The 134,251-nt window shown below is 47.8% G+C and overlaps 10 protein-coding genes and 3 non-coding genes across 20 annotated transcripts; 3 read left to right on the forward strand and 10 right to left on the reverse strand.

Moving 5' to 3' along the window:
• Nucleotides 1–7,860: 7,860 nt before the first annotated feature.
• Nucleotides 7,861–11,300, reverse strand: Shbg (sex hormone binding globulin). The gene is given in 9 exon segments (XM_057773937.1): nt 7,861–8,024; nt 8,684–8,891; nt 9,274–9,410; nt 9,522–9,681; nt 10,024–10,159; nt 10,419–10,585; nt 10,587–10,635; nt 10,946–11,035; nt 11,182–11,300. Coding segments are annotated over 9 exon segments (1,230 nt in total).
• Nucleotides 11,301–16,341: 5,041 nt separating this feature from the next.
• Nucleotides 16,342–18,032, forward strand: Sat2 (spermidine/spermine N1-acetyltransferase family member 2). 2 transcript variants are annotated; one of them, XM_057776013.1, is made up of 6 exons: nt 16,342–16,593; nt 16,750–16,801; nt 16,932–17,015; nt 17,085–17,186; nt 17,347–17,387; nt 17,715–18,032. In XM_057776013.1, the coding sequence occupies exons 1-6, from the start codon at nt 16,528–16,530 to the stop codon at nt 17,877–17,879; spliced, it is 510 nt and encodes a 169-aa protein (XP_057631996.1). In that variant the 5' UTR covers nt 16,342–16,527; the 3' UTR covers nt 17,880–18,032. The 2 variants fall into 2 exon arrangements, with proteins under 2 accessions (XP_057631996.1, XP_057631997.1); XM_057776014.1 differs by lacking the exon at nt 17,085–17,186.
• Nucleotides 18,033–27,679: 9,647 nt separating this feature from the next.
• On the forward strand, nt 27,680–51,616 carry Fxr2 (FMR1 autosomal homolog 2). The gene is made up of 17 exons (XM_057775372.1): nt 27,680–28,222; nt 37,500–37,552; nt 37,874–37,967; nt 39,001–39,072; nt 39,165–39,313; nt 39,877–39,970; nt 41,506–41,622; nt 47,523–47,693; nt 47,841–47,919; nt 48,260–48,369; nt 48,981–49,067; nt 49,354–49,579; nt 49,748–49,945; nt 50,041–50,241; nt 50,323–50,418; nt 50,565–50,665; nt 50,926–51,616. The coding sequence occupies exons 1-17, from the start codon at nt 28,142–28,144 to the stop codon at nt 51,019–51,021; spliced, it is 2,025 nt and encodes a 674-aa protein (XP_057631355.1). The 5' UTR covers nt 27,680–28,141; the 3' UTR covers nt 51,022–51,616.
• Nucleotides 51,617–53,706: 2,090 nt separating this feature from the next.
• Nucleotides 53,707–55,017, forward strand: Sox15 (SRY-box transcription factor 15). The gene is made up of 2 exons (XM_057776380.1): nt 53,707–54,271; nt 54,824–55,017. The coding sequence occupies exons 1-2, from the start codon at nt 53,745–53,747 to the stop codon at nt 54,978–54,980; spliced, it is 684 nt and encodes a 227-aa protein (XP_057632363.1). The 5' UTR covers nt 53,707–53,744; the 3' UTR covers nt 54,981–55,017.
• A 76-nt stretch (nt 55,018–55,093) lies between these two features.
• Mpdu1 (mannose-P-dolichol utilization defect 1) lies at nt 55,094–59,793 on the reverse strand. Of its 4 annotated transcripts, none has more exons than XM_057776352.1 (7): nt 59,534–59,793; nt 56,900–56,965; nt 56,657–56,784; nt 56,253–56,338; nt 56,039–56,157; nt 55,796–55,906; nt 55,094–55,685 (listed from the first exon to the last, which is right to left on the reverse strand). In XM_057776352.1, exons 1-7 carry the CDS (start codon nt 59,675–59,677, stop codon nt 55,560–55,562), a joined length of 780 nt encoding a protein of 259 aa, XP_057632335.1. In that variant the 5' UTR covers nt 59,678–59,793; the 3' UTR covers nt 55,094–55,559. The 4 variants fall into 4 exon arrangements, with proteins under 4 accessions (XP_057632335.1, XP_057632336.1, XP_057632338.1 ...); XM_057776353.1 differs by having other exon boundaries at nt 56,657–56,789; XM_057776355.1 differs by lacking the exons at nt 56,039–56,157; nt 56,253–56,338 and having other exon boundaries at nt 56,657–56,789.
• A 1,288-nt stretch (nt 59,794–61,081) lies between these two features.
• Cd68 (CD68 molecule) lies at nt 61,082–62,961 on the reverse strand. Its single transcript, XM_057776351.1, has 6 exons — nt 62,842–62,961; nt 62,328–62,773; nt 62,087–62,206; nt 61,881–61,959; nt 61,603–61,773; nt 61,082–61,381 (listed from the first exon to the last, which is right to left on the reverse strand). Exons 1-6 carry the CDS (start codon nt 62,885–62,887, stop codon nt 61,248–61,250), a joined length of 996 nt encoding a protein of 331 aa, XP_057632334.1. The 5' UTR covers nt 62,888–62,961; the 3' UTR covers nt 61,082–61,247.
• A 745-nt stretch (nt 62,962–63,706) lies between these two features.
• On the reverse strand, nt 63,707–68,875 carry Eif4a1 (eukaryotic translation initiation factor 4A1). 2 transcript variants are annotated; one of them, XM_057776349.1, is made up of 11 exons: nt 68,777–68,875; nt 67,490–67,538; nt 67,154–67,286; nt 66,773–66,912; nt 65,852–66,020; nt 65,419–65,528; nt 65,174–65,317; nt 64,959–65,096; nt 64,778–64,867; nt 64,455–64,534; nt 63,707–64,370 (listed from the first exon to the last, which is right to left on the reverse strand). In XM_057776349.1, exons 1-11 carry the CDS (start codon nt 68,797–68,799, stop codon nt 64,226–64,228), a joined length of 1,221 nt encoding a protein of 406 aa, XP_057632332.1. In that variant the 5' UTR covers nt 68,800–68,875; the 3' UTR covers nt 63,707–64,225. The 2 variants fall into 2 exon arrangements, with proteins under 2 accessions (XP_057632332.1, XP_057632333.1); XM_057776350.1 differs by lacking the exon at nt 68,777–68,875 and adding an exon at nt 68,124–68,502.
• LOC130878868 (small nucleolar RNA SNORA67) lies at nt 64,595–64,734 on the reverse strand. The gene has a single exon (XR_009057485.1). It is a non-coding gene; the product is annotated as a small nucleolar RNA SNORA67 (small nucleolar RNA).
• LOC130878900 (small nucleolar RNA SNORD10) lies at nt 65,623–65,763 on the reverse strand. The gene has a single exon (XR_009057513.1). It is a non-coding gene; the product is annotated as a small nucleolar RNA SNORD10 (small nucleolar RNA).
• On the reverse strand, nt 66,522–66,665 carry LOC130878885 (small nucleolar RNA SNORA48). Its single transcript, XR_009057501.1, has one exon. It is a non-coding gene; the product is annotated as a small nucleolar RNA SNORA48 (small nucleolar RNA).
• Nucleotides 68,876–69,744: 869 nt separating the features above from the next.
• Nucleotides 69,745–79,319, reverse strand: Senp3 (SUMO specific peptidase 3). Its single transcript, XM_057776348.1, has 11 exons — nt 79,125–79,319; nt 77,617–78,327; nt 76,429–76,668; nt 76,229–76,340; nt 75,739–75,886; nt 75,567–75,614; nt 74,440–74,517; nt 70,889–71,026; nt 70,673–70,756; nt 70,526–70,576; nt 69,745–70,131 (listed from the first exon to the last, which is right to left on the reverse strand). The coding sequence occupies exons 2-11, from the start codon at nt 78,314–78,316 to the stop codon at nt 70,021–70,023; spliced, it is 1,710 nt and encodes a 569-aa protein (XP_057632331.1). The 5' UTR covers nt 78,317–78,327; nt 79,125–79,319; the 3' UTR covers nt 69,745–70,020.
• An 815-nt stretch (nt 79,320–80,134) lies between these two features.
• Nucleotides 80,135–83,392, reverse strand: Tnfsf13 (TNF superfamily member 13). 2 transcript variants are annotated; one of them, XM_057775770.1, is made up of 6 exons: nt 82,552–83,389; nt 82,154–82,232; nt 81,972–82,019; nt 81,703–81,821; nt 81,355–81,493; nt 80,140–80,694 (listed from the first exon to the last, which is right to left on the reverse strand). In XM_057775770.1, the coding sequence occupies exons 1-6, from the start codon at nt 82,780–82,782 to the stop codon at nt 80,585–80,587; spliced, it is 726 nt and encodes a 241-aa protein (XP_057631753.1). In that variant the 5' UTR covers nt 82,783–83,389; the 3' UTR covers nt 80,140–80,584. The 2 variants fall into 2 exon arrangements, with proteins under 2 accessions (XP_057631754.1, XP_057631753.1); XM_057775771.1 differs by lacking the exon at nt 81,972–82,019 and having other exon boundaries at nt 80,135–80,694; nt 82,552–83,392.
• Nucleotides 83,393–83,892: 500 nt separating this feature from the next.
• Nucleotides 83,893–93,098, reverse strand: Tnfsf12 (TNF superfamily member 12). Of its 2 annotated transcripts, none has more exons than XM_057775769.1 (7): nt 92,825–93,098; nt 92,622–92,669; nt 91,926–92,004; nt 90,973–91,026; nt 90,860–90,895; nt 84,798–84,922; nt 83,893–84,595 (listed from the first exon to the last, which is right to left on the reverse strand). In XM_057775769.1, the coding sequence occupies exons 1-7, from the start codon at nt 92,981–92,983 to the stop codon at nt 84,344–84,346; spliced, it is 753 nt and encodes a 250-aa protein (XP_057631752.1). In that variant the 5' UTR covers nt 92,984–93,098; the 3' UTR covers nt 83,893–84,343. The 2 variants fall into 2 exon arrangements, with proteins under 2 accessions (XP_057631752.1, XP_057631751.1); XM_057775768.1 differs by having other exon boundaries at nt 92,622–92,672.
• Nucleotides 93,099–134,251: the final 41,153 nt, after the last annotated feature.

The following is a 134,251-nucleotide window of genomic DNA, read 5'->3' on the forward strand; positions in this document are numbered from 1 at the left end:
CGCGCGCGCGCACACACACAAAGGCAAATAGAGCCTATGGTGGCCTCCAGCTTCTTGGCTGAGTCTCTACCCTGGGCACCAGGCTCATTTTCTTGGAAAAGAAAGGATGAAAATCTTCTGGGAACTAGAGATAGGCCACTGAGTAAGATGCCTGTCACTCCCTCTCTTAGCCTTCTGTAGGTAAGGAGTGGGGAGATGGGAGGGAGGGGGAGCTTCCATACTCAAAGGAGACAAGCTGAGAAAGGGGAGATCCAGAAAAGCCTGGGGTTGACCTAGATGGGTGGGGGGCACGGGGTGAGGGGGACAGACAGAGAACCACTAGCAACCTCCAACCTGAAGTCTGGGGCTTCAATCCCAAGCAAACAAGGAGGAAGAGGAGGGAAAGCCCTTCTGGAACCTGCCCCCATCCAGGATCTCCAGAAAAGAAGAAGGGGTCAGGTGGTTGCCCCTCCTCACTGTCTCAGAGGCAGAGACAGTCAGCAAAGGTCCTTGCTGCCTCTCACACACATAATTCTATGATCTAACCTTTTTTCACATTATTTACTTACTATATGTGTGTATGTAGAAGTCATAACAACGTGTGGGAGTCAGTGCTCTCCACGTTTTTTCTCTGTGTAACAACTCTGGCTGTTCTGGAACTCAATTTGATTCGTAAACCAGGCTGGCCATGGAGATCTTGCGCCACCACCACCCAGCCTATCCATCCATTTTTTTAAAGATATATTTGTTTATTATGTATACAACATTCTGCCTTCATGTATGCCCGCACGCCAGAGAGGGCGCCAGATCTCATTACAGATGGTTGTGAGCCACCATGTGGTTGCTGGGAATCGAACTCAGGACCTCTGGAAGAGCAGCCAGTGCTCTTAACCACTGAGCCATCTCTCCAGCCCCCTCCACCCATTCCTCCACACTCTAGAAATGAAACTCAAGTCATCATGGTTGGTAGCAGCCTGGTACCCGCCGAGCCATCCAGCCCTAATTCCAGGTTTTAGATGAATGAGTTAAATAAGGTGGCAGAGGGAAAGCTCAGAGTTTGCAAGCTGAAAGCACTCTCCTGGTTCAGCTCAGTGGTAGAGCACTTACCTTGCACATGTGAGGTACCAAGATCTATTGTTAGCACTGGGGGAAAACAATCTGTGGATGGATAGTGGTGATGTTTGTATGACTTGTAAATGTCCTTTATGCTACTGAGATAAACACTTGACAATGGCTAGGGTGGTCATTTTTATGTTGCTTGTATTTTATCACAATTAAAACAAAACAAAACAGCGAGATAAAACACAAATGTTCCTGCACTGACCAGATGGAGCCCAGACTCTCAGCAGGACACACCAGGCCTTTCATCACATGAGCCAAGGAGCCTCCCAAACCTACCTTCTTTCCCCTTCTTTCCATCTGAGGCTGCCCAAGGCTCAACCACATGACATACCCTTCCCTGTTCTCTAGATTAGCAGCCTCAGATTTACTCATCAAAAAACTAAATGTGATGTTAATAAAAACAGCAATATAACCCACATTTTGAGTACTTTTCATATATACCAAGCTCTGTAGCAGATATTTTTACCTACATGATTTTATCAAATCTTTAAAGTACCCCTAGGGATGGAGTAAAGTCGACGTCTGTGAGTTTGAGCCCAGCCTGGTCTGCCTAGTGAGTTCTACACTAGCCAGAGCTGCAGAGTGAAACCCTGCATAAAACAGTAATGGTGGGAACTGAGAGTGAAAGTCATTTGTTCGATGTCGTACATCTAACAGCTCATCCCTTGATACTGCTTGATGAAATTAACATCTAAGTTTTCTGGTAGCTTATAGCAATCACTGGTTTGTGGGCTTTTGTTTTTTTTTTTTTCCTTTTATTTATTTATTTATTTTTATTTTTTTTTTTTTTTTTGGTTTTTCGAGACAGGGTTTCTCTGTAGCTTTGGTGCCTGTCCTGGAACTAGCTCTTGTAGACCAGGCTGGTCTCAAACTCACAGAGATCCGCCTGCCTCTGCCTCCCAAGTGCTGGGATTAAAGGCGTGCGCCACCACCACCCGGCTTTTTTTTCCTTTTAGTATTATTTTTGTTGTTGCTGTTATTATTGTTGTTGTTGTTATTGTTATTTACTTTGGTTTTTAAAGACAGGGTTTCTCTGTGTAGTCCTGGCAATCCTCAAGCTCGATGTGTAACCCAGGCTGGCCTTGAATTTAGAGATCAGCCTGCCTCTGCCTCCTGAGTGCGGGGATTAAGAGTGTGCAACACCTTACCTGGTGCTTGTTTTTTGGGTCCCCCCCCCTTTTAAATATCCCTACTAGGAACTGGGAATGTAGCTCAATGTTAAAGTATTCTCTCAGTATTGCATCCTAGACAGAAGTGGGGGTATGATGGTCTATACAGTGAGCCCAGGCCAGTTAGAACTATATAGTGAAATCCTACCTTGAAGGAAAAAAAGGTAGAAACATAAATAAAACAGATTACAGCCTAGAGGATTTGCCAAAGATGCCCAGAGCCCCAGCACTGTATAAACCCGGCATGGTGGTGCTCATCTATAATCCCAGGACTCAAGAGGTAAAGGCAGGATATTCGTAGATCATCTTCAGCTCCACAGAGTTTGAAGCCAGCTTGGGCAGCATGAAATACTGTTTCAAAAAATAGATGTGGTTTTGATAACATTTTACATATGTATCTGTCAACACCCCGGGTCTCTGGGGACATCATCAAGCCTTCTTCATCCTTAAAATCCCTGTCCATGACCTAACACAGTGCTTGGCATCCTGTCAGCACCCAATAAATGTTAGTTGAAAGAAAGAGAGAGAAAGGACAGAGGGCAGATGAGGGGGCGTGGAGAGAGGGAGAGAGGGGCAGTGGATAGGCTGGAGTGAGTGGAGGAGGCCAGGCCTTGAGGCTTCAGAGTGTGCTGCCAAATCTGGAAATTTTTTTTCTTCTTGGAGGGGGTGGGTGTCAGAGAAGGCAAGGGATAGTGAGCAGGCACAGTTGATGCCCTTGGTGGGGGCTTGGCAAAGTCTGTGTTGAAGCAAAGTCTGTCTTAATGAGAGAGTGTAGACAACTTTGGACTGTGGTCAGGAATCCTGGAATCTAGGGCAGGCTGGAGAAGAAAGGTTGGGGGCATAGTGTCCTAGAGAGGGCATGGTGGAGGCAGAGGAGAAAAACTAGCCCCTGAGACATTCTGAGCACATAGGACAGGAAGTTACCACCCAGAACACAGTCCTCTTTGATGGATGCCCGTATGCATACAGGATCTTCAATTGATCTCCCCTGGCTCACACCTGAAGCCTCCACAGAGCTACTTCCCATTGTTCAGGTCTCACTCCAGTGACATTACCCCAGAGGCCCTCCCCACCACCTGATGACCTACCCCACAATGCCCTTTCTTTCTCCCTCTACTCTAGTCTTGGCTTTTACTCCTTTTATAGTTATAGCTACTATTGAAATGATGCGGCTGAGTGGTGGTGGGGCACGCCTTTGATCCCAGTACTCAGGAGGTAGAGACAGGCAGATATCTGTGAGTTTGAGCCCATCCTGGTCTACAGAGCTAGTTCCAGGACAGGCTCCAAAGCCACAGAGAAACCCCGTGTTGAAAAAAAAAAAAAGAAAAGGAAGGTAGGAAGAAAAGAAGGAAATGATGCTTTTTAGGAGAGTTGTTTTATTAGTTTTTGTTTTGTTTTGTGTAGTAGAAGACTGCTCGTTTGTTTTCCAGCCATCCAGACCCAAAATAAACACACAGAAACTGTATTAATTACAACACTGTTTGGTCAGTGGCTTATGCATCTTTCTAGCTGGTTTTTTTTTTTTTTTTTTTTTTCTCAAGACAAGGTTTCTCTGTAGCTTTGGTGCCTGACCTGGAACTAGCTCTTGTAGACCAGGCTGGCATCGAACTCACAGAGATCTGCCTGTCTCTGCCTCCTGAGCGCTGGGATTAAAGGTGTGTGCCACCACTGCCTGGCTTCTAGCTAACACTTACATCTTGAATTAACCCATTTCTATTAATCTGTGTGTCAACCACAAAGCTGTGGCCTTCCAGGTAAGGTTCTGGCATTCAGGCATCTGTCTCTTTCAGCAGCTACATGGTGTCTCTTTGGCTCTGCCCACTTTCTCTCTATATCTCTGTTCCTGTTTCTTGCTTGGTTTTTTTTTTTTTTTTTTGATTTTCGAGACAGGGTTTCTCCGTAGCTTTTTGGTTCCTGTCCTGGAACTAGCTCTTGTAGACCAGGCTAGCCTCGAACTCACAGAGATCCGCCTGCCTCTGCCTCCCGAGTGCTGGGATTAAAGGCGTGAGCCACCACCACCCGGCATTCTTGCTTGGTTTTATTCTGCCTTGCCATAGGCCCAAAGCAGCTTCTTTATTAACCAATGGTAATAAAACATAGTCACAGCATACAGAGGGGAATCCCACATCAGTTTTGAGAGAGGGTCTCATTATGTAGCCCAAGCTAGCTTGAAACTCACTAGGTAGCCCAGGTTGTCCTTGAACTCATAGAGATTCTCTTGCCTCTGCCTCCTGAGTGTTGGGATTAAAGGAGAGCACCACACACTGGGGCCTGATTTTTTAAAAATTTACATACAGGTGTTTTGCCTGTACATTGTCTATGCTCCAAGTATGTGCAGTGCCCAAATAGGCATGAGAGGGTGTTGGGTTCTTTGGAACTGGAGTTACAGACAATTGTGAGCTATCGTGTTGGTGCTGAGAAATGAATTCCAATCTTCTGAAAGAGCAGCAAATGCTCTTAACTTCTGAGTCATCTCTCTAGCCCCCTTGCTTGACTTTTGAAATAGGGTCTCATATAATAAGGTTAGCCTTCAATCTATATAACTAAGGATGACCCTTGAAGTCCTTGCTCCTTCTGCCCCCATCCCCCTCCCAAGTACTGGGATCACCAGTAGTGATCAGTAGTAGACTGAGCTGCCAACCTAACTTTTGTTTTGCATTTTTAGGTAGGGTCTCTGCAGTTCAGGCTGCCTGTCCTTACCTATGCCTCTTTCCTTAGCCTCCCAAGTACTGAGCTTACAGGCAGGAGCCTCCTACTATTGCCTAGCACTATTTGTTTCCTTGATGGGCTAATTGTTCCCCTCCAACCATACTGTGACATCCACAACAGCAGGGATTGGTGTGTCCTTTTCACCAATGTTGTCTCAGTGTCCAGAACAGTGGTAGATATACAGTTTATAATAGTTGAATGAACTATTATGTCCACGTGACCAGAGTTGACCCTGAACATAAACCAGAGCTCAGAAGTGAATTTGGACTCCCTAGTGTGCTGAAGATGCTTCTGGAAACACTGCTGGCTGGGTGGAAGAGAGGGGGAGGGAAGGATCCAAGGCACCGCAGAGGCTTGATTGAGACCCCTTGCTCTGGAGTCCTCGAGGAGGTCCTGGCTGATCCCTGCAGAAGGGGACAGTAGGTCCAGGGTGTGAGAGCCTAGGGCTTGAGTTACTAGGGAACTGGGGCTGAGGACCTACCTTGGTGATTGGTTGAGTCCTTGCCTACTATGCATGAAACCCTTCATTCCTCTCCAGCACCCCATAAACTAGCATAGCAGCCCACACATTTTAATTACAGCTCTCAAGAGGTGGAGGCAGGAGTAGCAGAGGTTCAAGGTCTTCCTTGACTACCTGTCAAGTTTGAAGCCAGCCTGGAATACTCGAGATCCTTTCTAGAAGGAAAGACAGAAAGAGAGAGAGAGAGAGAGAGAGAGAGAGAGAGAGAGAGAGAGAGAGAGGAGAAACAGGGTCTAGAGAGATGGCTTAAGGGGTAAGAGGCTGGCTCACAATCGCCTCTAACTGTAGCTGTAGAGCATATGCTACCCCCTCTCCTGGACTCTTGAGGCACCAGTGTACATGTGGTGTACATATACACATAAGTATATGCACATAAACATAAAAAAAAATTTAAATATTTTTTTTTAAAAATTTGCTTGTTTTTGAGACAAGATTGCTCTACATAGCCCTGACTGTCCTGGAACTCACTCTGTAGAGCAGGCTGGCCTTGAACTCACAGAGATTCACCTGTCTCTGCCTTCCATGTGCTGGGATTAAAGGCTTGAGCCACCACTGCCTAATAATAAATAAATAAATCTTTTTAAAAAGTTCTTTTTTTAAAAAAATTTTTCGAGACAGGGTTTCTCTGTAGTTTTTGGAACCTGTCCTGGAACAAGCTCTTGTAGACCAGGCTTGCCTGGAACTCACAGAGATCTACCTGTCTCTGCCTCTTGAGACCTGGAATTAAAGGCGTGCACCACCACTGCCTGACTAAAAAAAGTTCTTGAGTAAGCAGAGCACAGTGGTACGTACACACACCAGAGTGGCCGAGTCGGGAGAATATGAGTTTGAGTGAGGTCAGCTTGGTCTACATAGCAAGTTCCAGTCTAGCCAGGGCTGCATAGGGAGACTGAGAGGCAGAACTGAGGGCTGGAGTCTCCGGAGGACTCACTCCTTGGCAGCTAGGATATAAGGATTCTGAAAAGAGCTGAAACATGGAACTGGTGGCTTGGGCATGAAGTTGCCAAGGATGGTGAGGTTCACCAGAGGCTCGATATCCTGTCCTGTTTTTATTTTTAGACCGGGTCTCAGTCTGGAGATGTACTTTAGTGGCAGAGTGTTTGCCTCGCATGCACAGGCCTCGATCCCCTCACCGGCTACACAAAGTCAGACAGGTCTTCTAGTCGAGGCTGACCTCCACCTCATCGGATGGACAGGGTAACAGTGAACTCCTGGAAGTCCTACCAACCTACTGAGTGGTGGGGTAACAGGCGTCACCACTGGATACAATGTTGCACCTCCCACCTTGGGCTTCCACGGTAAGGAAACATCCCCCCTCTAAATTCTTTGATAGCAGAAATGCTCCTGAATCTGCTTCTTTCCATTTGGAGCCTCGACAAACTAGTCTTTGTTTAATGAAAGAAGCCTTACTGCGGGCAGCAGCAGAAACGAGGCTAGGAGAGCTACTGCTTTGGCTCCTCTGGCCTCTTCTTTTTTCTCCTTTTCTCAGTGTTAGGGACAGAACCCAGGGCCTCCCACCAGCAGGCAAGCTTTCCACTCTAAACTCTTTTTGCTCCTTCCCTGACGTTCCCAGACCTCTGCTCCAGCTCTCTGTGACACTCTTACGCCCCCTGCTGCCCCAGACAACAAATTCCTGGGCTGACATGAGAGTCTCAGAATGTGGATGTTGGGGAAGAGGGCAGGCTCTCACCTTCCAGAAGGTGATGTGTATGTGTCTGTCCATGGTTCCTGTTCCCGGGGATGAGCCTAAGTCACCATATCGTCGGGAAAGCTCTCTCCGCCTTCCAGACTACGTTATAGCCTCACAGTCCCTGCGCTGGCACAACTCTCCAAGTGCACTTGTTTTTTTTTTTTTGTTTGTTTTTCGAGACAGGGTTTCTCTGTGGCTTTGGAGCCTGTCCTGGAACTAGCTCTGTAGACCAGGCTGGTCTCGAACTCACAGAGATCCGCCTGCCTCTGCCTCCTGAGTGCTGGAATTAAAGGCGTGCGCCCCCATCGCCCGGCCCTCTCCAAGTGCACTTCTGCAGCACATATAAATTCCAGTTGTCCTTCTATTTGCTGCCATTTGAAGCACACCCACCTCTCCTATTGGTCTATGAGCATCAAAAGGAAGCACAGTTGTTTTTACTCTTTCAACACACCTCAGTGCTTACCACGCTGCCCAGTCCACTGCCAGAGCACAGTAAATATTCGTTGAATAAATGGGTTGCATTCACAGTTCCTTTTTATTTTTAACGACAGGGCTTCACATAGCCCAGGCTGGCCTAAAGCATGCTATGTAGCCAAGGATGGCACTGAGGCCATGGTTCTCCCAACTCCGCCTGTCATGGGTTTCCAGGCTTGCACCACCATGCTTCCTTCTCAAAGGGGGTTGGCTTGGTGTGAAGTGTGAATGATATTGTTTGAGCTATGAGGACAGCTGTGAGTCCAGATGTTCTGGCTTCTGTTCAGGGCCTGGTCTACATCCAGTCTCTGTCCTTGTACCCAAAGATCCCTCAAGCAAAAGGAAGCAGAAGAGTTATCTCCTATGGAAAGGTGGCATAGAGGTGGCATCAAGCATCAGGGTAGCTCAGACCAAGTAGCTCCATCTCTACAATCTGAATTTCCACAATCACTTCCTCTCCCTTTTAAAGATTTTTTTTAGGACAGAGTCTTGCTATGTAGCACAGGCTGGCCTTGAACATGCACTCATTTTGCCTGAGCCTCCCCAGTGTCGATTGTAAATAAATGTGTGTGTGTTGTGTGTGGTGTGTGTTGTGTGTGATATGTGTGGTGTGTGTGTGTGGTGTGTGATGTGTGTGGTGTATGTGTGATGTGTGTGTGTGGTATGTGTGGTGTGTATTGTGTGGTGTGTGGTATGTATGTGTGGTGTGTGTGATGTGGTGTGTCTGTGTGTGTGTGGTGTGTCTGTGTGATGTGTGTGTGGTGTGTGGGGGTGTGTGGTGTATGTGTGGTGTGGTGGGTATGGTAATGTGTGGTGTGTGGGGGTGTGTTTCCATGGCTAGCCCCCCGCTCTATTCCAGTTTCACTTTCTAGTAAAAGAACCATGGCCTCATGCACGCTAGGTTTGCACTCTATGCCTCAGCGATACTCCACGTGTCATCCCTTTCTTCCCTCCCCAAAGCTCCCTTCCCCTCAGAATGTGTCCCCTCTCCCTATAGCTACTTAAACAGAATTCTCTTACCTGGTAAAGCCCCAAGGGAGAGATGGCTCTGAGGGTGGGACCAGAGTCTCTGGAAGGAGGCAAGTCTCCAAAGGGATACAGCAAGGACCTCCATCTTTGGTCCTTGGCTCAAGACCACTTTGAAGTTATCCAGCTTCAGCTGAAGAGGGAGTTCCAAGTCCAGGGGTAAAGCTAGTTTTGGTTCTACTCCAGAAGACAGCACCACCTTCTGCAGTGGGCGGGGCAGAGAAGGCATTAAGAGAGGAAAGAACAAGCCGGGCGGTGGTGGCGCACGCCTTTAATCCCAGCACTCCGGAGGCAGAGGCAGGCGGATCTCTGTGAGCCACATCTACACCTTGCTGCTCCTCTCGCTCCCTTAATTCAGCCTCTGAGCTATACTTCCACACAATAGCCTGGTTTGACCTGTGAAACCATCCCCAGCCCCAAATAAGCACACAGTCTAGGTAAAAGCTGTCTGCATTCTGTGATGTCTCTGGCTTTCCACCCTGATCTCAATATCCACTTAAGTCTTTCTACTACTAAACCACCCCCTTGCCTCATTTTTCCCAGAATCCGCTAAATACAGCCAGCACCCCGCCCTCTTCCTTTACTTGATCTTAGAGGTGAAGGGTAAGCCAAGAAGAATTTCTTCCCGTCCCAAGAGCAAGGAGGCATCCGGAACCATCCACCATCTTAAATCCCAACTCCAGAGAAAAGCTCCAGGGGTCTGTGTGAGGCTGGGGAATGTCTAGGAGGGGGAATTATTCTCCTGAGGCTGTAAGACTTGGGTTTTATGTTAAAGAGAGACAGAGGAAGGCAGAACTGGACATAGAGAGGAAAGAGATTTTAAACAGTCTACCTTGGAGACTGAATTCTGCATGGGTCCCTGGCAGGAAGAACAGTCCAGGCTGCAAGTCCACATCCTAGTTTCTGAGGTTAGTAGTGGCAGAGGGTGAGAGCTGGGTCTCCTGGCCCAGCCAGATATCTCGACGTATACATCCGTCTAGTGCAGGAACCAGCTGAAGTGGGTTGGGAGTGGAGTGGTGGAAAATGTTGGGATGGTGGAATCAGGGCATCTGAATCCTAACCCCTAGCATTTCCTCTTAGAAAGGCAAGTGTTTATTTTTCTCTCTGTAGCTCTTTTGTTTCTTTGTTTTTTTGAGACAGGGTTTCTCTGTGTAGCAGTCCTAGCTGTCCTGGAACTAGCTCTTGTAGCCCAGGCTGGCTTCGAACTCACAGAGATCTTCCTGCCTCTGCCTCCATCACCCAGATTTCCATGTAGCCACATAGCTCTTACTCCACCCCACTCTCCCTAAAACCTGAACTTAGGTTTCCATAGCTTGGCCCTAGGATGTAGTTACCGGCAACCGAAGACTGGAGGCAGGGAGGAGGAGTCCCCCTAGGGCAATCCTCATGCTGGGCTGGGCCCTATCAGCCAGAGGTCCAGAGATTTGTCTCAGGCACAGCACCTCCTTTCTGTCCACCCACAGCAGCAGAAGCAGAAAGAAGCAGAAGCAGAGGGCCCTGAGTCTGTCACCTCCACTTTCCTCAGAGGCAGCCTAGCGCAGTTGAAAGATGCTCTAGAAGACACGTCCTTGGTCCTTCAGACTGTGTCACTACATACTGACTCCGCCTGGGAATTCCCATCTGAAGAAACAGGGATAAGAACAGCTACTTCACAGGGACTGTGCATCACTAAGAAGAGAGGACCATCTTGAAGGGATGCTCCTGCTCTCCTTCCTCATCAAATAAAGGTGACCTCCCCCAGCAGAGTTCTCTTACCTTGTGCCATCTCCCATCACTGAGCCGAGGACCAAAGCTTACTGTAAGCCGAGCCCAGAGATTGTGCAGCTGGATTTCAGGCTGGCCATCTCGAAGTCCCAGCATGAACCAATCATCTTTGGTGTTAGTGTCTCCATAAAAAAATCACTCCCTCTGGATCCCAGGTTCGAAACTCAAAGGAGGAATAGGGTCTGGAAGGACACGGAAGGAGAGACTGTGTATGGAACGTGTAGGGTTTCAGGGTTGAGGGGAGTGGAACTCTGGGAGATAACATGGGGGAAAAGGGAAGGTCAGAGGGCTGGGTCAAGAAGTCAAGCTACGGGGCTGGAGAGATGACTCAGCGGTTAAAAACACTGGCTGCTCTTCCAGAGTTACAACTGCCTGTAACTCCAGTTCCAGGGGATCCAACACCCTCACACAGACACACACGCAGACCAATCATTAGTGCACATAAAAATAAAAAGAAGTTTAAGACAAAAAGAGGCAGAGTAACTCCCGTACCTGCTGATTTTGGTGACATCAATGGTTATCACAGTGACAGGCTCTTGTCCTGGGCCATTGCTGAGGTACCTAGCTGGAGGGGCCTGAGCACTCTGTCAGAAAAAGAAAAGGAGCTGAGTCAAAACGTTTCAGAGGCAGACAAGCGCAGCTACCAGGTCAGAAGAGGAGAGGACAGGAAAAGGCAGGGCTAAAACGTAGCTCATTTAAACACACAGGGGAACCCCATCCCATTCTGCATCTGGTTAGGGACAATGTGTCTCAGAACCTGTCCCTGGTGGGTGTGAGGGGGTGGCAGCAGCAGCAGCAGCAATAGCAGACGCAGCCGTCGATGCAAGCAGGAGTCTCTGTTCTCCATTGATAGCCACTGTCCACTCTGCAGCTCAGACAATCAGAGGAGAACAAGTGGGGTAGGTAGCCTTGCACGTGAGTGGAGGAGGGTTAAAGGTTGCTCCGGAGGAAGAAGGAGGAGCAGGAGACAGGGACACTGGGGGCCCCTCTGAAGGCAAATGAGGTGAGGGACAGAGTCCCCCACTGCTGTCCCCTGCAGCACTCTTCTCCTCCCCCATGGTCCAGTATGGCTCCTCCAAAGCCTCCTCCCACAAGGGGAGGCTGCCTAGGCCAACTTAAGATCTGGAAACAGTTTTCCCTGCTTAACTGGCGTTGTCTCCCAGGGATAAGGCTGAGGTGTGGAATCCAGATATCTTGCTGGCTGGCCTTGGGAGACACTCGTCACCTTTGTGCTCCCCGGCTTTGTCCAGGAGGAACATAAGCCTTCTGTTATGGAACTGCTGTATGGAGGGTGCCCAGGATCTGAGAGGAATGCCTCCCTTAGTTTCCCCAGAGCCACTACGCCGCTCTCACAGGAAAGGATTGTCTCTCTGTGTGCTTTAATGGATACTAAGAAGAAATCTGCCTCTAAACCAAGCACCGGGGAGATAGAAACAGCCGAGTCATGACCTCAGAGCTAGTCTGGACTATGCAGAGAGACTACTCTGAAAAGTGGTGGGGGTATAGATGGCTCTGTGGGTGAGAGCTGCTGCCAAGCCTGATGACTTACAGGCATGTAAGTGATTTACAGATACGCAAGCAAGCAAATACCCATGCACATAAAGATGGCTTGAGTCTATGCCACAGGATCCACAGACGGAAGGAGAGAACTAACTCCTGAAAGTTGTCCTCTGGCCTCCACACACACACACACGCACACATGTACACAGGTTGGCCTGGTCAACAAAGTAAGTTCTAGGACAACTAGAGCTACATAGTGAGACCTCGTCTCAGAAAACACACACGCACACACACACGCGCGCACACACACTAAAACACACATGTTTAAAATAAGGTAGGAGGAAAATAGTGGAAAAAAAAGCAGTAAGTATTTCTAGGGGGCAGAGATGAACATCTGCTTAATCTCATCTTTTGGGAGGCAGAGGCAGGTGGATCTCTGTGAGTCTGAAGTCAGCCTGGTCTACATTGCAAATTCTAGGTCAATCAAGGCTACATAGCTCTGTCTCAAAAAAGAAAATAACAAAACAAAACAAAAAGTTGGGGGGCATGTAAGCAGCATTAGAGAGACGGCTCAGTGGTTAAGAGCATTAGTTGCTCTTCCAGAGGACCTGGCTTCCATTCCCATCACGCACATGGTTGCTCACAACCAACTGTAACTCTGGGTCCAAGGGATCCAACAGACTCTTTCAGTCTCTATAGGTACCAGGCATGTAAGTGATTTACAGATACGCAAGCAAGCAAATACCCATGCACATAAAATAAAGCTTAAGAATTAATAATTAGGGGGCTGGAGAGATGGCTCAGAGGTTAAGAGCATTGCCTGCTCTTCCAAAGGTCCTGAGTTCAATTCCCAGCAACCATATGGTGGCTCACAACCATCTGTAATGGGGTCTGGTGCCCTCTTCTGGCCTGCAGGCATACACACAGACAGAATATTGTATACATAATAAATAAATAAATATTTTAAAAAAAAGAATTAATAATTATATTTAAAAAGAAAGTTATGCCGGCCTTAGTGGCACATGTCTGCCTTTAATCCCAGCACTTGGGAGGCAGATGCAGGCTGATCTCTGTGAGTCTGAGGCCAGCCTGGTCTATAAAGTAAGTTCTAAGACAACCAGAACAACATAATGAGACCTTGTCAAAGAAAGAAAGAAAGAAAGGAAGGAAGGAAGGAAGGAAGGAAGGAAGGAAGGAAGGAAGGAAGGAAGAAAGAAAGAGAACCCACCAGGGCTGGAGAGATGGCTCAGCAGTTAAGAGCACTGCCTGCTCTTCCAAAGGTCCTGAGTTCAATTCCCAGCAACCACATGGTGGCTCACAACCATCTGTAATGAGATCTGGTGCCCTCTTCTGGCTTGCAGGCGTACACACAGACAGAATATCATATACATAATAAATAAATAATTTTTTTTTTTTAAAAAAAAAGAACCCGTCGGGCGATGGTGGCGCATGCCTTTAATCCCAGCACTTGGGAGGCAGAGGCAGGCAGATCTCTGTGAGTTCGAGACCAGCCTGGTCTACAGAGCTAGTTCCAGGACAGGCTCCAAAGCCACAGAGAAACCCTGTCTTGAAAAAAAAAAAAAAAAACCAAAATAAATAAATAAATAAAATAAAAAATAAAAATACAATAAAAAAAAGAACCCACCATCCATCTCAGGTCCTCTGGAAAAGCAGTAATTGCTCTCTCTTAACTGCTGAGCCACTTCTCCAGTCCAGGAAAAAAATAAAAATGGACATGGGGCTAGAAAGATGGCTCAGTGGGTGAGAGCACTGGCTGTTCTTCCAGACTCCACACTGACTCCTCAGCACCCTATGGCAGCTCATAGCTGTCTGTAACTTGACTTCCAGAGATCCAACACCTCACATAGACATACATGCAAGAAAAACACCAATGCATAAAATATGAAATAAATAAATAAAATAAATTTTTAAAAGGCAGTTAGAGGGCTGGAGAGATGGCTCAGAGGTTAAGAGCATTGCCTGCTCTTCCAAAGGTCCTGAGTTCAATTCCCAGCAACCACATGGTGGCTCACAACCATCTGTAATGGGGTCTGGTGCCCTCCTCTGGCCTGTGGGAATACAGAATATTTTTTTTAAATGTTTCTTTTTTTTAATATTTATTTATTTATTTATTATGTATACAATATTCTGTCTGTGTGTATGCCTACAGGCCAGAAGAGGGCACCAGATCCCATTACAGATGGTTGTGAGCCACCATGTGGTTGCTGGGAATTGAACTCAGGACGTTTGGTAGAGCAGGCAATGCTCTTAACCTCTGAGCCATCTCTCCAGCCCCCATACAGAATATTGTATACATAATAAATAAATAAATGAATATTTAAAAAAAAGTAAAAGGCAGTTAGAGAGATGACTCAGCAGTTAAGAGCATGGGCTGCTCTTGCAGAGGACTTAGGCTTGATTCACAGCACCCACATGGCAGTTCATACCCATCTATAACTGCTGCAATTCTCTAACTTCTGAGGGCTCCAGAAACAGACATGGTGTACATATATACATACAGGCAAAACACTCAATACCTATACACATGAACACAAACAAAAAACCAGATGCAGTGAGAGAAAAAATGTCAACTCTGGCTGAGATTCGGAGTTTAACACTGGGCTGAGGAAATGATTCAAGCGGTGAAATGCACCAGGAGGTGGTGGCGCACACCTTTAATCCCAGCACTCGGGAGGCAGAGGCAGGCAGATCTCTGTGAGTTTGAGGCCAGCATGGTCTACAGAACAAGATCCAGGACAAGTTCCAAAGCTACACAGGGAAACCCTGTCTCGAAAACCAATCACACAAACAAACAAAATGGAGGTCAAGTTCTTGCTGATCAGCCTTGAAGACATGAGTTTGGATTGCCCATCACCACTAACATAATACCTGGACAAGGAGGTACACACCTGGGACCCCAGTGCTGGCAGAGATGTGATGGGTTGCAAAGAGGTGGACCCCTGGAGCTCACTGGCCAATCGGTCTAACAGATTAGGTGAGCTCCAGACTCACTGAAGAAGAAAAAACACTGGCTTCCTGCTGTGCACGCTCACATGCTCCTGTGCCTGCACAAGTGCACATGTAGCACACTCACCAAGTCAAAAGGAAAGAGTTTTGGAACTGGAGAAATGGCTCAGTTGAAAAGAGCACTGGCTGTCTTTCCAGAGGCCAGAGGTTCGATTCCCAGTACCCACATGGCAACTCACACTGTCTGCAACTCCAGTTCCAGGGTACATAAATTAATTTTGTTTAATTAAAAAGGGGGCTCTTGAATTAAAAAAAGAAAAAGAAAAAGAATAAGTTCTAGGCTAAGCTGGATGCGGTGACTCACACCTAGAATGCAGACACTTGGGAGGTTGAGGCAAGAGTTTGAGCTTTGAGTTTGAGGTGAGCCTGCACTACATAAGTCTCAGGCCAGTCTGAGTGTAAGAGTGACACCCTGTCTCAAAATAAAACAAAAAAGGTGGATGTTGTGACACAAGATTGTAGTTCCAGCTGCTACCAGAAAACAAGGGATGTGGAGCCCAAAGCATCAAGGGTTTGAGGTGAAATCAGGTATAAGTAACATATGTAACGCCATCACCTGGGAGGTAGAGGCAGGAAAATCAGGAGTTCTAGGTCATTCTTGGCTATACAGTAAATTTGAGGCCAGCCTGTGCTACATACCCAGGAAAAACTCCCACTCCCTGAAGACCTTATCAGAAATAAAGAAGAATAAAGATTAGAAACTGCTATAGCTCTTTTATTTAATTTTGGTTATTTGAGACAGAGTTTCTCTGTATAAACAGCTCTGGCTGTCCTGGAACTTGCTCTGCGTCTCCATCTCACAGAGATCTGCCTGCTGGGATTAAAGGCATGCCCCACCACCACCCGATTCTGCTACTTCTCTTAATTACAGGGATTTATTATAGGACCTAATGTGGAAAACTTAAAAACGCTGTGAGCCACCCAATAGCCACAGGAAGCAAGGATAGGGTTTGTTCAGTATGTCCGGAGGTACTGGGTTTAATGTCCAGAACCAAAGAAGGGGAGAGAGAGGGAGGGAGGGAGAGCTGTAAGAGTCAGAATACAAGGCTTGCACTATCAAAGACAACTGATACAGAAAACAGCTGAGGGTCTTGCCCTCACGCAGGGTCTGGGATACCCGAGTGGCTAGATGACTGAGTAAAAACTGAAACAGGTAACTGGCGCATGCTTTAATTAAAGCAGCGCAGAAGAGGGCTTTTAAGTCTGGGGTATATGTGACCCGTGCTGAAACAAAAAGCTTTAACCCTTGCCCCTGGCCCTGTCACAGAGAGGAGAGGCGGGGCCGGGATGGGGTGGAGGTGGAGAAATGGTCTCGAGCAGAAGCTGATTGGTTGGAGGGCAGGAGGCAGAAGAGACCTCCAGGCGGACCGAAAGTTCCCGGCTGAGACCAGCTGCCTGCTGTCTGAACCCTGCCTGGGAGCTCCGAGCATTTCTTCTGCCCCTCACGCCCAGATTTTTGAGACCTGAGCTGCAGGCCCTTATTGTGGTCCTGCAGAACGGAAGTGGATTTTGTCTTTGCTCTTTGATTTTTGACAGAGAGGACCTGGATGGCTTCCACGAGGATCCGAGAGGCCAGGGAGACAGATTGTGGAGACATTCTGAGGATGATACGGGTGAAGACTGCGGGCTAGAAAACGGAGTGCCCTGGGGCTGGGAGCAGCGTGGTCGGAGGGGGAGAGTTAGAAACGGGACCTGTACCTTTGGACGCTGCTCTCAGAGTGGCAGGGCCTCCTTCCTACCCTAATGTTGTCTTGGTTCTCCGGTTGTAGGAATTGGCCGAGTATGAGAAACTTTCCCATCAGGTGAAGATCAGTGAAGAAGGTGGAGTTTGCATCTGGGTGCTGAGGCTGGGGTGGAAGCAAAGGATGAACTTTTGGGTGGTAACTACAGGACTGGGCATTGATTCCCACCCTTCTTTCTGCCCCTTTGTCACACCCCCCAACCTCTACAGCCCTGAGAGCAGATGGCTTCGGAGAGAACCCTTTCTTTCACTGTTTGGTGGCAGAGATTGTTCCAGCACCTGGGGAGCTCCAAGGTAAGGGGCCCTCCAGGCATCCTCAGAGTTTTCCCTCGCAGAGGTCTTACCCTTCTCTCTCCTTTTCAGGGCCCACTGTGGTGGGCTTTGGGCTATACTACTTCATCTACAGCACATGGACTGGAAGAAACGTTTATCTGGAAGACATCTATGTGATGCCAAAATATCGGGGTACTACTAGCAGAGGCTAAGGGTGGACACAAAGTACCCATAGACCCACTGAGCAGTCCTCAAGCCCATCCCCTTCCCTGTCCCCTGTATGAGCCTGTGGTTTCCTTTGATACTCCTTCAAGTCAAATAATAGTCGTCCCCCCCCCCTTTTCCACTACAGGTCAAGGGATTGGTACCAAAATAATCAAAAAGGTGGCTGAGGTGAGCAAAGGGGTAGGGGTTACAGTCTAGTTCCCTCCCCCCAAAAATAAGCAATTGGCCAAACAAACAAACCCACCAAGAATGTATAGGGGCCGAGGTTGAATGAGGAGATAAGAAAGGTTCTTCTTTTGGTATTTTGAGATGGGGTTGTTTGTGTAGTCCTGGCTGTCCTGGAACTTGCTCTATACACCAAGCTGGCTTCAAACTGAGAGATCCTCTTGCTTCTGCCTCCCAAGTGCTGGGATTAAAAGTGTGTGCCACCATCGCCACCACCCGGCAATTCTTCTTTTGTGAACCTGGGGCACTAAGTAGTGTCTTCTCCTACAGGAAGCCCTACACAAGGGGTGCTCCCAGTTCCGCCTGGCAGTTCTGGACTGGAACAAGAAGGCCATTGACTTGTACAAGTCTCTGGGTGCTAAAGATCTGACTGAAGCAGAAGGCTGGCATTTCTTCCGATTTGAACAAGAGGCAATGAAGGTGTTGGCAGGATGATGACGTCATCCCCTGGGGAGTTCAATATATTGCTACTTATTTGGGAGTGTCCTATCAAGTTTCCCTAAAGCTATATTCACAGACACTGGCCTAGACTGCACTGAGGTGCAGAAAGAGTGGAAACAAGGGAGGAGTCTTGTTAAGAATAAAGAATAAAATACTTAGTTTGCCTTGGTGTGGTGTTGGTAGAGGGATTGATGAAAGGACGCAGTGCAGCCACTTTGAAACTCTTCTTCTGTTTTCAGGCTGGGTAATATTCCTTTGATGGGGGCTGGGACAGCCAGGGATGCCCCGGGTCTTAGCTCTAGCCTGTGATTCTAAAAAGAGAACAAGGGACGGGAGATATGTCTCAGTGGTTAAAAGCCCTGGCTGGTCTTCACAGGACCCAGGTTCAATTCCCAGCACCCACATGGCAACTCACAACTGTCTGTAAGTCTAGTTCCATGGGACGTGGCATCCTCACACAGGCAAACATGTAGGTTAAACACCAGTGCACATAAAATAAAAGTAAAATTTAAAAGAACAAGAGTCTACAGGAATGACATATCAATCTTGTCAATCATCTTTGGAACCCAAAGTTCTAGTAGGGTCTGAGGAAATGCTGAAGGAAGATCCCAGATTCAAATAGTATGTAACAACAAAGATCATTTATTATACAGCATGCATGTGGGGCTGTTCACCTGTACACAATGGTGGTGCCCCTGAAAGAAGTGTGCAGCCTCCTTCTGAGCGTAGTTAGGAATGGTTCAGGGACAGTTAGGTCATCTCAAACATGACAAACCGTTATACCTACTTTTAATTGGCTGAGGTTTTTTTTTTTATCTGTAGACATATTTGTGTAAGTGTCAAGGGGGTTACAGGAACTGTACTTGAGACCTTGTGGGGAGGACTCGGGCCTTTGATATATTTTTTCTCCTTTGCCCCTGAATGCAAGGGTATATTGGATAATTGGCTCTTTGTTGGAAGAGACTCTGTCTTTCTCAGAGAACTGAAATGTAAATTCGGTTGTTTGAGACTGGGAGAGTTTAACCCGTCAGTCAGTCTTTTGGGACTGATGTGCCACCGACTACAGACAGCCTGTTGCCGTCAGCAATTCAAGGGACACTGGGAAGACACAATTGTTTCACCTTAACTAATCAGCCTCAGCTAAGAGGCATGATGGCATGGTACTGTGGAGGCTGAAGTAGGAAAGTCTCTTGATCCCAGAGTTCAGAATCCACCTGGAAAAGTGAGACCTGTCTCATAAAAAAATAAAATTGAAAAAAATTTTTCATTATTAGTTTGACATTGCCTAAACTAAAGTAAAATTAAATAAAACTAAAGGAAATGTTTAAATCTCTGGGAACAAGAAAGAAAGCAGGCTATTTTTCTCTCCTCCTTTCATGTTCTTTGTTTTTGTTTTTTCCAGACAGGTTTCTCTGTGTAGTCCTAGCTGTCCTGGAACTCACTCTGTAGACGAGTTTGGCTTCAAACCTACAGAGATTCACCTGCCTCTGCTGGGATTAAAGATGTGCACTACCACTGCCTGGCAACCTTTGTTCTTTTTAGATAGGGTCTACACTATGTAGCTCTCGCTGGCCTAGAACTCACTGTGCAGACCATCAGATTGGCCTAGAACTCATAGAGATTCACTGCCTCTGCCTTGAGAATACTGGGACTGAAAGTGTTTATTACCGCCCCAGTCATTTTTTTGCTTTGTTGTTTTGAGATAATCTAGCCCAGGCTGACCTCCAATTCCCTGAGTAGCTAAGAATGACCCTGAATTTATGGCCCTCTGTCTGTACTTCTAGAGTGCTGAGATAGCGGGCAAATGCACCATGCCTGTATTATGGAAGTGTTATTGGGGTTGGAATACAGGGCTCGTGCATGTGAGGAAAGCATTGTACCTACCAACTAGGCCACATCTCCATCCTCGCTTCCTTTTTTATTTTCTTACATTCATTCATTGTGTGTGGAGGCACAAGGATGCCATGGCTCACCCTAGGAGTGCATGAGCACTGCTTATGCATGGTGCACAGACGTGCACACAAGCAAAATACCCATACATGCAATAAATAAGTTTATAAATAAATAAATACTCATCTGGAATGGAGCCTGGTAATGCGGGTCTGTAATCCCAGGCAAAAGATTTGATAATTAGTTAAGATTTGGGAAGAAACACAAGAAATTGATCATTAAAAGAACAAATAATCCAATAAAAAATGGAATACAGACCTAAACAGAGAACTCCCAACAGAGGAATCTAAAATGGCTAAAAGAGGCCGGGTGGTGGTGGCGCACACCTTTAATCCCAGCACTTGGGAGGCAGAGGCAGGCGGATCTCTGTGAGTTCGAGACCAGCCTGGTGTACAAGAGCTAGTTCCAGGACAGGCTCCAAAACCACAGAGAAACCCTGTCTCGAAAAACCAAATAAATAAATAAATAAATAAAAATAAAATGGCTAAAAGACACTTAAGAAATAGTCAACATCCTCTCTGCCTGCCAGCCCCACCTGTTCTTTCTTTGGGCCTTGCTATTTATTAGACCAATCAGATATTTTAGACAGGCAAGGTAACACAGCTTCACAGAATTAAATGCAACACATCTTTGCATCATTAAATGTTCTACAGCATAAACAAATGTAACACATCTTAATTTAATATTGCCCAACAGTAAAGAGCCACATGGCAGAAGGTAGACTAATATAAATGAGTTAATTTAAATCTCAAGAGCTAGTTGGGAATAAGCTAAGGCCAAGCTTCCAAATTTATAAGTCTCCATATCATTATTTGGGAGCTGGCAGTCCAAAGAAAATCTGACTATAGATCCCTGAATTGGAGGCCAGCCTGATCTTCAGAGCAAGTTCCAGGACAGCCAGGGCTTCACATGAGAAACCCTGGGTCAAAAAAACAAAAACAAGCCGGGAGATGGTGGCGCACGCCTTTGATGGTGGCGCACGCCTTTAATCCCAGCACTCGAGAGGCAGAGGTAGGCGGATCTCTGTGAGTTCAAGGCCAGCCTGGTCTACAAGAGCTAGTTCCAGGACAGGAACCAAAAAAACTACGGAGAAACCCTGTCTCGAAAATCAAAAAAAACAAAAAACAAAAACAAGCTCAGGGCTGGAGTACTTGCTTAAAATGTGCAAGGCCCTGGGTTTCAAAAAAAAAACAAAAACAAAAAACAAAAAAAAACAAATCTAGCTGGGGCTAGGTAGAGCCTGGCTTTTGGGAAGATGTAGGTTTGATTTCCAGTCCCCAAATAACAGAAGAATGGCAATAACAACAGAAAGCAATCTAAAGGGACTAGGAAATGGTTCAGCAGTTAAAAGCAGTTTATGCTCTTCTGAAGGATCAGGTTTTGGTTCTCAGGAACCACATGGTGGTTTACAACCATATATAGCCCCAGTTCCTGGGGATCCAACATTTATTCCTCATCCAGGGACGCATATGGTGCACATATATATGTTCAGGCAAAATACACATAAAGTTAAATGTATAAGTTAAAATTAAACAACAGAAATTGTCAGGGACCAACCTCAACAAAAATACTTCTTGCCTCTTGCCATTGTGGAGGCGTGGGGATTTAGAAAATATTAGCCGGGCGGTGGTGGCGCACGCCTTTAATCCCAGCACTTGGGAGGCAGAGGCAGGCAGATCTCTGTGAGTTCGAGACCAGCCTGGTCTACAAGAGCTAGTTCCAGGACAGGCTCCAAAGCCACAGAGAAACCCTGTCTCGAAAAACCAAAAAAAAAAAAAAAAAAAGAAAAGAAAAGAAAATATTATTAAAAAATATGAAGACATGAAAGAAAATAAAACGGAGAAACATATAGGATAGTATCAGGAGGGAATTCCAGTGAGTACTGAAAATTCACCCATGTTTAATTTCCAACTGCTTTATATACTCCTGGCCCCAAAAAGTAGGAATAAGGGCTGGCGAGGTGGCTCAGTGGTTAAGAGCACCGCCTGCTCTTCTGAAGGTCCTGAGTTCCGTTCCCAGCAACCACATGGTGGCTCACAACCATCTGTAATGAGATCTGGTGCCCTCTTCTGGCCTGCAGGGATACATGCAGGCAGAATACCAAGAGTACTGTATACATAATAATAAATAGATTTTAAAAAAAAGTAGGAGTAAGACAAAAGACTGCATTAACCTGATACAAGGAAATGAACAGACCAATTGAAGGTCGCGGGATACAGTCATAGTTAAAGTAGTTAAACGTTCTGTCCCTAGAACAAAACAAGTCACACTTACGCCCTAGACCAAAACATTCTGTAGGCCAGAAGAGGGCACAGATCTCATTATAGGGGGTTGTGAGCCACCATGTGGTTGCTGGGAATTGAACTTAGGACCTCTGGAAGAGCAGTCAGTGCTCTTAACCACTGGACCAAAACATTCTGTAGGCAAACCACTCCCTGGGTGGAATCCAGCATTATCTCCTTAAGAGAACTGGAACTTAGTTGAATCCTTAGACTTTTGTTTGAGATAGGAAAGATCTATTAGCCACACCTTTGAGAGAGCACTACTCTGTTCTAAAGGTGGAACCTTTGTTTGGAGTAGAGACAAGAACTTTGAAGGAACTAGAGGTAAGTTCCAACTCTCTGACCTTTGCTCAACGTGGAAATAGGCTCACATTTCGGGCCTCCACAAGAAATCTTACAACCAACCTCAAGCCAGACCTAGTGGCTCACATTTGTAATCCCAGAACTCAGGAAAATGAGACAGGAGCATTGCCCTGAATTAGAGCCAGCCTGGCTTCCACAGCAAGTTCTAGGTGAGCCTGAGCTATAGATGCAACTCTGCCTTAATAAACAAAAAATAGGGGGCTAGAGAGAGGTTCAGCAGTTAAGAGTGCTTGTTGCTCTTGCAGAAGGCCAAGATTTGCTTTTCAGCATCTGAATGATGGGTCACAAATAACTATAACTCCTGTTCCAAGTGACCCAACACCCTCTCCTGACCTCAGAAGGGCACCAGTCATGCATGTAATGCACAGAGATATATGCAGGCAAAACCTTCATAAACATAAAATAAATAATCTAAGACAAAACAAACCCTCTAAATCGAGGCACACCTGTGACCACAGTACTGGGGAGCTGAAAGCAAGAATCTCAGGAGTTCAAGGCCAGCCTTGACATTTTAGTGTTGGGCTGCAGGGACCCTGTTATAAATAAGTAAATAAATAAATAAATAAATAAATAAATAAATAAATCGTTAAAATGCATATCTGTAGTCCTAGGACCTGAGGCAAGAGGCTCCAAGTTTCAAGCCAGCCTGAGATACAGCAGATTCTGTAACATACAGGCCAGATGGTGGTGGCGCACGCCTTTAATCCCAGCACTCGGGAGGCAGAGGCAGATGGATCTCTGTGAGTTTGCGGCCAACCTGGTCTACAGAGCAACCAGGACAGGTTCCAAAGCTACAGAGAAACCCTGTCTCGAAAAACCAAAAATAGAAAAAAATAAAATAAAAATAAAGCAAGTGAAATTGATTGCGGAAGACTTTCAGCGTTGATTCTGGGCCCCACACCCACTTCATACTGAAAGTACACGAATCTCAAACACACACCTGTGTGCATACACAAAGACAAAGTACAGCTAACACTAATGGGGAGTCCCTTAACTCCATTGTTCTTACATGATCTGCCTAGAAAGGGCTCGGTCCCCACAACTTGCCTTGTTTCTCACTTCAGGCGCCAAAGTCAACTGTTTTAGCAATGTTTCTGACCAACCAGTTCTCAGTCAGGCTCCCACAGCCTCGCCTGGGATCCAGTTAATTTGCTAGGATGGCCCCAGAGTTAGCAGATACGTTTACAGTTTATTGTTAAGGATGTTATTACAAAGGATACAGATGAAAATGGTTGGGGTGAGGAATAGGAGCATTGGGTTGGGACACCCTGGCCCTGTCCAGGGGGGCCGCCATCCAGGAACCTTCCCATAGTCAGCTTTCTGGAAGTTCTCAAACCTGTTTCGGAGTTTTTCTTTTGTTTTAATTAGCATATCAAATACATATATCATTTTGTTTTAATGAGCATACGAAATCCATATATCATTGTACCATGCTCATAATAAACCAGCCTGCCTCCTTCTTCATTTCTCCTCTTCTCAAAGCAGCCCTCTTACATTTTCATGCCCTGTACATGTCCATATGCTGTTGAATTTAGATTCTGTGAGAAAAAATGCAATATCTTTTTCCATCCATTACCTCCTTCCTCCTCCCATTCACTATGCTTATAAATATAGATTTAAATATAGATTTTATTGGCATAAGAACAGACAGGAGGACCAATGGAACCGAATAGAAGACCCGGACATCAACCAGTCTACAAACCTCAATCCCAGAGAATTTAGACAATAATGCAGACACTAAGAGAGACTTACACAGATCTAATCTACATGGGAAGTAGAAAAAGATAAGATCTCCTGAGTAAATTGGGAGCATGGGGACCCTGGGGGAGGGTTGAAGGGGGGAGGGGAGCAGAGAAAAATGTAGAGCTCAATAAATATCAATAAAAAATATAGATTTAGGGGCTGGAAAAATGGCTCAGGGGTTAAGAGCATTGCCTGCTCTTCCAAAGGTCCTGAGTTCAATTCCCGGCAACCACATGGTGGCTCACAACCATCTGTAATGAGGTCTGGTGCCCTCTTCTGGCCTGCAGATATACACACAGACAGAATATTGTATGCATAATAAATAAAATTAAAAAAATGTATATATATAGATTTATATGTGAGAGAAAATATGTAATATTTGTCTTTCTTCAATACTATGGATTGAATCTAGTGTCTTACATCTGCCAAGGCAAGTGCGCTACTACTGAGTTAGATACACAGACCTCTTTTAAACTGGCCGTGGTGGCGCACGCCCTTAATCCCAGCATTTGGGAGGCAGAGGCAGGTGGATGTCTGTGAGTTTGAGTCCAGTCTGGTCCACAAAGGCTAGTTTTCAGGATAGGCTCCAAAGCTACAGAGAAATCCTGTTTCAAAAAACAAAACAAAACAAAACAAAAATCCCAGCACTCAGGAGGCAGAGCCAGGCAGAGCTCTGTGAGTTCAAGCCCAGCCTGGTCTACAGAGAAGTTCCAGAACTGGCTCCCATAGCTACTAGGAAACCCTGTCTTGAAAAACCAAAACAAACAAAATACATAGACTTCTTTCAGTTTTTGAGTTTGGGTCTCAGTAAGTTGTCCAGACTGGCCTCGATTTCACTCTATCACGAGACTCCACAACATTGTCCTCCCACACACGCACACACACACACAACAACAACAACAACAATAATAAAAATACATGAATATACATGATCTGTCTTTGGGTAGGGCTATTGTTTTTATCTATTTTGTTAGTTTATAATCTTGGTGTGCATCAGGCTGCCTTGGATTTTACAAAACTTCTTTCTCTGCTCACAAATTTTAGAATTACAGAAAAAATTTACCATGCTTAATAGAACACTTTTTATTTTTTGGTTTTGCTAAATAGGGTTTCTCTACATAGCTCTGGCTGTCCTGGAATTTTCTCTGTAGATCATGCTGGTCTCAAACTCACAGAGATCCCCCTGTCTCTGTCTCTAGAATGCAGGGATTCTAAAGGCAAGTGTCACCACAACCGCTTAGGTCTAGGTCTTAATAGTTCATTTTTTATTTAAAAACTTTCTTGGTTTCCAAGGCAGCCAGGATTGTGTAGAGGGACCCTGTCTCAGAAAACCAAAATAAAACGAAAATTTTCTTGGACTGAGAATGTAGCATAGTTTGTAGAGGGCTTTTCTAGTATGCACAAAATCCTCCTTTTCTTCCCTAGCATCACATAAAATAGGTGTGTTTGTACAAGCCTATATTTGGAGGCGGATCAGAAAGTTTAAGGTTGGCTACATAGAGAATTCAGAGCCATCTCTCATGCTCTTCTGTCTCAGAAACAAAAACATTTAGGGCCATCCTTGGCTACATAGCAATTTGAGGCCATGTAAGAAAACTTTCTCTCATGCTGGGCGGTGGTGGCACACGCCTTTAATCCCAGCACTCGGGAGGCAGAGGCAGGCGGATCTCTGTGAGTTCGAGGCCAGCCTGGTCTACAAGAGCTAGTTCCAGGACAGAAAACACTGTCTCGAAAATCAAAAAAAAAAAAAAAGAAAAAAAAAAGAAAACTTTCTCTCTCTCTCACACACACATAAACACACACACACACACTTTGTTATATCTTTTCTTTATTATATCTTTCTTTGTTATATCTTTTATTTATTATTATTTTTAAATAATTTATTTTAAGTTTTATTTTGTATATATTTGGTGTTTTGCCTGCATGTATGTCTATGTGAGGTGTCAGAACCCCTGGAACTGGAGTTACAGACAGTTGTGAGCTGCCATATGGGTGCCGGGAATTGAACCCGGGCCCTCTGGAAGAGCAGCTGGTGCTCTTAACTGCTGAGCCATCTCTCCAGCCCTCTTTGTTATATCTTACTAAAGTCTACAGGATTTCTTTATTTTCAGTATAACATTCCATTTTACTGCATTTATTGATTTAATTTTAATTTATTTACTTAGTGTGCTATGGACAGACCCTAAGGCCTTATATAAACATGTACAAGTCTATATCTCAATTCCTTTTTTTATTTAGTCTTTTTATTTTTATTTATTTATTTTTGAGATGGGGTTTCTCTATATAGCCTTGGCTATCCTTGAACACATAGAGATCCACCTGCCTCTGTCTGGGGTTAAAGACTTGTGCCACCAATGCTCGGCTGATACTTTTTATTTTTACTTAAATTATTGTGTTATATGTGTGGGTGAACAGGAGTGGTATCATATGTGTGATGGTCAGAAGACAACTTGTGGGAAGTGGGTATCTCCTTGTATCTTGTGCTATGGGTTTACGAACTGAATGAACCCCAGTCGTTAGGCTTTGTAAACTGAGACATCCTCCAGGCTAGGAATTTTTTTTTTTTAACTCCATGACAGTTTTTCCTGTTTTGAGTTTCCTCAGCATTTATGTATCAGATCATAATGCATTTTCTTTTCATTTTATTTTTTTTTGTTTTTTTGAGATAGGATTTCTCTGTGTAGCCCTGTCTTGGAACTAGCTCTTGTTGATCAGGCTGGCCTTGAACTCACAGAAGTCTGCCTGCCTCTGCCTCCCAAGTGCTGGAATTAAAGGCGTGTGCCACCACCGCCTGACTTGCATTTTCTTTTCGACAGGGCCTTGAATTTATTACAATATTAGAACCAACTTAGGGCAAGCATGGAAATGACATGCATATATGCATGTCTGTAGTTTTTGTACTTGGGAGGTATCAGGAATTCAAGGTCATTCCTCAACTACTTAGAGAGTTCGTAGTCAACCTAGGATATAAGAGACCCTGTCTCCAAAACTTAAAAAAAAAAATCTACTCAAGCCAAGAACAGTGACTCTTTAATCTCCTATAGATGCAGAGCGTCAACACATGCGTACCGACACCAAAGACCAGCGTGCGCACGGGGCACTTTTTGCCTTTCGGCTCTCCCCCCCGCCCCCAGCCCTCAACCCCCCCCATCCCGCCCCTCACACTTTGGAGTGTGCGCACCAAGAAAGACAAAGGTGGTGAAAGTGACCAAGCAGTCATTCCAGCGCATGCCCATCCCTAAACTGCCCTGGCTGTGCGGGGCTCACTTTGTGGAGGCGGAAGTCCAATCCGCTGGAGCGAGCGCGGCCCCTCCCTTCCCTTGATTGGTTTGCTTCCAGTGTTGTGGGGCGGGGAAAGGAAGGGGTGGCGAGGACCGAGCGTTCGTCTCCTTCCGCGCAGGCGCAGAGGCGCGACCAGGAGGGGGCGTGAGAGAGGGGAAGAGAATGTGGAAGCCCTGACGCGCTGGCGAGCCCGAGCTGGGTCGCTAGCCTGGACGCCTGCGCCTTGGCCCTCCGGCTCCGCGCGCGGCGGGCGGGTGCTCTGTGCGCCTGCGCAGTAGGCGGCGGCGGCGGCAGGGGGAGGTGGAGGCCGTGGAGAGGCAGCGGCAGCAGCGGGTCCCGGGACTGAGGCAGCAGCGGGGGCGCCGGCGGGCGGAAGCTGAGGTGACGAAGGCGGCGGCGGCGGCGGCCGTTTCTCTCACGGTGGCGGAGACCAAGGCGGCGGCGGACGGGGAGCGGCCCGGCCCCGGCCCCCTGCTCGTCGGCTGTAGCAGGGCCGCCGTGGGGCCGGCCCGGCTCCCGCCCCCCGCGGCTCCCCCTCCGGCTCCTCCTCCTGGGAGACGCCGGGGGCCCGGCCCGGCCCGCACTCAGAGCTCCGCTTCAGCCGCTGCCGGGGCAGTCGGAGGTGGCGGCGGCGCCATGGGCGGCCTGGCCTCTGGGGGGGATGTGGAGCCGGGACTGCCCGTCGAGGTGCGGGGCTCCAACGGGGCCTTCTACAAGGTGAGACGGCGCGTCGACCCGGGACACCCTCCCTAGCCCCCTCCCCGGGCTGAGGCCGGCACGAGTGGAGCGGGATCGAGTTTCTGGAGCTCGGTCCTGACCCTTAGAACCTTCGACTCACGCTCCCACTCGAAAGCCTTCCGGGGAGACCGTGGGAGTTAACCCTCGTGCTCTTCTCTTCGAGCCCGCGGGTACACCTGCTTTTATCCTCAGCTGGAAGCGTGACCATCAGGTCATTACTGCGCGTGGCTGGGCGCTCCCGCTCCCTCCGGAGAAACCCCTTCGCCCAGCTTCTAATTGACTTTTCTTGTTTCCTAGTGGAGGAGATACTTCAGCTCCTAATCGCATCTTCTGCGGCCCAAGCACATGGGAGAGTCTCTTTCTTTTCCTGCGTGACCCCCTTGGGAAGGGCCACTGTCCCATATTCGATCTTCCGTCTTCAGGGAGGCTTCTGCCTGCTGGCTCTAGACCATTTACTCAACTTTCATCTTGCATTCTTGTCCCCAGGCTAAGAAGAAATGGTCAAAAGGCATTTGTGTTATTTAGCATCTTTGGCCTCCGGTTTTATCAGCCATGAAAGTGGGTTTGTTGGGCAAGTCTGTCACCCCACCACACCTTTGTCCCTAAACCTAGGTTTGGGTTTGTACTTACCTCTTTGACTCTGGATACAGTGAGGCCATTCCTTTATCTTCTAAAGTTTAAGCTTCGTTAAAAGGTGTCTCATCAAGATTCTGTTCTTACTCTGACAGATTTCTACTTGTTGACAGTCTTTCTGGAAAGAGAAGGTACCTTCCAGAGTGGCTCATTTCAGCTTTTCTTTGTCAAGATTTGATTTCTTTGACCTGTTTAGGGGTGGGGTTGGAAGAGGACCTTGATGTATAGCTCACACTATTTAGCCCAGGCTAAACGTGACCTCTTCTGTACTCCTGCCTCAGCCTTCCAAGTTCTGCCACCATCCCAGACCAGACCTTTTGTTTTTTCTTTCTATCCATACATCCATCCCACCTTCTGTATCTGTTCTGTCTATTCTGGATTACCCCTTCCCCCAATTTAAAGACTGACTCTTCTTGACCCCCCAAATGTTTTTCTTCATCTGATAGGTGAAATTTTGAACTTATTTTGAACACCCCCACCCCCGCAAGACAGGTGTGCTCTCTAGACCAGGCTGGCCTCTACCCCCACCTCCACCTGGCCTTCTTTTGATTTTTTTTGGGTGGAATTGTCCCAGAAACTTTTGATTCCTCCCTTACTCTTTTTACTCTGGAGAGGAAGGAATTTTCAAAGCATTGGATAAGTTGGAGCCGCCTTTACTTCATGTCTCCTCAGGTCCTACTCCAGGAGACTTTTCTGCTTTCTCATGCCCTTGGAAATCTCTCTGACCACTGTGAAACTGTATCTTTTTGTAGCTGAAAAGGCCTTGTGCTTGCCCTTGTAGTTGGTTTCTGCCCCACTTTAGCTGATAAGTTTAATTTTACTCTGTGAATGCCATACCATTTCTGCCTGCCTTTTCTGATCAGGTTCTTTATCCAGTGCCTATGAGTGTAAATATGTTAGTCTTAGCTTATCCTCTCAATTAAGTCTTGGACTTTTTGCCTTGCTATTTCTGTATTCCTGTGTCATCCTCACTGATGTTCACCTATTCTGTGTATAGCTGAAGAAGGCTCCTAGCTGATTCTGACCCTGTCACCTTTCCCACTCTTAGTAGTACTTTTTCTTCTGACTGGAGCAATATCTTTATAACATTTCTGTTTTCTGTGGCAAAAGTCTCTTAATTCCTTTCAGGGGTTCTCATTGGACACATGTGTTTGTTGTGGTGGATTGTTTTGTTTTTAATACAGGGTTTCTCTATGTAGCCGTGGCTGTCCTGGAACTCTGTAGACTAGGCTGACCTCAAACTCACAGAGATCCACCTGCCTCTGCTTTCCTAGTGTTGGGATTAAAGGTGTGTGCCACCACTGCCTGGCTACATTATGTTTTTTAATATCCTTTTTCTCAGACTTGTATTAGATTTATTAAAAGTCTTCCTTAGGCTGGGTATGGTGGTACATGCCTCTAATCCTAGTATTTGGAAGGCTGAAGTATGATGGTCCAAGTTTAAAATGAGTGTGGAGAATGAGATCAGGTCTCAAAACAACAACAAAAATACCCTTCTTCATAAGCTGTTCTTTTTTCCTGGAGACATCTTAGCTTTCATATATATCCTCTTCACCTCCAAATTTTTACTTTCAAGAAAAGTGATTTTTTTCTCGTTTGTTTTTGGGGGATAGGATCTCTCTATGCGGCCCTGGTTGTCCTGGAACTCCTAGGTAGACCAGGCTGGCCTTGAACTCATTTTTGGGTCAGGGATTAAAGGCATCCACAACCACACCCATTTAGGAAGTAATTCAAGATAAGATACTTTTGTTCTAGGAGCTTGGGAGCCAGGCACAGCTTGGAAAGAAGAGTGCTCAGTTCAGATTAACTGAAGTGGTTGGGAAGGGATAGATTTTTTGTTAAAAAGAGGATTCAACAGAAAGTCCTTTTTACCTATGAATCATACATAGCAGTGATATATTTGAGTGAAGCAGGGGCAGAATTAGCAGTTGAATAAAATCCTGTATTCTAGCCATTTCAGCACTTTCTGCTCTAGGACTGACAATTGGACTCACCTTTCTTAAACTCAGTGTGATGTGGTTGCTTATCTGTTCCAACCTTGCTGATTGATATTCATGACTCGGCAGACTTAAGTGTGAGTGAAGGAGTTCTGTCTTGTCTTAGATCTCTAAATTTAGGGAGACCCCCCTTCTCTCAAAACTTTTATTTTGATTTATCCAGGGCAGATACCAGATGTCAGATTGAAATTATTTTATATCCTATCAAGCTTTCCTGTTTTGTTTTAAGGTGAGGTTCAAGTGGCTCAGCCTGGCTTTTAGCTGAGGATGCCCTTGAATTCCTGGTCTTACTGCCTCCACTTCCCAAGTGATAGGATTGAGACACACCACCAAACCCAGCTTCATAATGTTTTGTTTTTGCTGTTGTTTTGTTTCTGTTTTTCAAGATGGGGTTTCTCAGTATAGCTCTGGCTGTCCTGTCCTGGAACTCGCTCTGTAGACCAGGCTGGCCTCGAACTCAGAGACCCACCTGTCTGCCTCTTCAGTGCTGGCTTTAAAGACGAGACATGTGCCACCACCAACCGGCCAGCATTCTTTTCTAATGGGACATTATCAACTTCAAAACATATTTTTTTCCTTGACTCTTTCTCCTAGAATTCCTTTTCTTTCTTCTGCCGGGTAAAGATGGAGACTAATTTCATATCTTCTTATTTAAGGAAACTGAAGTATCTAGGAACTTAAGAGCTTTCTTCATTCACCTGACAGTTCTAAGTTCAGAAAGCTAATCCAGGAAATAATACAGCCCTGACTCAGATCATCTGGATCTAGAAGGTTTACAACAGAATTTATGCGCTCTCTTATTTCTCCAGTGGCATAGACCAAACAGAACTTTGGAGTTCTTTTTTCATCACAGTTGTCCTCCAAAGAAAACCTTGTATCTGAAGTAAATGGGTAGAATTAAGAGGCAGAGGTAGAACTGGAGTATGATGTTGGGAAGAGAGTTGAAGGGGGAAAGATGGTAAGTGGCATTGGGTTATACTGCAAAAGAAGGGTGATTCTAGTCTGAACTTAGCGTTTCTGCCTTGGAAGTCACTATTTATTGAAAAAAAGGTAATACTGTTTTATGGGCTAATTCAACATAGAAAATTAAAGCTTGGGTTGAAGAGATGGCTCAGTGGTTAAGAGCATTGCCTGCTCTTCCAAAGGTCCTGAGTTCAATTCCCAGCAACCACATGGTGGCTCAACCATCTGTAATGAGGTCTGGTGCCCTCTTCTGACCTTCAGGCATACACACACACACAGACAGAACATTGTATACATAATAAATAAATAAATTTTTTTTTTAAAAAAAAGAAAATTCAAGGTTTAACATAGCCTTTGTGAATGAGTATATCTAGGAGTGAGAACTTTTTTCAGAGGCAGTCAAGTGATTATGACTTTTCTCCTTCCTTTTTCTCCTTAAAATGTTTTTTTTTTTTTTTTTTTTTTTTTGTTTTTGTTTTTGTTTTTGTTTTTTCGAGACAGGGTTTCTCTGTGGTTTTGGAGCCTGTCCTGGAACTAGCTCTTGTAGACCAGGCTGGTCTCGAACTCACAGAGATTCACCTGCCTCAGCCTCCCAAGTGCTGGGATTAAAGGCGTGCGCCACCACCGCCCGGCTCTTAAAATGTTTTTGATAAATGATAAGTATCTTGATAATCTGCTAAGACTCTGAGCCTCTCCCACTCTTAGGAGTTCTCTATCTATCTATCTATCTATCATAAGAGACTCTATATAACCGTGGTTGGCGGTTGGCCTGGAACTCAGATCTGCCTGCCTCTGCCTCCTTAGTGCTGGGATTAGAAGTGTATGCCACCAAGCCTGGCTTCTCTATCTCACTTTTCCTTAGTAAATCTACATTCACCCTAGGGGGAAAAATTCTTGGAGATGGACATTTGGATAAAGAGTTTGATAAAATGTTAGGCTTGGTGATCCTGTAATCCTACTACTTGGGAGATAGAGACTGGAGGTCAGGAATTGATGGTCATCCTCACCTACATAGTAAATTCTGCATGAGATTCTGTCTCAGACAAGGTAAAGAACCCAAAAGGAAGCAGGATGCAGGCGAGTCCTGACAAGTGGAAGCGGTTTGGCAGAGTTAGTTTGTAGAGACTAGCAGGAATAGGCATTGGTTCTGAATGAAAAGAAGATAAACATCTCTGAAGACTTTTATATATATATATATATATATATATATATTTTTTTTTTTTTTTTTTTTTGGTTTTTCGAGACAGGGTTTCTCTGTGGTTTTGGAGCCTGTCCTGGAACTAGCTCTTGTAGACCAGGATGGTCTCAAACTCACAGAGATCTGCCTGCCTCTGCCTCCCGAGTGCTAGGATTAAAGGCGTGCGCCACCACCGCCCGGCTGAAGACTTATATTTAAAGTGTGCTAAGGAATAGTATGCTGAGGACAGATTGTCCACACTTGGGCAATAGATAGGCTCTAAGGAAGACTGTCTCAAAAGGGGAAGATGAAAAGCAGCATGGGACTAGAGACATGGCTTATAGGTTTATAGCACTTGCTAGGTTTCAGAGGACTGGGGTACAATTCCAAGCACCCATACAGTTGATAATTCTAGTTTCAAGGTATCTGACACCGTCTTCTGTTCTCTCATGGAACCAGGTACACATTTGGTGCACATATATGCCTTCAAGCCTAACACTCACACATAAGTAAATCTTACTTTGTTTTGTTGTATTTTGAGACTGGTTTTTCTGTATGGCCTTGGCTGTCCCAGAACTTGGCTCTGTAGACCAGGGTGGCCTAGAACTCAGAGATCATCTTGCCTCTGCTTCCCGAGGGATGACGTTGAAGGCTTGTGCCACTACTACTTGTCATGAATAGGTAAATCTTTAAAGAAAAAAAGTAGTAGGGTTGGGAAGATGGCTCAGTGCTTGCTCAGAACCTGAGTTTGGATCCCAGGAACCAACATAAGTAGCTTGTTGTAGCAACAAAACTCTGTGATCTTAGCACTAACAGAGACAGGAGGAGCCCAGGGGGCTTGTTGGTTAGTCCAAGTTCAGTGATGGATTCTATCTCAAAAATTGCGGTACAGGGACATAGAGCTGTTTCCGGCTTTCACATAAATACACATAGCACACAAACCTGGACATGATAGTATATGCCTATAATCCCAGCACGTGAGAGATAGAGGCAGGTAGATTTATCTGAGTTCAAGGCCACTTAACGGCCTGCTATATGTAATAGGTTCCAGTTTATCTAGGGCTGGATAGTGAGATTGTTCCCACAAAACAGCCAAAGTAGGTTGTATCTGGTGGAAAATCCAAGTTTAGATTTTTTCCATTATAAAGAAAGAGCAATACATAAGTAGTGGTTGATTGGTTCTGTGTGGAGGGAGCTGTATATTCTCTAGAGCATTATTGGTATATTTTCTCCTAAGCTCTGCCACTATCCTAGTTACTATGCTAAGAGTTGGTCCTTGAATATTGTTAGCCTTTTGAAGTACCTGCCTTTCTTACTGATTCTGATGTTGACGATTGAATTCAGGCCCTTGTATATGCTAAGCACTTACCATTGCTAAACTATGTGCTCCAACCAAAGCTCCCTAATTATATTATTTTATTATTTTGTTTAGCTATAGGTGGCTTTTTTTTTTTTTTTTTGAATACAAGGTTTCTATGTACCCTGGCTGACCTGGAACTCACTCTGGTTGGCCTGGAACGCCAAGATCCTCCTGCCTCTGCCTCTTGAGGGCTGGGATTAAAGGTATGTGCTACCACTCAGTAGCAACTAATTTTTTTTTAATTTTATTTTTATATCATTTGTTTAAGACAGTGTTTTATTATGTATCTTTTGGTGGTCTGGAACTTTTTATGTAGACCAGACTAACCTGGAACTTAAAAAGATCCACCTGCTTCTACTTTTTTTGTTTGTTTTTGGTGTTTTTTGTTTTTTTTTTTTCCGAGACAGGGTTTCTCTGTGGTTTTGGAGCCTGTCCTGGAACTAGCTCTTGTAGATCAGGCTGGTCTCGAACTCACAGAGATCCGCCTGCCTCTGCCTCCCGAGTGCTGGTATTAAAAGCGTGCGCCACCACCGCCTGGCTTGCTTCTACTTTTCAAATCCCGGAACTAAAGAAGCTGGGCACCATTGCACTCAGCCTGTGTATGGGTACTTTATCAGTTTATGAATATATGTACTACTTGTATGCCTGGTTCCCACAGATACCTCTGCCAAGGAAGGCCCTAAAATCTGCTGTTTCTGCCTTCACTTGAGTGCTGGATTATATGTGTACTCCTTCATGCCTGGCTTATGATACATTAAATTTATTTTTTCTTTTTTAGGACTGGAGAGACAGCTCAACAGTTAAAAGCACTTGCCTCTTCCAGAGGACCAGAGTTCAATTCCAGCACCTACCTCAGGGATATCACAGCTAATGTAACTGCAGCTCCAGAGCACCCAACACTTCTGACCTCCTTGAGCTTCTGCACTCAATATACACATACCCACAAGCAGACCCACACACCTACATACATAATGAGAAATAATAAAAGATAACTACTTTAAAAATTATCTTTTAAAAAAATCGATGTATATGAATGCTTGTCTGTGTGTGTACCATCATGTGTACCTGCTGCCTGCACAGACCAGAACAAGGTCAGATCCTCTGGGATTGGGAGTCAGAGGTGGTGCTAGGATGTGAACCTGGGTCTTCTGCAAGAGTAACAAGTGGTCTTAACTGCTGAGCCAGTTTTCTAGCCTCCATTTAAAATTTTTGAGGTAAATTGTATGATAATGAGGTTATCAAAGTCCATCTTTTGTCTGTGGCTATCCAGTTTTTCCAGCACCATTTTTTGAAAAGCACTCTGCTTTCTCCGAACTCTTTTTATTTTTATCAAAAATCAGGAAGTAGAAAGTAATATATAACTGAAAGCACTTTGGGGGCTGGGGTGTAGTGCAGCTGATAGTACACACACAGAGGACACAGAGGACTCCCAGCACCAAATAAATTGAGTCGGGTGGTGTAAGCTGTAATTACAGCACTTGGGTGGTGGAGACAGGAAGATCAGAAGTTAAAGGCTCTGTTACATATGAGTTTGAGGCCAGCCTGGGCTGCTGACTCTAAAATAAAATCTGTTACATACCAAAATACAAAATAAAAAGTGTGGGCCTGGGAGATGGCTCAATGGGCAATACCCGAGTTTGATCGCAGGATCCACATGGTGGAAGAGAAGAGACATCAATAGTTTGTCCTTTGACCTTCCCACAGATGTTGTAGCAAAAGCATGTATATGTTCACACACACACACATATATACAATGTGTAATTTAAAACACAAAATTCCTAGAATACATAAAAGAAAACCTTAGGGGATTTAGATTCCAGAAGTTTCTTAGATGTGAAATCAGAAGCACAATTCATAAAAAATAATGAATTGTACTTTGTCAAAACTAGAAATCTTGTGTGAAAAATAGAGAAGACAATAACTGAGACTGTAGATTGAAGAAGCCCCTATTTTGTGACTCCTTTGGCTATGATCTCAAGGTTGGAGTCTTATACATACTTTATTTCTAGGTTCAGTAGTTATTTTTGCCTTCAGAACTATGACATCTTTTAAACTCTTAGTTTTTTCTTCTGCAAACTGCTTAATATTTTGAACTTCTCCAGTGTTCCAGTTATTCTCCAAGGACTTGGACATCTGGGTACTGAATTTGCCAGCCCTGGTGTCCTCTAGGTGTTCTAGTCTATCTGTGCACTGTCTTGTGGGATATTTGTAGCTTTGCTGAAAGTTGATGGTATTTTAATTGAACTCTAGCAGGCTGCTTAGCACACCAAGAGGCAGATAGCGAGGTAACTGGTATCCTGAGTAGGCCGCCTGTGGGGCTGCTCTGGTGCAGGTTCTACTTTGTTCTTATCCCATGTTATTTCTAGATTATGTCAGTATGGTTTTCTTTCTCTCACTGTTTATATTTTCCGACACATCTTCCTGGTTGTGTTTAGATTGTTCACACCCCCTGCTAAACCTCTTAATTTTAAAGGTTTCTGATTTCTCTTCCTGATGGCTAAGATGATCGTTAAATGTATTTTCTTTTATTATTTATATATTTTTAATTGATATTTATTGAGCTCTACATTTTTCTCTGCTCCCCTCCCTGTCTCCCCTGTCCCCTTCAGTCCTCCCCCAAGGTCCCCATGCTCCCAGTTTATTCAGGAGATCTTGTCTTTTTATATTTTCTACTTCCCATGTAGATTATATCAATGTAAGTCTCTCTTAGCATCCGTATTGTTATCTAAATTCTCTGGGATTGTGGTTTGTAGGCTATCTTTCTTTACTTTATGTTTAAAAACCACCTATGAGTGAGTACATGTGATAATTATCTTTCTGTGTCTGGGTTACCTCACTCAAAATAATGTTTTCTAGTTCCATCCATTTTCCTGTAAAATTCAAGCTGTCGTTATTTTTTTTGCTGTGTAGTACTCCATTGTGTAAATGTACCACATTTTCCTTATCCATTCCTCTATGGAGGAGCATTTAGATTGTTTCCAGGTTCTGGCTATGACAAAGCTGCTATGAGCATGGTTGAGCACATGTCCTTGTGGTATGATTGAGCATCCTTTGGATATATACCCAAAAGTGGTATTATTGGTTATTAAATGTCTTTTCATTTATGTTTTTTACATTTTTTTCTAGGGCTTTGTGAAGGATGTCCATGAAGACTCTGTCACCATCTTCTTTGAAAACAAGTAAGACCTTAGGAATAGACAAGCATAGTAGGTCCTGAAAGGACAGCAAAAAAGTGGGGCCTGCTGAGGACAGTAGGTCCCAGGGAACTGAGAGTTTGGATGAGAATTCCACGAAAAAAAGGGCAGATAGCTTGGTGCAAGTTGTAGGCATTTCCATTTGACAGTTAGTGTACAGAATAAAGACCACTGTAGAACAGAGCCTGTTGTTTTGACTCTTAAACTAGCAGAAAGGATAAAGTGGTCTTGGCCAGGGAGGAGCTTCCTTGTGAAGAAGTGGACAATTACATCAGTCTGAATAGCTTTCCTGTCACTGTCTTGTAGCTGGCAAAGTGAGAGACAGATTCCTTTTGGAGATGTCCGACTACCACCTCCAGCTGATTATAATAAGGAGATCACAGAAGGAGATGAAGTCGAGGTAAGGCCTGTGAAGTCCACCATCTTAGTTTGCTCTTTTTCCCCTTAGGGTTCTGTTGTTTTGTTTTTTCAAGACAGGGTTTCTCTGGTTGTCCTGGAACTTGTTTTGTAGACCAGGTAGTCTCAAACTCACAGATACACCTGCTTCTGCCTCCTGAGTGCTGGGATCAAAGGTGTGCATCACCATAGCCCAGCTGGATTCTAGGTTTTTTTTTTTTTTTTTTTTGGTTTTTCGAGACAGGGTTTCTCTGTGGTTTTGGAGCCTGTCCTGGAACTAGCTCTTGTAGACCAGGCTGGTCTCGAACTCACAGAGATCCACCCGCCTCTGCCTCCCGAGTGCTGGGATTAAAGGCGTGCGCCACCACCGCCCGGCGGATTCTAGGTTTTTAACTTACTGATTTTGTTTCTTCCTCATCTGAACCACCACATCTAGCCATGTAGCTGGTGAAGTAAATGCATTGGTGCCTTTTTGTCATGGGTGTGATCTGAGGGTGCACCTGATTAAAGGGGCCACTCTTTCATGTGTGACAAATCCACTTGAAGTCTGTGTATGTATGTGTGAGAGATAGTGAGTGAGACTTGGGACTTAACCCAGGACCTTGGGCATATTTTGTGGGAGGTATGTGTATGTGCATGCGTCTGTGTGCATACATGATTGTAGGCATGAGTGTGTCATGGCTCACAAGTGGTGGTCGGGACAGCCATGAGCTCTGGGACTTGAGAACTCACTCGGGTTATCATGCTTGGAGAGCTCTTGTCCACTGTGCAAATTCAGCTTTCTCCAATTCTTTTGTTTCTGTTTTTTGTTGTTGTTTTTGTTTGGGGAGAGAGAGAGAGGTTTCTCTGTATAATAGCCTTGGGTGTCCTGGAACTGACCCTGCAGACCAGGCTGGGCCTCAAACTCACAGCTCTGCCTGCCCCTGCCTCCCAAGTGCTGGGATAAATGTGTACACCACCATACCTAGCTGGCTTTCTCTAATTTGATGTTTTTGAATAGTCTTCAATGCTGTGTCTCTTTATTTCTAACTTTCCAGGTTTATTCGAGAGCCAATGAACAGGAACCTTGTGGTTGGTGGCTGGCCCGGGTTCGGATGATGAAGGGAGATGTGAGTGACTAAAGCCCTGTGGGGAACTCCTGAAGCTGTTGTTCTGAGGAAAGGTAGCAGATGGATTGATTACCCTTCTTCCTTTCTGCCAGTTCTATGTCATTGAGTATGCTGCCTGCGATGCTACCTACAATGAGATTGTCACCCTGGAACGACTTCGACCTGTTAATCCCAATCCCCTTGCAACCAAAGGCAGTTTCTTCAAGGTCACCATGGCTGTGCCTGAGGATCTGAGAGAGGCGTGAGTGTTGGAGAGGTTGGGAATTGAGGACTCTCTATAGTGTCAGCCTCTGTCCTTATTTTTCCCAGGTCTCCCACTCTTCAGTCTGTTCTGTTTGTTCCCTAGCCCTATGAGAATCTTTTTGCATGATATACCTCTAGCCTTTCCATTTTTCATCTTTATCTCTCTTTCTGTCTGTCTGTCTGTCTTTATTTTGAGACAGGGCCTCACTATACAAGCTCTGGCTGTCCCGAAGCTCTATGTAAACCAAGTCACATAGATCCACCTGCCTCTGCCTCCCTGAGTCCTGGGATTAAAGATGTGCACCAATATACTCTTCTCTGATTATTTTAAAAATAATTTTCTTAATCCTTATTATTTAACATTTGGTACGATCCTAACCTGGTCTACAAAGCGAGTTACAGGATAGCCAGAGCTGTTACACAGAGAGATCTGGTCTCAAAAAAACAAAAACAAAAAATAACAACAACAAGAGTGATTCTATCTTTCTTATTTTCTTCTCCCTACTTTTTGTCCCCAAACCTCTTACTGCTTCATCCTGAGCACTTTACTGTTCTCTACAGCTGCTCCAATGAAAATGTCCATAAAGAGTTCAAGAAAGCACTGGGAGCCAATTGCATCTTTCTCAACATTGCAAACAGTGAGCTCTTTATTCTGGTGAGTTTTCATGTTAAATTAACATAGGTCTTTTCAACAGTTTTTCCTTTTTCCTCTTTAAGCTTTTGCAGAAATGGGTGTGCTAGACTGTGCTCATACTTACTTGTGACTTTGTTACTTCTGACCCTCTGAACCCAGGTCACCTGCTTTCCTTACTTTTCCTCATGTATGGCCTTAATTTCCCCCTTCTTTTTTTTTCAATGTGAGAGATAAAACCATGTTCTTCACACACCTGTTTTAGACAAGTACCCTAGTTCTTGGATATATTAGGATCTGTGTGTGTGTGCATATTTGCGTGTATATAAGTGCACACTTTGGGGTGGTTGAGAAAGCCTGAAGTGTTGGTATCAGGTATCTTTCTCAATCAGCCTACACTTTATAAGGCAGTCTTTGAACCCAGAGCCAGCCAGCCAGTCAGCCAGTCCTCCTGGGAACTCCTATTCCTGCCTTTTCTACGTCAGGACCCCTGACACCCTCTCTGGTCTTTGCTTCTATGTGTACATAACATATTCACACAGTGAGAGACACATAAATCTTTTATCTTTTGTTGTTTTTTGAGATGATCTCATTTTGACTGCCCTGGAATTCACTATGTAAACCTCAAATTCACCGAGATCTACCTGCTGCATCCACCACTATCTCCAGCTATAAATCTTTATAAATGATAAAACAAAAACAAAAACCACCGTATAGCTCTCACCTTGTACTTGCTTCTTGTCAGATGAGTTCTGTTAGTGTTTAGCTATCCAGCCTCTGTGTGAGTGACAGTGATTTTCCTGTATCCTACTTCATTTCCTTTTTCTTCCTTTGAGACAAGGTCTTACTGTGTCCCCTGGATGACGTGGTACTCACTGTGTTGCTGCAGCTGCACTTGGGTTTGTGACAGCTTTCCGGCTTTACTGTCCCTACGTTTGAGGGGATAGGCTGTGCTACCATTCTTATTTTAAACTTTATCTCTCTCTTTTTCTCCTTCTCTCTTTTTTCCCCCCTGGTTTTTTGAGCCAGGATTTCTGTGTAGCCTTGGCTGTCCTGGAACTCAACTCTGTAGACCAGGTTGGCCTTGAATTCACAGAGATCTCCCTTCTCCCAAGGGCTGAAATTAAAGGCGTGTGCCATCACCGCCCAGCCTTTTTCCATGACAGGGTTTCTCCTTGTATAGCCCTGACTGTCCTGGAACTCACTCTGTAGACCAGGCTGGCCTCAAACTCACAGAGATCCACTTGTCTCTGCTTCTTGGCCACCACCATGGCCAGCTGAACTTCATTCCTTTTTTTTTTTTTTTCGAGACAGGGTTTCTCTGTGGCTTTGGAACCTGTCCTGGGACTAGCTCTGTAGACCAGGCTGGTCTCGAACTCACAGAGATCCTCCTGCCTCTGCCTCCCGAGTGCTGGGATTAAAGGCGTGCGCCACCATCGCCCGGCCTGAACTTCATTCTTGACACCTGCCTTCTTTGCAGGATACTGGCATTCTGGTGCCCAGTCTTTGGTGCTCCCTGGAGTGTATTTTGTTTGTAAGACTTATTCATTTCTTTCCAGTCAACCACAGAAGCCCCTGTGAAGAGGGCATCTTTGCTGGGTGATATGCATTTTCGAAGTCTTCGCACCAAATTGCTGCTTATGTCCCGCAACGAAGAAGCTACCAAGCACCTAGAGGCAAGTTTTGGCTGCTTTTTCTCATGCTGAATAATGTTGTACTTTGCTTTCTCATCTTGTGTTTCTGAAACATAGACAAAGGCTATTGGGTCATTAGTCCTGGATTGGCAGTTTTATCTCATACTCTCCAGAGGACAGTGTTCTATTCTGTTTTTTGTTTATTTGTTTGTTTGTTTTGAGACGTGGTTTCTGTGTACCTGTGGTGGCTGTCCTGCTGCTCACCGTGTGGACCAGCCCGGCCTTGAACTCACAGAGATCTGCCTGCCTCGTGCTGGGATTAAAGGCACTGCCTGGCTTTTTTCTGCTTTTCAAGATAGGGTTTCTCTTTGTGTAGCGCTGGTTGTCTTGGAACCTACTCTGTAGACCAGGCTGGCCACAAACTCACAGAGATCCATCTGCCTCTGTCTCCCGAGTTTTTGATTAAAATGATGGCCAAAAGTACACTTTGTCTGTCTCTCTGCCTATCATCTATCTGTTTATTTTTGAGGCAGGGTTTCTCTATTATATAGCTTTGGCTGTCCTGAAACTTGCTAACTTGCTATATAAAGTAAGATGGCCAAACTCGGAGATCTGCCTGCCTCTGTCTCCCAAGTGTTGTCATGCACCACCATTGCCTGGCAATATTGCTTTAGAACAGGATCTTGCTGGTCTCCTTAGCTTGCCTGAAACTCTGCAGGCCAGGCTAGCATCAACCTCAAATGCCTCTGCTTCTAAAATGCTGGAATCTAAAGTGTGTACCACCATGCCCAGCTTGGTTTGGTTAGGTTTTGTTTCTCTCTCTTTCTCTCTCTTTCTCTCTCTCTCTCTCTCTCTCTCTCTCTCTCTCTCTCTCTCTCTCTCTCTCTCTCTCTCTCTCTCTCTCTCTCTCTCTCTCTCGGAACTAGCTCTGTAAACCAGGCTGGCTTTGAACTCAGAGGTCCACCTGCCTTTGTGCCACCACTGCCCAGCTGTTTTTTGTTTAACGTAGGGTCTTTTGTATCCTAGACTGGTCTCAAATTTGTTATGTAGCCAAGATGACCTTAAAAATTTTTGATAATTTTTCTCTATCCTCCTGGTGCTCAGATTATAGGTGTGACCAATACCCCTGTTTGTCATAGTGCTGGGATCTGGCTGTAACCCAGAGCTCCGTGCATGCTAAGCAAACACTCTACCAGCTGAACCCGCAACCCACAATCTTTTTCTCCTGGCCTGAGGATAGAACACAGGGTCTGTTACTTGCTAAGCAGGTCTCCTAATGAGCCACACCCTCAACTCCTCTACAAGTTTTTGCTACAAGGTTTTGAGTTCTGACATCCTATAATTACAAGTTTCCTTTTCAGAATGATTAAATCATTCTTTTTGTTTGTTTTGTTTTTGAAACAGGGTTTCTCAGTGTAACAGCCCTGGCTGTCCCGGAATTTTCTCTGTAGACCTGGCTGGCCTCGAGCTCACAGAGGCCCACCTGCCTCTGCTTCCTGAGTGCTGGGATTTAAAGATGTGCACCACCAATTCCTGGCTGTTAAACCATTCTAAATGAGTATAGGCTGTGGGTATGTTTTGATTGAATTGGATCTTTAATTCCATTTATCAAGTGAACTGACCCTTTTGGGAGGCTTTTCTCTGAGACAGCACAAATTGTGCATTATTCCAGTCTCTCCAGGGCGTTACTGAAGGAACTGGTTGATGAAAAGTCACCTTTCCTTCCGCTTGATCTACATGTTTTTGCCAGTCCCGAATGAGTAGCTTTTTCCTTTTTTTTAAAGATTTATTTTGCCAGGGCTGGAGAGATGGTTCAGCAATTAAGAGCACTGATTATTCTTTCAGAGGTTCCAAGTTCAAGTCCCAGCATCCACGTGGTAGCTCTATAACTGTAGTTTAATGGGATCAGATGCCCTCTTCTGTTAGACAAATGCAGACATAAAGTGATAAATGATTAAGCCATATATGTTTTTTCTTTTTTTTCTTAACATTTATTTTTTGCTTGGTGAGGTGGCACATGCCTTTTGGAAGGCAGAGGGGGGCAGATCTCTATAAGTTTGAGGCCAGCCTGGTCTATAAAGCAAGTTCCATGACACAGAAACCTTGTCTCAAAAAAAAAAAAACAAAAGTTTTATTTTACTTTATGTGTATGGATGTTTTGCCTGTATGCATGCATGGTGTCTATAGTCTGTAGAGGTCAGAAAGAGAGCATTAGATCCCCTGGGACTGAAGTTAAAGGTGGTTGTGAGCTGCCTAATGGATGCTGGGAATAAAACCTGGTCCTTTGCAAGACTTAACCTAACTTGGAGTAAACTCTCCAGGCCCATAAGCAGATTTTAACAAAGGGTAGAATATTCTTTTCTCCTAGATCTTGGCTTTCACTTTCTATGGTAACATGCTTCTAGTAATCAAAGTGCTTGCTCAGCACCGTGTAAACTTGACATAGTAATCCCAGCATTTGGGAGATGGAGGCATATTATTTTCATACCTTTAATCCCAGCAGTTGGAGGAAGAGGTAGGTGAATCTCTACATAGAGAGTTCCAGAACAGCCGAGGTTATCAGGGCTATGTAGAGAGACCCTGTCTTTAGAAAAAGAAAAAGAAAGGACAAAAGGAAAGCTTGCCTTTGTTTTTATTGATTCTTGTTACTTTTTACATTCTTGTACTTTTTTGTTTTGGTTTTGTTTGTTTTTGAGACACAATCTCACTATGTAACCTTGGCTTGCCTGGAACTTGCTATGTAGACCAGACTTAAATTCAGAGATCCGCCTGTCTCTACCTTCCCAGGGCAGGGATTAAAGCTGTGTGCCACTGTACCTAGCTAATACCTCTTTTCTTATTCACTCCCAACCCCCGCCCCCCCCCTTTATTTTTCTTTGCTGGGGACTAAATATAAAGCCTTCTGCACTTTAGGCAATTTCTCAGCCACTGACAATAACTGTTAGGGCTATAGCCGAGTAGTACAGCATTTGCCTAGAGTATGAGAAGCCGTGGGTGAAACAGTAGACTCTACCCAGATACTCAGGAGAGGCAGAATACTGCTTGAATGCCTTAGTCCAAGGCCAGCATAGTGAGACCCCATCTGAAGAAGAACTGGACAGCTGCACATAGTGACATGTGCCTATAATTGGTGTTAGAGAGTTAAAGCACCAGTTGCTCTTGCAGAGGCCCTGAGTTTGTACATGGCAGCTCATAACCATCTTTAACTCCAATTCCAGGGAGCTGATGCCTCTTCTGGCCTTGTGGAGCAACAAACATGTACATGGTACACAGACATACAAACAGAACACTCGTATACATAAAATAAATTTAGCTGGGTGGTGGTGGCGCACACCTTTAATCCCAGTTTTTAGGAGGCAGAGGCAGGCGGATTTTGTGATATCGATGTGCCTGGTCTATGAGAGCTAGTTCCAGGACAGACACCAAAGCTGCACAGAGAAACCCTATCTCGAAAAAATGATAGATAGATAAATTTCTTTTAAATTTTATTTATTTATTTATTATGTATACAGCATTCTGCCTCCATGTATGCCTGCACGCCAGAAGAGGGCACCAGATCTCATTACAGATGGTTGTGAGCCACCATGTGGTTGCTGGGAATTAAACTCAGGACCTCTGGAAGAGCAGCCAGTGCTCTTAACCACTGAGCCATCTCTCCAGCCCCGATAGATAAATTTTAAATCAAAACAGCAAGAATTTGATCATGTAAATGGTAAAAGATATGTGTAGCAAGCACTCAAAGGCAACTTATTTTGGTGTTTGAGACAGGGTCTGTGTAGCTCTGGCTGGCCTGGAACTTGCTGTGTAGAACAGGCTGGCCTTGAACTCAGATCTGCCTACCTCTGCGTCCCAGTGACCAGCAATTTATTCATTTAATTATTTCCTACAGTGTTTTAATTATATTTACTTCCTGCCCAGGGTTTTTGATGCCAGGGATTGAACGTGGGCCTGGAGCATGCAGACAAACACTCATGCACATAAGAATTTTTTTCTTTTTAATTTATATGCACGCCGGGCGGTGGTTGGCGCACGCCTTTAATCCCAGCACTCGTGAGGCAGAAGCAGGCGGATCTCTGTGAGTTCGAGGCCAGCCTGGTCTACAAAGGGAGTTCCAGGACAGGCTCCAAAGCTACAGAGAAACCCTGTCTTGAAAAACCAAAAAAAAATTTATATGCACATGTTACAGACAGTTGTAAACTGCCATGTGAGTGCTGGGAATTAAACCCAGGTCCTGTGGAAGAGCAGCCAGTGCTCTTAATCCTATCTTAATCCTCCACATGCTGGAGGGCTGGAGAGATGGCTCAGAGGTTAAGAGCACTGCCTGCTCTTCCAGAGTCCCTGAGTTCAATTCCCAGCAACCACATGGTGGTTCACAACCATCTGTAATGAGATCTGGTGCCCTCTTCTGGTCTGGTGGCATACATGCAGACAGAATATTGTATACATAATAAATAAATAAATCTTTAAAAAAAAAAGAAACCGCTGGGCAGTGGTAGCACACGCCTTTATTCCCAGCACTCGGAGGCAGAGGCAGGCGGATCTCTGTGAGTTCTAGGATAGGCACCAAAAGCTACAGAGAAACCCTGCCTCGAAAATTAAAAAAATAAAGAAAAGAATTTTTTTTTTGTTTTGTTTTTTGTTTTTCGAGACAGGGTTTCTCTGTGGCTTTGGAGCCTGTCCTGGAACTAACTCTTGTAGACCAGGCTGGTCTCGAACTCACAGAGATCCGCCTGCCTCTGCCTCCCGAGTGCTGGGATTAAAGGCATGCGCCACCATCGCCGGGCAAGAAAAGAATTTTAAGAAACCACTTTGGAAGCCGGGCGGTGGTGGTGCACGCCTTTAATCCCAGCATTCGGGAGGTAGAGGCAGGCGGATCTCTGTGAGTTCGAGACCAGCCTGGTCTTGGAAAAAAAAACCAAAAAAAAAAAAAAAAGAAGAAGCCACTTTGATGTCAGCCTTGTCTAATCTTGTTAGTGTTTTTTTTTTTTCACCCCCTTTTTGTTTTTCAAGACAGTATTCTCTCTAGTCCTAGCTATCCTGGAATTCACTCTGTAGCCCAGGCTGGCCTTGAACTCCGGGATCTGTCTTTGCCTCTCAAATGCTATGATTAAAGGTGTGTGGTACCACCACCTGGCTTTGTCGCTCTCTTTTAAAGCAGAATAAACATTGCTTTATTAATGAAAATGAGAACAACTGAGAGTGAGAAGGGCTCAAAAGAGGAGTACTATTTTTATTAACGTCAGAGTGAGTAGACCAGCTGTAGGGACTTGTCAGGTGGTAGAACAGAGTGTGTCTTGTTAAAAACCATTCAACCAGTTAGTGTTAGAACCAAATCTAGAACTTTGATGGTTTCTAGCTCAAACTGCCCTCATTAGTTAATAACTGCCCATAAGCCTTTGTATTTAAAGGTGTCTGAGATTTCTGTGCAGGGTTCAGTGCCTAGCAGATCACAGGTGGTTCTGGTTTTCTTCATGCCTTTTTTTCCTTATTTAAACAATACAAAGAAGCCAGGGAGGTAGTAGTGCACACCTTTAATCCCAGCACTTGGGAGGCAGACACAGGCGGATCTCTGTGAGTTTGAGGCCTATTGGTCTCCAAAGCTACAGAGAAACCTGCTCTTGAAGAACCAAAGGAAAAAAAAGAACTCCCCCCCCCCACTGGGCAGTGGTGGCACACACCTTTAGTCCCAGCACTCAGGAGGCAGAGGCAGGTGGATCTCTTGAGTTTGAGGCCAGCCTGGTCTACAAGAGTGAATTCCAGGACAGGCACCAAAGCTACAGAGAAGTTGTGTCTCAAAAAACCAAAAAAGAAAGGAAGGAGGGAGGGAGGAAGGAAGGACGGACCCCCCCCCCAAAAAAAAAAAGCAGTACAGAGGATTAGCCACCTGGGACGCATATTCTGAGATTCCACCACCAGGATCTCACAGTGCCTTTTCCTCTTAGACAAGTAAGCAGTTGGCAGCAGCGTTCCAAGAGGAGTTTACAGTGAGAGAGGACCTGATGGGTCTGGCAATTGGGACACATGGTGCCAACATCCAGCAGGCCCGAAAAGTGCCAGGAGTGACTGCCATTGAGTTGGGTGAAGAGACCTGCACTTTCCGCATCTATGGGGAGGTCAGCCAAAGATTGCTCTTTTGGGTCCTTTGGGGGACTGAGGGGATAGAGATAAGGTGGAAAACAAATCTGTGGTACCTTCTCTGCCTGACTTTGGTCAGAAAATGGCAGAGATCCAGGTTCTATTTTAGTTTGCCTTTTCTATAGACACCTGAGGCATGCCGACAAGCTCGAAGCTACCTGGAATTTTCTGAGGACTCTGTACAAGTGCCCAGGAACCTGGTTGGTGAGTTTGGGTGTACATATAAAAAGGAATAGTTAGGGCCCAGGTGGCAAGGGCTTGAAGACAATTTTGAGTATTAGGATTGGTGCTACTCTGTGGACTTCTGGTTTCATAAGGATGGGATAAAGAGTCTGACATAAGAATGAGAAAAGGCAATGATGTATTTTTAAGGATTGTAGCATTTTTTATCCCTGGAAGGGTTATGAGATTCCTAGAAGCAGGAAGATGAATTACATGCAGTATATATAATGAGAAGGGGCTATAGAAGAAGACTACTTTGACTTGTATTTCCTTAACAGTAACAACAAAAAATAAAAGCCCAATTCCTCCTTTATCCATTTAGGCAAAGTGATTGGAAAGAATGGGAAAGTGATCCAGGAGATTGTGGACAAGTCTGGTGTGGTGAGGGTGCGTGTGGAAGGCGACAACGACAAGAAGAACCCCAGGGAAGAGGTATGGGGCCTGGGACTTCTAGACGTAGACTGTGGTCCTGTTGTCTGTTTGAGGAGTGGGCTTAACACTTTAATCTTTTCTGATTTTCTTTTTTCTTTTTCTTTGTTTTTTTATTTATTATCTATACAGTGTTCTGCCTGCATGTATGCATGCCTGCAGGCCAGAAGAGGGCACCAGATCTTATTACACATGGTTGTGAGCCACCATGTGGTTGCTGGGAATTGAACTCAGGACCTTTGGAAGAACAACTAGTGCTCTTAACCGCTGAGCCATTTCTCCAGCCCTTTCTTTTTCCTTTTATTTAGCCCTAGCTGGCCTGGAACTTACTTTGTGAACCAGGCTGGCTTTAAACTCAGTTCACAGAGATCTGCCTGCCTCTGCCTCCTTAGTGTTGGGACTAAAGACCTGTACCACCATGCCTGGCACTTTTGGGGGTGGGGGTTGTTGAGACAGAGCCTCGTGTAGTTTAGGTTGTGTTTGAACTTAATTAACTTTACTATGTAACTGAGGATCACTTTGAATTCCTGCTGCCCCTGTCTCCTGAGTGCTAAGGATTATGTGTGCCGTCACACCTGACTGACTTCTAATCTTTGTTCTGGTCTGTTCTCTAGGGAATGGTTCCCTTCATATTTGTCGGCACCCGAGAGAATATCAGCAATGCCCAGGCACTGCTAGAGTACCACCTCTCCTACCTGCAGGTACCCATGTCAAAAGCCATGTCCGACAAACCGGGTTGGAGAGGGGCAAGGACCTCTAGTATATAATCTTTGGAGCTGCCCTGCGTGCTCTGTCTCTTTGCAGAACAGGACCGTTGGTTCATATTTTGGCTCTGGGGCTGTATTCTATTCTCTTTAATGTTTGGTCTTCCTTCTTGTAGTCCCCAAAGCTTAGTTACACAGGGATCATATGGAGAGAAAAGCATGAAGGAAGTGGGCTGTCCACTCATTTTAATTCTCCTGTGTTGTCTGTTTTCTTTCCAACCAGGAGGTTGAACAACTTCGCTTAGAGAGACTGCAGATTGATGAACAGCTTCGGCAGATTGGGCTGGGCTTTCGCCCTCCTGGGAGTGGACGGGGTGGCGGTGGTGGCAGTGACAAGGCTGGCTATACCACAGATGAGAGCTCCTCCTCTTCCCTGCACACGACCCGAACATATGGGGGCAGCTATGGGGGCCGGGGCCGGGGCCGGAGGACTGGTGGTCCTGCCTACGGTGAGACAACTGTGGGGACAGTGGAGGAGGTGGGTGTTTGGGTGGAGACTCAGGGAGAGCAGTGACTTGAGTACTTACGAGTGATATGAAGAATTCTAGTTTGGAAGAGGTAGTGAAACTCGCAGGGCAAGACCAGTGGATCTGATTAAACCTGTCTGTGCCCTTCAGGCCCCAGCTCAGACCCATCCACAGCTTCTGAGACAGAGTCAGAAAAGAGAGAGGAGCCTAATCGAGCAGGACCCGGTGACCGAGAGCCCTCAAGCCGTGGAGAAGAAAGCCGGAGGCGGCCAATTGGGGGCCGGGGAAGGGGACCCCCACCTGTTCCCCGGCCTACCTCAAGATACAATTCGTCATCTATTAGCTCAGGTATCAGAGAGCTGGGGGGGGGGTCATCTTTGTGGTCCAAAGGAGAAAATAATGGTCACCTGACTCCCAGTCCCTTTCTGTCCTGTCATAATCAGTGCTAAAGGATCCAGACAGTAATCCTTACAGCCTATTGGACACATCTGAACCAGAGCCCCCAGTTGATTCAGAACCTGGTGAACCCCCTCCAGCAAGTGCCCGTCGTCGCCGTTCCCGCCGCCGTCGTACTGATGAAGACAGGACTGTCATGGATGGAGGCCTGGAGTCTGATGGTCCTAACATGACAGAGAATGGCCTGGGTGAGGGGCAAGCCTGGATTCTTATAGGTGGTGTGAGAAAGAGTGAAGGGGATGGGTGTATGACTTTTCTTTACTACACAGAAGATGAATCGAGACCCCAGCGACGTAATCGGAGCCGCCGCCGCCGCAATCGTGGTAATCGAACTGATGGGTCTATCAGCGGAGACCGCCAACCAGGTCAGCTGACACTGTGGGATTGGAGCCTTTCTGGAGCTAAGAATGGGATGCCTCCTGCTCTAGGAAAACCAGGGTTGGGTTTAGTGAGAACCATGGAGATGGATACCTGTGTTCCTCAAAGTCTCGATCCTCTCTGCCTTTCCTAGTGACTGTGGCAGACTATATCTCACGGGCAGAGTCTCAGAGCCGCCAGCGTCCACCTCTGGAACGTACGAAACCCTCAGAGGAATCTCTTTCAGGACAGAAGGTAGGCAGTCATGATACAGCTTACCCTATTTTTTTGATTCAGGGCAGGGACACAGAAAACTTTCCTAGGAAATATCTGAGATGTTGAATTAGCTGTATCTGGTAGAGTTCAGGTTAAGCTGAGGATAGAGCAGAGCTGGCACGAACAGGAAGACAAGGCTCGCAGTGACTAGAGCACAGGTGTATCAGTAGTGAGAAAGAGTGCCCACACCTGGTGTACTGATGAACTGCTTTCTTTTCCTTCTCCTGCTTCCTCCTCAGGGTGACTCTGTCAGCAAGCTTCCCAAGGGCCCCTCGGAGAATGGGGAGCTCTCTGCCCCCTTGGAGTTGGGTAGTTTGGTGAATGGGGTTTCATAAAACCTCCAGTCCACATCCCTCCTTTCTCCATCTCGCTTGCTGCCCACCACCATGGCCCTCATGGGTCCAACTGACCTGCGCTGGAGCTGCTCTTATCTACGGGGGTGGGGGGTGGCACAGCAGCTTGGGTCCCCCCCAACCTCCAGGAGCTAGTGGAGGGGTGTGTAACAGGGTCATACCCCCTCCCTCTTGTCCAACCTACCCCCAGGGTGAGGGGAGCCTCCCCTTCCCTATCAGACTGGATGTGCCTTTATCCTCTAATGCCCCGACCTCTGAACACCCCCATTCTCCGCCTGTTGGTGGGGGTGCTCCATGACCCACCCAGATTTGACAGTTCAGGGGGGCTTCCCTGCTATCCCTCCTCCCATCCTGTACCCCCCATTTCTGGGGCCTCATCACTGTGGAAGACGGGGATAGTGAGGGTATTTGTGGGTGGGAGGCATGGGGAAGGTTTTGGAGTAGAACCAGGGGTGTGTATGAAGGGGGGTGACAAGGTCCCCTAGGGAGTTGGGGGATAACCTTGTCTGGTGGATGAGAAGGCGTATTTATTTTTCACTGTACAGTATTTAAAAAGAGAATAAAAAAATCCAATGGCCTTGTGGTTCCCATGCCTTCTTTGTACCCACTCTGGTCTGTTTGGATCTCTAGGACTGACCTGCACTGGTCTCTTGCTTGCTCTTGTTCTCTATTCCTTATTCTTAGCTTTTCATCCTATGTCAGAAAGATGATATTCTGGAAATTGCTGCATACTTAATTCTCCATATCCAGTTATTCTTCTGGTCCAGAGGTTTGTGCTTCAGGCCTTGCTGTTTCTTCCCTCCCCTTGGTTGCTTGATAGAGTTGGGCCACTCCTAAGCCCTGACTCACAGGAGGCTAGGCAAGACTGCTTGAAGCTGGATCTGTTCCTGCTAGGAGCTGAGAGTCTGGGCAGGCTATTTAATCGGATTATCTGGGGCCCCGGGCAAAGGCTGGGCCTTCACCAGAGGTGAAAATAGGGTTTTCTCAGCATGGCCTCTAGAACCCAGGAGGGTCAGCATGTATTTCTGGCCTGGTGTTGCTCTGACTCCAGAATCCACATCCTTGACCTTAGCTTTTGGGGTCTCCAGGGAGAAGAGATAGGATTATAGAGTTGGGAGACTCCAGACCTATGTTAGACAGTACACTGAGGGCTGAAGGTGATCCTAAAGAGGGTGTCCCTGAATGCCTTGACAGAGAAGCCATGACCTTAAAATGTAGTGAACTTAGATCCTTAAATATTTATCAGGGGTTGGAGAGATGGCTCAGAGGTTAAGAACTCTGGATGCCTCCTCTTCCAGAGGACCCGAGTTCAATTCCCAGTAACCACATGGTGGCTCACAATTTTCCATAATGAGGTCTTGTGCCGCCTTCTGGCCTGAAGGGATACACGCAGGCAGAACACTGTATACATAATATGTCCAGGTGATGGTGTTACACACCTTTACTCTCAGTACTTGGGAGGCAGAGATCCATCTGCCTCTGCCTCCTGAGTACCTGATACATCCTGTTTGTTTTTCAGGACAGAGTTTCTCTGTGTAGCCCTGGTTGTCCTGGAACTCGCTTCGTGGATCGGGCATCTGCCTGTCTCTGCCTCCCAAGCACTGAGAGTAAAGGCATGCAACACCAGAGCTATATGGTGCAGTCCCTGTCTCAAATAATATTTAAGAAAGTATATATCAGGGCAGTAAAGATAGCTCAGAGGACCTGGGAGTGGTGGTACAAACCTTTTAATCCTAGCACTCAGGAGGCAGAGGCAGACGAATCTCTGAGTTTGAGGTCAGCCTGGTCTACAAAGCAAGTTCCAGTACACAGAACTGTTACACAGAGAAGCCTTGTCTTAAAAACAAAACAACCAAAAAAAGTATCTCTGGTGCAGAGTCCTTTGGCTCCTCCTGGTTTGGATTTAAAGATGAAACTTGCCGTAATTGATTGGCAGTGGGGAAGTCTCAGGGCTGGAAGTGGCTTGAGTGTTCTCATCTGCCCAGGCACCTGCTGGGATGACTCAGAAAACAAAAATGGCCTTGACCTATCTTCTTTGAGTTTCTTACCCCTGGGGCAGTTCAGAATTTGAGGTGCAACAGGCACCGGAAAAGGTATTGAGTAGGGAGTGACCCTGGGGACTTTTGATGTTCAAGCTTGATCCCACCAAGGAAAGGAATTTGCTTTAAATTGCTGGTAAAAGTTGACAATTTTAGCCATTGGGGCCATTGGGCCTGACATCCAGACCTTGGGTGGAGAGGGGGCGTGGTGCCCCAGGGGAGGTGTCTGGGCTGCTAAGAACAGGACACCTGAGTTTGTGTGTGTCGGGACAGCACAGCCTCTGGGAGGGATTGGGGGAGGAGTCGGGCTTTAAGAGCCTCTTTCCACAGAGGTGGGGAAGTTCTGTGGCACCTGAGTTTGCTCCCAGCAGCTGTGGGAGCTTTGGAAACCAAGAACCTCACCGAGTTGCAGCCTCCGCGGAAGACTCCGTCCCGCCCCAGCAGAGGGTAGGGAGAGGGACTGGCAGTAGCTAGACTTGAGAGCACAACCTCTTCAGGACAGGGGTGACAGACAAGGATTCCGCATTTCGCTTTCCAGAGGTGACGAATCCACTCCTGGGAACAAAGGTTCGAGTCAAGGACTCTGGAAGATACTTAAGTACCCAGACTTCACTCTGGGAGGAGGGTATTCAAGACGCCCTCTCAAAGACGCTTTACTTTCAACCCATGGCGCTGCCCGGCTCCTCACAAGCCCAGACTTGGAGCTTGGAGCCTCCGGTTCCCACAGCCTCTTTGTCCTTGCGACCTCAGGAGCAGGAGGGTGCCGGGAGCCCCGGAGCGTCTGGGGGGCTTCCGCTGGAGAAGGTGAAGCGGCCCATGAACGCCTTTATGGTGTGGAGCTCTGTTCAGCGCCGCCAGATGGCGCAGCAGAACCCCAAGATGCACAACTCTGAGATCTCGAAGCGTCTGGGCGCGCAGTGGAAGCTGCTGGATGACGAAGAGAAGCGTCCCTTCGTGGAGGAGGCCAAGCGGCTACGAGCCCGTCACCTACGCGACTACCCCGACTACAAGTACAGGCCTCGGCGCAAGAGCAAGAACTCGGGCACCGGGTCTGTCCACTTCAGCCAGGGAGGAGGCGGCCTGGCCTGTGGTGGCCCGCACTGGGGGCCCGGGTACACAACTACCCAAGGGAGCAGAGGCTTTGGGTACCAGCCTCCCAACTATTCGTCAGCCTACCTGCCTGGCAGTTACACGTGAGTGCCTGGTTGTCCCCCACCACCACTCTGCACTTCCCCTTCCTGAAGGCTGGGTGGGGATGAAAGCCAGAGGGCTAAGTTGGGAGAACGCCAGTCCACCCTAGCAGAAGCCACACCAGGCAGTTGGGTGGGAAAGCTCAGAGAATTCAGGACAGAGGCTTGTCCGTCTCAGGATAAAGTATTCTACTTTCTGAACGTCTGTTTCTCCACTGTTGATGGCCCTTGTGTGACCCGGCTTCCTCTCCCAGCCCCCGGGGCAAGGAGAGGCCAAGCCCATCCTGTTGCTCCTTCCTGGCCTGCTGCCCCAAGAGGCGAACAGCGTGCAGCACGCAAGACAGCTCCTGAGCGTGCCCCAACAGAGCTACCTTGCTCTTAAGCCATCCTAGGGTCTTGTTCCATGCCTGCTGTACCCAGCATGGCTGGCTGAATAGCAAATTCTAACCCTGTCTACTGCAAACTGGTCAGACCAGTCTCCTACTGAGTTGGGGACACTGCCCAGTCTCTCCAACCCAGAAGTGTAACCTCCAAACCCCATGCTTCTCTCTACAGCTCTTCCCATTGTAGACCGGAGGCCCCCTCGTCGTGCTCCCTTCCTCAGAGTGATTCTAGGCTCCAGGGGGAGCTAATGCCCTCTTTTCCCACCTACTTATCCCCAGGCTCTACCACTCCATACAATACTTCCCTTGCTGGTGCCCCATGTCTGTAACCCACCTTTAACTGGCAGAGACATCCCTTTCCAGTTCAGAGGCCTACAAGTCTCCCAAGGAAGCAGAATGCACAAACCTACACTAAACGCGATTTTGTACAATGAAAGCCCGTCTCTGAGTCTTTATTGTCTCATTACAGCAGCAGCCCATGTCTTCTCCACACCCTTCCCTTCCGTCTGGACCTGCCACAGCAGGAGCCTCCTCACCCCACCCCGAGGCCCTTCTCTGAGTCATTCTCCCCTCCCCCACCTCCAGAACTGGGGTCCAATAGATTATCCCAGCCAGGTGGCAGAGGGAAGCAGCCACAAGCTCCCAACCACGTTTGTCCAGGCTCTGTCCTCTGCCCAGAAGGAAGGTAAGTGGACAAGGCACGACATTACTCCAATAAGAAGACAGCTGCTTAGAAAGGCAGCCTCAGCTCCTGCTGAAACGAGTACGTGCTGTTTACGCGAACCCTGGCTCAGGAGGCTGCAGTTACAGTGGAATGGAGGATGATTAAGTTGTACCAGCAGACCAGGTCATGTGGAGGGACCTGAAGGTAGTGGCCGAATGGAATGGTTCTAGAAGCTGCCCCAGCACTACTGCTCCTTTTTCTGTTTGTGGGGAGGCTTTGCATTCCAGTAGAAGAGGACCTGGGCAGCAATGAGGCCGTTGCAGAGGGAAGAGACCACAAAGACTCCAGCCATGAGGGGGTCTCCAGTTTCCTGTTAAGGAGAGACAACACAGATCTAGAAAGGTTCCAGAGGAAGCAGCTTACTACTCAGCTGGGCGCATGAGGTTTTAGTGCCCTCTAGAGGACAGAAGGTGCACTCACCTGAACAGAAGTGAAGATTCGGGCCAAAGAGCCCCCAAACAGCATAAACACTGTGATAGCAGAAAGCTGGCCCGTGTGCCCATTATGGTAGTTGGTGGCTGCCTGGAGCAACTAGAGAAATTCGTAGTTTTGCTTCTGTCACCTGAACTAATGCCCTCATTTCCCCCAGACTAACAGTCCACACTTTGAGGTTCCATTCTGCCTCCACCACACAGCACACATCCTTTCACTCGGAGTACCCACCTTCCCCACTACCACAGCAGGCACATTGGAGGCCTGGAGCAGGGTCACTACAGTCAAAGGCGTGAGTGGGGAGAGCAGCGCCAGCAGGAGCATCGCATAACAGGCAAGGAAAGCAACGCCTAAGGGTCAGGGAGACAAGGAGCCCTCTTGAACCTCCTGAGTCCCCAACAAGATTCCCAAGATCCACGCCTGCTCTCCAGCAATTCCCCAGCACCTTTGACGGTCTCTCCTCTGTAGTGCATGACCAGGAAGCAGATGGCAATTGTCTGGAGTGTCAGGAACAGTGCTTCACCCCAAGAGCTGTAGAGTCAAGAGTTGGGAGGGAAAAGGCAGGCCTGGAAAGAGGCGGGGAAAGCCTCCATAGCCATCCACCAGCCTGTGCTCCCCCGCCTACCCCAGACCTGGCTCACTGGCTACACTTCTGTGAGGGAAAGCTGTAGCCCTTACTAGAGCTGTGGGGGTGCCAGGGCTGGAGAAGGGCTCAGCAGGCAAAGGTACTTGCCTGAGTTCCAGCCCGGAAGAAGAGAACCAGCACCTATAAGTTGTCCTCTGAGCACTCCCCGCTCCCCAGTAAATAAATAACAACTAGGCCTTGGGAGTGAGGAGTGGGACCCTCACCTGAAGGGGAAGTTGTTGGTGATGCTGTAGACCACAGTTCCAGTCAACGCCGTGAGCTCCAGCATCACTGACTGGAGACTCAGTCCTTCGGCACTCTTGGCTCCCAAGATTTTAAAGATCTGGGGCAGCTTTACTGGGGGAAAGAAGGGCATGGCTGGGGAAGAAGCATACTACCCCGAGCCCTTGGCATTAGCCTCTCAACACCCCACCTTTACTCGAACAGAAGGAACTATATATACATACCCAGGAGTGACCCAGCCACGATGCCCAGCCCAAGGCCTTTGCTGAGGAGAATCTTGAGACAGGGAACTGAGAAGAGGGAAGAAAGTAAGCAAACAGGTCTCTGTAACCCAGGTGAGGGTTTGAAGTGCCCTCGTAAGCTGTTCCCTCTCCCCTCACCCTTGGCATGGCCACCACGGCAGTAAGTCTCTGTTTGGGGGACGGTGGAAATGATGGGGCAGGGAGCCTTCCTGCTACAAACATCTCACATCCAGACTAGGTATGCTGCCAAAGCAGCTTCTACCTGACCGCCTTTCCCTGCCCAACCTTCTATTTCCTACAAACTCATCAGATAATTAATGACCTGAGTTCAATCCAGGATCCACGTGATTGCTTACAACTACAATGAGATCTGGTGCCTTCTCCTGGCCTGCAGGCATACATGCAGGCAGAACATTGTATACATAATAAATAAAAAAATCATTAGGACAGTTTGTTGTGGTGCATGCCTGTAATCTCATTTAATCTCTGTGAATTTAAGGTCAGTCAGGGTTACATAGTGAGACCCTGTCTTTAAAAACTATTGCCAGGTGTGGTGGCACACACCTTTAATCCCGGAGAGATCTCTATGAGTTCAAAGCTACAACATACATAGTGAGTTCTAGGACAGTCAAGGCTCTGTAGGAACCAGCTCAAAAAAATAAGGCTGGAGAGATGGCTCAGTTGTTAAAAGCACTGGCTGCTCTTCCAGAAGACCCAGGTTCAATTCCCAGTACCCACATGGAGTTCACAACTGCCAAACTCCAATTCCAGAAGATCTGGCACCCTCACACACATACACACAGGCAAAACACCAATGCACATAGAACAAAAATAAAAAAATGCTGTGCCAGTAAGATGGCTCTGCTGCTAAGTCTGATGACCTGGGTGTGCATAAGTAGATGCACACAACAGAGGTGGATTTTAAATATGGGCTGAAGGGCTGGCTTAGGAGTTAAGAGTACCTACTACTCTTTCAGGGGTCGGAGTCCCTGCCCCACTCCAGTTCCAGTGATCTCTTGTGTCTCGGGCATCTTCAGGCCCCTGCATTCACAGGTCTGTATCTATAGACACTGTGTGTGGACATAAAAGGTGTGTGTGATGCTCAAGTGACAACTCTGGAGCCAGCTCTCCTGTTCTGCCTTTCTGCAGGTCACCAGCCTCGCAGCCATTTCACCAGTTCCACACATGTAGCCGCCCAGGCATGACCGCCATTGCTTTTCAGTTACACAGGTATTGCTCAAGAGTTCCCTGACCCTTTCCTTTCTCTTCAAATGGTCTCCTTCAAGCCGGGCAGTGGTGGCGCATGCCTTTAATCCCAGCACTTGGGAGGCAGAGGCAGGCGGATATCTGTGAGTTCGAGATCAGCCTGGTCTACAGAGCTAGTTCCAGGACAGGCTCCAAAGCCACAGAGAAACCCTGTTTCGAAAAACCAAAAAAAAGAAAAGAAAAGAAAAACCAAATGGTCTTCTTCCAAAGGCAAAACTATACAGCATACATTCCTGAATCTTCTGGTTGTTCCTTATTCAGTGGCCAAGCCTGCTCTTCCAGGGCTTGTTTTTTTTTTTTTTTTTTTTTTTTTTTATTTTCGAGACAGGGTTTCTCCGTAGCTTTTTGGTTCCTGTCCTGGAACTAGCTCTTGTAGACCAGGCTGGCCTCGAACTCCCAGATATCCGCCTGCATCTGCCTCCCGAGTGTTGGGATTAAAGGTGTGCGTCACCACCGCCCGGCAGGGCTTGCTTTTTATCATCTAGTATCTATCATTTCTCAAGACAAGGTTTCTCGTTTAGAAGCTACAGTCTTGGAACTCACCTTGTAGACCAGGCTGTCCTTGAACTCAGAGACCTTCCTGCCTCTGCTGAGATTAAAAGGGAGGGCCAGTGCTCCTGGCAGTTTCCCTAGCATTGAATCCTTGAGCAGGAGGGAATTTAGCCCAGCAGGAGTCTGACTACCGCAAGCCAAACCGCACTAGAACAGTGTCTCTGAATCTGTGAGCTGAGCAGAGCGGAAAGATGGAGGGCCTTACCAAAGGCTCCCAACAGCTGGTGGAACCCCAGGCCATGGCCTTGCCTTGTTAAGAAAGGGAATGAGATAGCTCATCCCTGTATTTCCAGCACTCTGGTGGCCAAGGAAGGGCAGCCTGTGCTACATAGTAAGTTCAGTCAGCGCCGGGTGAAAATGCATCTCAAAGGGGGGAGGGGGCGGTGTCTGTCTATCCGTCTGCGTTCAGTGTTGGGATGAAAGGAGTAGCTCTATACGCCCGGCTGGGATTTTAATTTTATTTTATTTTATAAAACATGAGTTCTCCAGGCTGGGGACAGAGCTCGGTGGGCAGAGTGGTTGCCTTGCACGTCCGAGGCCCTGAATTCGATCCCCAGCCCAGAAAGGGAGGTGGGGGTTACGTACTTTCCAGACGGTAAAACACAAATTTTAACTATTTTCGGGCGACTCCCCCTCATGCCCAAATATGGCACCTTCCCTGGGCAGGGGCCAGAACACTTCCGCCCTCTTCAGAAGCGCCTTCCGGCGCAGCTTCGCGTGACCGACTCCGGTACTGCTCACACCAACTCACGGCCCGGGGTTGCTCGAACTAGACTATAAAGGCTGAATAAAACTCACCATGAAGCAAGTCCCATTGGACGAAAAGTTGATCATAGCATTTCTCAGGTAAAAGAGCCGGCACCAGCACCCGTTTGAACGGTCCGTCCACCTCGCCCGCCATGTTGGAACGCTAGCTTCCGCCAGGCTGGGTCGCCCCGCCATTACCCACGCCGCGCATGCGCGCTCGCCCGCAGCCTCTCTCCCCGGGGACGGTGCAGCACCGCCCCTTCCACCGCCATCCCTGCCTCGGTAACCCGAGATTGCTCTCTTCCACCGACGGCGTCTTGTGCGCGCCTTGACGTTCGAATTTTAAAGCGTGTCCAAGTTGTACGCCTGCGCAGTTAGGACTTCTGCGCTTTTGTTTAGGCTATCAGTTCTGAAAAAAAAATTTATCCCTCCTTTCTCCGTCCCTCCTGCGTATGCGCCATCTTGTCTTCTCTCGGCTAACTTTATATTTGAAGTTGGAAAAGAAAAAAATACGAGTCTTCAAAATGGCGCTGCAGCTCTATTATTTTTCCCGCTTGATTTCTCCGGAAAGAATGGCGTCGGGGAGAGGCCATTCTGAGCCGGGCATCCCTCCTAGTCCCCTGCTTCTTCCTCTGGTTTGTCCAGGTCTTGGAAAATGACGGTGAAGTAGAAGAGGAGCAGACTCAGCTACAGGAGAGCAGCCCCTGACACAACACGCAGCTTCTGCGATGTGTAGGCTGGAAACCTGAGGATGACGGCCCAGAGGGCACAGGCAGAAGGTCCCCAATATCCCATCCCTTGTTTGGGAAAAGGCACTTGTCACCCCATACTCGATTCCACCACCCAGTGCCCGGACACCAGCTCCGTGCCCTCTCCCGATGGATGTGCCTGGCTCTCAGGCTGTAGGACGCTCATAAATAGTTTCCCTGCTCCCTGTCACTGGAGGGTGGAGCTGGGCTGGTTCTGCCACATGCACCTCTCAGCAGCTAGGGGCACCAGCCCACCAAGAATTTGGTCTACAGAGTCCCAGGACTGCTGAGACTACACAGGAAAGCTTATTCTTGATTTTGGTGCAGTGGGAAGTCCATTTTTAGAATCTGGTCGTGGGCTCCCCTGCAAGTGGCATCACCCCTTGCCCTCTGGTGCCCAGGCATTAAGAGTAAGTTTGCTGGGTCACGCAGCTCTTTGCAGTGGGCTCTTCGGTGAATCTTGCCCTCACAACAGACAGTAGGACTCTCATTGCTCAGTAACCACTGGCTTCACCCTTTTGAAATGAAATGACATGGCCGCCTACTCCTATTTTGGCTGTACTGTACCTGTAGCTTGTCAGGAACAGGATGCCAGGATAGTCTGATCCATTATGTTAAGGGAACGGGGTAGCCATTGGCCCCAGAAGAGAGGAAAGGAGTTTTGGCAGCTTCGCCAGCAGCTGTGCCAGACACAAAGATGAAACCATGAAGGTGTTTGGTCACTCTGGTATTTTCATCCCTTCTTGCCAGCTGTCTCCTGGTGAGTCAACCATGGGGAGGCACAAGAAGGCACATGACAAGAAACTCGTGGCTTTTAACCAGGACATGCGAAGCCAAGGACAGATTTCACCCAGTTTTTGTACCCTTTTTTGTGAACAGGAGTAGGGTACCATTTTTGTTTATTAATTACCCCCATTACAAAATCTAATTTTGTTCTTAAAGATAGGGAAGGAAAATAACTCAGTAGTCAGTGGCATGCTGACGAGATGAGGGGGCTCCTTGGTGGGAGCCAATGCTCACAGGGGCTGGTAGGCAGACTGTCGTCTCCGGGTAATGCAGAAGGCAATGAGCACGAAGGCAAGGAGGCCAAGGAGGACCAGGCCAATGATGAGAGGCAGCCAGAGGGATTGGTCATTGGTGCAGGAGGCGCCTGGGAAAAAGGGGGACGATTAGGGATTGCCTGCAGTGGTGCCTGGGACAGAGGGGGAGGGGGAAGAACACAGGGGTGATGCTCTAAATTAACCCCATAACTTAGAGCAGTAAGCAAGGGGGCATAGTTAGTCTTGTAGAGACGACTAGGGTGTAGAAAGAGAGAGAGATCTGGGGAGAATGCTGGGAGGTTCCCGGGAAGGAAGAGGTAGAGGGTCTTACATGGCCCCAAGTGTCCTGTGTTGGGCAGCTGAGCAGCCTGTAGCCTCAGGGAGAGCAGGTCGAGATGAACAGCTGGAGAAAGAACTATGCTTGTATTTCTGCAACAGAAGCTTCGGCCCAGGGGAGCTTGGAGCTCTTGAAGAGATGAGTTCTGGGCTGAGAATGTCCACTCTGAAGAAGTCAGTAATGAAGAGTCAAATCCAGTCCACTCCCAACTCCCGAGTCCTCTGTTCCCTCCACACTAGCTAGTGTGGTGAGGAGAAAGGAAGGTTACTCACGTGTTGCGTGTGGGAAGGACACGTTGTATTCCACTGCCATATAGTTGAGGTAGACCATATTCTGGCTGTGCTCCAGGTCCTTAAGGTGAACACAGAGGATCAGAGCAGCAGGGATAGTGGCATCATGTCCACAGAGCAAGAAGGTAGGTGTAGGGGGCATGGGTATGGGCACGGGAGAGGAAAAGATGAAGACAAAGCTGTCTAACCTTTTTGAATCCAAAGGTGAGCTGTCCATCAGGAAATAGGAGAAGCAGGTGGGGAGAGGCACCGACACAGCCCCCCTGGACCTTGGTTTTGTTGGGATTCAATGTAGAGATGCCCCAGGCCTACAGAAGTGAGAGAATAGTGAGTCTGAAATTACATGGCTGGGCCATGCAATGTTTTTTATCCCCACCTCTGTTCTCCTCCTGACCACAACAGGACTTGACTCTTGCCCCTTAGCTTTACCTTTCCTCCACTCTGGGTTGGGTACAGGATTCGAATCTGAATTTGTGCTTGGAGCTGAGCACAGGGCTGGGAGCCATTGGTCCATGTGTAGTTTCCGAGAGTCCTTGTGCTGCCTGGACTAGGACTTGGAGAGGGTGGATATGGTCCAGGGTGAGGGCCGGTGGTGGTGGAGAATCCTGGACTAGTAGCAGTGCCGTTGTTTGTGGTGGGATGAACTGTGGCGTTCCCATGACTGGTGGTCGTGGCAGGGTTGTGAGTGGAAGTTGAGGGTCCGGAACTGGTAGTATTACTTGTTGGATGAACTGTAATATTACCGTGAGTGGTAGTGATGGGCCTGTGGCTGGTCGTAGGGCTTGCTGTGCTTTCTATAGTTGTAGGCGTCACCGTGAAGGATGGCAGGAGAGTAGCAGCTTTTTTGTGAGGACAGTCTTTCCCTGTTCCTTGGGCTTTCAGCAAGATTGGTTAGGTAGAGGTTCCTGCCCAGCTCTCCCACCCACCTCTCAATTCTCCTTACCTACAAGCAGTCCCAGTGAGACCAAGCAAAGCACTTCGAGCCTCATGGTAGAAGAGTTCAGAGTCCAGCTGGGCTGTGCTAGCTTCTTCCTCAATCCTCTTGGAAGAGGAAATGAAAGTTGTACTTCCCTTAACATAATCCCACCCAGAACCTGACTCAGACACCTCCGCTCCCATGTTAGTCACTGGCTTTCACAACTAAGCTGTGATTGGCAGTGGCCTTTTGAGTGGGAGGTACAAAGTCTTGGTTACCACGTGAAAAATGGGGCAGTTGACTCAAGAGGTCTTACCTAAGCAAAACTTGCTCTACTTGGTTATTTACAAGGCAAGAAATGTGTTTTCCTCATTGGTCAGAAACCTAACCCCACCTGTGTACACCACCTTCAAACCAAGCACTACTGAGGCAGGCAGATCTAAGAGGCCAACCTGGTCCACACTCTCAAGACAGGGAGCCCCCTTCCACCAACCCAAAGGAGGCAATCAGCATCCATATCTGGGTTGGGCCTCAGCTATGACTATGCAGAACTCAGTTTCACTTACTCCTTGACCCCATTACTCTTATTAGTTCCTCAAGGCTGGAATCACATGACACTTGTGACTAACCTTCTGTTCAGGACATTATACTGTCAGTACCACTTTAAATACAGTGGGTCATGTCCCCCCCCCCCCCCCGTTTCTCTGTAGCTTTTGGAGCCTAGAACTAGCTCTTGCAGACCAGGCTGGCCTTTGCTAGGATTAAAGGCGTGCCTCATTTGTTATTTGTGTAGGCACACAGCAAGGAGGCAACACAGCAATACAGTAAGGAACTAGCACAGCTGATCCACACAAGCAGCAGGTGGCAGAGGAACAAACAAGAAGCCCAAACAGGCAGTTTCCAAGTAATTTTATTCAGAATTCTTGTGTTTGTTTCCTGAATCAATAAATACTATACAAAACAATGTAAAAATGGCTACCATATTCTCTCCCCTGCTCCCCTCACCTGGGGACAATTCCCCGGACAACTTCACGCAGGGATTCTCCCTGCAGATTTGGTCCAGCAAATGAGGCCAGACATCTTTTAGACCCTTGACTCACTTCTGGAGACTTGGCCGAGTAAGAAAGCCTTTAGAATCAGGTGACTGACTAGGTTAGGGAAATGATTAGTGTTTTGGGGGGGAGGAGACGGCGCCTGGGGCAGAGCCTACCCCAAAGAAAAGGGTGTCTAAAATGTTCACGGTTCCTTCTTTTTGCCTCAAAAAGTGACATTTATTCAAAGAGAAAAAAACAAAAAACAAAAAAACAAAAAACAAGATGTCCATCCCTTGGCTCCCTTCCCTCCCCCCTCCAGCTGTTCCTCAGCCCCCCAGGACTGAACTCTGGCTATGGCCAGGTAGCAGGACAGCCCCTCAAATGAGGTCAGCAACATTGAGAGGCATCTCTTCAATGGAAGTGTTGTAGAATGTCTCAATGTCTCGAAGAGTCCTCTTGTCCTCTTCCGTCACCATGTTAATGGCCACACCTTTACGGCCAAAGCGACCGCCACGGCCAATTCTAAGGAGAAAAGAATATGCAAGTGAGAAAGGGGTGCCCGTGAGTTTGAGCAAGTGAGTTCTGGTACCGCAGATCTTAATTTACCTGTGGATGTAGTTTTCCCTGTTTGTGGGAAGGTCGTAATTGATGACTAAGGAGACCTGCTGCACATCAATGCCTCTGGCCTAGGTCAAGAAAGATGGTAAGAGCTGTCAGAAGGTAATCTACCCAGACTGACTACGTGTACATGTAGGCAACCAAAGGCAGGCAAAGGCAACAAGCAACCCTTGTTCCCCAGACCTCAGGCATGCCAGATTTTCTTCCAAGTTGCTACGTTCCTGAAAGGGGCACTTGTCAGCCCCTTGGAGAGGGAATCACCTTGGACTTACTCCTCCCCTCTTGCTTTCCCTAAACTGGCCTCTACTCACCAACAGGTCAGTGGTAATTAATACTCTGCTAGAACCAGACCGGAACTCCCTCATGATCACATCTCGTTCCTTTTGGTCCATATCGCCATGCTAGAAAATAAGGATGTAACAAAGTGTCTTCTGGGCAACCTACACTTACCACACATGCACATAGCTATTAATAAGTTTTGAGAAAACTTACCATGGCAGAAACAGTGAAATCCCGGGCATGCATCTTCTCAGTGAGCCAATCCACCTTCCTTCTGGTATTGATAAAGATTACTGCCTGGGTGATAGTCAGGGTTTCATACAAGTCACACAATGTGTCAAGCTTCCACTCCTGGAGATCCGGAAACATCAGTCAGGGGCTATACCCAACAACTTACTACCAGGTCGGCCTCCTGCACTGGGCCCCACCTCTCGTTCCACATTGATGTAGAATTGGCGGATACCCTCCAGGGTCAACTCTTCCTTCTTAACAAGAATCCGAATGGGGTCTCTCATGAATTTCTTGGTCACCTCAAGGACATCAGAAGGCATTGTAGCAGACAACAAAACTACCTAGTTAATGGGGGTGAAAATGGATCAGCCACAAGGGCGTTTTGTGCTCCTCACATCACAACCACGCCACATTTACCCCATGAAGACTGCGCCTTCCTTACCTGTGTGTTACTGTTGAGCTTCTGGAATATATCATAGATCTGGTCCTTGAACCCACGGCTTAGCATTTCATCTGCTTCATCCAGTACAAACATCTTAATATATTTTGGCGCTAGAAGGCAGAAACAATACCAAGCACGGTAAGAAATATAAAATACATTTAACTAAGTTTCTTGGTAAGAGGGCAGCCAAGGGGCAGACAGTCCGCTCTCAGAATATAAGGACTGATCCTTTGCCCAAGACCTCCCTGCTAAGTGAGACAACAGCCCTGGGAAGTAGAACACTACCTGGGCTAAGGCAACAGGGAAGCTGGGCTCAGATGACACGCATGGGGTTCATCACAGAGCAACTCAATTCTAAGTAAGGGAAAACTAGCATCCTAAGAAATGAAACTTGGGAAAGCCGCCCAGCAACCAACTGTAAAGTAGTACTTACACAAGTATCTCCGGTTAAGCATATCAAACACCCGGCCAGGAGTGCCCACGATGATATGGGGGGCCTCCATCTGCAGCTTCTGCACCTCAGCACGCACATTGGTGCCCCCAATACAGGCATGACAAGAGGCACCCATGTAGTCTCCTAATGCCATGACCACTTTTTGTATCTGAACACAAAAGAGACATCTCCATTAGCTTGGGCTATGACAGGCCGTTTACTAAGTTATCCTACCCGTTACCTTCTGAAAAGCAGCTGTCAATTTAATCTTAAGACACCCCCCCCCCCAGCCATCACAAATGGCAGTCCTGATTTCTAAACACATAGGCTCATAGTAAGTTTTCCATTCTACATGCAACTCTAAAACCCAGGCCAGCCCGTATGGCGTGGAACTCACAGCCTCCACCCTATCATCACATCCCAAAGGCTGGATTCTGAATGCAACAACATACAACATGTTTATTATATCCCTGCCACAAAACAAGATTTCACTCATGCTGGGCACACGTTCCAGAGTTATACCCCTAGTTCGTTTGCAAACAAAACACACACACACACAATGATCTGGATATACAGGGCCCTCACTGTTAATTCTAATTTCTTGCTTCCATCAATACCCAGATGCTTCAGAATAATCACAAGCTTTAAATAGTTAACACTAGCATCAGGATTTTGTGCCCCAGGCATGAAACAGCTTTGGCCACCAAGCCAGGCATCAAGCTAGGATGAACAAAGGACTGTCATCTGCTTTGCCCCTGGCTGATTTAAGAACAACACCACCACCAAGGTGTCTCTTTGCCCATTGCCAGGGGTTCTTTCATCAACAGCTGACCCTGCCCAGCCAGCTTGATTCCACAGAACTGGGTAGTTTCACTAGCAGAAAAACTGTTGATAATCAAAAAAGGAAGAAACCACTCTTACCTGCTGAGCCAACTCACGAGTGGGTGCCAGAACCAAAGCCTGAGTGGCCTTTAGATCTAACTCAATCTGTTGCAAAATTGATATGGCAAATGTAGCTGTTTTCCCAGTCCCAGACTGGGCTTGAGCAATCACATCATAACCTACAATCAGATCAAGAATTCCATTTGGTAAAGAAGCTTGGGCTCATAGACATTTAGAACCCTAGTTCATGGTATCAGTAAGGAAACAAGCATGCAAAGTGTGGGGACCTCCAACTTCTTGTCCCCATGATATTGTGACAACAGACTCCAGGATACCAAAACATTATCAACTACACCCACCTAGGCTAGTCACAGACCAAAGTCAGGGACAGTCCAAATCTATCCTGACAATGATTCTTACCCTTGATACAAGGAAGAATGGCTCGCTGCTGAATGGCAGAGGGCTTCTCAAAACCATAGGCATAAATACCACGGAGGAGGGATTCTGAGAGATTCATGTCATCAAAACTATCCACAATCTCATTCCAGTTACTCTGCAGGATGCAAAGAAACGAAGTTAGTAAGACAGTAACATGTTTTACACAAAAGCTGCGTACCACTCCACCCAAGCCGGCCACCTCATTCTAGGTGTCTGAGGTCATTGTCACTATAAGGAGGTGCCGCCTGTTTGCTTCAGACGTGTACAGCAAGGATTTGAATAGGAGAGAAAATTCATGACAGGGTAGTGAAGTCTCACCTCGATGACGCCTTCGGGCTCCATCCCGTCAGGGCCATTGTCTCTGGATCTGTTGATTCAAAGCATTAGTTTTGTTTTCCTGCTAGAGTAGAGCTCGGAAGCAAGCAGCCAACTCCCGATCCAACTCCCATTTGTTCCCAAACGACAGACAAGAGGCACTTTAGAGTGACCCTCCTGTGAAGATCAACGGGCTGTGCCTTCGCACACAAGACGCCGAGATGCGGTGTCTCCTGCCAGACCCACACGGTCTGAGCCCAGCCAAGCGTGTGCGCCTCCTCCCCGGCATCAAGGCCACCGGAAGTCCCGCCCTTCACCTCGGAGTTCCGAGGGTGGGCCGTCCCCTTCCCCCCACGTCATGCCGCCCGCGCCCTCCCCCACTCCCTCCGGCCTGCCCCCCTTCCCAGTACCCGGATGTGGGAGGCCGCGGGCGGTGGCGGCCTCGCGCACAATGAGCCCCGGCCGAGTTAGCTAAAGGGGAGATTGCACAACACAGACAAGCGAAGCAGACTGGGGGAGGGGAACCTCTCAAGCGGCCATGTGCTCATTCGCTCCGCCACTCGGCGGCGTCTCTCCCACCATGAAACAATCCGCAACCCGCCCGCCCCCGTCGAGATATGGCGTCGCCCTCCCATACCTCAGACCGCTCACCCCCGAAGGAAAGTGGACCTGCCCATCCGCAGTTTGCCAATTGCCCGGCTTGTGCGGCAAAATGGACCCGCCCGCCCGGCGCCGGGTGGGCTCCTGGTGCCTCACGCGGTCGCTCCTCGGGGTTAAGCTCAGTCCTGGCCGTCAAGAAAACCAGCACCCTGAACGGCCGGTTTCTTCTTCCCCGACCCACATTCCAAGAGCGACGTGAAGACACAGACACCCCTGGCTTGTCGCGAGTGGTACCGCCAGAATCCTCCGGAACCCTCGCGCGCGCCCTGCCCGACACAGGGAGGCAACCAGACCAGCCGGCTCCGGGCCGCGCAGCCGCCTCTCCTCTTTCCCACGCTAGGTCGCGACCTCGTCTCGCCTTTCAGTACCCGGGCTCCGCGCACCGCACCCCCTCGGGCAGAGGCCTCGCGACGAACCTCGCGCCCTCCGCCCTTTCCCGTCTCCGCGCTGGTGGCAGCGTCGGCCGTGAATGGCTTCCCCCTTGCCCCCCCTCTGGACGGTTCCTCCCGGCTCGGTTCCCCCGCAACCTGGTAGGTTTTGGGCGATGGGCCTCTCGACTTCCCCCCCGCGGGACCTTCGAAGGGAGCGGCGGGGTAAGTAGACACCACCTCTTGCAAATGCCTTTCTTACCGAGAATCCTGACTCGCAGACATGATCCTTAGAATGTAGGGCGGAGTGCCCGCCTATCGACAACTTATAGAGCACCCGACCCCGCCCCAGCCATCGCATTGGCTTGGCCGCCTCTGCCCCGCCTGCCGGCGCTCTACAACTCGACGTGACGTTAGTTTGTAGGCGCTTTACCTCGGACGCCCTATTGGGTAATTTGAATGTCTATCAAGGTCGAGGCCCGCCCTGCAACCTCATTGGCTGAAGGGCCCGCTTTTCTCGCTGGTACGGAAGTGACATATAGAAGTCGGGCCTCGCGGCAGGGCAGCCATCTTGGAGCCCAGCACCTTTACACGTGCGGAGGCGATCGTGCCTTAGTCACGTGCTTCAGCGGGTCCTATCAAGCGACGGGGGTGAGGCTTTAGCCTCCGGGGACTTCCGGGCACTCGGGACTACCACTTCCCTTTTCATCTCTGCTACAGGTTCCTACCGAAGTTTTGTTCTTCTGACCACTAAAGCTTGGTGTGTTCACGGTGCGCAAGAATGACGGAACCAGTATCGATCTCTCAGGGGATAGGAAGTTTTCCTAGCTGGAGAGAAAAGGATGAAACCCATTTCTTGTCTAACAGGCATAGGGAGGTGTGTTGTCAGGGTACTTGTCTGTTCCCAGCTTCTCTCTCAGACTCCCTTATTTTTGAGGCTCTTCTTCCTGCCCTCCACTATACTGCCCTGGAGGATCTGTTTGGACGAGAAGTGTTGGCACATATAGAAAGCTGGCTTTTGAAAAGGGGGCAGCTAACAGCACTAGCTGGAAGGCCTGAGACAGAGCACATCCACTAATGTAAGGCCCCTCAAGTAAGACCACCACTTAAGTATCTTCAAAGGATCCTTTATTGACCAGAGCAGGACCGTGGCATTTTTATATATATATATTTATATATATAAAAAAAAAAGTCTTGAAGATCTGGCAGGCAGTAATCCCTTTGCCCGCCCACCACCCCCACAGTTTTCCTGCCCCCTGAACACGGAAGGAGGAATGATGTGCCCCTAGGCCACAGGACAACATTCCCCTAGAGAGGGAGGAAAGCCTCGTGTGGCCACCCCCTTCCCATCAGAAATCAACATTCTCGCAAAGAAAACAAAATACAGAAATCAAAACATTTAAATATGAAAATCCAAAGGGACCTGGGTGGGGAGACAGAGGAACTCGAGTTTCTTGGGAAGGCTCTCCCTTGTCCCCTGCCCATTAAAGGGTCTGGGTATGAGGCTCACACAGTGAGTTTGCAGTGACACAGTTCCTTGTAGATCTGCCGTCGAAGTTTGGGCATGTCCTGCTGGGTGAAGCTGAATGGCTGAGACAGGGCCAGGTGCTTGCAGTACTGGGTGTTAACAAAGCAGGCCATGAGAACGTTTACTGAGCATCCCTCCCAGTCAGGACCCGCACTACACAGTTCAAACAAACCATATCTTAATCTTTCAGAGAGAATCTCCATTTCTCATACAGACTGGCATTAGCATCTAATAGCCTGGGATTTAAAACACTCTACATTCAAGTGGGAAAAAAGAGATTGAATTGGGGGAGGCTGTCAAGAAGCCTCTATACTGGGACCAAAGGCAGAGAACCAGTCCCAACTCTGGATGGAGAAGGACTGGAGAGGAAAGCAGGGTTTCTGTGCTCTCACATAAAGGCACTCCTTGCTCTACAACTGAGGCAAGAACCCATCAACAGCCCTGAGCACTGACTGGCACCAAGGGGCCTCGGCACTTGCTCACCTGCAACACAAAGGCACCACAGTCGCTGTCGTTGTTCTGCCTGGCCACGTTCTAGGGAGGAGAAAGCAAGAGAATCCCAGAGGTCACGGATTCAGTTCCCACCTCCTATCCACTACCTCACTATTCTACTTCCCTCTGAAAACTCACCATTTTGAAGTAACCTTTCCAGCCCTGGTGGAAATCCAGTCGGTCTTTTTTTACCGCTTCTGCCTGCAGATACTTGGCAATATGCTATGTGGGAAAGAGAAAAGAAAGCGACACCGACATTTAACAGCCAAATGCAGAGTCTGACAGTCACTCCTCAGGCTTGTTGCCCAATGGTCATACATCTTTACTACTCGTTTTCCCACAGCCTCCTCAAACCTTAGGGCAGCGGCGGTTAAGAGTGCGCTGGGAGTCAAAATAGGTGATGGTTCGCTGCCTGACATCCACGGATATAAGGGACCAGTGCACCTCCAGATGGATGGGGATCAGCAGCAGTTCTTTATTGAAGATGTCCACCTGAAGAGAGAGTGATGGAGGTCAGAAACAACAGAGACCTGCTGAAGGCCCGTAGGTTTCTAAAGAGAAAATATGCAACAGGCAAAGGAGTCATAAAATACAGATCCTAGATTGTGAGGGAAGGCTCAGTTTCGATGTTAATACTTATGAGAGGTTATTGGGGGGCTAGGGGGTAACACAGGAGCAGTGCCTGCTGCATGCTAAACAAGCCCTTTACTACTGAATTATATCCCTACACTGTTGTTTAGATTCCCTATGTGTGTGCCATGCACACGGAAGCCAGAGGACAACTGAGTGTCCTTCCTCAGACAATGTCAACCTTTTCTTTTTTTTTTTAAGATTTATTTATTATGTATACAACATTCTGCCTCCATGTATGCCTACACACCAGAAGAGGGCGCCAGATCTCATTACAGATGGTTGTGACCCACCATGTGGTTGCTGGGAATTGAACTCACGACCTGTGGAAGAACAGCCGGTTGCTTAACCTCTGAGCCATCTCTCCAGCCCCGTCAAACTTTTCTTAAGACAGTCCCTCACTGACCTAGGACTCAACAAGCAAGCATGGCAGGCTGGCCAGCAAGTTCCAGAAATCCACTTATCTCCACTTCCACAGCACTGATATTACTACTACCCCTGGCCTGACTTTTTTAGGTGGGGATCAAACTCAGGTCTGCATAATCACTCTATAGGCTGAGCTATTTCTCTAGCCCAGATTTTGCTTTGTGTTTTTGGTCTTTTGAGACAGGGTCTCTCTCTAAACAGCCCTGGCTGTCCTGGAACTTACTATGTAGACCAGGCTGGCCTCAAAATCAGAGAGATCCTCCTGCTTCTCCCTCCTTAGTCCTTGGATTAAAAACGTGCACCATCACATCTGGCTGATGTTGAGATATTCAATGGTGAAGAAAGTTGGAAATAAAAGTATCAGAGGGGCTCAGCAGTTAAGAGCACTGGCTGCTCTTCCAGAGGACCCAGGTTCAATTCCCAGCACCCACATGGCAGCTAACAACTGTCTATAACTCCAGTTCCAGAGCACCTGACACCTTCACACTAATATACATAAAATGAATTTAAATGAACTATTAAAAAAGAAAAAAAATGTATCAGAACATAAACGTGTCTTGTAATTCCAGCAGCTAGGAGGTAGAAGTAGGAGTTCAGGGCCAGTCTCTGCTATGAGATCCTGTCTGGTACCAGGTACTCATACATTAAAGGAAAAAGTTTATATAAAAACTAAGAGCACTGGCTGCTCTTCCTGAGGACTTGAGTTCAATCCCCAGCACCCACATGATGGCTCACAACCATCTGTAACTTAAGTTCCAGGGATTCAATGGCCCCTTCTTACTTCTATGGCACTGCATGCATGTGGTGCAGACATTCATGTGGGCAAAACACCCAATACACCTTATAATAATTAAAGCAAAAACAAAATAGACTCACGATTTTGGTGCCACACCTAGGGTTTAAGTGCAGCTTCTACACTTACTGGCCTATACCTTGCCCTATCTCAAGAAGAGAGCAAAAGGACCTGTCCTCATTCATTACGGGTAGTAAACTAGTCACTATCCACATGAAATGCATGGCTCAGTTAATGTGTATATTCATCCTACCACAAGTTCTTGTATCACTCAAGACACAAAACTGCCAATTGGGCAAGTAACTGCTCAAGATCACAGAAGCAAGCAACAGCAAAGACTTTATTATATGGGAAGGGGGCACATGTGCCATGATACATGTGTAGAGGTCAGAGAACAAGTTGATTCTCTCCTTCCACCATGTGGGTCCCAGGGATTAAACTCAAGTCATCAGGCTTGGCAGCAAGTACCTTTACCCACGGGGGCGTCTTGCTGAACTCCAGGAAGAATAAATTTACAAAGGCTAAGGGTTTGTTGCTGTGTTGTCATTCTTGCCGCTACTGGATGAAATAAGGCTCACCAGGCCCCTGCGTAAACCTGAGTACAGATATGAAGCCCTGGAGCCAGGCCAGGCCAGAAGTCTAGTGGTATATGGTGCACAGCTATAGTTCTAGCTACATTTTTGGGGGGTGGGGAGGATAAAGGGTAGGAAAATAAGGTAGTGTTAGGTCACAGGAGGAAGGAAGGCCAAGTGGGTGTTAGGACCAATGTTCCTTTGTTGCTGTAGAAATTTCTTGGCCTTTCAATTACAGGGCAAAGAAACCTACAGAAATTCTTGAATCCACCCTAAAATGCTTCTGCCCCAATTTTTCCCATTACTTAAGTCCCAAGCCCAGGTATCTTCTCCACTGCTGTCTTCATCTCCCACTTGCACTCCAGTCCAGCTACTTCACCTGAGCTACTCTCCCCTTTCATCCCACCACGGAATGAGCACCAAACATGCAGCATCTCTAGTCTGGTATAGGTGGGAAGATGGCTCAACAGGTACAGTGCTTCCACAAAGCCTGACCGCCTGAGTCTGAGCTCTGGAACTGATACTTGCACATTGTCTTCTGACCCCCACATGCATACCAAGGCACACACACCCACACGGTAAAAACGCAATTAGTTTTTTTTTTTTTTTTGGTTTTTCGAGACAGGGTTTCTCTGTGGCTTTGGAGCCTGTCCTGGAACTAACTCTGTAGACCAGGCTGGTCTCGAACTCACAAAGATCCGCCTGCCTCTGCCTCCCGAGTGCTGGGATTAAAGGCGTGCGCCACCATCGCCCGGCTACGCAATTAGTTTTTCTTTTTTCTTTTTTAATATTTATTTATTATACAATATTCTCTCTGTGTGTATGTCTGCAGGCCAGAAGAGGGCACCAGACCTCATTTCAGATGGCTGTGAGCCACCATGTGGTTGCCGGGAATTGAACTCAGGACCTCTGGAAGAGCAGGCAGTGCTCTTAACCACTGAGCCACCTCTCCAGCCCCGCAATTAGTTTTTCAATGGCGTCTCAAGGTACACAGAGTGACATCCATCTTTGTCAGTTTACGTCATATAACTCACATGATCTTCTCTGCCCAATTTTCTATTATTCTACCCTTAGTCACTGTGTTCAAAGCATATTCTTTTTCTATCTGGGTCTCAAATACTTGCTGTTCCTTTTGCTTAGAGCGCTGTTTCCCAGACTGCACATGGCAACTCCAATCATTCAGATGTGGAAGGCCTTAACCTAAGTCTGGTAAGACCCGTACCCACCTCTCATACTGTCGTTACTGTTTTAATATGTTCACAACACTTTACGACTAGCTGAAATTTAACTTACCCTAATCTCATCAAGGCAAAATTATTTCCTTACTCAATTGTATCCTTGCTTCCTACAGTAGTGCCTAGTACACAAGACATTTAATATTTAGCAGAATGGTGACGAGGGTTGGGGAAAGGGCTCATAGAGAGCAAAACTTTAAAATATAAAAGACAAGGTGCTGCACAAGGAGTTGTGAACTCGTAACTCACATTTTTGGTCCACCTTTTCACCCCATCATAACCCTTGGTACGGAGTTTATCATAGAAGAAACTGTTGAAGAAATGCACCTGTGCCAAAGACACAAAAGAGCTGGATAGGATTAAAAGACTTCAGAGTTGCCCAGAATTCCCTTCCCCTTCCCAATCCACACTCCATTGCATACAGCCTAAATGGAATGGCTTCAACAGCTGGTGTTCTAATTCACTTAACAATACAGTAAAACTGTGGTTTTGTTGTTTTTAGACAGGGTGTCTCTGTGTAACACTCTGGCTGTCCCCATCCCCTGCCTCTGCCTCCCAAGTGCTAAGATTAAAGGTGTGTGCTACCACTGCCCAGCACAGAACTGTTTTTTTTTTTAATATTTATTTATTTATTTGTTATGTATACAATATTCTGTCTGTGTGTATGCCAGCAGGCCAGAAGAGGGCACCAGACCTCATTACAGATGGTGAGCCACCATATGGTTGCTGGGAATTGAACTCGGGACCTTTGGAAGTGCAGGCAAGGCTCTTAACCTCTGAGCCATCTCTCCAGCCCCCACAGAACTGTTTTTAACCTTCTCTTACAGATGATTTCCTATCAATTGCTGGGGTTAAAACACTAGAGATTGGCTTGCAGATTTAAAATAGCTTACCACTTAACACCTCTTCTCCCAAACACAGACCCTAGTTATAGAAGATGGGAAAGATGAAAGCGAATGTAAAAAAAACTGCTAAGTCACCCTACATTGCAAAGTTCTGGGCATTAGGGGCTGGAGAGATGGCTCAGAGGTTAAGAGCATTGCCTGCTCTTCCAAAGGTCCTGAGTTCAATTCCCAGCAACCACATGGTGGCTCACAACCATCTATAATGGGGTCTGGTGCCTGCAAGCATACACAAAGACAGAATATTGTATACATAATAAATAAATAAATATTTAAAAAAAAAAAGTTCTGGGCATTAAAGAATCTGGTTGGTGTCAAGTGGAGACATAGATGCCTTTAATTCTAGGCTGGGAAAGCAGAGGCAAGTGGATCTGAATTCAAGGCCAGCGTGGTCTGCATTTCAAGTTCCAGGAAATTCAGGACTACACAAAGAAACCCTGGATCAAAAAAAGAAAAAAATCTGGTTGGACCTACCTTTTCAGGGACTGTGTCCATGACCAGGTCTCCATACATGTTCATCACCTGGGGAAAAGAGAAAAGTAACTTGCCCTAGAGGGTGTGGCATGGGTACAAGGTTGGTTCCCCTAATGTAAAAGGCTCCACTCTCCAAAGGCTTTTTCAAGTCTCTTTATCTTCCTCCTCTTACCTGATCATTGAGCCAGTTCTGTCCATATAAGGTCCCCAAGTCATCCATAGTGAGCACGTGTCGTTTATAGGATACCCGGAAGCCCCTCACCATGGCATTGCCTGGCATGCGCTGGTAGGACTGGATCAGCTGCAGTACCAGACTCTTCCTGAATAGGCCAAAGGTTTGCAATCACATAAGAGCTAATTGGCTGGGGCAGACAATTTATCCACTATTATCTAGAATAAAATTCTAAAGTGACCTTTTTCATCAGTCCTTTTGAGCATCTCCCACGCCCCAGAAAAAACACAGGGAAGATCAGGCATAAACTTCTCAGTGTCTCACAGTATCCCAAATAAAGATCTTCCCAATTGTTTTCTAGAGCTTGGGACTGTGTCTGAGGCCTCCTCTCCTGCAGCTGTAGCTTTCACACCCTACATACATCCATCCCTAAAGGAGGAAAAGCATTCTCTCCCCGGCCTCAAGGTCTCAGCCCTCCTTCAAAGCTCACCTGGAGGGAGTAGAGAACTCCTGCTGGAAAATGTCCTCCAGCTTCTCGACAACTTCATCAGTGCTGAGGGGGATGAGGCTACCATAAGTTTGAAGGAATTCATCTAAGATGCCTAAACGGAGGTAGAAAAATAAGGTGAGACCTTTAGACTCTGACCTAGGAGGTGGTCAAAAGGAGACTTAAGTCCTCTAAAGGCTTACTCTGCACGCAGGTCACGTGTTCCTCCCGTAGAGGACTATGCTGGCCAGCTTTCTCCTCATGCCGCTCTGCCTCTTCCGCAGTGCCCAAGTCAGAGCCCTGAAAAAGTTCCTGAGCCACATGGTCCCCAATACTGCACACATTGCTGATGAGTATGCTGGCATCAGGGGGTGCCAGGCTGCGCTCCCCTTCAGGACCAGGTAGTCCCCCAAAACCATTAGGCAGAGTACATGAGAGGAGGCCTGTAAGGCATGGAAAATGCAAAGGGATGAGAAATTGGCCCCAGTAAAAGAACTGATCCATAAATAGGACCACAGAGCATGGACGAAGCAGAATCTAGCAACATAACGGAATGCAGGACACCGCGTGCGCCCCCCCACGCCTAATGTAAGGCCGTCCAAAGGTTTAGAAAAGGAAGACTTCCTGTTCACCAGCAGGAGGAGAGCAGAGCAGGATTTGGAGACTTCAGAAATACCCACTACCAACATATGCTAACACCTAGCCTCGTATACAGTGCAGACGGAAGGATAAATCATAGGCTGGAGTTAGAAGATATTCTAAATAAAAACATTAGTCTGGGGCTGGAGAGATGCTGGCTCAGAGGTTAAGAGCATTGCCTGCTCTTCCAAAGGTCCTGAGTTCAATTCCCAGCAACCACATGGTGGCTCACAACCATCTGTAATGGCATACAGACAAAATATTGTATACATAATAAATAAATATTTAAAAACAAAAACGTTAGTCTGCAGATGATACACCCTTCTCCTAGAGGTCCATTCCACAAGCCATGAGTGAACTGTGGAGACATGTACAAGCCTGAACCTGAGAGGAAGGCGGCTTTGGGATGGACAAGCCTGACTTTCCTAAGCCAGAGCGCCCTTTGTCGTCTGTGCTGAAGACCAAGGCTGCTCCGTGGGTTCCAAGCATCATTGCTGCTCGAAATGATATTTTCCCACTGCCACACGACAGGAGCTTTCTCTGAGACCTAGGCTGTTCTGTCTTAAGCCTCCCAAGCCATAGATAGATTACAGGTGTGTGCCAGAACGGGCCTTTCGCATTAAGGCTCAATGAGATCATTCCGCAGCTCTTTTGGACACCTAGCTCTGGTTTCCTTAGGCTCCGTTCTCACCACAGCAACAACGTCCTGGGGCTCCGGCTCTTCACCCTTCCCACTCCATCTCCCACCTTACCGGAGTCGGGGTCCAGAGGAGACTTTGGGGTCCACCTAAGTCCATCTTCCTCCATGGGGGGCCCAGAGGGCACTGGTGAAGACCCTCTCATCCCGTCCTCAGCCATGAGAGCACCTAGCAGACCCAGTCGAGGTGGGGGTGGCCCCCGGGGGGAATCCAAACGACAGCAGGGTGATGGCACCTGTGGCGTTGCACACCCTTCCTGGGCTGAGAGATGGTTCTTGGTGTGTGCCAGGTACCGCCGCCGGCCTCGGTGGCGCCCCCAAAGCTTCCAGTGGAATGTCAACGAGGTGCTTTTGGAGTAGAGCAGCATCTGGAAGGCTCTCATGGCTCGGCGCCGGCGCTGTGAGCAGGCTTTTCTATGAGAGGGCCGCAGAGGGCGAGGACGATGGGAGGTCCCCAGGTGGCCCCATCTAGGGGGCAGCCTCCAAGCTGCCACTTCCTCCTCCTCATCTTCTTCCTCCTCCTCTTCCTCTTCTTCACTAGCTGAGGCATCGAAAGAGGGCCGAGGTGCAGGGAGGCGTCTAGTTGGCACTGTGGTCCCTGACCCAGGATCCGGCCCAAACCCACCACCTGACTTGAGCCGGGGCTTGGGAGGTAGGGGCCAACGAAGACGTTCTCGTCTGGGGTTTGAGTAAGTGGTGCCGGGTCCCGGGGGCTCAGGCCCCCAAGACCCGGTCCCTTGTATAGTCTCTTTCATCTTCCAATACCCTGTGTAAAACAAAAACTTCAATATCAGAATCAACATCCTACTCCTTCCTCCAAGGAAATGCTGTTTCTCAGCATTTCCCCTCCAGTTTCAGATACAAATAAAAATCTAAAAGCCCCTACCTTCAGCTCTTCCCAGCTAACCTGGTCCACAAGAAACCCTTCAGAGTTTGCTGTCATTTCTTCCCTTGCCCAGGTAAAGAAGCAATGGAAAATGACTAAGTGGCAGGCCTTAGATTTTATTTCTAGGCTCCTTGCGTGAAGCCCAGTATTTCCAGGCTCCCCTTTAGTGCCACTGTGAGTGTCCTTAGGATAAGTCTTAGGGTTACTTTCCTCAACACGGGAATCCCGATATGTGCACCTGGAAGACAACTTCCACTAGGAAAACTTTGTTCCCGAGTGGGAAGTTCCCGTTCACCCTGGAATAATATGGGGGGAGGAGGGGACACATACGCCTCAGGTGTGGGGAAAGGTGCTGCCAGGGTTATGGCTCAGAAAATGGGGTGATAAGGGGAAATTTTTGAAAGAAACTTGAAGCAAACCGAGTCGGTGCTTAGCGACCGAATCAAGAGGATAGGAGAGAACGAAGCCCGGGGAGCCAGGCAAACCAGCCCCTCTCCAGCCTTATCCCGGAGGACCTGAATGCTTCCCGACCCGGTATAGTTCTGAAACCTAGGGCGGTTCGGCACACACGGATCTCAAGTCCCTTAAAGGGCCTCTTGGGCCCAGTTAGGTGCGTGCGAGGATCAGGAATGGAAGAGGCCACAGAAGGGCGGGGGGAGGGGAAGGGGCGTCCTCACCCGGAGCGGGGAGCCGGCCACACGGGCCCCAAGGCGGGTGTCTCCGCCTCAGGCTTTCCGGCTCATCTTTCGGACGGCGGCGACCCCGCCACTCCTGCTGTCTTCAGATGGAGCCGTCTCAATTCACGATGCCAACGCTCCGGGCCGCGCGCCGTGCCGTGCCGCCCCGCCGCGACCGCCTCTAGCGCGGCTTTAGCCTCCACCTCCACCTCCACCTCCACCACCGCCACCACCCCTCCTCCTCCTTCCCCTCCCGCGAGCCCCAGGCCCACCGCCGCTGGCGGCGCAGGGTTAGTACGTCACACCCGGCGAGCGGCGCCGGCGCGGCCAGCTCGTGCCCGGTCCCGCCTACCTGAAAGCGTGCAGGCCACCGGCCGGTCCCGCCCTCGAGCGCTACGCGGGGCCGAGCCTGCGCACAGCTGCCTGGCTCGCCGCGCGTGGCATCCCCGCCGCTCGCCCTTTTACGTCTGCGTGTCGCGTCCGGCTTCACGCTCTACGTCGGAGCCACACGATGCTCTCTGTTCCTCGGTGGCCTGAGCCCGAGCTGATCCAGTGGGCTTCCCAGAGCATGGCTGGCATGTTAGGGGGCCTAAGAGGACTGGCCAGAGGCTTGCCGCTCGGGGAAACGGAGGCGGCGTGGGGGCCGACACGCTTCCTTTTTTTTTAACTTTACGCAGGGTTTGATTCAGGAGTGAGACACTGCCAGGGCGTCCAGTACATACAAACTTCCCGGACACCATTCCAATCTTTGAGAGTCTTTTGTTATTTTGTTTGTTTGAGACGGGCTCAACCATGTAACCTTGGATGTGCGGGAACTCGCTGCTTAGACCAAGCTGACCTCGAACTCACAGAGATCTGCCTCCCTAGTACCAGAATTAAAGGCGTGAAGCACCATCCCCAGCTTGGAAGTTTACCAGGGGGATGGGGAGCACGGAAGGCATGCAGATCGACGCACCATAAAATACATTCTTTTAGATAATAACAAGAACTCGGACACAATAGAAACAGGGTGAAAACAGGGTTCTTGTAAATCGAAGCAGCAGAGGGCACTTGAAGAGGCGTGGAAGAGGCGTGGCCAAGAGACACGGATTTCCCTAGAGGAGGCCGTATTCTTTCCTCAAGCTGCCGCTAGGTGGTGGTGCCGTTCTGGATGCATTCCAGTGGACTCCGTCGAGTGGACAAGGCTTGACACAGTTCGCCGAAACCCCCCTAACACACACAACAAAAGAATTTGGAGCTGGGTGGGAGATAAACGCAAAATTTTCTACCTTTTTAATAGCCTTTAAGTCAAAGCCCAGAGAGTGGGGGCAGGAAAGGCAGAGGGAGGACCGAGAGTCACGAATTCAAACCCAAACAGGGCCATTCTTGAGCGTTTGCTTTCCTTTGTCTGGCCAGTTCTTGCAGTCTCCAGTATGGCCCGTACCGCTCTTCTCAGTTTAGAGACCCCTTTTATAGCACAATCATAGTTTCACAAACCCCAGAAAGGTTCCGTGCGGAGAAAGGCTAAGTTTGGCTTTTGCCCGTGGAATTTTGACAGTGAGAATATCCCCTTGATGTAGATGAAAGACACCTGAGGAAAAAAAAAAGAGAGAGCAGACGCTCAGTGAAACACAAGTTCTCAGATATCTAACTGCCTGCTCTAGCCCCTCCTCCATTTTGATTTTATGTTTCCATGGGGGAGGGGGGAGTCATGCGCATGTGCGGAGGCTAGAGTACAGTTTAGGAGACTCAGTTACTTCCTTTTCTCTGTGGGTTCTGAGGATCAAACTCAGGTGGTGAGCTGTGAGGGATGGAACAATAGCCTTTACTAATTGAACCATCCTTGCTCCTTTCTTATTTGGTTGGTTTTTCGAGACAGGGTTTCTCTGTGTAGCTTTGGAGCCTGGAACTCTGTAGACCAGGCTGGCCTCAAACTCACAGAGATCCCCCTGCCTCTGCCTCACGAGTGCAGTGCTGAGATTAAAGGCGTGTAGCACCACCGCCCGGCTCCCTTCTTTTCACTTTTGAGACACCGTACTGTGGGCTGGCCTTGAACTTCAAGCTCAGTTTCCACCTCCCACCTCAGCTTCCTAAGAACCTTGTGGCTCATAGGCTTTCTCTCCCTGTAAGGACCTAGGCATCTCCTTCTTTAGTCTTCGGATTTGCTTCTACACCAAGTTGTCAACTCTACTGTAACTCCACCAAGTCACCTGCTCTGTTCACATTAACCCTTTCCTGACCCTGTTCTCACCTGCACTGTAACAGCTATTGTAGGCACGGCCGGGGTCCGAGGGCATACTTCGGATACATCGGAATAGAGTTTCCCGGCTCCCTTGGTGTTCCCGAGATACCACCTGACCCATGGTGAAAGTCACATCATGAAACAGGACCTGTGGGGGAGGAGATGCTGAAGAAAACCAAGAATGCAAGGTTCAGTCCTGGGAGTCCTCAGGAGCCCCACTGTAGGAGCCAGGGAGTGAGGAGGGGTCTCCTGGTATGAGCAAAGGAATCAGGAAAACCCTCGTTATGGGGTCCCTAAGAAAGAATGACAAGCCAGCCTGCATGCCCACATGGTGGCTCAGGGCTTGTCTGGGGTTACCTGGCTGTATAGCAGATAAATTCCAGTGTCCCAGACTCGGACAACAGATCCTTGGACCTCCAGGCCTCTCCCACGCCTAAGAGCTGGTTGCCACATCACCTCCGTCTCATCAGAGTCCACTGGAGGTGAGGAGTGTGGCAGGTCAGCATTTCTTTATGCTTATAGACATGAGCTCTCCCTCTTTCCATTTCTAGGATTCTCTTGGCCCCAGCCCCACAGTTCCTGGTTGGTGCCCTTCCCACAATGCCATTATTGAAAGTAGTGCTCACCCTTGGAGGTGATGTTAATGGGAACAAGATGCAGAACTGAGTACTTCTCTAAGGAGAGAAGGAGGGAATCACAGTGTTGGCTTTCCCTGGAGTCCACCCTCCGCCCTCACCTCAGCTCTGGCAACCATCCCTCCATCTTCTGGACCACCTCCCACCCCTGCTGAACCCCAGAGCTCACTCACTCTTGCGCCTCTGGGTGAGCAGTGCTCTCCTTCTCCTGGATTTCTCCCCATCCTGCCAGGCTTCCAGGACATCAGGACACTGCTCATGGAAGAGGGACATTTGACTAAAGATGTCAGGGTTTCAGACAGCCTTCATTCGCAGCCCTCCACAACACCGGGAATAGCCCAAATCTCTGCACCTGTCCTAGGCCCCGGTCTGGGCACTGACTGCTTTCCAGGGCGTTCTTGGTACAAGAAACATTAATCTTTAACAGTTTATTTTCCCGGAATGGCTGTTCCCCTGACTTCCAAATCCAGGGCCACCTCTTGCACCTACTTGAAATTTTGCAGATTGAGAGGCCCTGAGCCCCCTCTGCCATTCTGCCTTCACCCCGAGACTCCCATCTCCCCTTACTCACCTGTTTCCAGAGGCTCTGCCAGGGACACTCTCCGCGCTTCTGGGAAGGCCCTCCACTCCGCTGCAGCCGGCTCACCTCCCTCCTTAGGCTCTGCAGCTCTGTTTGTTGGATCAGTAGCGCCACGGCACAAGTCACAGCCCCCAGAACCGCCCCCCAACTCAACCAAAGAGCAACCGAGAGGGCCGGCTCTCGGACTGAGCCCCCCATGTTGCCTGGGGATGAGGCTGGCATGAGCTGGGGACGCTGCCAACAGCTGTGGTCTCAGAAATGAGGTGGCCAGGAGGTAGCAGGGAGGGTGGGAATACAGGCAAAGGCAGGGAAGGGAAGAGCGCAGTTACGCAAGGGAGAAATAAAAAGGAACTTGAGAATAAAAAAGAGAAAGGAAGAAAGCAAACTAGGGCGCTGTTGGCACCCCTAGCCCCCACTTGGAGCTAGTGTCACGCCGTCACCGCCCCCTCCCCCAGCCTCAGGAGAATTTGGTGCCAATTATCTAGGAAGGCCAGAGCGGCCTGTGACACTCAGAAGGAGCGGCCAGCATTCAGGAGCCCAGGGGCGGCCCCTGAGTTGGAGGAGGGAAGGTCGGTTGGTTATGGGGCACAGTGCCAGGAGCAGGGAAGGGGTATAAGCTGGGCAGCATTGAGGTATAGAAGGGGAATGTGGCAGATTCTCTGACTCAGGCATGGGCGAGATCCCTGAGGAGGCTTATTAGGGGTGACTGAAGATGAAAAGAGGGGTCTAGGGGCCAGCAGGGAAGAGAACCAGGGACAAGAAACTGGCAGGGTGCTGGGGTGAAGGCTGGGCCGGGTGTGTTGGAACCAGGCCTGCACTACTCCCTGTGCTGAACTTGGCAAGCTGGACTTCCTGTTTCCCGAGAAGAGTTCTTACATAAGGCTCTCTGGACAAAGAGACAAAAGAAAAAGCACCAAGCCCCCCGCCAGTGAAGCTCTCCTGCCCAGACCCAGGGGCCCAGGCCTGGTACTTGGCCCTGCAGGCCTTCCTATGGCTTTGAGCTCCTTCCCCGGCTGGCTCCCACCCTGTCTCCTCGCTAGGGCCTGTGCCAGCACCTGCTGAACGCTGAACTGCTGAACATTCTAAGGCCGCCAACAGGAAGGGCCCTGCTCCTCCCAGCCAGGGATTCCCCCTGCAGGAGGAAGTCCGCCTGCTAGGGAAATGAGTCCGAGGCTGCTCTACCTTCAGCCAAGGACCAGGTGGTTTTTTTTTTCTGATACCTGGGTGATTTCTGCTCAGAACTGCAGCTCAGAGGCATGCAGACTCGTGCCCCCCAATGCCTAAACTTCCTTCCCATGACTTTTAGTGATTCTGGTCCCCAAAGAAGAGAGAAATCATGATTTATTCGTTTTAATATCCATTTAACATTTTGTCACAATAATAATAAAAATAGTATCTTTTCAAAATCCACAGGGATCCAGGGAGGAGCTTGTCGAAGGCTCTTACCCCTCACATTTGGGAACTTCTGGCCTAGTCCCAGGCTCCTTGGCTTCCTGCCACCAGGTCCAGCCCATCTCAGCGCCCAATGCACACAGTCAGTAAATACAGTGTCCTGGGGGCTGGGGCCGGGAATCAGGGAAAGGTGGGGCTTTGTGAGGTGGGCAGCTGGGGTGGGATGAGGTGGTAAAGAGGAACAGGAATGTTTCCGTGGGGTGGAAAACACGTGAACAAACCCCACTGCCTTCAGAGGAGAGGACTTGACTGGAGCAGCTCAGAGTTAGGGGTCGGGGTGCTCTGGGAGTTGTCTGGGTAAAGTTTAGGGAGTCTGGGAGAGCAGGACCCCTCAGTGAACTTGAAAGAGTCCAAAGTAGGTAAGGAAGGGCGCAGCCTTAAGATGAGCCCAGGGGAGAGTGCGGATCCGCAGGGAAGACCCTAGCCGCAGGGGCAGCAGCCCAGAGACCTGGCACAGACGAAGCTGGGGCCCAGGAGAGCTGGCTGCTGTGGCTGAGAACTCCTCCAGGCAGCGCAAGGCCAGCACGTCATTCACCAGCAAGTCCAGCTTCAGATAGACAGCCTTCCCCTCATCAAAGTGCACCTGGGCAGAAAGAGGACACACACGATCCAGGCCTCAGCCTGTCTCATCCTAACTTCCGGTTTCCTGAGAAATTCAGGCATCTCTTCCCTCATCAGACCCAGAGTCTCCCTCTCACATCTACACCTTGTCCTCCTTCCTACCTCCCAAGCCAAATCCTTCTCCCCTTGGTCACTGCTCTGCCCACGGACCAGGCAGAGCTTACCTGACAATATAGGTAGTAGAGCCCCGCCCTGACGACTGTGAATTCCCCAATCTGGCGGTCATAGCGCAGAGGGCTGGAGCTGTTGATTTTGGCCTCTTCCCAGCCACTCACTGTCCCATCCATACCTGAATGTGGATGTTTAGGGATAAGTAAAAGTCTCTTTACAAGCCTCCCCACACCTCCCAAGAATCCACTGAGTTTATATATATGTGAGGTCCACCTTACCCAGAGAGGTATGGCCCAGAGTATGGGAGGAGCCATGGCCCTATGACGCCCACACTGACAATAAGGGACTGTATGATGAGATCTAACATATGTGACCCGAGAGTTTCAGGGCAAATTGTCACTGGTGACTGTTTCTGAAGAGAGTAAAGAATAGTTCTGAAGCAGAAGATTTTCATTTTACTCTTTCTGTCATTATTGTGTCCTGACTATATAGTGTTGTATATATTCATATGCATGCATTATTTGAGTCAATAAAACGAAATGAGTGACAGGACACAGACTCATGGGTTATGAATTTAAAATTTCTTATGTAAACAAGAAAAGAATATGTCAGGCAGTGGTGGCCTTTAATCCCAGCACTTGAGAGGCAGAGGCTGGTGGATCTCTGTGAGCTCAAGGTCAGCCTGGTCTACAGAGCAAGTTCCAGGACACCCAGGGCTACTCACAGAAACTCTGTCTCAAAAAGCCAAAAACGAACAAGAAAGGAATAAAGTGACATTTGGTGCCCATCAGCTGCGGGATAGATGAGCAAATGCTTAGACAGTGAGCATTACTCTGTTAGTGGAAGGAATAAAGAAGAGCTGCTTGCTATCATGTGGATGAACTTTGAAAATAATAGGTCAGGTCAAAGAAGCACACACTGCATACTCCCCTGCATAGGAAATGCCTGGGACTGGCAGTCTACAGAGACAGCAAGTGGTTGTTGATTGCTTGAGGCGAGGCATGATGGGAACACGAGGAGATAGCTAAAGGACACGTGACTTTTTCTTGCTCTTTGTTACTAGTTTTGGAGGGAGGGGTTTCTCTGTGTGTCCACTCTCGCTGACCTAGAACTAGCCAGACTACTACTATTTTTTTGAGAGCGAGCCTCATGTAGCTCAGGCTGGCCCTAAACTTGTTATGCAATAGAGGATGATCTCGGATCTCTCTCATACTCTTTCTCCTACCTTTCAAGTGCAGGATTATGGGTATGTGCCACTTTGCCAGATTTGGGCCTGTGGGGTTTTGTTGTTTTTGTTTTGTGATAGTCCTGGCTGTCCTGGTCGCCCACGATATAGACCAGACTGGCCTTGAACTCAGAGACCAGTCTGCCCCTGCCTCCTAAATGCTGGGATTAAAGGCGTGAGTAATGGCTTGTTGTGGTGACCAACGGTTTGCATCTTAGGTTATACGTTAGTCACAACCGACTAAAGAGCACTGAGCTGTGCAGATGGACAAACTGCACAGAGTGGGGAATCCATCTCAACAAAACTGATTCCCAAAACTAGACCATAGAACGAGCTGAGGATGCTGCTCAGCGGTAAAGCCCTTAGCTAGCATGCCTAAGGCTCTAAATTCCGTCACCACAAAATGAACAAAAAGAAATCCCCAGAGCGAGAGTAGCTGAAAACTGCAGAAGAAAGCCAGGCATGGTCACATTCAAGGTGAATGCCAGCTCTCAGGAGGCAGAGGCAGGCGGATCTCTGAGTTCAAGGCCAGCCTGGTCTACAGAGCGAGTTCCAGGACAGCCAGGGCTACACAGAGAAACCCAGTCTAGGAAACCACAAACAAAAAGAAAATTGGAACAGAAATAGTGGACCTAGAGCCCAGTGCCCATTCCATGGCTTCCCAGACCCCATCTCTGAGGCTGTCTACCTCTCCAGTCTCATAAACGCCACCCACAGCCATCGTGGCTTTCTTCAGCCTCTTGCTATTCACCAAGCTACTCTCCCTCTGGGGCTTTATAATGTTCTTCCTTCTTCCCAGGACTCCTTCCCGACAGCCACCTTCCAGCTTCTCCTGTTGTAGAGGAGGAATAGGTCTATAATCCAAGAATTTGGGAAATTGAAAAAGAAAGTTCCTGAGTTCAAAGCCAACCTGGGCTACAAACTGAGGCCTTATCTCAAAAACAAAAAACAAAAAACAAAAAACAAAAGCAATACAAGACAAGCAGATAGAGATAGCCGGGTGATGATGGCGCACACCTTTAATCCCAGCACTCTCGGGAGGCAGAGGCAGGCTGATCTCTGTGAGTTCGAGATCAGCCTGGTCTACAGAACTAGCCACAGAGAAACCCTGTCTTGAAAAACCAAAAAAAAAAAAGACAAGCAGATAAACCCATCTCTGTTGTCTCTCCTGTTTGTTCCCTAGCAGTCAGCAAAATAAGGAATCTTTTCTATGGATTCCTCCTTGTTCCTCTTTAGGGCTTAACTCCCCCCCCCCCCAGCAAGGGCAAGGACAGCTGCCTTGTTCACCCTGTTTGCATTCCCAGCAAATTCCTAGGCCTGAGCCTCATTGGAGCAGGAGAGGGGTAACCAGCTGCCAGTTCTCATCCTTTGGGTCCATAAGCTGCCTGGGTCTCGGGAGCCTTGACGCTCAGTCAGTGGCCTTTCCCAGTGTCCTCCTCTCATCTTGCCACTTGTTTGCTGTTTGCTTGAGAGAGGGTCTCACTCTGTAGCTCCGGCTGTCTGGTTACAGTGCGCTATCTGAACTTGGGGTCTTTCTGCCTCGTCCTTCAAGGCGCTGGGAATCACAGAATGTACCACCCTCCCTGGCTTTCTTGTTCCTTTTTCAAGTAAACTAACTCTCTGGGTTAGGGTGTAGGTCCACGGCTAGACAACAGCTTGTGTAGGTCCCTGGGTTTGCTCTCCCACGCCCCTCCTCCCACCACAATGGAAAAAAGGGGGCGGTAATTATTCCTGGGCGTTCTCACCTGAGTTAGCACAATGTGTGCCCTTTAAGTCCAGCCCCTGGCAGCTCCTTCACCCAAACTGAACTAACTTCTCTTCACCCAGAAGGGTGATTGAAGACTGATCCCCTATCTGTATCCCACATGTGGCTCCTGGTCCCCCCAGTCTCCCTTAGACCCAGTTTGATCAGTGATCAGTTTCCCCGCAGTCCTGCTTCTGAACAGCCCCGCCCACCCCCTTCTCTTCCCAGTCTGGTCTCCTTGGGACTCCATACTGCAACCCGTTTCCAGTCTTACCTCTTCCAGTTTATTTCCCGAGCAACACCTCAGAGTTGCTATTTCCAGACCACAGACCTGGGCCTGCTTCTCCCTGCATTTCCTTTGATGCATCACTGAAGATCAAGCCCCGTCTACTCTTTGTGACTTCTGTCCTCTGCAATCTTGTACCCTACACTATTTCTCTTACAGGCATGTCCAGCCTATGGCACTCGGGGAGGGAGCATGCATCCCAGAGGAGCGATGGATGTGGTCCAATACATTTGTAAGGACATCATTGCGTGACAGGATTGATACCCCCACACTTATACAGGACTTCTCACCCCAGCCCCACTGAAATTCTTACAACTTTCAGCCTCATCGGACTCCTGGAAAAGCCCGGCCTTGCAGGGTTCCTGACCCTTCTCAACAACATACGATTAGGCTTCAAGGCCTAGTGAGGCCTCAGCGCTACTACAAGGGGAAAGGAGTCCCTGACTCCACCGTAAAATTGTCTTCCTGTGCAGTGCTGTGTATCCTGAGCGACTCTCTATCATCCTTGTCGCCCAACACTGTAATTACACATTTATAGACTGTCTGCTACTCCTCGGCCGTGTGTGTGACTTGCTGTGCTCTGGTCCCTGGTCAATAGCAGGTTCCTGATACACATATGTTGAACTGATGCCTGGAAAGGTGCCCAAATAAACCATCTCTACTAAGGTGAAGAGAGCTGGCTTGGAATAGGGAGGAAGGAAAGAGAAGAAGGCATGGATGCAGACAGGCTTAAGGCAAGTCTGGTGGTGGCCAAAGGGCATCGTATACCTGGGAATGCCAACGGCTCACAGCCCTTCAAAGGGTGTCTAATGCTATTTGGCACCTCACCTGCCCCTACCAAGTACTGGACTTTGTAGCCTCTCTCCTCAGACCTCCTGCTCCTATGTTCCTAGTTCTCCAGGGGACCTAGCCATCTTTACGCCAGGGCTCCCCAACTGCCCCCTACAAAACCTACAAGCACCCCTTCTCATGTGTCCCTTGGACACCTCTATGATGTGTGTCCTCCCTTTCTTCTAGAAACATCTCTTCCACCTCCTTGGGCTCTAGCCTATGGGTAGCTTCATCTGTGCCCCAACAAGTGTGCTTCTCAGAAGCCTGTGTTCAGCACCTACGCATGTCCTAGCTGGCTTTGAATCCGGCCTCCACCACTTAGGTTTGCCCATCAGAATATCTTCCTGCTACGGCAGTTGGGACCCGATAGGTTTAAATGCCTAAGTGCCAGTCCCAGTGCCTATAGGATGGATGTCGTCTCGTTGCAAGGACAAGTCTCTCTTGGCCCACAGCCCTCTTTACCTACCAGCCACTCCTCTGGTCATCGCCTCGCAGTCCCTTTTGTTTCCGCCCTCGGTGCACACCACTATCCGAGTCACCCATTAAGGTCATCAGTTGATGCTACGTCACCAAAGCCAGCAGTCACATCTCTGTCTTCATCTCATGTGACCTCTCAGCTGCTTCTGCACAGACAGCCACATCCTCCTGCCTCCCGTCCTGAGCTCTCAGGACCGCACCCTGCTTGAGGTTCTTCCTTTCCCATATCCTCAGCTGGCTTCCCCTTTGGCCCAGCCTCGTTCTTAGGGTGTTTTTCCCTGCTGTCGCTCTCAGTAACAACCCCATGAGCATTTCTCACCCAGCCTGGCCCGGTCTAGCCACCCACTGAAGAGATTTTCTTTACTAACCATTTGCTCCACTTGTCCATCATTAGACTTACAACCTACTTCCCTCCTGGACAGTCCAGTCTTAGGAAATGGTTCTACCGTTCTCTGCGATATTCAAGCAGGTGTCAAGGCACAGGCCAGTAGTTCCGGCCACTGAGGAGGCCGAGGCAAGAGGATCACTTAAGTTTTAGGACAGCCTTGGTGGAGTAGTGAGACCCTGTCTCAGAAGGAAACAGAGTATGTGCTATTTATTATTCCTCCACTTCTCTTAACCATTTCCATCTAAGCCACAAGCAAGCTCTGAATGAGCAAGCTGCATGTTGAGCCTCTGGGTCTCCCCTTCACTGCTACTAATGCCCTAGTCTGAGCCACCCTTATGTACTGTCTCCAGACCTGCACAGGGGAAGGATGCTCCAGGTGAGAAAACAGTGTGTTCAAAGTCCAGAAGAGGCATACTCGGGCACAAGCAAGTGCCAGGAAGTGAGGTGGAGACCAGAGCTTGGAGAGACGGGAAGCTAAGCAGAAAGGCAATGGGCTGGTGAGCTGTACATTTCAGAGGGCTTAGCTTGGCAACATTGACAGCATAGCCTGAACAAAGCGGCGAGGCAAGGGGACCGAGGATAGGGAAGGGGAGAGCCGAATTTGGTGTTCTAAGTGGGGAGAGAGATGAGCAGAGACTAGAAACATTTGGAGAAACAATGATCACTCAGCAGAAAAAAAAAAAAAACACAGAATACAGAAGAAAAAAAGGATCATGGGGGTTTCTTCAAAAAGCCTGAGGGGCGCCAGGCGATGATGGCACACGCTTTCAATCCCAGCACTCTAGGCAGAGGCAGGCAGATCTTTGTGAGTTCGAGGCCAGCCTGGTCTACAAAAGCTAGTTCCAGGACAGCCTCTAAAGCTACAGAGAAACCCTGTCTCAGAAAAAAAAAAAAAAAATTGAAAAGCCTGAGGGTAGGAGGAGAAAGCTGGAACCCTTGATTTGGGAAGAGGCTGGACTGGGTTCTGGAAGGTGAGGGGATCTTCCTGGGATCCCATGCCAGGATCACCGAGAGAACTTGGAGGACTTTCTGGAGTTTCTGAACTGGGTTCTAGGGTTCCTAGGCTGGACACAGGAAGAGGTTTGGGGGACCCTCTTGAGCTGGTGTGGGAGATGCTGCTCCGATGGGTCAGGGGAAAGTTCAGGGGTGGAGATGGGGTCTCACCTGCCTGCGCTCCATCCTGTCCTGGCCGTGGATGAACTGTAAGACACAGGAAAGGTTGGGAAACCTGTCCTGCCCCTCTGACACCATTCCTCCCTTCCCAAAGGGCTACCAACCTTCATAATGGGCGGCGATAGCTCTGCGAGCCCTTACTTTCCGGCTTTTAGGAGCTAAGAATAAAGCAAAGAGAGATTAGCAGTGTCACCCACCCATCTGGAGACCCAGGGGCCAGCCTCTCCCTGCTCAGGACCCTGGCAGCCTTAGTGTGTGTGTGTCACACTCCCAGACTCCCAGCATCACACTTTCAGTCTCGTCTTCCTTCATAAACAGTGACAACATAATTTATCATCCAAATTAGGATAACTGTGAGAGCTAAAGGTGGCTATTAATTAAAATCCACACTGGGGTAGGGGGCAGCTCAGTGGCAGGTGCTTGTCCAGCATGCACCAGGCTCCGGGTTCTATCTCCACCACCACACAGACACATGCACACACGGACACCAGAGAGACACACACGCATGGACACACACAGACACACACGGACACCAGAGAGACACACACGCATGGACACACACAGACACACACGGACACCAGAGAGACACACACGCATGGACACACACAGACACACAGCGAGGCATACACACACAGCAGCAGACACAGACACACACACACACCCGATACTGAGACACCAGGTACAGGCCAGGACAGTTTCATCCTTCCAAACTTGGGTATATAGTAATGTACCATTGACTCATAGAAGCCTTTGTTTATGGATGCCCAGGCCTCGGACTCCTCTACCTTGTCCTTAGGAGGGCTCTAGGAGTCTTTCAAACTCCTGGCCATTTGTGGAAGGGTCCATAGGGGTAAACAGCTTCGCAAGGGAGAGCTAAAAATTTCTAGATCCCTGTCTCTACTATTTAGCTGTTTGATTCTGTCTACATCATTCTCCCTGCCTCAGTTTCTCTACTCTGCTCATTTCATAGACCGTTGTGAAGAACAAAGAGGCACGTGAACCAACGACTAGTCAAGTTTGTCATCCCTGAGACGGGGACAGAGGGATGGATGCTCACCACTTCTTCGAGGCCGGACTAGTCGGTCCAGGAAAGGCACCACGGCATCCCGGCTTCCCTCTGTCTGGGGATTCAGTTCCTAGGAAGTAAGGGCAGGGCTCAAACAGGACCTCCCAGAGACAAAAGCCATAGGGTCTACCTGTCAGAAGAACCATTAACCAGCAACGGATTCAAATCTTAGGGGTTGGCTAAACCTGGGGAGTGAGGCTGGCTCCTCATCCCTTTTGGGAGACCAGACAGACTTTAATGCCTTCAGCCCCAATCAACAGACAGCCTGCACCCTACTGACGTACTACACACACACACACACATGCACACACACATGCACACACACACGGAGGTGGGGCAGACAGACAGCGGGTATACATAGGTGATCCATTTCTTTCATACTCCATGACAGGCTCAGATTTCTGTCTCACCTCCTTCACAGCCAATCAGCACTTCCCACTCAGGTAACACAACTCTTACTTTGTGGTAAGAGTTACCTCCTTACCCCCAGATCACCCTCTCACACTCGCGGACATACCCACGTGGGCTGGTTCACTCCCCACACTCAGTTGTAAACTAGTGCACGCGAGAGCCTTCATGCACCTACAGCTGAATGCACACACCGCACACACAGCTGCCACAGGCAGCCAAAGCTTCAGAGTATTTTCTCTTGCTGGCAGCCAGCACGCAGCATCCACACCTACTCACAGGGGGCTCCTGGTGGTCCTCTGCTGTCAGCTCCTCCTGAGAAGGCTCCTGCTGGGAAGGAGGCAGCGTCACCCTGTCCTCTTGACATCTTATCCTCCACCCCTTTCTCCGATCCCCTGGCTCTCTGCCCTCCCGGCCCCCATCTGCTTCTCTGCACTTTTTGCTCCTAATATGCCCAGAGAGGGGTATGCTGAGGGCCTCACCTGGGCAGACAGCGTTGCCCAGCTCCCCAGGCTGACCACGACCAGCAGGAGGCCAAGGCAGGCCAGCGCCAGGCCCAGGCTCAGCACCAGCGGGGCCAGCAGGGCGGTGCCCGGCTCCCCCCGGCGCCCCCTCCGCCTCTGGCTCCGACGGGCGGCCATGGGGGCGGGGGGCTGTGCCTGCCTCACCGCCCCCCCATCCCGGGACCCAAGGGATGGGGAGGGGGAGCTGGTGGGCGGATCGGTCCAGGGGAGAGGGAGGGGCCAGAGAAGCGGGCCGGAGGGGGGCGGACGAGGACAGGAAGCCGGACACTGTGTGATTAAAATCCAGCCTCCCAGGAGTGCAGTGCAAGAAGCGAGAGGCGTCTAGCTCCCGGGCGTGCGCAAGCAGGCGACCGCAGTGGCACCCCAGGCCTAGGCCTTTGAGAGCCGGTGAAAGCAGAAGTGGCCGGGCATCTACCCAGGCCTGTGTGCCAGGGATGGGGATGTGGCTCTGGACCCAGGAACCCAGCACCCACCCCAGCGTTCTGGGCCCTCCCATAGCAATCGTTAATCAAGAAGATACCCCCAACTGCCTACAGGCCAATCTGATGGAGGCATTTTCTCAGTTGAAATCCCCTCTTCCAGATGACTCTAACGTCTAAGTTAACAGCTCTAGCCGGCATGCCATCTCTTTCCCAGCATAGGCCACTAAAAAGGAAAAATTTCAGTCATCTTTTGAAATGAGGAACCCCCACCTCTTCTCAGTGTCTAATGTTATGCCCAAATCCGCGAAGTCCCCTCAAGGCGAACAAGGAAACCGAGTCCCATTATGTAAAAACAATGAGCCTTTATTTTAATCAAGTTTGCAACCTCATATCCAACGTATTAAAATAACTGGAGAGCCTCAAGCTCAATTAGAATTGGATTTTTATAATAGTAAAGGTGGGGGTGAGGGGTCTCTGAGGTTCAGGACCCCTGATTGGCTGACATTTGTCTAGGGGATGACTGTGCCCTGGCAGGTGATCCTATCTACAACGGTTGGAATGCCAGGCATTTCTTTTGAATGGTCTGTTCTTGGGTGGGGGTTGGGTAATCTCAGAATGTGGTTCCTCCTGTAGCCAGGCTTCCTCTCAGGGTCAATTACTGAGACTCGGGCCTCTTAGTAAATTTATCAATGGCCGAGTTCTACTCTGGCAAAGAACTTCCTTTGGGTGACCTGTCCATATTTAGCTTATTATGGCTGGCCCCCACATACCTGTTATTTCTTTCCTAGCTTTGTTTGTTTTTTCTGGAAACCTCCATCTGTATTTGCGCCATTGTTTCACCGGCACCGGCCCCTCTGGGGGAGGAGCAAGTCATCGCAGCTATGAGAGGAAGGGCTGCGCTGGAGGGGCAGCAAGTGCTTTCATTTTTAAAAGAGACTTAAATATTTTATTTCACGTGTATTAATGTTGCCTGCAGGTATATGTGTGCCCAGTGTGCATGCCTGGTGCCCATGGAGGTCAGAAGAGGGCATTAGATTCCCTGGAGCTGGAGTCACAGGTGCTGAGGTCAAACCTGTTTTGTTTGTGTGTGTTTCTGTGCAAGAGCGGCCAATGCTCTTAACCACTGAGTCATCTCTCCAGCCCCATAAAATGCTAATCACTGCGGAACCATCTCTTTAGCCCCCACCCCTGCTTTTTTTGTTTGTTTGTTCAGACGGTCTCACTGTGTAGCCCTGGCTACCCCTGGAACTATGTGCACCAGACCTCAAACTCACAGAGACCCGCCTGCTTGTGCTTTCCAAGTACTGGGATTACAGGCGTGTGCCACCAACCCCAGCCTTTTTTTTTTTTTAAAAAAAAAAAACCTCTGCCGGGAGCCGGGCGGTGGTGGCACACGCCTTTAATCTCAGCACTTGGGAGGTAGAGGCAGGCGGATCTCTGTGAGTTCGAGACCAGCCTGGTCTACAAGAGCTAGTTCCAGGACAGGCTCCAAAACCACAGAAAAACCCTGTCTCGAAAAACCAATAAATAAATAAATAAATAAATAAACAAACCTCTGCTGGGATTAAACTTTGTGCACGCTAGGTGCTCGGCAAGCAAAAGCTCTACCTCTGAACTGTACCCCAAACCTCTAAAGGCTTCTAACAAGAGCCATGCCCATCCAGCACCCGATAAACTCCCCAGGACTCATGTGGTGGGGCCAGGAGCCGAGTCCTAGGCTTTGGAGTCTGTGCAATCAATAAGAGGCTGTCTAGAAGCCAGGGTTGACTATGACAGCACTTAGGTCCCTAGAACCTTCCTAAAAAGCAAAATGTTGGTGGCTGGACAGGTGGCTCAGTGGTTAAGAGCACTTGCTGATCTTATAGAGGAAGGACCTAGGTTTGATTCCCAGTGCCCACACGGCTGCTCAGAACCATCTGTAACTTCAGATCCCCTGGCACACATGCAGTGCACAGACATACATGCAGGAAAAACACCCATAGACATAAAAAAAAGTTTTTTTTTTTTAAAAAAGATAATTTGTGCTAGGAGGTGGTGGCCCAAGCCTTTAATCCCTGCACTTGGGGGGCAGCAGCAGGCAGATCTCTGAGTTAGAGGCCAGCCTGGTCTACAGATTGAGTTCTAGACAGCCAGGCCTACACAGAGAAACCATGTCTGGAAAAGCAAACAAACAAAAAGATAGTTTGTAAAATTGTGTATGTGTGTTGTGTGTGTATGTGTGTGTGAGTATATCACATGTGTGGCTGCATGAATATGTGTGTACATGCAGGCCAGATGTGTCTTCCTCAATAGCTCTCCACTTTAGTTTTTGAGATACAGTCCCCCACTGAACTTGGGGTCGTATTCAGGTAGACGAGCTGAGAATGAGCTTCTGGGATCCATCTCTCCTCGATGCCGCTCCACCAGAGCTGGGTTTGTTGGTATGCACTGCCCATCTGGCTTTAACGTGGGTACTGGTCTGACTCAGGTCCTTGTGTGACCGTCCTTTTACTATTGTTTGAAGAATACTCAAAAAGTGTCATGATTTGGTCTGTTTCCTGCTGCTATCTGCGCGCTGTTATGAACTTCATAAGTCAAAGGACTTTACTTTGACTCATGGTCCTGGCCCAAGGTCAAAGGGCCACACTTGGCAATGGCCTTCCTGCTGTCAAAGTCCTAAGCAGCACAGGACATCACATGGTGAGAGATAGGAAACATGAGAGTGGCCGAACTGGCTTGATAGCCAACCTGCTCCGAAGATAACCCATGAGCTCATTCACGGCAGGAGCGGATTGATTAACCTACCACTGCTGGCTGAGGCCTCGGCACCTCTTGGCCAGGTCCCATCCCACCTCTTATTATCTCCTAATGAGGATTAAATTCCAACATGAGTTTCAGAGGTACAAACCATATAAGGCCAGAGAAGATGATAGAAGAGTGTAAAAAGAAAGCAAAACAGGGCTGGAGAGATGGCTCAGCAGTTAGGAGCACTGGCTGCTCTTTCAGAGGACCTGGGTGGGCTCGATTTCCAGCACCCACATGGCAGCTCACAACTGTCTGGAACTCCAGTTCCGGGGGATTGACACCTTCTTGCAGATATACATGCAGGCAAAACACTAATGTGTATAAAATACAAATAAATAAATTTTTAAAAGAAAGGAAGAAAGCAAGCAAAACAAATTACGTTAAAGAATAAATTCATGGGCTGGAGAGATGGCTCAGTGGTTAAGAACATTGCCTGCTCTTTTTTTTTTTGTTTTTGTTTTTTTGTTTTTTTTGTTTTTTCGAGACAGGGTTTCTCTGTGGCTTTGGAGCCTGTCCTGGAACTAGCTCTTGTAGACCAGGCTGGTCTCGAACTCACAGAGATCCGCCTGCCTCTGCCTCCCGAGTGCTGGGATTAAAGGCGTGCGCCACCACCGCCCGGCATTGCCTGCTCTTCCAAAGGTCCTGAGTTCAATTCCCAGCAGCCACATGGTCGCTCACAACTATCTGTAATGAGGTCTGGTGCCTCTTCTGGCCTGCAGACATACACACAGACAGAATATTGTATACATAATAAATAAATAAATATTTAAAAAAAGAATAAATTCATGACTGAAGTAGAAAAAATAAGATATAATATGACAATAATATTTAATTGATATAGTATCAATTTTAAAAACTCAACCTTTTCCATAATCTCCTTAGAATAGCATGTAGGGTTGAATGCATAGTGAGAGAAGCAGAAGGGGAGAGAGGGGAGAGGGGAGAAAGAGATAGGTAGAGAGAGAGAGAGAGAGAGAGAGAGAGAGAGATCAGGTTATGGAGCTGGAGAGATGGCTTAGTGGTTAAGAGCACTGGTGGTTCTTCCAGAGGATCCTGGTTCAATTCCCAGCACCCTCATGGCAGCTTACAACTGCCTGTAACTCTAGTTCCAGGGGACGCAACACCCATAGCAAAACAATAACTTATATAAAGAAAAAATAAATTACAAAAGAAATAACAGGGTTCTAAGAATCCCAAGCACCAGATGGATATTTTGAGGCCAGCTGGACTATATGGTGTCCCAAACAGACACAGACGTCACTGTTCCACAAGCCGGGAATAGCATACTGGTGGAGAACTTGCCTGGCACATGACAAAGCCCTGGGTTCAGGGCCTGGACCTGCTGGGAGAGGATAAACAGCAGATTAGAAGTATCATCTTCCTCGGGAAGCAGAAAGGAAGAGAGTGTAGACCACACATCCATCCCACCTCTTCTACTTCAGAGACATCCACAGCACCAACGTTGATTTTTTTAAAATCCAGAGCTATGAATGTTATTAAACTACGATTTCTGGAATAATGCCTAGAGAAGGCAGAAGCAAGCTGCTCCAGGGCCGCCTGGAGGGGGTGGGGTGGGGAGGGTGGGGAGGGGAGACCCTGACATTTCCCATCGTAACCTCCCCTGTTGTGCTCTGCCAGGTGAATGCAGAGCCTTCCAGTGGCAGGAAACCTCACTTGAGAGTGGGAGTCATCACCCCAGCCTCCACCAGGCCTGGCGCACCTGCTTATGGAAAAACACAGGGTCGGACCCTCCGAGACAGCGGAGCATCTGCGGAGCCCATAACTTTGCCTTGAAAAATTAATTTAATACACTTAACCTTTTTGTTCTTGGTTTGCGGCCAGAGCTAAAATTGACTTGCATTCTTCTAGGACGCGGATGGGAAGTGACTTGGAGATGTAGGAAAAGTACCGGGAGGAAGTCTGCCAGTTTGACTCCCCTTCCCTCATTTTCCTTCTTGTCTGCATTTTCTACCCCAACACCAAAGAAAGAGAGGCCTTTCTGGTTTTGTTCTCTGGGCCTTTTCCAGGGAATTTCGTGTTTATTCATGCACCCTGATTTGGTGTATCGCTGTGCCATCTCAATGACTCTTGTGTTCCCAGAACCAGTTTGAGTTTGTGAAACAAACTCACGCAATCGCAATCTAACTTCCCCAGAGTGAGGCTAGACTGAATGTTTTTTTTTTTTTTGGTTTTTTTTTTTTTTGGTTTTTCGAGACAGGGTTTCTCTGTGGTTGTGGAGCCTGTCCTGGAACTAGCTCTTGTAGACCAGGCTGGTCTCGAACTCACAGAGATCCACCTGACTCTGCCTCCCGAGTGCTGGGATTAAAGGCGTGCGCCACCACCGCCCGGCGGCTAGACTGAATGTTAACTGCTGGCCACAGCCTGTGGGTAGGCACTAATCATCCTGGCTTCCTGGAAGTGAAGGAGCATCCAGGTTGAGGGACTATCAGAGCTAAAGCCTGGACAGTTTGGGCTGAGTTAGCACTGACGCAAGGAAGGCCTTTACTACATTCACTTGGGCCGGAATGCGTGGCTTCACTCATTCAGTCAAGAAACTCCTCGAGGCCCCATCCTGGGTGCCTTCCTCCCCTTACCCCATTTGCTTATCCATCATCTATCCGTGGCGACTCCCTAAGCCCTTTTCCCCACTGATCATGGGGTGCTCCAGAAGTTCCCCTCCTCCTGGATCCCCTCTACACCTTGGGGCTTGGCTTTCTTTGTCTCACCCATGCTTGTGTCTCGTTGTCCTCTTGAAAGCCTTTCTCTGGCTTCTGTGCCAGCTGTTTTCTATCGCCAATTGCACAGTGTCACAGAAGGAGGTTTATTCCGTCTTGTGGTTATGGAGATGCAAGAATGAGGGCCACAGCAGGCGAGGTCCTTCTTGCTGGCCATCCTGCTGCCCATGGTGCAATGCTGCGAGAGTCAGGAACGGTGATGCGTGTGTCTGTGTGTGTGTGTGTGTGGGGGGTGACAGCCAGCCCTAACCTGACGGCAGCTGTGTTATTGCCTGCTCTATCCCAGTCATTAGAGATGCTTCCCCCAGAGAGCTCAGACCTGGGTAATAATTTATATATAACTCCCCAGTGGTGGTTAACAAAACTTAATATGGTCCAAGGCATCCTTTAAGGGTCATTGACCTTTGTCCTGGAATGCCTGTGAGATCCTGGTGGCCTTCAGGTAGGACAAGATTAAGATAATGGTGTTTCTGCTGTGAGGGATTCAAACACTTCCTTTTTACTTTTGTGAACTGTCTTCTCGGTGTGGGGCTGGGATGAGGTGGTCTTTTTATTCCTATATAACGGGAAAGAGAAACAACTGAGGGAGTAAAACAATTTCTTGCACAGCTGTGGATTCCATAGACAACTGCAATGTGCACCTCTGACCTCCACCGTATAAACCCTGCCTTTAGCCCCCTTTAGCACAGCAGGCTCATTTCCCCAAGGCTGCTGCCCTACTAGCAGTAAGATAAACTCAGTTAATCTAAACTTGAACTGAGTCTAAGCCTTTGGTCTTTCCCAGTGGATTCAAACACCACAACATGTATGGCTGCCTTCTGGTTGCTCTCCCTTTAATTTTTAAGAAAACAAATATTTATTGTTACTTTTTTATTTGTGTGTGTGTGTGTGTGTGAGAGAGAGAGAGAGAGATGAAAGTGTGCAGTGCCCAATGAGGCCAAAAGAGGGCCCTGGATCGTCTAGAGCACAGTTCTCACCCTGTGGGTTGAAACCCCTTCCCTTTGAAGGAAACCTGACCGATTCACAGGGTCACCTGAGACCCTCTCTGCACGTCAGCTATTTACATTACAATTTGTGACAGCAGCAAAATTACACTTATGAAATAACAATGAAAATAATTGTATGGTTGGCAGTCACCACAACATGAGGAACTGTATTAAGGGTCACAACATTAGGAAGGTTGAGAACCCTGCTCTAGAGCTAGAATTACAGGCAGTTGTGAGTTGGCCAACATGGGTGCCAGGAGCTGACCTTGGGTTCTCTGGAAGAAGAGCAAGTGCACCTAACTGCTGAACCATCCGTCCACATATCTTCCTTCAAGACTAGTTTGATTATTTTGTGTGTGTGTGTGTGTGTAGTTTTTTGAAACAGGGTTTTTCTGTGTGTAGCTTTGAAACCTGTCTTAGAACTCACTCTGTAAACCAGGCTGGCCTTGAACTCACAGATATCCCCCCGCCTCTGCCTCCTGAGTGCTAGGATTAAAGGCGTGCGCCACCACTGCCCAGCTGAGCTCCTGATTCTTGCAGTGGGAACTACAGGTGTGGGCCACCGCTCCTAACAGAGATTTTCTTTGCTGTAGAATGGTCAGATCCGGGTAGTGAATCCAAACAATGCCCCCAGCTACACACACGTGTCCCCAGTTGTCCTAATACTGTCCTCTGCAGCAACTGTCCCTTCCGGCTCAGGATCATCTGTTTCGTCATCATTGTCTTTAAGCTGCCTTTTCATTTGCTTGTTTCTCCCATTTATTTTTAGCACACAGTAAAGAGAACATCCAGCCTGCCAGCAACTTTAATGGAAACAGTTTCTCAGCCTTCCTCTGTCTTTCACAACTCTGATGATTTTGAGTGTGAGCCTGAGGTCTTATAGAAGGCTTCGCAGTCGGTTTTCTCGCAGCTAAACTCGGGGGATGCTGTTTGAGCAGGACCACCTGAGACTGCCGCTGTCCCCTTTCTGCGTCTCTCAGGAGCTCGTGACTCAGTTCATCCCCTAAATTAACCAGCATCACTGGCTAAGGTGCTGTCTGCTGGGCCTCTCACCTGAACCACCTTTTTATCTCTGTAACTAAAACATTGCTCAACAGAGCACGATGCATGCCCTCCTGTAGCCAGGAAGCGGAGCCTCCTGGACTCAAGCCTGGGTCTGCAGAGCGGCCTCGTCTCTCCCAAGCATTGCTTTCCCCACTTGGAGGAGGGAGAAGAGCCCAGCCTGAAGTGGTGAACAGAGGCAGGAGGATGCCTGGGCTCTGTTTGTCACCTGCTGTTTTACATGTTGACCTTCGCAGTTTCGGAGTTTTTCAGGTCACCAGTTGACCCCAAACCTGCAGGAACAATTGGTGGCAGACGATGAGTGAGAGGACCAGAGATGGATGAGTAATAAAGACAAAAGCAGCAGCTGGGACCAACAGGTCTTGCATAAGCCGCTGACTCGTGCCAAGCCAGTTTATTAGGAAGTACAGCATCAGGGTGGGAAACAGCCAAGGTCAGCAGAGGGCTAAGACTGACAGTGTTAGCAAAGGGAACACAGGATACAGCTGCCTTAGGGCTGATAACCACGGCCCAGGGGGAAGACTTGGGTCCCCAGAAACTGAAACCTCAACCCATCCCAGGCACCTGCTCCAATACCAGACAGGGTTTACCGAGTCCACTCCAGGACAAGGACACAGAACTAGAGGCCCCTCTGTCCCTCACCAGGGCCTCTGAGAAAGCCTTTGGCTGGTCTGGATCTGCACCACCAGTCCTCGGCCTTTCTCCCTACTCTCCCTTCAGGCTAAAAGACTGAGCCAGGCTTCCTAGCTTTCAGCTCTCACCTGGCCGTGCTGGCAACGTGCTGCCTGGCCTGGTGTCTAATGAGATTGGTCTGGTTTGGCTCCTGGCCTTTGGCACCGAGCTGCGGCTTGACTCAATCCTGCCTTAGTTCTGACACATCTCACCATGTGTCCTCCCTCCCAGTAAGAGGGAGGTGGTAAAAAGCCAACTGTCCTGGGAACTCAAGAACAGATTCCTTGAGGGGTGTGTCTTTAACCCCAGCCCTCCAGAGGCAAAGGTAGGCAGAGCTCTGTGAGTTTGAGGCCAACCTGATCTACAGAACCAGGTCCAGATCAGCCATGTTACATGGTGAGACCCTCTCAAAGCAACAATAACAAAAAGAACAGCTGCTTCAAGACCCTTTTGGGGTCAAATGTAAGTCGCAAGTCAGTAAACCCTGAGTGAGCCAGCCAGCTGCTACCCCTTTAGGTCGCGATGGCCTAGGAAAGGAAAATCTGGTTTGTTCGTCAGCTTTCTGTTACTGTAAGAAAGCGCCTGAGATAAACCAGTCTTTTTTTTTTTTTTTTTTTTGAGACAGGGTTTCCCTGTAGCTTTGGAGCCTGTCCTGGAACTAGCTCTTGTAGACCAGGCTGGTCTCGAACTCACAGAGACCCACCTGCCTCTGTCTCCCAAATGCTGGGATTAAAGGCGTGCGCCACCACCGCCCAGTTTGATAAACCAAGTTTTAAGGAAGAAAAGTGAGTTTTTGCTCTGGCGTTCAGAGGTCTTAATCCCTAGTCTCTCCCTCACTCCACTGCCTTCGAGCCAGTAGAGGGCAGAGCGCCATGGAGGAAGGTAACTGCTTGTTTGCTAAGGGAAAAAGAGAAGAGGCCAGGATCCCCACAATTCCTTCAGGGATTTCCCCTCATCTCCCAAACGTCTCACCAGCTCCCAGAAGCACCTCATGCTGGGACAAATGTTTGTATTACCTTTAAGATACAGACTGTAGCACCTCGACTCTCTTCTCCGCAGGCTTAGGCTCCGGAAGGCCTCACAGGGGCTGTTGTGGGATGTTCTCCAGAAAGGACTACTTGGGCACAGGTTTAAGTCAATGGAAGTCTTCATGGCTGGTGACCCGTGTAGCCCCTTGCCTTTCTCAGGGTGAGCTTTTAAGTGCACAGCTGCACATCCTGGCTTGTGCACAGCTCAGTTAGCAAGAGCAGCTAAAAGAAAAGCAGAACTATGTACAAAGTCAGAAAGCAAGGTTAGAACATTTAGAGACCTTCCCAGAGCTATGGGACATTGGCGGATTGGGTCTCTGTTTTCATTTTGGCAAGTGGCACTGCCTAGGCGCTGAGTTCACAGTCTGAAGGGCACTTCCATCATGCGGTCAGTTGTGCTGAGGTCTGGGGGCTTGTTACATGGGTAACCAGGTAACAAATAGGAAAAGAGGCTGAAAAGAAATGGGCTGAGGGCCGGGCGGTGGTGGCGCACGCCTTTAATCCCAGCACTCGGGAGGCAGAGGCAGGCGGATCTCTGTGAGTTCAAGGCCAGCCTGGTCTACAAGAGCTAGTTCCAGGACAGGCTCCAAAAGCCACAGAGAAACCCTGTCTCAAAAAAAAAACCAAAAAAAAAAAAAAAAAAAAATGGGCTGAGGTCAGGGGGGCTGGTGGAGTAGAAAGTGTATTCTTTTTTTTTTTTTAACTGTAGAATTATTTGTGGTACAAAAATATCAAACAACCGGGCGGTGGCGCACGCCTTTAATCCCAGCACTCGGGAGGCAGAGGCAGGCGGATCTCTGTGAGTTCGAGACTAGCCTGGGCTACAAGAGCTAGTTCCAGGACAGGCTCCAAAACCACAGAGAAACCCTGTCTCAAAAAAACAAAAAAAAACAAAAAAAAAAAAAAATCAAACAAAACTCAAATGAAGTCATTGGTTTTGGAGACAAGATCTCACGCATACCAGGCTGGCCTCCAATTGGGCAGCTGAAGATGATTTGAACTCCTCCCAAATGGGACTCCGCCTCCCACATTCTGGGATTGAAGGTTGCAGACAGCCACTGAAAGACTGTTAATCCCACTGATCCAGAATGAGATCACTGCCACAGTTTAAAGCCAAATCTGAAGTAAGCTTTAATTAAATACCGACCAAGTAGATGGGCTCTGGCCAGGTCCATATCCAGGTTCCCGGGAAATGGCCCAGAATCACCATGTGCAGTGCCTTAAGAAGGAAAATCCATAATCCATTGCTTTTCGCATCAGGTCCAATCGGGGGCAACATACAGCCTGATGTACCTCCGGCCTACATCCAGTCAGGGGCAAGCCTAAATCCTGATGTATTTCCTGCCTGTGAACCTCCTGCCCATCTATGATGAAGTACACGCGTGATCAAGCACTCCTGGTGCAGATGAGTCAAAAATCTTGTTTAGGGGAGTGGAAACACATGACCTGTTATCGGCCATAAACAACAGCCTCCAGCATTTCAGAACTATCTGTCCTTGGGCAAGGGACTTGCAGATGGAGGCCTTTTTTGTTTCATAGATCTCTAAGTATGACTTTGGCGCTCACGCGAGTTCGCTCTGAGATAAAGCGTGAAGTGGAAGAAGAGAAACAGCTCACAGATCCGTCTCCCGTGTGTATGTACAGCCCAGTATCAGGAGGATACGAGCCTGGAAGCCTCCATGGAAGGAAAATTCCCCATCCACCCTTACATCTGCAGGGATAGTCTACATGTGTACACGGCTCTTTTGCCATCTGCAGTGGAGGGAATTTACAAGTCTGTCTTTTTTTCTTGAAAGGCTGGAAACTAAACACAAAGGTTTCATGCGGCTGGTCCTGCTCTCTACCACTGGGGCACACATCAGACTTCATCCTCTGTAAATGTACTTCTCCAGCCCCTGCCTTGGCCCGGAGGAACCCCACCACGCCCACGGCCCAGCTCTCTGAATCTGAGGCCATCTGTTTCTTCCTTGGAAGCTTTCTCAGCCCTGTGGATTCTGCTGTTTTCTGTCCCAGGAGGCTGGAGATAAGACCTCTGACTTATTGCAGGGACACGCTCTCTGCTCTCTTGCCGGGAGCATCTGATGAGAGTGTAAGGAGAAAGTACAAGGAGAATTCGTTGATTTTAGGCCATGTTCATAGGCTGAAAAGTGTTTTGTTTATTTAGTACAACCTGTATTTATGTTTTGAGTTGTTTTTGAAACAGTTTCACGCTGTAGCCCAGGACGTCCGAGGACTCCTGGTAGTCTAGGGTGGCCTTGAACCTTTAGGTGACCCTGAGCATTGGGGCTTCAGGCTGAGCCACCTCACCTACTCTAACGGTCCCTCCTTTTTGGATTTGAGGCACCTCCTTCTAGGTTTGGATTTTCCCGAGGATTTTTTTCCTACAGGGAGATAGCATTTGCTGTTAAGATGGAAGTGAGGGCGGGGCCTGCAGCTCCCTGGAAGAGTGTTTGCCTAGAATGCCTAGTCCTGTGTTCAACTGCTTTAAATAAATAGAAAAACATATGTCAATGAATAACATCAGTTTTCTGGGTGTGCTGATGCATTCTGTAATCTGGACATTTGGGAAACTGAGGTAGGAGAATTAAGAGTCCAGGTGATATAAGTTTGGGGATAGCCAGAGCTATATAGCAAGACCCTTCCCTTCCACCCAAACAACAACAACAAAAAGACAGAGAAAGGGATAAATGGGTGATAATTTTATGTTTTCTTTTGTTTGTTTATTTATTTATTACAAGACAGGGTTTTCCTTGTGTAGCTTTGGAGCCTGTCCTGGAACTCACTGTAGACCAGACTGGTCTCAAATTCATAGAGATTCACCTGCCTCTGCTCCTAAGTGCTGGGATTAAAGGTGTGTACCACCAGCACCCAGCAGGTGATAATTTTTTAATAGCTTCTAAAAATAAAGGGGAAAACTAGGTTTTTTTTTTAATTTTCAAAATTAATTTCAATCGAAATCTAATTCAAGCCATGCAACTCTGCCTCCACATAGGTGGTTTATAATCATGCTACATGGTTTATAGTTTGTAGAGTTGTACATATGTGTGTATGAAACATAAATGCTCTACTGGGGAAGTAGCATGTTAGCCTCATCTCATAGAGTCAAGCAGTTCAACTGCAGACAAAGTTAGGGATTGCACAGAGTTCTTCTTGGATCCCTGAAACTTCTGCAAAATCTCATCTGACTCTGCCCAGGGCCTGTTCAGTGAGAAGCCCATACATGTCCTGTGTTCCCTTTCCCTGCTGCTGGTATCTAGGTTTCATGCATGCATGCATACATACATATATATTTTTTAACCTCTGTGTGTGTGTGTGTGTGTGTGCATGCTCTCAAGGCAACTCGACTTTGGAGGCCTAAACAGGAAGTTGCACGGCCTTGGAGCTGGAGTTACAGGCTGTTGTGAGTACTGGGTACTGAACTCAGTCCTCCAGACAAGTGCTCTCAGCTGCCTAGCCATCTTTCTAGCCCCCTAGGTCCTAATGTTTGAACTTCTGTGTTTTTGTTCATGTCTCCCCAGTTCCAGGCTTCCATTCATATAAACACTGTTTTGAAGGTTTTGGTTTTGGTCTTGCAGTGCAGGAGATGCCTGATGGGTGAAATGTTCTTACTGAGCTGTAGCCGCAGCCTTTTCTGGCCTCTCTGATCTCCTATGAAGCCTGGGAAATGATGGTGTGATGGTTGCTGTCTGTGGGTTGCAGAAACAGAAGAAGCCAGAGAAAGCAGAGCAGACCCAGATTTCACAGCTGCTTGCGGACAGGAGTACAAGCAGGCAATCTTAGACAGATGGTTGCTGCTCACTGGGGCTCTTCCCAACCTGGCTACCATGATGGCATAGCATGCACACAGTATTTGGTGTGTTATTATTAAGTAAGTATTGGTTAGTATTATTTTATCATTGTTATTATTATTTTGGTTTTTCGAAGCGGGATTTCTCTGTGTAGCCCTGGCTGTCCTAGAACTTGCTCTGTAGACCAGGGTGGCCTCAAACTCAGAGATCCACCTGCCTCTCCCTACCACGCACTGGGATTAAAGGCGAGCGCCTCCACACCCAGCCTTTTATCATTGTTTTGGTGGACGTTACAGTGTGTATTGATAGGCCTCTGTAAGTGAACTTTGATCTACAGTCACTGGGAAGCGACCTGGACACACCAGAGGAGAAGGGAAGGAAAAAGTCACAGAAAAACATTAAAAATCCCACAGGTTACTAGAACATTCAGACTAAAAAGAAAACAGAGAAAGCCAGTGAGATGGCTCAGTGTAAAACTGCTTGCCAAGCTGACGACCTGAGTTTATTCTGCAGAACCCATGTGGTAAAGGAAAAGCACATTGTCTCCCGATCTCCAGGTGCAGTGTGGCACAAGCGCCCCACCCATCATAGACACACATGTTATAAAAAAGTTATATGAATAAATTTTTTTAAGAAAACTGGGCCATCAAGAAAGTTGGAGCTGGGCGTGGTGGCGCACGCCTTTAATCCCAGCACTCGGGAGGCAGAGGCAGGCAGATCTCTGTGAGTTCGAGACCAGCCTGGTCTACAGAGCTAGTTCCAGGACAGGCTCCAAAGCCACAGAGAAACCCTGCCTCGAAAAACCAAAAAAAAAAAAAAAAAAAAAAAAAAAAACAAGAAAGTTGGGTGATAAAGGTGTGCACCATAACTGCCTGGCATGTGGAATATTATTTTAAGATGTGTTGCATTTGTTTATGCTGTGGAACATCTGTTTAATGATGCAAAGATATGATACATTCTTTTATGTTGCATTTATTTAACTCTGTGAAGCTGTGTTACTTTGCCTGTCTAAAACACCAATGGTCTAATAAAGAGCTGAATAGCCAATAGTGATGCAGGAGAAAGGATAGGCGGGGCTGGCAGGCAGAGAGAATAAATAGGAGAAATACGGGAAAAACAGGAGAAAGACCAAGGAGCAAGAAAAGAAGGGATTAACCACCTAGCTCCACAAACAGAAACAAGGAAAGAAACAAAGAAAGTAAATGCAGAAATAGAGAAAGATAAAAGCCTGGAGCAAAAGAGAGACAGGATGATTTAAGAAAAGCTGGCTAGAAACAAGCCAAGCTAAGGCTGGGCATTTACAAGTAATAATAAGCCTCTGGGTGTAATGGTCTGTCCTGTCTCTTTAAGAGACAAGCCACGCCCACTCCCCCCTCCCCTGAGGCAGGCTGATATTCAACTTCCAGCCTGAGTTTTCTTTTTCTCCTTCTCCCTACTTCTCCCCTTCCCCCTTCTCTCTCTCTCTCTCTCTCTCTCTGCCTTTCTCTCTGCCTCTGTGCTCTTCTCCCCCTTCCCTTCCATAACCTACTAAATATCCAACCTCATTCTCCATGGTGTGCCTATCCATGTCTCTGTCTCTTGCTTGCCGCCATGTGCCTCCCTGGCCAGGACCAGCCGCCTTCAGAGACCTATGGCGTGGTCTCATGGTGTGTCCATCTGTCTGTGTCTCCTTGTGGCCTGCTGCAGCCACTGGGAGAATTTTGCTGTCCCTGCCTGGGACTGGCTGCTCTCGGACCCACTGCCTGCTGCCTGCTGCCACCACTGGGAGACCTGGAGTGTTTCTGCCACTGCGGCTGCCGGGAATCCTGCAGCATTTTTTATTTAATCCATTACAGTGTGTGTGACGTATTTGGGGGCTGGGTGGCAGCCCCCCAAAAAGAGCAGAGTCAAAGGAGTAAAACAACCAACAACAATATAGAGGCTGGAGAGATGCTCAGAGGTTAGAGGTTAGGCCCAAAGAACTGGGTTCACAGTCCCAGCATCCGCATGGTAGTTCATAACTGTAACTCTGGTCCCAGAGGATCCAGTGGCCTACCTGACCTCCAAGGGCCTGGCATGAATGTGGTACATAGGTGTGCATACAAGGGAAACACCAGGCATAATGTTTTTAAGAAAAAAAAAGACCAAAAGGATACGTGGGTGCCTTCAAGCAAATCTTTCAAGGTTTCCAGTGTCTACAGATCCTATTTCATGTACAGCCCAGAGCACTTCCCTTTCCTACAAAGGAGTCTTTCTCTGCTCTCCCCACCCCCCACCCACTCTCAGCAAACACCTGAGAGGCTGGTGAGCAGACGAGGCAATGAGGGCAGAAGGGAGCAGGGGCAAGGGAGTAATCCAGGGAAAAACTGCACTTTGGACATTGCTTTTGTTAGTATTTTACTCTTATTTTGGCAGGCCGGGGATGTAACCCGGGGCTTTGTGCATGCTAGGCAAGCTCTCTACAACTGAGTTAGACCCCAAGACCTAGAATTTATTTATTTATTTTTGGGTTTTCATGAAGGATTTCTCTGTGTAACCCTGGCTGTCCTGGAACCAGCTCTATAGACCAGGCTGGACTTGAACTCACAGATATCTGAAAATGCTGAGATTAAAAGCATGTACCACCACTGCCCAGCCAAGTTACTTATTAAAATAACTTTATTACACACACACACACACATATATGTGTGTGTGTGTGTGTGTGTGTGGTATTGTTTGCCTTTAATCCCAGCACTCAGGAGGCAGAGGCAGGTGGATCTCTGTAAATTTGAGATCAGCCTGATCTACATAGTGAGTTCCAGGATAGCCAGGGCTACACAGTGAGACCCTGTCTCAACAACAACAAACTTTGCAAATAAAGAACGTCACACAACTGAGGAAAGCTCATATGAGCTCATGGAGCCCAAAGCAGCAAACAGGGCCTGCACAGGTCTGCACCAGGTCCTCTGTGTGTGGGCTATTGCTTTCAGGTTAGTTGCTTTGTTTTTGTTTGTTTTTCCAAGACAGGGCTTCTCTGTAGCTTTGAAGCCTGTCCTGGAACTTGCTCTGTAGACCAGCCTGGCCTCGAACTCACAGAAATCTGCCTGCCTCTGCCTCCCGAGTGCTGGGGTTAAAGGCATGAGGCCCAGCTAAAGTCTGTTCTTTTCTGATGAGAGACAGAAAAAGAGTGGATCCAGAGGTGGGAAGAACTGGGAGGAGCAGAGGTAGGGGAAACTGTAATCAGGATATTTTGTAAAAACTTTTAAAATTTTTTAAAGGATTTTTGTAAAAATTTTTTAAAAACACACATGGAAAGTAGCCAGACCCAAAAGCAAAAAAAAAAAAATATATCTCAGGGAACATTTATACAGTTAGTACAGCCATTCTGAAGCTGTGGAGCTTCCCATTGGATTTTATACTTGCTCTATCAATTATATTTATATGCACTTATCCAAATATGAAAAATGTGCAATGGAGTTAGAAATAGAAAAACAATTGACTTTACATCCTCTTTTTACATATTCCTCTTATTTTTTGTTATTTTATGAGCGCTTTGCCTACCGTGTGTATGCTCAGCATGTGAATGCCTGGTATCTGTGGAGAAGACGGCACCAGCTGGAACTGGAGTTATGGATGGTTATGAGCTACCATGTAGGTCCTGGGACCCGATCCTGGATCCTCTGGAAGAGCAATGCTCATAACCGCTGAGCTATCTCCTCCTGACTTCGTGGTGAGATTGTGATCACCTCCTGTGGCTAGGAGTCTAGACTCTGAGTAAAGGCACCCGAGGCCCAGAACCCGGAACTGACCTGCGGCTTTTTCCTAAGCGGACCCTAGGAGCGGTGGGGTGAACGTGGGTACGGAGCCGAATCACCTGGGGAGAAATTGCAAAGGGAGCCCTGGCCCGGAGCTGGAGGCTCAGACTTGGTGTGTATGACTGGAATCTTCATTCCAGGAGACAGTTGTACAGCTCCATCAGCAGCCCCAGACCTGATAACACACCCACCCACAGCCGGGCAGTGGTGGCGCATGCCTTTAATCCCAGCACTCGGGAGGCAGAGGCAGGCGGATCTCTGTGAATTCGAGACCAGCTTGGCCTACAAGAGCTAGTTCCAGGACAGGCTCCAAAATCACAGAGAAACCCTGTCTCGAAAAACAAAACAAAAAAAACCACACCCACCCACCCACCCTCCCTCCTCACTCTTCACCCCCGTAACCCCACTCCTGGCTCAGTGTCTGCTCCAGCTCTGCTGGAGGGAGATTTAGGCAGAGCTGAGGCGGATGATTGGCCTCAGAAGAACAGGACCTGAGGCCTCCGCCTCTACCCAGAGCCCTGAATGGGGACGGAGGCAGTGGAGTTTTTATTTAGGTGGCAAGAACAGAAATCAGCTGGGGTAGGTTTTGACAGGAAATGGACGATGGACAGACACGCAGAGCTCGCAACGCTGTAGAACCAGACTAGAAAAGAAGATGGGTTAGAAGGAAACCTCTCCGTGGAAAAGGGCCAAAGCTCTCTGCAGACCTGGTCCCGGGAGGACTTGCCTGACAGACCGTAAGGACGCAGTCTTCTGGCTGGGACCGGCAGCACAGCTGGCCCGCAGACGCTGGAGGTCGCTGCTGGCCTGTGATGGGCTCTCCTCGATTTCTTGTCTCATTAGTCAAACCAAAGTCTGAAATGTTAGTGATCTCCTCTGTCTCAGAGGGTGCCTGTTCCCCACCTGACGCAGGCAGTGCTGGGAAAGTGAAACAGGCTCTGGGACGTCTAGAGAGAGCAGAAAATCTACCTTTCCTCAGCATCCTTAGTTCTGGGGATACTGCAGAGGTGGGGGTGCAGGTGGGGCGAGACATAGAGAGGCCAAGCAGGTTACAGGCCCTTGTGGTTGGGTCTAGTGATCTGAGGCCAATTCCCAGGACCCACGTGGCGGGAAGCGAGAACTGACCTCCACAAGCACATTCTCCTGCCCACAATAAATAAATGGATTTTTAAAAGGAGAGGTACACAGTTTAAGCAGAGGTTTCTAACAAGGGCATATGCCAAGCTAAGCCAAGCAATCACATTCTAGTGGATCTGTGCTCTGGGTTTTACTAAGTTTTATGACTACTTATAAAGCAGGTACAATATTCACGGCATAGGGTGATCCTTTTTCTGCCCCAAATGATGTTGGATCCGATCCCCCTTTTAGGGTATCACCTCCCAGGAGCCCCACAGAAAGGAGTTGGTGTCAAACTCATGATGTAAATGACATTATTGTGACATCAGGCCACTAAGGATGCAGACCCTTTTTACTGAGAATATGTGATGTGTGGATTGATGGGGGAGGGGGTCGCTAACCTCAGGACATCTAACCACAAAGGAGCCTTCTGACCTGAAGGAGCTCTCTTCTCAAGAGCAGCAGCAGCAGCTTTCCAGGTTATCACATGCCCTAACTTCTTGTCCAGGGATGGTCTCGAAGAGATGGGAGCTCTTTTAGAAGCTTTTCTTGTTCACAATTCAATCTCTTTTCTTTTTGCTGTTGTTTGTTTGTGACAGGGTTTCTCCCTAGTTTTTGGTTCCTGTCCTGGAACTAGCTCTTTTATTGTTGTTGTTGTTTTTCGAGACAGGGTTTCTCTGTGGTTTTGGAGCCTGTCCTGTAACTAGCTCTTGTAGACCAGGCTGGCCTCGAACTCACAGAGATCCGCCTGCCTCTGCCTCCCGAGTGCTGGGATTAAAGGCGTGCGCCACCACCGCCTGGCTTGAGACAGGGTTTCTCTGTGTGACCCTGGCTGTTCTGGAACTCAGTAGACCAGGCTGGCCTTGAACTCAGAGGTCGCCTGCCTCTGCCTCCTGAGTGCTGGGATTGATTAAAGGCCTGGTGGTACACACAGGTAGTGGATAGTGTCAGTCTGTTGTGATTGGACACACTGGAAGAATCTGAAAAGGGGACAGGGCTCTGAGACTGTTTCCCTGAGGCAGGCCTGGGCCCAGGAGCAGCTCACAGCTAGTGGAAACTGTGTTGTTTTTCCGCTAGCGCCTCTCCCCAAGTCTTTGCTCCTATCTGGTCAGTGTGGTTAGTACTGTAGCAGCAAGCCAGTTTCTCTCTCACCATCAGTGTTCCTCTGGGCAGTGGTGGCACACGCCTTTAATCCCAGCAGATGGGTTTCTGTGTGTTTGAGGACAGCCTAATCTAAAAAGTGAGTTCTATCACAGCCAGTGCTATTACACAGAGAAACCCTGTCTTGAAGAAAACAAACAAGGGCTGGAGAGATGGCTCTGTGGTTAAGGGCACTGGCTGCTCTTCCAGGGGTCCTGAGTTCAATTCCCAGCAACCACACGGTGGCTCACAACCATCTGTAATGAGATCTGGCGCCCTCCTCTGGTGTGTGGGCATAGATGGAGGCAGAATGTTGCATACATAATAAATAAATAAACCTTAAAAAAAAAATAAACAAAAGATTCCAGATTTGAGCCCAGGTGTCCAGGGCTAGCCTGGAGCCTGAATTTGAGCCCCTGTATCACAGACAGCACATCCAAGAGGTAGAAACTTCATGGTTTCATGATGTTGGCTTTGACAGCGTTTTTTTGGCTACTCTTCGAGAGGGAAATGGAAAAGGAAGAGAGTCGGCCTGCCTCAGTGGAAAAGGGAGGGAATGGGTGTGGCTTGTCTCTTAAAGGGGCAGGACAGATCTTTACAGCTACGACAGGAAGAGCACAGCAGCCAAATAGGAAATAAACAAAAGGGGCGAGGTCTAAATCAAAAGCTTCTGTGGGAAGCCAGGCGGTGGTGGCGCACCCCTTTAATCCCAGCACTCAGGAGGCAGAGGCAGACAAAGTTCAAGGTCAGCCTGGTCAACAGAGTGAGTTCCAGGACAGCAAGGTCTACACAGAGAAACCCTGTCTCAAAAAACCAAAGCCAAACTTCTGTGCACTAAGGTGTATAGTCAATGCGTCAGCTGAGGTGAGCAGCTGTCCACAGAGTAGTGCTAATCCCTCCAGGTGGGAATAAGACCACTACCACAACTTTTGACCAACTTTGAAGCGAGCTTTATTGAATATTGGCTGGGACAATAGATATTGGCCATGCCTGTACCTGGGACTCCCAGAGAATGACAGTGAAATGTGTTATCTTATAAAGACAACACCCACAAGGCTAGGTACTTCCTGCCTTCATTCCACCCACCAGTGTCTAAATATCAAGTTTCAGGACAGCCAGGGATACATAAAGAGACCCTGTCTCAAAAATTGACCACTGCTCACAAAGAAAAAAATAGTTTTCTTCAAAGGGGTCTCACTAGGGATACAAACCACACTTACAGCAGGCCCCGCGGTCAGCAGCAAATTGTCAACACAAAAGAACTCAGTGGTACTTTTGGAGATGTTTTTGTCTCATATTGTTTTATTTGGGCACTTTTTTACCTTGCAGGTCTTTTGCTTGTATTGTATTGTATTATGGTTTCTTTTTTTTTTTTTTTTTTTTTTTGGTTTTTCGAGACAGGGTTTCTCTGTGGTTTTGGAGCCTGTCCTGGAACTAGCTCTTGTAGACCAGACTGGTCTCGAACTCACAGAGATCCGCCTGCCTCTGCCTCCCAAGTGCTGGGATTAAAGGCGTGCGCCACCACTGCCCGGCTGTATTATGGTTTCTGGTTTTGTGTTTCTATGTGTGTGTGTGTGTGTCTGTATTTATATGCATTTCTCTTTTTCTGTCTTGTTGTCTTGTTTTTCCCCCTCTATCTATTTGCTTTGTTTGTTTTCTAAAAAGACAAAGAAGGCATGGATAGGACTGGGTGGTGGCGCACGCCATTAATCCTAGCATTCACTAGGCAGAGGCAGGCGGATCTTTGTGAATCTTTTGAAGCCAGTCTGTTCTACAGAGCGAGTTCCAGGACAGTCAAAGCTACATGAAGAAACCCCGTCTCAAAGAAACCAAAAGAGAGAGAGAGAAAAGAGAAAGAAAATTCCCTTAGAACAAGTTGTGAGAAGCAGACGAATTTGGAACTTTTGCAGGGAAAAGAAAGTTTTCCTTGGAAACCTCTGTGTCCCGAAAATCTGTGGGGCAGAGCTGGAGAGACAGCTCAGTGGGTCAGAGCACTGGCTGGAGATAGCTCAGTGGGTCAGAGCGCTGGCTGGAGATAGCTCAGTGGGTCAGAGCACTGGCTGCTCAGGACCTGGGATCCGGTGACCTCATTCTGGCTTCCCTGGGCACCAGGCACACAAACAGTACATGGACATATGCGCAGGCAACACCCATCCATAAAAATAAAAGTAATAAACGCTTCATGAATTGTACGTCATCCTGTGCACAGGCCATGCAATCTCCCCTGTGCTGCTCAAACTTATATATGCAACCAAAGCAAGCACTTTTGTCATTTTGAGACAGCCCACAATGTTCTAGAACTTATTATACAACCCAGGCTGGCCTTAAACTTATGACAATCCTCCTGCCTCAGCCTCCTCAAGCACCAGGATTACAGGCTTGGGTCACCATGGCCTACAGTGACGTCTCATTATATCTTGTGCTTTGTGTGGAGACGGGAAGGACGCATATGTTGGGGTGGCATGAGCTCCAGCACCCTGCATAGTGCTGCTGGGGAGGATGTAGAAACAGAAAGGGGAGAGGTCAAAGGTGATTGAGCCTGGACCCTTAGCTGGTGCCAACAAAAGAGGGACCAAGAGGAATGTGGCCACAGGGTTAAGACTTCCATGACAGACTGTGAGAAGAGTCAGCTACCAACACTTCTGAAGTCAGAAGGGAGGTCCGCACTGAGAGCCCAGGCAGGGGAGGGTGGTGTGTGCCCAGCTTTAAGGAGAGAGAAAATGCCCAAGAAAGGCGGTGCAGTCTGTAGAAGCCATGCTGACCACTTGGGTCCACCGAGTCCACCTCCTTCTGCTTTCTGCTCCAACTCCAGGACTCCTCCCTCGAGCCTGTTCTCAGCACAGCAAAGCAGGATGACGTCATTCCCTCACTCCCCCGAAGCCTAGGTCTGCACAGCGCCCCCTGCCAAAGTCATCTAGTACCGCTATTCCCCCCACCCCGCACCCCCTCGGAATTCATCACCAACTGTGCTCTTCTTGCTTCCTCGCTGCCAACCGCCGGCTTTTGCGGTGGCTGTTCTTTCTGTTAGCCAGCTTTTATTATTTGGCTCAGAAAATCTTTCTCGTCTTGCGGAGGAGGGGTGTTCTATGAATCATAAGGATCTCAGCAGTATTCGCTTCCCGCTGGATGCCCATGGTACACTCCCTCCTCCCCTGGTTGCCACAACCAAAACCATCTCCAGATGTTGGAAACTGTCCCCAAGGTTGGAGCATCGAGTCACCACTGACAAAACATCATGACCCCAAAGCGTCTCTTTGGAGCTTCTCCATGGCGCGTCCTCCTGCCTGCAACGTCTCCACACAGATGTCAGCCTGTCGGTTAGGCTCCCTTGACAGCTTATTCAGCCCCACATCTGGTCCCACCTTGGAACTGCCCCTCCCCTTGGGGTTTCTCTTCTCTAGGAACTGTTGCCATCTGAAACGCTACAGAGTTTACTCATTTATCACCATGTGTCGTTTCCTGCTAATTTTTAAAAATAAAGGTACTTTTATTTATTTTTAATTTCTTTGGATTTATTTTGTGCACTTACGCCTGTGCACCACGTGTGTGTGTGCCTCGTGCTTATGGGGGTCAGAAGAGGGCATTGGATCCCCTGGAACTGGTTATGACTAGCCGTGAATCGTCGTGCTGGGAATTGAACCAGGGTCCTCTGTAAGAACCACAATTGCTCTTCACTGCTGAGCCCATCTCTCCAACCGCATGCTTTATTTTATATGTATGGGTGCTTTGTCTGCACATATCTGTGCATGTGTGTGCAGTGTCATCGGAGGACAGAAGAGGGCATCATATCCCCTGGAACAGGAGTTACAAACGATTGTGAGCTCCAGCTCCCAACTGATTCAGGTCCCCTGGAAGAGCAGACAGTGCCCTTAACCACTGAGTATCTCTCCAGCCGTCATTTGCCATTAAAATATAAGGCCTTCGAGATCTGAAAGCCTAGTAGCTTTACTTACCGACGTAGCCCAATGTCAAGAACTGCACCCAGCATGTAGTAACATAAAAACCAATAGTTCGAGTGTGTGGTGGTGGCGTACACCTTTAATCCCAGCCCTCAGGAGGCAGAGGCAGGCAGATCTGTGAGTTTGAAGTCAGCCTCATCTACAGATTGAGTTCCAGGACAGCCAGGGCTACACAGAGAAACCCTGTCTTGAAAAATTAAACAAAACAAAAAACCCAATACTTCAGAACAACTTAACGGAGAACCTAAAGGAGGACCTCGGGGAGCTTGGCACATGTTTTCTCTCTCTCTCTTTTCTTTTTTTTTTTTTTTGGAGCCTGTCCTGGAACTAGCTCTGTAGACCAGGATGGTCTCGAACTCACAGAGATCCGCCTGCCTCTGCCTCCTGAGTGCTGGGATTAAAGGCGTGCGCCACCATCGCCCGGCCTCTTTCTGTTCTGATACCAGACTTTTTCTTTTGGGCCACCAACCAGCCCCCAAGTCATGACACAGAGACTTATCATTAGCTCTGAATGCTTGGCCTATCTCCAGCACATTTCTGGCTAGTTTTTTAACTTAAATTAGCCTGTTTCGTCATGAGTTCAATTCCCAGCAACCACATGGTGGCTCACAACCATCTGTAATGAGGTTTGGTGCCCTCTTCTGGCCTGCAGACACACACACACACACACACACACACACGCGCGCAGAATATTATATACATAATAAATAAATAAATATTTTTTAAAAAAATTAGCCTGTTTCTCATTACCTGTCTTTCATGTCAGGGCTCTTACCTGTCTTACCTCTGTAAATCTCACTTTTACTGCTTCTCTGTCTGGCTGACTGGTGTCTGCCTCACTTCTTGCCCCAGGCAGGTCCCTCACTCTCTTCTCTCATTCTTTTCTCTTTAAGCCTAACATTCTCCTCCTATTTATTCTCTCTGCCTGGCAGCACCACCCTCTCCTGCCTAGCTATTGGCCGGTCAGCTTTTTATTAGACCAATCAGGTGCCTTAGACAGGCAAGGTGAAACAGATGCAACATATCTTTACATAATTAAGCACACATCCTGACACCATTAGACAAATGAAGCTTAAACAAAAGTAACAGACCTTCATACAGTTAAAGTGTCTCCCGCAGCAGAAACAAAGGTAACACATCTTTGCCCAATTAAAATAATATTCCAGGGGCTGGAGAGTTGGCTCAGAGGTTAAGAGCATTGCTTGCTCTACCAAAGGTCCTGAGTTCAATTCCCAGCAACCACATGGTGGCTCACAACCATCTGTAATGGGGTCTGGTGCCCTCTTCTGGCCTGCAGGCATAGACACAGACAGAATATTGTATACATAATAAATGAATAAATAAATAAATTAATTAAAAAAAATAAAAATAAAATAATATTCCACAACACTGGATTATTTTCTGTGTTTTTATTTGTTTGTTTCTCTCTTTTTCTTCTTCTTCTTATTTTTTAGATTTTTTTTTTTTTTTTACATAGCTCACCATGTAGCTAGCTTTGGCTGTCCTGAAATGAACTCTATATGCCAGGCTGGCCTCAAACTCACAGCGATGAGTCTCTGCCTTCCAAGTGCTGCCATTAAAAGTGTGCGCCACCACACCCAGCCAGCACAGTTTCCAGTGAGAGCCGTCTTCAGGAGTCCCGCAGTGACTTGTAACTTCAGCACCAGGCGTGGTGGTTCAGACCTGTAGCCCCAAGAATAGGAAGACTGAGGCAAGAGGATTGTGAGTTTGAGTCCAACCTGGGCTACATAACGAAAACTGGTCTAAATCAACAACAACAACAACAAAAAGGGCGGTGGTAGCATATGGTCTAATCCAGCACTCGGGAGGCAGAGGCAGGTGGATCTCTGTGAGTTTGAGGCCAGCCTGGTCTACACAGTGGGTAGAGGGTTCACATGTGCTTTGTGAACTTTCAGTGACAGGACAGGGCAAGAGACCTGGTGAGAGCCATGCCAAAGCGGTACAACCCCAATTGTCATCTTCTGTTTCTCCTGCTGCAAGAGGCATTCTCATGGTTAGTAAATTCTCAGATTTTTCAGAATTTCCAAGCAGCAGAGGTGCATAAAACTTCTGTGGCTTGAAGGGCTGGAGAGATGGCTCAGCAAGTCAAGAGCGCTTGTTGGTCTTGCTGAGGGCCAGGCTTGGATTCCAGCACCAGCAAGGCAGGGCACAAACCTGTAACACCAACTGGAGGGGACATGACGCCCTCTTCTGGCCGCTACTGGCACTGCATATTTGTGGTGTGCACACATACAAGCAGGCAAAACACTCATATACATAAAACAAAAATAAATAATTCTGGGCTGGAGAGATGGCTCAGAGGTTAAGAGCACTGACTGTTCTTCCAGAGGTCCTGAGTCCAATTCCCAGCACCCACATGGTGGCTCATGACCATCTGTAAGGATCGGATGCCCTCTTCTGGCCTGCAGGCATAGATGCAGACAGAACACTAAATACATAATAAAAATAAACAAATAAATCTAAAATGGAAGGTTTCTTCTTGTGTCTGTCATGAAGTTCAAAGTGAGATACACTAAGCATGCGAATCGGTTTCCCCGCTGTGGACCCCAGGACAGTGAGGGACGGAGTGGGAGAGGGAGATTGCTTCTCATTCCTGAAGTTGAAACACACCTAATGGTTCATCTGTAAAGATGATCGCTTTACTTTTTGGTAATTAAGGGTTAACTGAGAAGGGATGGCCCCTGTGGAATGTAGCCCTGGGTGAATAAGAAGGGAAAAGAGGCCAGACATAGCACAGGTCTTCTAATACCAGTACTCAGGAGGCGGAGGCAGGTGGATGTCTGTGAATTTTGAGGATAGCATGGTCTACATATCAACTTCTATGACAGCCAGAGCTACATAATAAGCCCTATTCAGGGGGCTGGAGAGATGGCTCAGTGGTTAAGAGCACTGATTGCTCTTCCAGAGGACCTGAGTTCAATTCCCAGTATCCACATGGTGGCTCACAACCATCCATAATGAGATCTGGTGCCCTCTTCTGGTGTGCAGGCATACAGGCCTGCAGAACACTGTATACATAATAAATAATTGTTCTTTGTTGACCCGTCCAGCAGGTCCTAAGTTATTCCAGGGTCTGAAGAGGCACTATCTGAAAGACATGGGCGAGAGAGAGAGAGAGAGAGAGAGAGAGAGAGAGAGAGAGGCCAAGTGGTATTCTTTTGTCACGGCATCCGTTTATTGAAGCAAGTTTGATGTATTATATACTCCTCAGTGAGGTGCTCGGTCAGGGGGAACTGAGGAAGGGGGAAGGCGGGAAGGAAAGGAGGGGCTCGGTAGCTAGGCAGCTAAGCGGGGCAGTTGCAAGGTCGGTGGCTAGAACACCTGCTGTTAGTGATAAGCAGGAAACAAAGAAGACACTCTGAGGTGACGTCTGAAGCTTGAATCTCCAAGGTCAGCACACAATGTTTTAGTTAACTTTAAGTTTTCTGTCTCAAGATTTCCACCTCAAGGCCCTGTGAGATGTGAGAAAGGAGAAGCCTGAAATGGCTCCTGACACTTTGTTTTTTAAAAAAAAAAAAAAAGCTCTATTCAGAAGAAGGAGGAGGAGAAGAAGAAAGGAGGAGCAGGCGGAGAAAGGGAAAACAGGTGGGCACCAGCATTCTTTAGCAATCTGTTTCCTGCCGGGCGGTGGTGGCGCTCGCCTTTAATCCCAGCAGAGGCAGGTGGGTCTTTGAATTCGAGGCCACACAGAGCGAGTTCCAGGACAATCAAGTCTACACAGAGAAACCCTGTCTTAAAAAGAAAAGTAAATAAAACAAAAACAGAAAGTTTTCTTCAGATATGAGAGAGATGGCTCAGGGGTTAAGAGTTCTGACACTGCTTTTCCAGAGGACCTGGGTTCAATTCCCAATACCCACGTGGCAGCTCACAGCTGTCTTCAGTTCCAGGGTATCTCACATCCTCACACAAACACACACGTGGGCAAAACACCAATGCACTTAAACTAAAGAGATTACCTAAGCCGGGCGGTGGTGGCGCACGCCTTTAATCCCAGCACTCGGGAGGCAGAGGCAGGTGGATCTCTGTGAGTTCGAGACCAGCCTGGTCTACAGAGCTACTTCCAGGACAGGCTCCAAAGCCACAGAGAAACCCTGTCAAGAAAAACCAAAAAAAAAAAAAAAAAAAAAAGAGAGAGATTACCTAAAACAACAGCAACAAAAACAGAAACTTCAAAGAGTTGTCTTTGAGCCCCAGTAGAGCATCCTTGCTGGGGACTGGACTGAGAAGTTGTTTACACTGTCATGGTTCACAGTTTGAACACAGCTTCTGCTGCAATCTGTTGGTCAAATCCTGTGTCAACGGCAATTCAAGACTGGAGATAACTCATCTCGTGGTGAGACAGACGTGTGAGTAGGGAAAGACTGGCAAAGAGCTAGAGTCAGCTGGTTACTCTGGAGCAACAGTCATAGAAAAATCCCCCCAACCCCTACCCCAGGGAGTTCCTCCGTATACCCTTGGCTGTCCTAGAACTAGCTCTTTGCTGAAGCAAGCAGTTTTAACAGAAGCAAAGATAAGTCCTCAGATGGAGGAGGTGCCTCAAACAGACAGTTTAGCAAACAGCTAGAACATCCTGACCTTTTGTTCCTAAGAGTTGGGTAATTTTCCATGGGATTCTCCATCAAGGAGTTCTGAGTCTAATTAAACCTGAAGCAGCCTCAGCAAGACTACAAGATGGAGGAAACTCTGGCCTGTCTTCCCCATCCCATCTGGTGCCAGAGAAGATCAGAATCGGGTGTTAGATGCCCTGGAATTACAGATGTTGGTGAGCCACCATGTAGGTGCTGGGAGGAGCCCTCTGCAGGGGCAGCAAATGCTCTAAAACGCTGGCTGGCCGATCCATCTTCGCGGTCCAAGGGTTTCTGGGGAGAGAGAGGAGGAGGAGTCGTCGAGGCATGCAGAGATGTCAACAAGACACAGAGGGAGTCGGACAAACAGAATGAAAGAAAGGTAAAAAGCCACATGGTAAAATATAGATTAAAATAAGCCGGTTAATTTAAGTTATAAGAGCTAGTGGGACCAACTTTCATTCCTTATTTGTGAGCTGTCGGCCCAAATATAAATCCACCTATAGTGATGTGTTGTTGCTTTTTTGTTGTTTTTCAAGACAGGATTTCAAGACAGGAAACAGTTTCTCTGTGTATTCCTGACTGTCCCAGAACTAGCTCTGTAGACCAGGGTGGCCTTGAACTCACGGAGGTATGCCAGCCTCTGTCTCCTGAGTGCTGAGATTAAAGGTGCAGTGCTATGAAGCCCACGCTGCTAGGCACTGGGACTAAGCACTGAAGGGGTCTCTAGCAGACAACTGTTTTATTTAAATTGTGAGTGGCCAGGCTTGGTGGTGCAGGTAGATAATCCCAGTCACTAGGGGCGCTAAAGTCAGGTCATAAATTGAAGGCCCTTAGTGGTGGGACCCTTTCTCAAAATAAAAATTCTCAAAAACAAAAATAAAAACTACACTTTGCTTTAGGCTTTGTGGTTTTGTTTTTTTAAATCGGGCTGGAGAGATGGCTCAGCAGCTTAGAGCACTCGTTGCTCTTACAGAGGACACAGGTTCAATTCGCAGCACCAGTTGTGACTCACAACTGTCTATAGCTCCAGGCCTGGGGCACCTGACAGCCTCTCCCGGCCTCTATGAGCACTACACGTGTGGTGGTGTACACACCTACATGCAGCTGCAGCACACTGCACACGTGTGCTGGTGTACACGCCTACATGCAGGCAAAGCACTTACATGAAACAAATCTGAAACCTTTTTAAAATTATTATTATTATTGGTTAAGAACACTGGCTGCTCATCCAGAAGACACAGGTTCAATTCCCAGCACCCACATGGCAGCTCACAACTGTCTATAACTCCAGTATCTGGCATCCTCACACACACACATACATGCAGGCAAAACACCAATGCACATAAAATAAAAATAAACAAATAACTAATTTTAGAAAAAAAAAAACCCAGGCAATGGTGGTGCATGCCTTTAACCCCAGCTCTCAGGAAGAAGAAGGTGGATCTCTGTGAGTTTGAGGCTAGTTCCAGGATAGCCAGAGATGCACAGAGAAACCTGGTCTTTTTTTTTTTTTTTTTTTGGTTTTTTGAGACAGGGTTTCTCTGTGGTTTTGGAGCCTGTCCTGGAACTAGCTCTTGTAGACCAGGCTGGTCTCGAACTCACAGAGATCCGCCTGTCTCTGCCTCCCGAGTGCTGGGATTAAAGGTGTGCGCCACCACCGCCCGGCCTTTTTTTTTTTTTTTTTTTGGTTTTTCGAGACAGGGTTTCTCTGTAGCTTTGATGCCTGAAACCCTGTCTTAAAGAGAAGAAAGAAAGAAAGAAAGAAAGAAAGAAAGAAAGAAAGAAAGAAAGAAAGATTTTTTAAAAAGAGGCTAATCTTGAACTCCTGATGCTCCTGCCTCTAACCCCAAGTGCTGGATATAGGTGTGCAGCGCCATGCCTGCCTTGATGTTATTTAAGAGGAGTAGAATTATCTAATTATCTCTGGTCGCTAGTATGTCTCCTTGTCCTTCAAGACCGCTGTCCGCGTCACTGTTCTCAGGCTTCAGGATGCTGAATGTGAATAGACGAGAGGGCGTCAGGTTGCAGCAGAGACTGGAGATAGCAAATCAGAGCCAATAGCTTCTCCTTCTGTAACTGTAGCCAGTAAGGTCCCATGCCAGGCTGCCCTCCACCCCACACACACCTAGACCAGAGGAAAGTCGGCTACATAGCACAAGGATTCACTTCAGATTCTCTTCCCCCAGCACTGCCTAGCCCCAACCCACGGGTCTGCAAAGCAAGCAAGAGGCATGAGCACAGAGAAGAGTCTAGACTGGGTGAGCAGATAAATATGCGTAAGTTTTAATAACAAGTTAGGACTTTGGGGAAAGAGAGAGAGAGAGAGAGAGAGAGAGAGAGAGAGAGAGAGAGAACTGAAATTAACTCAATGGATAAACTAAACAGGTGAAGCCCCAGCTAAAGAAAACAGTGACTTAGCCACAAAGTCTTTAATCCCAGCACTCGGGAGGCAGAGGATCTCTTGAGTTCAAGGCCAGCCTGGTCAGCAGAGGGAGCTCAGGACAGCCAGGACTACACAGAGAGACCTTGTCTCAAACCAGCCCATCCCCCCAAAATAGAACCCTGACTCAAAGGACAGACATGACCCTATCCAGAATATACTCAAGAGAGACAAATGACAGGAAATAAAGGGATATTGAGAGGCACGGACAAGTCTACAGCTCATCAGGGATTTTCCAGAATTGCTGAAATCATGCCCTCATACCCCACAGCCTTCCACATTTCAGGAAAGCAAAGGGAAGGAGAGCTCCCTAAGACACAGAGAGTGAAAGTGATTTATGCAAGCAAAAGACCTCAGGAACCGTCAGAGGGAACAGATCAAAGAAAATAAAAAGAATTAGAACGCTGATCCGGCTTGTCACCAGCGAGGGAATCCACAGAACGAGAGCAACCCTCAGCACTGGCGCAAAACCCGAACAAAGGTGTAAAACGCATCATCGAAAATCACAGACTGGCTGGGCTCAGCGGTACACTTGTCTGACCTGTAACAGGCTCTGGGTTCTGTGTCTCTGTCCCCCACATCTCCCCCCCCCCCGCAGGGAGAGGGAGGGGACTGGCCTTAAAATCAGTCCTAGTCATCTGGGCGTAGTGGCACACCCCTTTAATTCCAGCCCACCGGAAACAGAAGTAGACAAAGCTCTGTGAGTTCAAGGCCAGCTTGGTGAACGCGTGAATTCCAGGCCAGCCAGGATTCGAAGCAAGTCCCTCTTTCAAACCAATAATGCGACAGCAGTAGCACCATCAGCAACAAACAAACAAATAAATGGACGCCAGCTATAATTTAAGTGGCTGAGTTTATACCCTCGAACATTGCATAGCCGACCTTAACGTTTGGGTTTGTGGGCAGATGAAGCAGCCAATATAACAGAAATCCAGGACAGACCAGCAGAGGGTGGAAGATCCTAGCTTCCTACTGGGGTTCAGGTGTGAGCCATTTAAGAAACAATGCCAAATGAAATTTTTTTTTTAAAAAAACTGAAACAATGACCAAGTCGTTAAGCAGATAGTGACCTAAATGGGGCGGAGGGGGGGGGGAGCAGGGTTGGAGAGAAGGTTCTTTCATTAAGAGCGCTGGCGCTCTTCCAGAGGACCCAGATTCAATTCCCAGCATTCACACAGCCATTTAACTCCAGTTTTAGGGATCTGACGCCCTCTTCTGGCCTCTGCAGGCACTGCATGAATGCGGTGCATAGGTATACATACGTGCAGATGAAACTTCCATACACATAAAAAAATAAAATTTAGTTTTAAAAATAAAAAAAATAGGCATGGCCTACAGCACAGGCCTGTAATCCCAGTCATTCTGGAGGCGGAGACAAGCAAGCCTCAGGTTCAAGGCCAGCATGGGTCACAACGTGAGACTTCAAGGCCTGCTTGGACAACTTGGCAAAATTTTGCTTGGAAGTGAACTGAAATCCCCACTACCACACCAGCGAAAGTGGGGTGTGCTTGCACACTGCTTGTAATGCTGGCAGCTGGGTAGACAAGAGGATCAGGAGTTCAAAGTCAGCCTTGAGACTTTGTCTCAAAAACAGAGACACAACAGAGTGAGGGAGAAAGGAGGGCAGAACCTACTTTCTAAAATGTATTGGCGACTTTTCTAAAGTCGGTATTTTAGGGACTGGAGAGGTGGCTCAGTGGTAAAAAGAACTCAGATTTGACTCTCAGCACCCACACGGCCGTTCACAACCATCTGTAACTCCAGTTCTGTCATGCCCAGATCACGGAGACCCCCCAAAACCAGCCAGGAGACCGAGTCCTGTGTGTGAAAGCAGAGAGCCTTTGTTCTACACAAGTCTGCAAACTCGGTCTCTCCTGTGTGTCCAGCGTATTGGAGTGATCAGAGAGACCCCAAGCTCAGTTAAAGTTGGGTTTTTATAGTAGCAAAGGTGGGGGTGAGGGATTTCTCAGGTTCAGGGCCCCTGATTGGCTGACATTTGTCTAGGGGTGTCCTGGTGAAAAGCAAGGGGTGTGTGTTTGCGGGTGATTCTATCTACAATGGTTGGAATGTTAGGAATTCCCTTCGGATGATCTGTTCCAGGTGGTGCCTGGGTAGTCTCAGTTTGCGGTCTTTCTTGGAATCAGGTTTAACCTCAGCATAACTGAGACTCAGGCCTCTATTGAGCTTGTCATGGCTGTGCCCTACAGTTCCAGGGATCTATCTATTCTACAACCTCTTCTGTTCTTTTCAGGCACCAAGTGAAAAGTTTTTGTAGCCCAACAAACCTCTCCGCCGACGCAATAATCCAAATCAGACCAAGTTAGAAAAAGCCCAGGTTTAATGGATACCAGCGCTCCTGGGAGGACTTCCAGGCCTCAGAGAGGAAATGAAAACCCGAATGATAGACCCAAAACCACGGAGAGGAAAAGGAAGACCAGAAGACCACGTGTTTGTTCTCTGGGGGGCAGTTTAAGTAGCCTCCCAGGGGAGGAACTTGGAATGGAATTTTCCACGGAACACCAAGCTCACGTGTGCTGCACAGGCACAGTGAAAACAAGCATCTATTTGTTTGTTTGTTTTGTTGGTTTTTTTAAGATAGAGTTTCTCTGTATCCCTAGGCTGTCCTGGAACTCACTCTGTAGACCAGGCTGGCTTTCAACTCAGAGATCCAACCTGCCTCTGCCTCCTGAGTGCTGGGGTTCAAGGTGTGGGCCACCATTGTCTGGCTCTAAATAAGTATCTTTCTATTCGGTGATGTCAAGGGGCTCAGAGTTAGACAGAATCCCTGATAGGCACACAGATAAGGTGAGAGGCCGTGACTAGTGTACAAAGGTGGCTGGAGTCTTCCTTACCCTCCTGACTTGAGCCAAAAGCCTGACAACTTCAAACAAGGGCCACATGGACATTTTCTCCGGCCAAGAAGGCCCCTATTGACAACTGGATCAACTAGTTCAGGCCAGGCCACCACAGCATGTTTACACAACAGCTGTGGGCCAATCAGCCATCCTGCCACCCTTCAACCTGAGCACCCCTGAATTAGGAGGGGAACGCCTGAATTCTACACATTAGTCATGGGCCCTGGTTACCAGTCACGCCTCCCTACTGCTGAAGGAAACTAACGCGTTTCTCGGTGGAGTCCAGATTAGAATTCTCTGTGTCGTGCTCCTTAACGTCCTCTGTTCTGTGAGATCTCTGTCTGCCTGAGGCTGCCTGGTGCATCTGTCTGTCCCGTGCATGACTGTGTCTGTTGCTCTGTCACTGCACAGGACAGAAGTCAGCACCCAGGAAGGAAGGGGACACTTGAACTGAGTGACTCCAGCCGACCTCCGCCAGCTCAGACAGCAGCACTGACTGACCAGTACCTGAGTGACTCCAGCCGACCTCCGCCGGCTCAGACAGCAGCACTGACTGACCAGTACCCATAAATGGTTGTTTCCGACACCTATATTTGCTCCATTCGCAAAATTGTACAGATATTGTGATCTGGGTCAGGGGCGTGGAAGCATACATAGCTTAAAATTACAGCTATGCATTATCTTAGGGTATAAATGTTCCAAGGCACAAAAGGTTGATTGTTCTGAAAAGAAAGGCAAGTTAGACGAACAGGCTGAGTATACAAGATATGGAAATAGCCGTCTTAAGTGAATTCAAGGTGGGTTATTAACTCTGCCAGGGAGGTACAGCAAAAGTTCTTAAGATGGGAGAAATATTTTCAAATATTACATCGCCACAGAGGAAAACCTTCAGAGACTTTTTTTTTTTTTTTTTTTGGTTTTTCGAGACAGGGTTTCTCTGTGGCTTTGGAGCCTGTCCTGGAACTAGCTCTTGTAGACCAGGCTGGTCTCGAACTCACACAGATCTGCCTGCCTCTGCCTCCCGAGTGCTGGTATTAAAGGCGTGCGCCACCATCGCCCGGCCTTCAGAGACTTTTAAAACCCCAGCCCTCAAGGGGGCTGGTTTGGTTTTCTCTGCTTTGTAGAGGCTCTTTCTGTGTGCTTGCGGTGTGTCTGTTTCCTCCCCCCTCATAAAAACCTTTCTTCAACTGCTGATTCTGTCTGTGCCTGTCTGTTTGAGATTTCTCCTCTGCAACAGACTGAAAATGAACCCAGATCAAGACTCCTAGACAGGGAAGAAAAAAAACTTGACTCATAATTTATACACATTATATATGCTCTACATGATCTAATTTATATATTTTATATGATGTACATATAAATTCATGTTATATAATATGTATAAATATTTATAAATATGTGTTCAAATGTTTTTGTGCTTTGTGCATCTGTGGTGTTAGGGTTCGATCCCAGGGCCTTGCAAACACTCTACTACTGAGCTACATCCCTAGATCATTTATTTATTTATTTATTTATTTATTTATTTATTTATTTATTAGGTATACAGTATTCTGTCTGTCTGTATCCCTGCAGGCCAGAAGATGGCACCAGATCTCATTGCAGATGGTTGTGAGCCATCATGTGGTTGCTGGGAATTGAACTCAGGACCTTTGGAAGAGCAAGCAGTGCTCTTAACCACTGAGCCATCTCTCTAGCGCCCTCCTAGATCTTTCTAAAATTTTTTGATTTTGCTTTTTTTTTTTTTTTTTTTTTTTTTTGAAACAGGATTTCTCTGTATAACCATCCTGACTGTCCTGGAACTAGCTCTGTAGACCAGCCTGGCTTTGAACTCACAGAGGTACTCCCGCCTCTGCCTCTCAAGTGCTCAGATTAAAGGCATGCGCCACTACCACCTGATTGACCTTTATAAAATTTTCCTATTTTAAAAAATGCTTTTTAACTATTTGAGAATGTCATACAATGTATTTGATCATATGGGCCCTCCAGCCCTCCCGTGTCAAGTCTTCATTTTTACCCACCTACGCATACAGCTTCAGGTTTCTTCTCCTCCTGCCCCCACAGAAAGTCCCCTTTGTGATAACTGTTCTTGGGAGTAGAGCCTGTCCTGGAGCTGTTCACTTGGATGGAGCATGAATCTGCCATTAAAGAAAACCGACTCTCCCAGCAGCTATCAAATGCCAATGGCTCCACTCCTGGCAAAGCTGTCTTCTTGAAGAATTCCTGCACCACCGCCTGCCTTGAGTCCTGCAGGGAGAGATGTGGTATGGACGTCCTGACTGTGCACACACAATCTCTGAGTCTTAGCACACTAAGCAATTGAAAGTCTGTGTGTTGCCGGGTGGTGGTGGCGCATGCCTTTAATCCCAGCACTCGGGAGGCAGAGGCAGCTAGTTCCAGGACAGGCTCCAAAACCACAGAGAAACCCTGTCTCGAAAAACCAAAAAGAAAAAAAAAAAGAAAAAAGAAAGAAAGACTGTGTGTTAATTGCTATCTACTGCAAGAAGAAACTTCTCTCATGAGGGCAGAGATGTACTATTCTATGATATCAAAATGCCGTTAGGAGTCATTTTAATTCTCTGATCACGCTGGGCAGTGGTGGCACACACCTCTAATCCCAGCACTCGGGAGGCAGAGGTAGGTGGATCTCTGTGAGTTTAAGGCCAGCCTGGTCTACAAAGTGAGTTCAGGACAGCTGGGGCTACACAGAGAAACCCTGTCTCAAAATACCACATACATACACACACATGCACACATACATACATACTGTGATTGTTCAACAGAATAATAGTTTTAGATTCTCCCGTATGCCTATGAGGTTCTCACGCCCCATTAGCAGTGCCGGCAATGGGTTCCGTCTTTTTGAGAGAGTCATAGAATATTGTATGCATAATAAATAACTTAAAAAACCCAACTTGGGGGCTGGAGATATGGCTCAGTGGTTAAGAGCATTGCCTGCTCTTCCAAAGGTCCTGAGTTCAATTCCCAGCAACCACATGGTGGCTCACAACCATCTGGAATGAGGTCTGGTGGCCTCTTCTGGCCTGTAGGCATACACACAGACAGAACATTCTATACATAATAAATAAATAAATATTTAAAAAAAACCCAACTTGTTATTATATTTTAAGATATTTCTATAGTAGTAAGTTTCCATATGGCCTTTGTTTTTTAAACTTTATTTTTTTTAAATATTTATTTATTTATGTATATAGCATTCTGTCTGCATGGATGTCTGCATACCAGAAGAGGGCACCAGATCTCATTACAGATGGTTGTGAGCCACCATGTGGTTGGTGGGAATTGAACTCAGGACCTCTGGAAGAGCAGCCAGTGTTCTTAACAGCTAAGCCATCTCTCTAGCCCTCTATATGACTTTTTAGAAAGGACTTTATTGTTAGTTATTCCTCCCCATATTGCCTCTTGCCCTCCTATCTCTGACCTTGGTTTAACCCTTCCTGTTCCATTATTCCCCTTCAAGCCTATCCCCGCCCCCTCTGTGCTCTGGCTCCCCTCCCTTACAAGCCCGGCCCACGCGGCCTCTGTGGGTGTTTTAAGTGAACACACATAGCTGAGGACCTAAAGCTACATCTACAAATGAGAAAAAACATGTGACGTTTGTCTTTCTGTGACTGGGTTACCTCACTTAAAATAATTGTTTCTAGCTCCCTGGTTAATTTGATGTCAACTTGACACGAACTGGAGTCATCAGAGAGGAGGGAGCTTCAGCTGAGAAAATGCCTTTTAAGATCATAAAATCAGGAGGGCAGTAGGGCATTTTCTTTTTTTTTTTTTTTTTTGTTTTGTTTTTAGATTTATTTATTTATTTTGTTTACAGTGTTCTGTCTGCATGTATGCCTGCAGGCCAGAAGAGGGCACCAGATTTCTTTACAGATGGTTGTGAGCCACCATGTGGTTGCCGGGAATTGAACTCAGGTCCTCTGGAAGAACAATCAGTGTTCTTATCCTCTGAGCCATCTCTCCAGCCCCAGGCATTTTCTTAATTACTGATTGATAGGGAGGCCCAGCCCTTTATGGGTGGTGCCATCCCTGGGCTGGTGGTCCTGGGGTCTATAAGAAAGTAGACTAAGCAAGCCAAGAGAAGCAAGCCAGTAAGCAGCATCCTCTATGGTCTCTGCATCAGCGCCTGCTTCCAGGTTCCTGCCTTGTGTGAGTTCCTACCCTCCCAGCTTTTGATGATGAACAGCTATATGGGAATGCAAGTGACAAGTTGCTTTTGGTTTGTGTTTTTTTTTTTTTGTTTTTAAAAAATATGCCGGGCGGTGGTGGCGCACGCCTTTAATCCCAGCACTCGGGAGGCAGAGGCAGGCGAATCTCTGTGAGTTCGAGACCAGCCTGGTCTACAAGAGCTAGTTCCAGGACAGGCTCCAAAAACCACAGAGAAACCCTGTCTCGAAAAACCAAAAAAAAAAAAAAAAAAAAATATTTATTTATTATGTACACAATGTTCTGTTTGGCCGGGCGGTGGTGGTGCACCCCTTTAATCCCAGCACTCGGGAGATAGAGGCAGGCGGATCTCTGTGAGTTCGAGACCAGCCTGGTCTACAAGAGCTAGTTCCAGGACAGGCTCCAAAACCACAGAGAAACCCTGTCTCGAAAAACTAAAAAAAAAAAAAAAAAATGTTCTGTCTGTGTGTATGCCTGTAGGCCAGAAGAGGGCACCAGACCTCATTACAGATGGTTGTGAGCCACCATGTGGTTGCTGGGAATTGAACTCAGGACCTTTGGAAGAGCAGGCAATGCTCTTAACCACTGAGCCATCTCTCCAGCCCCTTGGTTTGTGTTTTATCACAGCAATAGTGATCCTAAATAAGACCCCCTCCATTTGAAACGGGGTCTCTCTGCGTTGCCCAGGCTAGTTCTGAACTTACTTTTTGTTTTGTTTGGTTTTGTTTTTCAAGACAGGGTTTCTCTGTAGCTTTGGTTCCTGTCCTGGAACTAGCTTTTGTAGACCAGGCTGGCCTTGAACTCACAGAGATCCGCCTGCCTCCTGAGTGCTGGGATTAAAAACATGTACCACCACCGCCTGGCCCTGAATTTACTCTTTAGTTGAGGCAGGCCGGCCTTGATCTTATAGGACTATGACTTTAAATACCCTGTTTAAACACAGTGCTAAAGTGTTGTCTGGTGTTCTATGTGCCAACACTTAGGACCATGTGTTCACTATGCTTCATACCGACGTGAGTTATACTGCTGTTGGCCATGACGTCAGGGCCAGCGAATTAACAATACATATGAGGTGTATAACAATACATAGTAAGGTGAGGTCAAGTACTGCTTAGTTGATGAAAAACCATAGGATGACAGGAACTTGGTTTTGTTTTTGTTTTTGCTAGCAGAGTGTTTACGGCGATTCTATCAAGCTGGAGTAATGGCAACCAAAAGAGGCAAGTATGCGTACCTGTGAAAATTCTAGAACTGAAAAACTCGTGTCTTACATGGAAAGTTCAGACAAGAGAATTTGGATAGGTTCACATGGCTGTAATTATTGGTCTTGGAAGGCTAAAGTAAGGCCATGAGTTTGAGGCCAGCCTAGGTTACACAGCAGGACCCTGGAGTTTGGAGAGGTGGCTCAGCCGTTAAGAGCACGGCTGCTCTTCCTGAAGGACCTGAGTTCAGTTCCCAGCATTCACATGGGCGCTCACAACTGCCTGTAATTCCTGTTCCAGGGGCTCCAACATCCTCACACAGACACGCCTGGAGGCAAAATACCAATGCATAGGAAATAAAAATTAGTAGCATGGCAGGACCCTGTCTTAACTACTTCCTAGGACCAAACAAACAAGCAAATCACATTCCACCCCCAATACAAAGAAACAAACACAAAGAAAAGAAATAAAAGGAAAATATCCCCCAGAAAATCATGTTCTTGTTATTGGACTCTCAGAGGAGCAAGGCAGAAGTCACATGACATAGTTAGTGCACCTCGGTAATACCAATACTTCAGAGGCAGGAGGAGCAAAGTAATTTTTAGGCCAGCCAGGGCTGTGAGACAAGATCCCATCTCAAAAGTCAAAACAAACCCCAAAACATTAAATAATTTGCTTATCAAATAAGTTATTTATTGCAATATTCTGACAGAGCATTCCTTTTCCTTTTCAGCATCTTGCTCGGCAGCTTCCTTCACCCTCTTTGCTCAGATGCCAAAGAGCTGGGCATTGGCCCGGAAGTTCCTCTCTGCTGGGATGGCGCTAGCTTTTGCCTGTTTGTAGACACTGCTTTTTATAGGCATCACCGGTTTTGTTAGCTGGGTGGCCAATTTAAGGTCTTCAGCAGAACTACCTCCCTTCTTCGGAGCAGAAGGCTTCCTGGGGGAAAGTATGAGCTTGGACGAGCTTGGAGCGGTTACTCCTACAGGCACTGAGCATTAAATTTGTTTTGTCTCCGTGGGTCCAGAGACCCAGCCACCCCGAATTCTTCTAGGCTGACCCACCTGCCAGCTCACTCTAGGGCACCTATGGGCCTGCTGGAATCCCAGTGGGGCAAAGGGCAATGCGGGTAGGCTTTTGCCTGCCGGACCTTGCTTCTGTGGATCTTGCGTGCTGGCTGGTTAAACCAAGTGTCCACGTGCTGCTGCCAATTCTTCTAGAAGTGGGACCCCAGGACTGTGCTATTCTGGCTGGGCACCATGGCTATCTCCTGTGCAGGAGAATGGCCAAGAGGAAAGGCTATTTATCTTAGACAGGGTTTCCCTATGCAGATCAGGCCCTCTGCAGATTTAGAGGATCCGCCTGCCTGTGTCCTTAGCACTGGGATTAAAGGCTTGTGCCACCATGTCCAGCTGTTAATTAATTTTAAGGGGGGCGGGCAGCAAGATGGCTCAGGGGATAATGGCATCTGCTGTGAGGTTGAAGCCTGGAACCCCTGGAACCCTGGGAGAGAACCAACTCTCATGAGTTGTCTTTTGAACTCCACTGGCACCATGGCACATACATACCTAAATAAAATGTAATAGTAATAATTGGGCTGGAGATGGTTCAGTCATTAAAGTTTAGGCTCACAATCAGTAATAATATTTTTTTTAATATTTATTTATTTATTATGTATACAATATTCTGTCTGTGTGTATGCCTGCAGGCCAGAAGAGGGCACCAGACCTCATTAGAGATGGTTGTGAGCCACCATGTGGTTGCTGGGAATTGAACTCAGGACCTTTGGAAGAGCAGGCAATGCTCTTAACCACTGAGCCATCTCTCCAGCCCCAATCAGTAATAATATTGACACACTTATAATTCTGCCACTTGAGGGCCCTAAGCAAGAAGATTCCAAGTTTGAGGACAAAATAGACAACATTGTTTACCTCAAAGTTTCCTAACATCATTTATTTACATTTATTTAGAGTCCCACTCTAGCCCAACTTGATCGACTTATAGCTAGGCTCAAAGTAGTGGCAATCCTGTCTGGCCTCCAAAATGCTGGAATTACGAAGGTAAACCATGGCCAGCTTTATAAAATCAAATCCTCCTATATATCTGAGCAAATTAGGTACACTCAATAACTTGATCAAAGTTCTAATTTTTTAAATTTTGAAGTGCTAATTTAATTTTTATGTGCATGGTGTTTTGCAGGCATGTACATCTGTGTACCACATGCACGTCTGGCACTCTTCAAGGTCAGATGAGGGTGTTGGAGCCCCGGGACTGGAGTTAGATAGTCGTAAGCTACTGTACGGGTGCTGGAAGCTGAACTGAGGTCCTCAGAAGAGCTACCAGTGCTGACAACCCAAGCCATCTCTCCGGCCCAACTGTTTAGATTCTGCCGGGTGGTGGTGGGGTAAACCTTTAATCCCAGCACCCCAGAGGCAGAGACAGGTGAATCTCTGCGAGTTCGAGACCAGCCTGGTCTACAAAACCTAGTTCCTGGACAGGCTCCAAAGCTACAGGGAAACCGTCTCGAAAAACTAAAAAACAAACAAAAAACAAAACAAAAACACCCCAGCCCAAACCCCTACACCATTCATCAGGCGGTGGTGGTGTACACTTTTAAGCCCAGCACTTTTTTTTTTTTGGTTTTTCGAG

Source organism: Chionomys nivalis, chromosome 7 (assembly GCF_950005125.1).
Source record: "Chionomys nivalis chromosome 7, mChiNiv1.1, whole genome shotgun sequence".
NCBI classification, from domain to species: domain Eukaryota; kingdom Metazoa; phylum Chordata; class Mammalia; order Rodentia; family Cricetidae; genus Chionomys; species Chionomys nivalis.

What these genes read in the sequence shown, in the direction of transcription:
- Senp3 (XM_057776348.1), bottom strand. Translation starts at nt 78,316, where the DNA reads ATGAAAGAGACTATACAAGGGACCGGGTCTTGGGGGCCTGAGCCCCCG. An exon ending in TTAACCGCCGCTGCCCTAAG is followed by an intron (nt 70,757 to 70,888) that starts GTTTGAGGAGGC and finishes TTTCCCACATAG; the next exon opens with CATATTGCCAAGTATCTGCA. An exon ending in GTGGTGCCTTTGTGTTGCAG is followed by an intron (nt 70,132 to 70,525) that starts GTGAGCAAGTGC and finishes GTTAACACCCAG; the next exon opens with TACTGCAAGCACCTGGCCCT.
- Cd68 (XM_057776351.1), bottom strand. Translation starts at nt 62,887, where the DNA reads ATGAGGCTCGAAGTGCTTTGCTTGGTCTCACTGGGACTGCTTGTAG. An exon ending in CTCACTGGGACTGCTTGTAG is followed by an intron (nt 62,774 to 62,841) that starts GTAAGGAGAATT and finishes TCTTGCTGAAAG; the next exon opens with CCCAAGGAACAGGGAAAGAC. An exon ending in GTCCTTCCCACACGCAACAC is followed by an intron (nt 61,774 to 61,880) that starts GTGAGTAACCTT and finishes TGACTTCTTCAG; the next exon opens with AGTGGACATTCTCAGCCCAG.
- Eif4a1 (XM_057776349.1), bottom strand. Translation starts at nt 68,799, where the DNA reads ATGTCTGCGAGTCAGGATTCTCG. An exon ending in AGCCCGAAGGCGTCATCGAG is followed by an intron (nt 67,287 to 67,489) that starts GTGAGACTTCAC and finishes TGCATCCTGCAG; the next exon opens with AGTAACTGGAATGAGATTGT. An exon ending in GCTTAACCGGAGATACTTGT is followed by an intron (nt 65,529 to 65,851) that starts GTAAGTACTACT and finishes TCTGCCTTCTAG; the next exon opens with CGCCAAAATATATTAAGATG.
- Sox15 (XM_057776380.1), top strand. Translation starts at nt 53,745, where the DNA reads ATGGCGCTGCCCGGCTCCTCACAAGCCCAGACTTGGAGCTTGGAGCCT. An exon ending in TACCTGCCTGGCAGTTACAC is followed by an intron (nt 54,272 to 54,823) that starts GTGAGTGCCTGG and finishes TTCTCTCTACAG; the next exon opens with CTCTTCCCATTGTAGACCGG.
- Sat2 (XM_057776013.1), top strand. Translation starts at nt 16,528, where the DNA reads ATGGCTTCCACGAGGATCCGAGAGGCCAGGGAGACAGATTGTGGAGAC. An exon ending in ACATTCTGAGGATGATACGG is followed by an intron (nt 16,594 to 16,749) that starts GTGAAGACTGCG and finishes CTCCGGTTGTAG; the next exon opens with GAATTGGCCGAGTATGAGAA. An exon ending in TAATCAAAAAGGTGGCTGAG is followed by an intron (nt 17,388 to 17,714) that starts GTGAGCAAAGGG and finishes CTTCTCCTACAG; the next exon opens with GAAGCCCTACACAAGGGGTG.
- Mpdu1 (XM_057776352.1), bottom strand. Translation starts at nt 59,677, where the DNA reads ATGGCGGGGCGACCCAGCCTGGCGGAAGCTAGCGTTCCAACATGGCGG. An exon ending in ACCAACAACTTCCCCTTCAG is followed by an intron (nt 56,339 to 56,656) that starts GTGAGGGTCCCA and finishes TTGACTCTACAG; the next exon opens with CTCTTGGGGTGAAGCACTGT. An exon ending in GAATCTTCACTTCTGTTCAG is followed by an intron (nt 55,686 to 55,795) that starts GTGAGTGCACCT and finishes TCTCCTTAACAG; the next exon opens with GAAACTGGAGACCCCCTCAT.
- Tnfsf13 (XM_057775770.1), bottom strand. Translation starts at nt 82,782, where the DNA reads ATGCCAGCCTCATCCCCAGGCAACATGGGGGGCTCAGTCCGAGAGCCG. An exon ending in GGCAGAGCCTCTGGAAACAG is followed by an intron (nt 82,233 to 82,551) that starts GTGAGTAAGGGG and finishes TTCCATGAGCAG; the next exon opens with TGTCCTGATGTCCTGGAAGC. An exon ending in GCTCACCCAGAGGCGCAAGA is followed by an intron (nt 82,020 to 82,153) that starts GTGAGTGAGCTC and finishes TTCTCTCCTTAG; the next exon opens with AGAAGTACTCAGTTCTGCAT.
- Fxr2 (XM_057775372.1), top strand. Translation starts at nt 28,142, where the DNA reads ATGGGCGGCCTGGCCTCTGGGGGGGATGTGGAGCCGGGACTGCCCGTC. An exon ending in ACCACCTCTCCTACCTGCAG is followed by an intron (nt 49,068 to 49,353) that starts GTACCCATGTCA and finishes CTTTCCAACCAG; the next exon opens with GAGGTTGAACAACTTCGCTT. An exon ending in CAGCGGAGACCGCCAACCAG is followed by an intron (nt 50,419 to 50,564) that starts GTCAGCTGACAC and finishes TGCCTTTCCTAG; the next exon opens with TGACTGTGGCAGACTATATC.
- Tnfsf12 (XM_057775768.1), bottom strand. Translation starts at nt 92,983, where the DNA reads ATGGCCGCCCGTCGGAGCCAGAGGCGGAGGGGGCGCCGGGGGGAGCCG. An exon ending in AGGACCACCAGGAGCCCCCT is followed by an intron (nt 92,005 to 92,621) that starts GTGAGTAGGTGT and finishes CTTACTTCCTAG; the next exon opens with GAACTGAATCCCCAGACAGA. An exon ending in TATCGCCGCCCATTATGAAG is followed by an intron (nt 90,896 to 90,972) that starts GTTGGTAGCCCT and finishes TGTGTCTTACAG; the next exon opens with TTCATCCACGGCCAGGACAG.